The 121,896-nt window shown below is 44.2% G+C and overlaps 3 protein-coding genes across 3 annotated transcripts; 1 reads left to right on the top strand and 2 right to left on the bottom strand.

The window, feature by feature from the left end:
- Nucleotides 1-1,911: 1,911 nt before the first annotated feature.
- noxa1 (NADPH oxidase activator 1) lies at nucleotides 1,912-27,224 on the bottom strand. The gene is made up of 16 exons (XM_083913143.1): nucleotides 26,865-27,224; nucleotides 23,293-23,467; nucleotides 22,649-22,731; nucleotides 20,459-20,567; nucleotides 18,645-18,782; nucleotides 17,947-18,054; nucleotides 17,770-17,829; nucleotides 17,651-17,688; nucleotides 17,413-17,551; nucleotides 9,257-9,325; nucleotides 7,658-7,745; nucleotides 5,682-5,788; nucleotides 3,784-3,944; nucleotides 3,354-3,462; nucleotides 2,341-2,464; nucleotides 1,912-2,201 (listed from the first exon to the last, which is right to left on the bottom strand). Exons 2-16 carry the CDS (start codon nucleotides 23,464-23,466, stop codon nucleotides 2,101-2,103), a joined length of 1,608 nt encoding a protein of 535 aa, XP_083769269.1. The 5' UTR covers nucleotide 23,467; nucleotides 26,865-27,224; the 3' UTR covers nucleotides 1,912-2,100.
- Nucleotides 27,225-29,289: 2,065 nt separating this feature from the next.
- dpp7 (dipeptidyl-peptidase 7) lies at nucleotides 29,290-61,665 on the top strand. The gene is made up of 14 exons (XM_083912184.1): nucleotides 29,290-29,417; nucleotides 30,377-30,503; nucleotides 30,596-30,735; nucleotides 31,620-31,783; nucleotides 33,545-33,680; nucleotides 34,579-34,660; nucleotides 35,432-35,598; nucleotides 36,553-36,613; nucleotides 37,788-37,906; nucleotides 57,126-57,282; nucleotides 57,551-57,615; nucleotides 57,684-57,754; nucleotides 57,832-57,979; nucleotides 58,456-61,665. The coding sequence occupies exons 1-13, from the start codon at nucleotides 29,331-29,333 to the stop codon at nucleotides 57,941-57,943; spliced, it is 1,488 nt and encodes a 495-aa protein (XP_083768310.1). The 5' UTR covers nucleotides 29,290-29,330; the 3' UTR covers nucleotides 57,944-57,979; nucleotides 58,456-61,665.
- Nucleotides 61,661-78,802, bottom strand: man1b1b (mannosidase, alpha, class 1B, member 1b). Its single transcript, XM_083912183.1, has 14 exons — nucleotides 78,570-78,802; nucleotides 76,259-76,378; nucleotides 74,677-74,776; nucleotides 73,990-74,102; nucleotides 73,259-73,398; nucleotides 71,897-72,006; nucleotides 71,626-71,802; nucleotides 70,235-70,383; nucleotides 69,291-69,479; nucleotides 67,093-67,283; nucleotides 64,175-64,295; nucleotides 62,979-63,173; nucleotides 62,694-62,825; nucleotides 61,661-62,286 (listed from the first exon to the last, which is right to left on the bottom strand). The coding sequence occupies exons 2-14, from the start codon at nucleotides 76,361-76,363 to the stop codon at nucleotides 62,080-62,082; spliced, it is 1,929 nt and encodes a 642-aa protein (XP_083768309.1). The 5' UTR covers nucleotides 76,364-76,378; nucleotides 78,570-78,802; the 3' UTR covers nucleotides 61,661-62,079.
- Nucleotides 78,803-121,896: the final 43,094 nt, after the last annotated feature.

Raw genomic sequence — 121,896 nt, 5'->3', positions numbered from 1 at the left:
ATGTGCGTTGGAAGACCAGTGCGGTAATTAGAGGCCTGTGTTTTATCGCCCGTTTGAATGTAACTCTCTGCTCCTCTGGTGCCCCTGCCTCGCTGTTTTTTCCCATTTGTGACGACAGCAAAAAGCACCTGACATTTCCCTCGCTGGCAATTAATGCCCGAGCTAGTGAACTTCCCACGCTTCTGAGGGAGTCAAGGCCTCGAGGCCAACTATGTTTAATATACAGAGACGGCTATCTTTAGTCTGCCATCCAGACGCACAACTAGGAGGATGTGAAAGGTACCTGAATGCATCCTTTGTTGGCCAGGTATAAAACTCTACATACTTTAGTCCAAAGAAGTGTCAATCTGTGTTAGTAATAGTATTATGGTGTGTCAGCACTTTCGCCTCACAACGAGGGTTCCTGGTTCGAATCCTGGCTGGGGCCCTTCTGTGTGGAGTTTGCATGTTGTCCCTGTGTCGGCGTGGGTTTTCTCCGGGTTCTCCGGTTTCCTCCCACAGTCCAAAGACGTGCAGGTGTTCGGTTCATTGATGACTCTAAATCACCCGTAGGTGTGAATGGTTGTCTGTCTCTGTTTGTCTCTATGTGCCCTGTGATAGACTGGCGTCCTGTCCAGGGTGGACCCCGTCTCACGCCCGATGTCAGCTGGGATCGGCTCCAGCACCCCCTGCAACAGGAAACAGGTCCCAGAGTGTGAAGATTTTGAAAACGCCCCCCATGGTGTTGTGGTCTGGATGGTGAAAGCTCAGACTTTGTTAAAGGATCAGGTCATGGCCCCAGCTCGGACCTCTAACCCCACAACGTCACATAACAACAACAGTGCTGCTGCGTGAGAGGACAGAGACGGACCCAGAGACCGTTTACTGAACTGGACTCTGAGCCACATGCATGGGACTGAATGAGGCCCAGCACAGATGTCTCCCTTTTCCCTGATGCTCTGAATAAGGAGCTAAACTGCTCTAGGCTCTGTTTCTAAATCCAGTTCTAAGAAGCTGTGAAAAGTCTCTAAATGTAGTGAGAAAGTGGCGCCTGGGAGTGCTTTGGGACGGGGAAGGGGCTCCCAGCAGCACCCTCTGCTCAGTGAGGACACTAACTGCAGAGTGAAGGGGCTCCCAGCAGCACCCTCTGCTCAGTGAGGACAGTAACTGCAGAGTGAAGGGGCTCCCAGCAGCACCCTCTTCTCAGTGAGGACACTAACTGCAGAGTGAAGGGGCTCCCAGCAGCACCCTCTGCTCAGTGAGGACACTAACTGCAGAGTGAAGGGGGTCCCAGCAGCCCCCTCTGCTCAGTGAGGACACTAACTGCAGAGTGGTCGGTGCATCAGAGTCCAGAACAGCACCAAAGTCTCCACTAAGACCAGAACCAGGGACACGTTTGTCTCTAGGACGGAGGAGGATTTGGAGAGAAACTCTCCGGTGTTTGGATTCTCCACAGCGTCTCCCCGTCTCTTCTTCTCCGTTGTCGGTGTATTTCTGTGGCAGTTACAGCGCCACCTCCAGGCCTGGCATGGGTACTACAGCGTTTGGAGTCGCTGCACCTGGTTTCCTGTGGACGCAGAGATTTCTTGAGTTGAGGCCGAGACAACGGAGAAAGAGCAGTCACCCCATGTAAACAGGCTGAAGGTCCTCGAGGCAGTGGCTGCGGGTTTGACCCCGACCTCTGCCCTTTGTTGCATGTCTCCCCCTCTCTCTCTCTCACCCCGTTTCCTGTCTGTCCGATATAATAAAGGCTTGAAAAACTGCCTAAAATATACTTATAAGAATTATAACCCTGTAGAAATATTACAAAAATATAATGACACATTGGAAAACATTACACACAAGTTTAATAAAGTCAGTATAAACCCTTATTTGGATATTATAGCCTACAGCAGGAATATAATAGTTATAACACAGGACACAGAACAGAGGGAATGTAAAGCACATTCAATATAAAAACACATTATTCTGTTTTATAGTGATACCATATGAGAAAGACATATTTCTAAACCAAGGAAAAACACACTGAATGCCCTGAGGGTGATGTTCGGACACCCTGGAGCTATGAACAGTCACCACCCTCAGGTGAATACGTTTCGTAGAGATGTAACACGTGTGCTTTTAGAAGTCCAGGCTCTGAGAGACGTTCTCCCTGTAAGCGAAGCAGCTTGGGAAGATGCCAATGTTTCCTGCAGTGTGTCCCTCCAGCCACTCCTCATTAACTACAAGAGAGCGTGAGAGAGAAAGAGAAAGATGCAGTGAGACGCACACGGGAGGAAGTAGTGTGAGAGCGAATCAAACGAAGGGGCCTGTCAAAAACGGACAAGCAACTCAGCATGAGGCGGATCTGCAGGGCCTCACCATCGCCCAGTATGTCGATGGTGTCCCCTTCGCTGAACTCCAGGTCCTCCGGGCCCTGAGCAGCATAGTCATACAGCGCCACCATCTGGTAGAGGATGGTACGGTTGGCCAGGGGGTCTTCTTTCTGCAGGGTGATAGCACAATAAGGGGATTATTTTACAAGCTCGGCTGTACATTAGATAATCAGACTTTGGGCGTGATGTGTTTGGTGAAGCATTGTGGAACTCATCCATTTATAAGGGAATGCAAACAAAGTCCAATTACTGGGATCGGGAAGGGCTTGATTCCACTTCACGGAGCGAAAAACAGAGACAACACCCCTGCAGCATGTCAAAAATGACACATTAAAGATGCCCTTTTATGCTATTTTTCAGGGTCATAGTTGTATTTCAACTACAATAGGTTGACATGCTTTGATCTTTAAAAAAACACATTATATTTCTCATATTGTCCATGGCTGCAGCACCCATGCAGCACCTCTGTGTGTCAGGCTCTGTCTGACCTTTTGATATGCCCCCATTGTTCCTGTGCACGTGACCGAGTATATAACAGTTGTGTAGTAGGTGACATAAGGGTCTTATTTGTAATGGGTTGGTGGGTTATATGGGGACGCAGGCTCAGTAGAGATTGTTCTGAACTCTGCTTTGGAGATCTTTTGTGAAGGGGTGAAAATCCTGGTTTCTGATTGGATAAACCATCTGTCTGTCACCAACATACGGGCCAAATCAACCAATCAGATGACTGAAGCGTGTGACGTGCTAACAGCGTGGAGGCAAAGCTCAGAAAGGAAACAACATGTGGGTAAAGGAGATTTTCCCTTTGTGTTTAACGTGAATTTAGGGATCAAAGGCCCAATTTCAGGAGCCTGGTCCATATTCAACAGTGTTATCCAGTGTTATTTCCCCGCACCGTTCATGACAATTGCAGCTTTAACAATGGTTGGGTGAAATCTGGTAGGAGGGCAACTCCAACCCCCAGACACACCCCTGCAACTGATGGGTTTAAGTCCTCACCTGGCACCACAGGGTGGCTCTGCCAGCCTCGGCCACCTCTTGCAAGGTTCGACCTGTCTGCGCCTCCCATTCAAGAGGTATCAGCACCCGGGAGCCATGCTGCTTATGTCTGATGAGAGAGGGAGGGAGGGAGAGGTGAGGGGGGAGAGGTAGTGGAAAACATGGATGGACAGAGGATAGAGAAACAACTTAATTCTTACGACACAGATGATTACAAGTATCAAAGCAGGGCTCTGCACCGTGTATTTTAACAGTTAAACAGATGAACCGGTCCTTGTTGTCATGCACTGTAATGTTTTAATATCCGTTTTTATCCCATGAAGAAGCCTCAGTGTCCCATCTCTCATGTTGGGTTTCCTTTCTTAGCTGCAACCAATATCCAGTGGATGAGACAGAAGTACAAACTGTAGGTTGGCAGGCCTGTGGTTACCTGAGGCGCAGCTGAGATGCGGGCTGGCCCAGCTTCTGTGCGATGCGCTCCTTCATGTCTTTGTACGGCGCGTCCAGAGGCACTGACAGAGCCACAGTGTACGTGTAGTGGACCTTCACCACCACAGAGCCCCCCTCCGCTCCCTCAGCTCCTCCAGCATGCTGCGGACAAGAAGTAGGAATACATTAGAAGATGACAGCATTGATTTGTGCTTTCCTTTAGTGGGTACAAAGATTAAGTAACGGTTATGTTACCTTTAAACTGTTTAATGGTATAAATAGGTACGAATCCTGTGTTTTGTTTTTGTGAAAAATTAGATATTGGTGAATGAGGTCCATGGTTTTCACCTTGTGAGTCTGTGTGTGTGTGTGTGTGTGTGTGTGTGTGTGTGTGCGTGTGTGTGTGTGTGTCAGGGTTCATGCACCCTTCCCAAGGTCAAATTCAAGCACTTTTAAAGCACTTTCAAGGTCAATTTTGAAGGTTTTACAGCAACTTGGGGCGACAGGAGCTCAGTCCATAGGTGACTCAGCTGGGAACTGGAGGGTCGCTGGTTTGAGTCCCTGTGTGGACCATATATGGAGCGTGGACTGGTGGCTGGAGAAGTGCCAGTTCATCTCCTGGGCACTGTCGAGGTGCTGTTGAGCAAGGCACCGAACTCCCAAGTGCTCGGGGCGCCGGTCACTGGCAGCCCCCTCGCTCTGACATCTCTCCATTAATTGCATGTATATAGGTCCTGTTTGTGCGTGTGTGTGTGTGTGTGTGTGTGTGTGTGTGTGTGTGAGATGTGTGGGTGAGATGAAAAGGCCGAGTTTGATGAGGGGTGTGGTCCGAGTAAGGGGGTCCCACCCCTCCGAGTGAGGGGGTCCCACCCCTCCGAGTAAGGGGGTCCCACCCCTCTGAGTAAGGAGGTCCCACCCCTCCGAGTAAGGAGGTCCCACCCCTCCGAGTAAGGAGGTCCCACCCCTTCGAGTAAGGAGGTCCCACCCCTCCGAGTAATGGGGTCCCACCCCTCCGAGTGAGGAGGTCCCACCCCTCCGAGTAATGGGGTCCCACCCCTCCGAGTGAGGAGGTCCCACCCCTCCGAGTGAGGGGGTCCCACCCCTCCGAGTAAGGGGGTCCCACCCCTCCCATTTGGCTTCGTGGCAGGTGTGATCCCAGCTCCAGAGGGTCTGTCGTTACCTTACCTGATGCGTCTGACTCATGCTGACGTTCCAAGTCACATGAAGGCTGCTGACTGTAGCCTTTATAATAAAGTGTGTGTATATGTGGAAGCTCCCGGAGCCCCTGGTCAATTTTACATCACTATGAAAGGTTACCAAGCATCTGCACATGTCACTGACACTAACGCCCCATAGATGTGTCGTGCAGTGTGTGATTAAACGAGGCAATTGTTCCAGATGCAGCAGGTTGTCATGGTTCACTCGTTATGCGCTGGGAGAAGTGAAACAGCATCATCTTCATCATCCTCATCATCCTCATCGTCCTCACTTGAACTGAGATCTTCCTGAATAACCTCGACAGAGCTCAACTGTCATTCTGTGGCAGACGTGGAACAGGAAGTCCATTAGCTGTTTCACTTAAGAATCAGTGTTTTCAGGTCGCTGCGGCGCGGAGAAGCAGACGAGAGTATATTTATATCCTACCGCTGACAACCTCTGCCTCCCATGAGCGTCATAGTGACTTAATCGGGACGCATCAGCATTTCCACTGCGAAGTTCAACCCTTACAAAGCAGTTTCTTCACAAGTCACATCTATGTTTAGACGAGAGAGAGAGAGAGAGAGAGAGAGAGAGAGAGAGAGAGAGAGAGAGAGAGAGAGAGAGCGAGAGAGAGAGAGAGGGAGAGAGAGCTTTGATGTGAAATCACTCCACCTCTCAGCTTGCAGAGAGGGATATTACCTGGTCACTGGCTGCGTTGGCTGTGTACTTGGGAGGCTCCGAGGCTGACAGCGGCGTGTGGGTGGCAGCGGTGTAGGATGGAGGTGGAGTGTCTGAGGTAAAACGTACTGCAGGGAAAACACAGCACAGTCTGAGCACACGCTACACGTCTAATGCAAGGTTAGACGGGGAGATGTTGTGAGTTTGTTACTCTAAATCACCCGTAGGTGTGAATGGTTGTCTGTCTCTGTTCGTCTCTATGTGTCCTGTGATAGACTGGCGTCCTGTCCAGGGTGGACCCCGCCTCACGCCCGATGTCAGCTGGGATCGGCTCCAGCCCCCCGACAGGGACAAAAGGTTAAGGATGAATGAATGAATGCTTATCCGTACATGGTTGTGGCTGGAGCCAATCCCAGCTGACATTGGGCAAGAGAGGCAAGGTGCACTCTGAACAGGTCACCGGTCGATCACAGACACGATTCATGCTCACATTCACACCTACCTGAGTCCAGTTAAGCTTCACTGCATGCCTTGTTTGAAACCATTTATAAAAAATATACTTTATGTCACCTTGATTTGTGTGTGGTGAAACTTACTGCATAAAGAATGAATGAATGCTTTATTTCAAACATGTGAAAAATACATTACACTTGAAGCACGAGTCATTAAAACCCTTTGTATGTTTGAAAAGGAGCAGGAAGAAGCATTAGCTTGTTAATTCCTACCTGTCCAGACTCCGCTCTGTCAGTCCCCTCCTCTCTTCCTTTTGTTTGAGTTTGTCTCCCTCTGCCTGTGTTTCCCTGCATGTGTGTGTCCCTCTTGTTGTCGTCCAGGTCCGGTAGGTGTTTCCCCCAGAGCTGCAGCCTGTTACGCTGATCACCTGAACCACTACTTATACCCTGAGCTGACAGGCATGCAGCACCGGACCGCTGTAGACCCTTAACTGGTAAAACTATTCCCCCCGGATTGGCATCCCCCTTTCTCGTTGTGGTTTTCACGCTTCCCGTCGCTAAGTATTTACTAATCTTGTTTGTTTCTGTTTCTCCGTAGTTTCCCACGTTCCTGTTTCCTCGTCCGTCTCCCTGATTCATCCGTCGTCTCCTCGTTCCTGTTTTCCCTCGACCGTCTCGTTGTTGATATTGCTCCATTTCCTTGTAGTGTTTTGCGTTTTGTTATTAGTTATTATTAAACGTTTGTTTGTGCTTTTACTTCGTGTCCGTGTCTGCATTGGGTCCACCTCTTTTTTGTTGTTATCCCTGTACCGTTCAGGACACTACCCCTTCAAACCCCTACTGCATATTAAAAACATACAGTAAAAAAGTAACTCAACACATTTTGTAGCACCTCAGTGCCACAGCACCTACTTTTGGAGCCATGGGCCTAGAGCAGGGGTGTCAAACAGATCCAGTAAAGGACCGCTGTGGCTGCAGAAGGTCCAACAAGGTGTGTGAGGGTCGTTCAGGTGATTGAGTGAGTAGAGTCAGGTGTGTTCTTGCTTGTTTGGGATGAAAACCTGCAGCCACAGCGGCCCTTCACTGGATCACTTTGACACATGTGGCCTAGAGAGTCCTATAGTCCGTGTACAGCTCAGCATGAACAGGACTAACGTTTCCTATTGTCAAAGAACGAAGAGTCCGTTCTAACTCAACTCTGTAACCGTCTCAGACCTTCGTCTCTCTTTTGCTGTAGTTAGTACTACCTGACAAAGCTCTTTCCAGGAAACATAAGATAATCTAACCAGTGTAATAACCCTCCAGGAGTTCTTCACATGTCTTGCTTGGAAACAAAATGTTGGGTCTTTGTGATGAACAGTATCGACACCGTACTTCAGAAATCAAAGGCAACCATCTACCGCGCCGGAGAGCACACACACATCAGAGAGTTCGCTCTGACCCTGGAATGATCCGTTATAATAGAGAGGTGCTTACTGGAGCAGATCAGAGGATTTCACAGAAAATAGAGTCGGAGGACCCGAACCGGCGTGATCGATGTTTTACCTCGAGGAGGAGCTGCAGGACTGGACTCGGCCTGCGGGCGAGTGGGGGGCTTGAGTCCCGGTGGCAGAGGGATCCCACTGGGGATGCTCTGTGGATGAAGACGAGACAGGAAGGTCTGTGATACAGCATTTTCTTTATTAGAGCTGCAGTCGGCAAGATGGCAGATCGAGTTGACTCGTTCACGCCCGTTCACGTTCCTGTGAACGCGCCCGTGTCTTCGAGTACAGGCTACATGGAGGTAGGCTGGCTAGCTTACTCATAGATAGCCACTGCTAACGTCATTTAGCGTATGCCCAGCTTGAGGCCTGTGCCTGTGATATTGTAACATGAGCATCTGTGGTGTGTGCACGGACTGTGGCTGAGAGTCGGCTCTGTGCTGAGTGGACAGGACGATACGTGAGCTGTGGACTTTTGCAAAACAAACAACAGGCTCAAGGCGTAGAAACGCGTTTTTTTTCTACAACCGGATGATTTATGTCGTTCTATCGGAGCGCCGTGTCGGCTTCAGTGAATATGATCAAACTAATGTTGCCGACTGGGACTTTAATGCTAAACACAACAACAAAAAACGTAAGGGACCACAGTAACAGTAATCGTGTGACTGTTCCGACTGAAGGGCTTGACAGTAGCATTTAGCTTTTTCATGTGATTTCCCTGACAACATTTTGCTGCCTGGTCTCGAGGGTGACGCAAAAAAAACAAACACACTGGAGCGACGCCTGAGCAAGATCAGGTAGAGAACTTCAGAAACACACGACATGCCTCACTCTCTATAGCATGTACCCTCCCAATGTGGGACTGCGTAGAGCGTAGAACATTTGCATAGAGCAGCATGTTCGACCACTCCCATGTTGATAAGAGTCAAATCATCCCAGGGTCTTTTTAGGCAAATACACTCATCAAATAATCCATTGAGACGATGAAATCCTGGACAGTCGCTAACAGATGAATGTAGCTAACAGTGATTACATTCAAAGGTCTTTTTTAACCACTAATGCTGCTGAAAATAACAGCAAACCTCTGCAGCAGCATGAGAAGAGTCCCTACACACACAACAAAGCAGCAATGGGCTCCTTCCTTTGGGATTGACTTTGGTATTCCACTGTAATGGACTTTACTATGAGAGGAGCTGGTACAGGGGCCAGTAGGTAAGTCTTTAAAACACTCTTTAATAAACTCTGGCTTCACTAACTACGCTGTTGCTGCTTTGTTTTGTGTGTAGGGACTCTTCTCATGCTGCTGCAGAGGTTTGCTGTTATTTTCAGCAGCATTAGTGGTTAAAAAAGACCTTTGAATGCCTTCACTGTACTGTCCCATGCTAACCAGTGTTAGCCGCATTCAGCTGTTAGCGACTGTCCGGGATAGCTCCGTTAATAGTTGTCTTGATGGATTATTTGATGAGTGTATTTGCCAAAAAAGACCCTGGGATGATTTTATGCCAGAATTTCACTTTAAAAAACATTGAGAACAGAAAAAAAGTGATTAATTTGTGATTAATCGCAAGTTATATCCATAGACAACACTTGATAACTGTAATCACGACTGAATATTTAAATCAATTGACAGCCCTAATAAATACATTGCATTACAATACATTACTTTCTCCTTTTTGCCTTTGGGTGGTTTGACATCTGCGGGGTCAAGCAGGGACATTGGCAGAAGTCCTCTCTGAAAAATAAAGGACAACAAATGAGACGCTCATGGACACAAACACTAAATTACAGGAAATACTGCTTTGTCTCTCGCCACCAGGGTTTGAGGCCCTGAATGCTCAAGGGTTTGTCGTCGTCCTGTAGGGGCAGCAATAACAAACTGACCTTAGTCAATATGGCAAACTTGTTGAGAGACAGAGGGACATACAGACATTTCCAGTGATGCAAGCAACCACAGAATTAACATTAACTGTAATAATATCCAAAGACGTGCAGGTGTTCGGTTCATTGATGACTCTAAATCACCCGTAGGTGTGAATGGTTGTCTGTCTCTGTTCGTCTCTATGTGTCCTGTGATAGACTGGCGTCCTGTCCAGGGTGGACCCCGCCTTACACCTGAAGTCAGCTGGGATCGGCTCCAGCCCCCCACGACCCCGACAGGGACAAGAGGTTGAAGATGAATGAATGAATGAATGAAGATGAATGTAATAATATCTACAGTATTGTGAATATGACTAACAAGTTATGGAAGTTAATACACAAGAATGATATGAATAGTAGAATGGACGGAAACTGACAACTGTAGACGTGTAGATATGCAGCGTCTGAATGCACTTCAGCATAGAAAACAGTTTTAAAACTGAATTCAAAGGTCTAACAATCATCAATCCACACATCATGACAAGTTACCAACAACTCCATAGCCCCCCCTCCACCAAACAACAGACTGACTGGATGGTGAACATGGTGGAGGAGTGGGTGTAGACCAGGGGTGGGCACTTACGGTCCTGCAGAGCCACTGTCCTGCATGTTTTAGGTTCCTCTCTGCTCTAACACACCTGAGTCTAACACACCTGAGTCTAACACACCTGAGTCTGATGATTTGCTCGTTATCAAGCAGCTGAAGCTCGTCACAGTTTGATTAGTGTTAGACTCAGGTGTGTGTTAGACTCAGGTGTGTTAGACTCAGGTGTGTTAGACTCAGGTGTGTCAGACTCAGGTGTGTCAGACTCAGGTGTGTCAGACTCAGGTGTGTTAGACTCAGGTGTGTTAAACTCAGGTGTGTCAGACTCAGGTGTGTGTCAGACTCAGGTGTGTTAGACTCAGGTGTGTTAGACTCAGGTGTGTCAGGTTCAGGTGTGTTAGACTCAGGTGTGTTAGACTCAGGTGTGTGTTAGACTCAGGTGTGTTAAACTCAGGTGTGTCAGACTCAGGTGTGTCAGACTCAGGTGTGTCAGACTCAGGTGTGTTAGACTCAGGTGTGTCAGGCTCAGGTGTGTTAGACTCAGGTGTGTTAGACTCAGGTGTGTTAGACTCAGGTGTGTTAGACTAAGGTGTGTCAGACTCAGGTGTGTCAGACTCAGGTGTGTCAGGCTCAGGTGTGTTAGACTCAGGTGTGTCAGGCTCAGGTGTGTGTTAGACTCAGGTGTGTTAGACTCAGGTGTGTCAGACTCAGGTGTGTTAGACTCAGGTGTGTTAGACTCAGGTGTGTCAGGCTCAGGTGTGTTAGACTCAGGTGTGTCAGACTCAGGTGTGTTAGACTCAGGTGTGTGTCAGACTTAGGTGTGTTAGACTCAGGTGTGTTAGACTCAGGTGTGTGTTAGACTCAGGTGTGTTAGACTCAGGTGTGTGTTAGACTCAGGTGTGTCAGACTCAGGTGTGTCAGGCTCAGGTGTGTTAGACTCAGGTGTGTGTTAGACTCAGGTGTGTTAGACTCAGCTGTGTTAGACTCAGGTGTGTTAGACTCAGGGTGGGGCATGGCTGACATCATGAGCATGCAACGAAGATGCCAGTCATTAGTTTGCTATCAGCTACTGGCATGATGGCCGCAGCAGCGTGAGCGTTTGATGCAGACTCTGACTACTCTACTGATTTAAGCTGTTAAAACATTGTTAAGGCCGAGCTTTACATTACGAAGTGACAAACAAACATCTTAACCGCCAAGACTTGGGCAATCGGGACTTCTCTGTAGCAATCGAGACCCTTTAAAAATTTGCATCATGACATCGACGGATATCACACTGAAATCCATTTGGGAAGCGATTCACCAAATGAAAGGACAAATCTCCACTGAAGTCAATGCCCACTTGGACCTCAAAATTGGGGGTGTGCAGGCAGGCCTCATGGATATCCAGCAAACATTACACGCTGTTACGGGCCAAGTCGTGGAGTTACAACAACGGGTAAGCTCTAATGAAGACGATGTCTCCAAACTCTCGGTGAGGATGGGCGCACTGGAGAAAGATAATGCTTACCTGAAGGAGAAGGTGGAGGATCTTGAAAACCGGAGCAGACGGTCCAATCTTCGCTTTCTAAATGTCCCAGAAAAAAGTGAGATGAACGACATGGTGGCCTTCGTGAGTCGGCGGCTGATCCCTGCACTCCTCGGGGAGGAGAACTTCCCCACTGCGCCGGTGGTGGAGAGGGCGCACCGTACTCCAGCGGTGTCCAGCGGGTCCGGTGGGTCCGACAACAGGTCCAAACCCGGCTTCCCAAGACCGATCATTGTGAAGTTTACAAACTTCCAGGACAAGGTGAAGATTATGCGCTTGGCCAGGGAAAGGGGACATCTGTCATTTGGAGGAGTGAAAGTCTTCATCTACCCGGACTTCAGTCCGCAGACCGTCAAGAAGCGCCGTGAGTTTGACGAGGTTAAAAAAAAGCTCCGGGCCGCGGACATAAAGTATTCCCTGCTTTATCCAAGCACGCTGAGGGTTATCGTGGATGAGAAGCCACAACTTTTTCACTGCTGCAAAGAAGCTGATGCATTCTTTCAGGATCTTCCTCCAGGATAAGCGATATAAGTAAGACTTCCCTCAGCGAATGCTCGCTCTTCTTTCCTTATCTGTGCCAGAACACTGGCCTTGCGATAATTATGTTAAACGCTGATTCATTTTGTTTGAGAACTTTTGAGAAAGATTATGGCCAGACGAGGTGGGTCCTCTGTGTTTGCCGTAAAGTGCCTCCCGTAAACCACATGTGCTGTTAGGAAGTGTCGTAAAGAGGCAGCGCTTATAGTTCAATGACTCAGTAAAATTATAGGCCTAAAAGTTACGGGATAATTCATTTCATTTTATTTTTATTTTTGTTCAGAGGAAAATTTAAAAAATTTAAAAAATTTAAATTTAATATTTAAGGAATATATCTAAATAAACAGTAACAGGAATTCTGAAACAAATAATCTGAGTAGTCAATGTCTGCAGGCATTCGCTTTCATTTATGGTTTTTATTTTGATGATTTATGGTATTCGTTTTGTAATGTCCTTGTGTGTGTGGGGGGGTGTGTGGTATGAGTGTATATGTTTTTTGTGTTGCTTTGAGTGTGGTTGTCTGTCTTGTGTCGTGTTGTTGTTTGCCTGTCTATATTGGCCCCAACTCTCTGACCATACACCTGCTCTCCATGTTTCTGAAATAAAGTACTATGCACAATTATGACAGTGATAACTCATCCTCATCAGAAGAGGCTCTTGACTTGGATCTAGATGTGCCTCAGTTTGCTGATTACAATCCCCAATATAGGATGGACCTGGATCCAGACAGTAATATTGTCAATAATAATTGTGCATACTATACCGATACAACATTTAATGAGAAGGTTACAATGCAGGACAAACTGTCTCTAGTTCACTTTAACAGCAGAAGTCTATATTGTAATTTTGAAAGCATGAAGGATTATTTGTCTCAATTTAAATCACCTTTTAATATGATAGCAATCTCAGAGACATGGATACACGAGGATAAAGGTACAGACTTTAAAATGAATGGATATGAAATGTTTAGTGTGAACAGACAGAATAAGAAAGGAGGGGGTGTGGCTTTATATATTGATAGAAATATGGACTGCAAAATGATTGATAACATGTCACTTGCAGTGGAAGAGGTTTTTGAGTGTATAACCGTAGAAATTGTATTACAAAAAAGGAGGAATATGCTGGTAAGCTGTATTTACAGAGCGCCGGGTTCCAATATTAAGATATTTAAAGACTGGATGGAAAGGTTATTTTCGATTAACACCAAACATGACATTATATTATGCGGAGACTATAATATTGACCTAATAAATGCACAAAAACATAAGGGTACGGAGGAGTTCACTGATGCAGTGTTTAGCATGAATCTGTATCCATTAATCACAAAACCATCCAGAATAACGGCACATAGTGCTACATTAATTGATAATATATTTACCAATATTTTGGATAATAAAATTGTGAGTGGTTTGTTGTTAAACGATATCAGTGATCACCTTCCTGTCTTTATGGTGTATGACATGAACTGTAAACTGATAAAAGAAAATGGTGTTAGTTACTGTCGGATCAAAACCGAGCAATCTTTACGAGATCTAAAGGTTGACTTAGCGTCTTACAATTGGGAATCTATTTATGATGAGCCAGATGTAAATAGAGCTTACAACTCCTTCTTGGAAATATTTATTACTCTCTATGATAAACATTGTCCAATCAGAAAATCCAGAAAGAAAAAGCACCTAAATACTCCATGGATAACAAAAGGACTGTTAAACGCATGCAAAAAGAAAAATTACTTACATAAACAATTTCTTAAGTACAGGACTATTGAGGCTGAAATTAAATATAAAAAATATAAAAATAAATTAACAAGCATCTTAAGAGAAAGTAAAAAAGATTATTACACTAAATTACTTAATAGTAAAAGAAACAATATCCGAGATATGTGGAAGACACTGAATGGTATAATTGGAGGCAGCTCTAATAGTCCTTGTTATCCAGAGTACTTTGTGGAAGATGGCAAAGTTATCAGTGATAAGGAGGAAATTGTGGAGCGATTTAATAGTTTTTTTGTGAATATTGGACCTGAACTTGCAGGAAAAATTCCAACTGATAATGAACCAATGGGTAACCTAATAGAAACAAATTCCAAGTCACTGTTTCTCACCCCGACAGATGAGAAGGAGGTCTTGGAGACAATAAGGAAATGCAATAACAAAACATCACAGGACATCAATGGCATAGACATGAAAACAATTAGGAACGTAGCAGAAGTCATTGTCAGACCATTTACACACATTTGCAACTTGTCATTTCAGTGTGGACAATTTCCCTCCAAAATGAAAACAGCAAAAGTCATCCCTTTATTCAAATCAGGAGATAAGCACAGTTTTACAAACTACCGTCCAGTATCCCTTTTGCCTCAGTTTTCAAAAATATTGGAAAAATTATTTAATTCTAGACTACAAAATTTCATTGAAAAAAATAACTTGCTTTCCAACAGTCAATATGGCTTTAGACAGGGTCGTTCAACATCGCTTGCCCTGATTGAACTAGTGGAAGAAATAACAAATTGCATTGAAAAAAAGAAATTTATAATTGGAATCTTCATCGATTTGCAAAAAGCTTTCGATACAATTGACCACAGTATTTTGCTGAATAAACTGGGAAAATATGGCATTAGAGGGACACCACAAAACTGGCTACAGAGCTATTTGCAAGACAGACAGCAATTTGTACAGGTTGATCAACAAAAATCTACTTATAGAACTGTATTGTGCGGGGTGCCTCAAGGTTCCATTTTAGGACCAACTCTGTTTTTAATGTACATCAATGATATTTGTAGCATATCCACAATTATGAAATTTATACTTTTTGCTGACGATACAAATATTGTTTGCTCCGGTGAGAATTTCAAGACACTGTTGACTAACATCACTCAAGAACTTCATAAGTTAAACAATTGGTTTAATATAAATAAATTATCATTGAATTTAAAAAAGACAAAACTTATGCTTTTTGGATATCGGAAAAAAGATATGCCAGTACAAGTAACTATTAACGGCACTATTATTGATAGAGTGCAACAGAATGTGTTCTTGGGTGTTGTAATTGATGAAAAGCTTTCTTGGAAACCTCACATAAGTCACCTGCGTTCAAAAGTGGCAAAATGTGTTGGTGTGATGAAGCGATGTAGCCTGTTACTCAATCAAAATGCTTTATTTATTCTTTATCACTCCTTCATAATGTCATATTTAAATTATTGTTTGGAAGTGTGGGGAAATTGCTACAAGACAAACTTGCTACCGCTCGTCACTCTTCAAAAACGAGCCATTCGAATTATTCACAAAGTCAAATACAATGACCACACCCATCCACTTTTCCTTAAGTCATTTAACTTAAAATTAGCTGACTTGGTGAATTATAAAACTGCGCAAATTATGTACAGGGCATCAAAAAATATGCTGCCGGGTAACATTCAAAACCTATTTAGAGATAGAGATGCTCATCACACATATAATTTGAGAGGATGTAATCAATTGTACCAACCACATGTAAGGACAGCCCTTAAATCTATGTGTGTCTCGGTGAGGGGAGTCATTGTGTGGAACAAACTGGCAGAGGAAGCGAAAAGTTGTGGAAATCTCATTCAGTTTAAAATAATATTCAAAAGAAATATGATGTGTGAGTACCAGAAGGATTTGCTCGACTGACGCCGTTTTTTCGGGGGGGTTTTTTGCGCACTCCTCAAGCTGGGGCTCCACAGCCACGCAGGCACGCACACACACACACACACACACACACACACACACACACACACACACACACACACACACACACACACACACACACACACACACACACACACACACGGGTGCGCATTCACGCACACACACGCGGCGGGCGCACACACGGACACACCCATTGTCCGTCTAGGCGTCTGTCTATCGCTCTGCCTACCTGTCTGTATAGATGCCTGCCTGTCTCTCAGTCTGAGGGTCTGTCTGTTTGTCTAAACACCTGTCTGTCTGAATGCCTGTCTATCTGCTAATTGCCTCGCTGGCACTTGCTCTGTTGCCTATATGTTCTGGAGGGAAGAGGGGGTGTAGAAGCAGGAAAAGTTTGGGCCTGTCTGTCTGTTTGTCTGTCTATATGTCTGTTTTGTTTGTCATGTATGTCTGTTTGTGCCACTACAATATATTGTATTGTTATAATATGTTATTTTGGGTTGGGTGGTGCTGGGTGAGGGGTTGGAAATTTATAAGCGTTGCTTCCTTCCATCCCCTTTTCAGACTGTATGTGTAAATTGTTAATTCTTCTTTTTTCTCTTCTCAATGTGTTGTTTTTTTTTTTGTTTGTTTTTTTTCTCATCTTTGGATTACAAGTCTGAAATAAATGAATAATACAATACAATACAAAAATACAATAGGTGTGTTAGACTCAGGTGTGTCAGGCTCAGGTGTGTTAGATTCAGGTGTGTTAGGGTAGGGAGAAACCTAAAACATGCAGGACAGTGGCTCTCCAGGACCGGAATAGCCCACCCCTGGTGTAGCCCAAACCAGAGCTAAAAGTAGAGTGAGTAATGGACTTTCATTCATCAGTGCGACACAAACAGACTCCTAATGACTGCTAATGTTGATCCATGACTGTTTGATCTGTACACTACAAAGGTAACTGTTTGTTACCATGTTCATCTTTTAAGGTCATACATGCTCTGCTGCCCCCTTATGGTCCGAAACAATCATTTCCACCCATCCATCTTTAACCTCTTGTCCCTGTCGGGGTCACAGGGGGGGCTGAAGCCGACCCCAGCTGACATCGGGCGTGAGGCGGGGCAATCTAATAATTGCATTTGCTGTTACGTTACTGCGCGATGTTACCCGTTTCTGTTTATTCCTGTCACATGTTGAAAACTCAAAATCAAAAATCCTGAAACTCGCGGATCTGCTCAGCTTCAGAACAGCACAAATCATGTACAGAGCACCAAACAACATGTTACCAGTGAATATTCAAGCATGTTTTTGAGAGAAGGGGGTTATAATCTGAGGGGGGACTGAATCTAAAACATCTGTATGCACGCTCAACTTTAAAAACCTTTTCTTCAACCTCTTGTCACTGTCGGGGTCACGGGGGGGGCTGAAGTCGACCCCAGCTGACATCGGGCGTGAGGCTGGCTCCACCCCGGACAGGACGCCAATTCATTATATGTAACTGTATCTAACATATGTTAAAGCTCCAGAGGAGAAATGGTTTTGATGATTTTTCTCAGGACAAACACCCAAACACCAATCTTATGTATCACTTTGTTAGATTCACGCTGTGTCTTTGGCTCCTTATAGATTCTCTCTGTCCTCACCTGTCCGTCGTAGATGACCGTTGCCATCCCATCTCTGTCCTCCTCTCCAAATAAAAACACCATGGCCCCCCCTGGCACAGTCAGCTGTCCCGGGCCTCGAGCCATGTAAGGGGTCCGCATGCGCATGTATCGAGAATCCCTTGCGAGCGGTGAAAAGACAAAAATCAGTCAAATACAAGCGTTTTAACTTTGATGTGCTGCTCCACAGCTCGGGTTAGTGAGTGGTGATAATACTCACTGAGCTCCATCCACCTTGGGCTCGTAGAAACCGGGTTTCTGTGGCGACAGAGTGAAAGTTACAAAGGGTGTGACTGACGACGATGTCTTCATTCGTGCGGACACGGTGGTCACTCTTACCTGCAGCCTCAGAGGTTCAAAGCCTCCGAAGTCATCGTTGGGAATCATGGAGGAGATCACCTGCAAGAACAGATCACGCGACAGCATTTTCTCTCTTTACTAATATAAATGTGACGAGTTGTGGTTAAAGCGTCTTACCATACGCGCATGACAACGTGTACAATGGGGACACTCTACCTTTGCTTTGCCCAGGAAGTCTCTCTGCTGCAGCTGCTCCACGTCCTGTTTCCTGGGACGAAACACCACATCCTCAGGCACCAGGAGAGGAGCCAGGACCTCGCCCCTCTGGTATTAAAGTCAGAGTAAAGTCTTATTTTCTAATACAAATCACAATGACTGGGTGTATGTACAGTGTTTTCCCCTGTGATGGAGTTGTAGCAGCGGAGGTGAAGCGCTTGTGCGGTAAAAAAAAGAAAAGTGCGCCCTGCTGGGAACGGCTCTATGGACCTAAATACATACAGTACTTTTGTGCACGGTGGCTCATCTTGAAACTAAAACATCTCATCTTCAGCCGCTTATCCGGGGTCGGGTCACGGGGTCAGCAGCTCCAGCAGGGGACCCCAAACTTCCCTTTCCCGGGCACAAAAACTCTGAGGTCTATGGAAAGATTTGTTAACGTCATCAATGCGTGTGACGTGTTACGGCGTGATGACGTATAGGCAGCAAGAAGCATTCTCCGAGGCCCAGGTAGTGTGAGTACAAACGGGCCTGGAGGGGGGGACAAGGACCCTAAAGCACGGGGCACGGGACGGAGGAACAGTGGGAGTGCGCCCTCAGAGGTGCTGGGAAACCAAGTATGACAATGAAGTGCAAAAAAACAAGCGTACACAGTGCAGGTGCATTTGACTTTGAAAGTTTGCCGTTGTGACACTCACCAGGACGCTGTCCACGGCCACCTCTATGTTTCCCCCTCGACCTCCTCCTCCTCTCTCCTGGGAGGCTGACAGCAGGACCTCCTTGGCCTGTTCCCACTGCCCCATCCGACAGTACACAGCTGCTGCATTATATAACACCTAAGGGACACATTGATTCATAATTACTCAACATTTCTGTCTTTCCAAACTGGAAAAATCAGGTTTTGGGTTCAAAGGCGTGCACTGAAGTTGTAAGAAGCTGGAGGAAGGAGCTATCCGCTAACACTGTTCTGCTACAAAGGCTGAAAAGCAACATTATTATTCAGGGATTCATCCGCGTGAAATACGGAGCCTCAGATGCTTCTGTTGGAGCCAGAGACCATTTATATAACAGTGTCAGAGAAATGTAGCATGGTGCATTATTGATCCCTTTTTTATTTAATACTGTGTCAGAGAAGTTGTCAAACTGCCTCGGTGATGTTTGGGGCTCATGTTCAACTGGTTCAATTGGTGATTTGTTCTAGAAGAAGAAGGAAGAAGAAGAATTCCTTTATTTATCCTGCAAGGGGAAATTCAACTTTCTCACTCTGTTAATATTCAGGTTACAACACACACACACACACACACACACACACACACACACACACACACACACACACACACACACACACACACACACACACACACACACACACACACATGCACAAACAAACAAACAGGACCTATATACATGCAACTAATGGAGAGATGTCAGAGCGAGGGGGCTGCCGATGGATCGGCGCCCCGAACAGTTGGGGGTTCAGTGCCTTGCTCAACACCTCATCAGTGGCCAGGAGATGAACTGGCACCTCTCCAGGCACCAGTCCACGCTCCATTCATGGTTCACACAGGGACTCAAACCGGCCGAGTCACCTAGGGACTGAGCTATAAATAAAATTGAATAAAATTGAATTGAACCTTGTCATGTTAGCTTGTCAGGAAGGGATAATTTTCTCATGGACTGAGAGAAAGGAGAGGAACGCCACATGGCTACGCTTCTCCTTGATGCTAACATCACTTTCATCTGCACTAAGCTGGAACGGCTAACGCTAACGGCTAACGCTAACTGTCAGTCAAACTCCTCTAATCCTTGTTTTGATGCTGTGATTTTCTGGAGGGGACGGGTTCAAACAGGCTCAAACAGACTCCGGTCTCCTGGAGCTACTGGGCCGGGTCTGACCAACCTGGCAACCCCACTGCTGGACTTCTTTTTTGCTATTGCGACGATGATCTTGAGACACTAGATGCTGGTGTCCTGCTCCTTCTCCATATTCAACCTTTAACTATGTCAGAAAATCCAAGACAAGCAGGACCTGTGAAAACAACTGGTAGATAGAGAGACTGCTGAAGCCGCATTTACAGTAAAAGTAAAAAAACTTGATGTGAATGTGTGGATTTTGTTCCCCCTGACTTGGATTAGGATGGATGGACATTAATTTCCACTATGGACATATAACCCTGTAAGCATGTCAGCTGGAATACGCCATAGTCTAACTGTGACTGAGTGGTTGCGAGCGCAGGTGCCTTGTCTGGAGCACGTCTTATCTGTACTGTGAGAAATATGTGATGTTGTGTAACCTCTTCAGCCTCCATCAATGAGGCTTTGTTTGCTTCGCTCCCAGGTGTGTGTGACATTTGAACTAAACAATGGAGGTGATGACAAAGCACCATTGGCTCTGCTTTCATTCCTCAGTACTGCTCGATCCCAAAGGATTTCCTTTTTTATTCCATCCTAATGTGTCAGGAGAAGCATGAAGGCAGTGTGTGTGTACTGTATGGGAGGCTGAGCGTCAGACCTGCCAGCTGTAGAGTTTGAATCGCAGTCCCAGTTGTCTGTAGTCGATGACCGTGTTCCCTCTCATGTGCTTTTGTGCCCAGATACAGTCTGACAGAGCCTCCTCCAACCTGAAGAAGAGAAAACATACAAACAGTCAGAGAGATGCACAGTAATGGACGCAGAAATGCAAAAATGCAGACGTTACAAAAGCTGCGGTGCTGCGGGCCAGACCTTTCCTTCATTTCACTCAGTATTGGTCTCTGCTGGTTGCCTGGCAACCGTACATTGATGAAAAGTCTCCAGGAAGTGACTTTGCCCAGCCAAGAAATAGTTCGGCACATAAAACCATGTGTCCTTTTTACATATGACACGTTGGTGTCCTGTCCAGGGTGGATCCCGCCTCACGCCCGATGTCAGCTGGGATCGGCCCCAGCCCCCCGCGACCCCGACAGGGACAAGAGGTTGAAGATGAACGGGCAATTTTTTTTAGAGTCATCAATTAACCTAATACGTGCAAGTCTTTGGACTGTGGGAGGAAACCGGAGAACCCGGAGAAAACCCACGCAGACACGGGGAGAACATGCAAACTCCACACAGAAGGGCCCCAGCCGGGATTCAAACCAGGAACCCTCTCGCTGTGAGGCGACAGTGCCAACCACTACACCACTGTGTCGCCCACAATAATAATATTGTATTTTAATAATCATCTAGCTACACAGAGGTTTAGTGGCACGTATTAGGTTAATTGATGACTCTAAAAAAAATTGTTCATCTTCAACCTCTTGTCCCTATCGGGGTCGTGGGGGGCTGGAGCTGATCCCAGCTGACATCGGGCGTGAGGCGGGGTCCACCCTGGACAGGACGCCAGTCTATCACAGGACACATAGAGACGAACAGAGACAGACAACCATTCACACCTACGGGTGATTTAGAGTCATCAATGAACCGAACACCTGCATGTCTTTGGACTGTGGGAGGAAACCGGAGAACCCGGAGAAAACCCACACAGACACGGGGACAACATGCAAACTCCACACAGAAGGGCCCCAGCCGGGACTCTAGTTTTTATTTTATTGGACGTTAAAGTTTATCAATAATTAGGGGCGTGGCCAGCTAGCCAACTTGAGTGACAGCTAGCCTCCGGCCCTCACTTCTCCTCTGAGGTAACAGCAGCCAGATGGACGTACGCCCCTCCCCCCCAACGTCACATACATCCCCTTTTTTGGTCAGAGGAAATGAGACGGAGTCAAAGTCTGACAAAATTATTGTAGGCGACGACGATCGGATCAAGTTGAGACGATCGGATCAAGTTGAGAAAACGGACCCCGACAGGTATGCTACGTCCATTTTCTATAGTCTATGATCTTAACATATCATCACTTACCTGTTTCACCAGAAATTAAACCATTTGAATCTAAGGCAGCCATTTCATGCGACCTTTAGAGTCAAACTATGCATCTATGACAGGATAATAGCGCACAGACTTTCCTTTTATTTCCCCTTCTCTTGAGTAAGTTGTTTCAAAGACATCAGCGATATATTTGACACTCTACAACATAACAACACAGTAGTTAAAGGTAACATACATAGTGACTCTAAGAGCGCACTCACACTGTCCGTCCGTCCCGTGCCCCGTGCTTTAGGGTACTTGTCCCCCCCTCCAGGCCCGTTTGTACTCACACTACCTGGGCTTCGGCGAATGCTTCTTGCTGCCTATACGTCATCACGCCGTAACACGTCACACGCATTGATGACGTCATGGCGATGCGTGGCTTTGTTTCCAGATCTTTCTGTAGACCTCAGAGTTTTTGTGCGTCTTGTCGACTGTTTTTGAATCTTTTCATCGACCAAATCTGCAGTAAACACTCCACCTCCACATCACACCAACGTGAACCTTTCACCGCCATTGTTTGAAATGTCCGCGCATGGTCCCTCCTTCTTTTTTCTACGTCCCAACAGGCGCACAGGAAATGACCTCAGAACCGTCGTAGGCCTCGTGCTCCTACACGTGCAAACGCCCTCTACTAAAGCCCACCTCTCTCAGACGGGCCGTGGTCGGCCAGCTGGCCGCAGTTATGCGCGGAGCGGTTGCACTCACACTGGTCAAACGCACTAGGCTTAACCCGAAAAAAACCTGTCTTGGCCTGGTGCGGAAGGACAGTGTGATTGTGCCCTTTGTCAGTATTTCGGACAGGATTCTGCGTCCTACCTGTTCATCTGCATCATCACTGCTGCTCTTTGGAAGAAGCCAACAGCAAGACGTTCATCTTTGGCGATGGCGAGGTCTAAAGCCTGGACATCACAGAGGGTGAAAGACAAGTTGAAGGTGGACACAACCAGATGGAAGTATTACAACATGCCAGCCCATTCCCATTCCCACGGCATTCCCTCAGCATTTGGCACAGCACCAAACGCACCAGACTGCCAACTGTAAACCCATCCACAGTCATATTAGATGCAAGTGGGTGGGTCAAACAAACAACGGACTTTCACCCAGGAGATGGAGGTTCATGTCCCGTTCATGTCTCTCGTTAAACCCCTCAATCTTTTCCTTACCCTAACCAAGTGGTTGTGTTGCCTCAACCTAACCACACAGTTTCACATGAGTTCATAACGTATACAACATGTTCCCTATGTTTAAAACAGTGATATTTGAGGTGGCGTGCTTTAGACGCACAGGGCTACCATTGAACTTTGGCCTTCCAGTTAAAAGATGCAGCACTAATGACACTGTGAGGGGTACATCACAGACAATCCTCATAAAGTCTTATAACTTACCTTTAAAGCATTAGAAAATGTCTGACCAAAATGTCAACCCCTCCATTATCCCCCCAATACACGGAGCACACACACCTTCAGGGCCAGGTCCAACTGTCCCAGTACCAGGTGAGCTGAGGCAGCGTTGAATAGAGTACGAGATGTCGGTTCGCTGATCTGCTCCAGTTTGGACAGAGCTCCTCGCCAGTCCTTGGCATCCGCGGCCTGCACCGCTTCATCCCATAACCGCAGTAACTCAGTGTAAAGCATTCTGGACAGAGGAGACGGGATAAGAGACAAACAGAGGAGGTTAGTCTGCTCTGTGTCCCCAGAGTCAGGACTAAACATGGGACAGGTCTGCTCTGTGTCCCCAGAGTCAGGACTAAACATGGGACAGGTCTGCTCTGTGTCCCCAGAGTCAGGACTAAACATGGGACAGGTCTGCTCTGTGTCCCCAGAGTCAGGACTAAACATGGGACAGGTCTGCTCTGTGTCCCCAGAGTCAGGACTAAACATGGGACAGGTCTGCTCTGTGTCCCCAGAGTCAGGACTAAACATGGGACAGGTCTGCTCTGTGTCCCCAGAGTCAGGACTAAACATGGGACAGGTCTGCTCTGTGTCCCCAGAGTTTTGTCATCTTATTGTGGTGGTTTTTCATCTTTTTGTGGTGGTTTTGCATCTTTTTGTGGTGGTTTTGCACCTTTTTGCGGTGGTTCTGTATCTTTTTGTGGTGGTTTTGCATCTTTTTGTGGTCGTTTTGCACCTTTTTGTGGTCATTTAGCATCTTTTTGTGGTGGTTTTGCATCTTTATGTGGTGGTTTTCTATCTTTTTGTGGTGGTTTTGCATCTTTATGTGGTGGTTTTGCATCTTTTTGCGGTGGTTCTGTATCTTTTTGTGGTGGTTTTGCATCTTTTTGTGGTGGTTTTGCATCTTTTTGTGGTGGTTTTGCACCTTTTTGTGGTGGTTTTGCATCTTTTTGTGGCCGTTTTGCACCTTTTTGTGGTGGTTTTGCATCTTTTTGCGGTGGTTCTGTATCTTTTTGTGGTGGTTTCGCATCTTTTTGTGGTGTAAGGTAAGGTAAGAAAGTGACGTTACAGCATATATTCACAAGTATGAACATGGTTATCCCTTAACTTAAAGACCCTAAATGTTTTCTTTAGTTCGTCTCCTCTCCTCTGAGACATGTCTACGGTCTCCACACCTGCTTTAACTGAGTCCAGGTTTCATCCGCGGTGCTGTTTGTAATGCTGGACATGGGGAAGTCTTCATTTCCTGTCCAAATCGTATATTCATGTATGCAATTTGCACAGGAACTCGTGCAGGAAATGAAGACTCCCCCATCCCACGCTATTCGATAAACATGCAAGAAGAGATGATGTACCTGCACTGTGCTTTACTTCACCTCTGAATCCTCTGCAGCATGTTCCACGCTACAGTAACATTGAACCAACACGCGGGCATGATTTACTCTTCTGTCCTCTCTTTTGTCTTCTGTCTGGGGAAGTCACCTCTTTTAATGTGCATGTGGACAGGGCCGGATTAAGGTGGTAATGGGCCCCTGGGCTTCTCTTCAAGTGGGGGCCGCCTCTCACTTATCACACTTTACCAAAAAGTAATTTAGCGCCATGCCGACATGCTAGCAATATTACACGGCCCACCGCACACACTGGAGGTGCACTGACGTAGGCACACATAGAGAAAGCCTTTACTATGAACAGTCATGCTACAGAATAAGACACTCACAGTGCGTCTGCACGCTGGTAAAACCTGTTAGCGCTCTGAATCTAAAGGAACAACATCGGGCGTGAGGCGGGGTACACCCTGGACAGGACGCCAGTCTATCACAGGACACATAGAGACGCACAGAGACAGACAACCATTCACACCTACGGGTGATTTAGAGTCATCAATGAACAGTCACCACACTGAACAGTCACCACACTGAACAGTCACCACACTGAACAGTCACAACACTGCCATCACCACACTCAACAGTCACCACACTGAACAGTCACAACACTGCCGTCACCACACTGAACAGTCACAACACTGCCATCACCACACTGAGTAGTCACCACACTGCCATCACCACACTGAACAGTCACCACACTGAACAGTCACCACACTGAACAGTCACAACACTGCCGTCACCACACTGAACAGTCACCACACTGAACAGTCACCACACTGAACAGTCACAACACTGAACAGTCACAACACTGCCATCACCACACTGAACAGTCACAACACTGCCATCACCACACTGAACAGTCACCACACTCAACAGTCACAACACTGAACAGTCACCACACTCAACAGTCACCACACTCAACAGTCACAACACTGCCATCACCAGACTGAACAGTCACAACACTGCCATCACCACACTGAACAGTCACAACACTGCCATCACCGCACTGAACAGTCACAACACTGCCATCACCGCACTGAACAGTCACAACACTGCCGTCACCACACTGAACAGTCACCACACTGCCGTCACCGCACTGAACAGTCACAACACTGCCATCACCGCACTGAACAGTCACAACACTGCCATCACCACACTGAACAGTCACAACACTGCCATCACCACACTGAACAGTCACAACACTGCCATCACCACACTGAACAGTCACAACACTGCCATCACCACACTGAACAGTCACAACACTGCCATCACCACACTGAACAGTCACCAAACTGCCATCACCACACTGAACAGTCACAACACTGAACAGTCACCACACTGAACAGTCACCACACTGAACAGTCACCACTGCCATCACCACACTGAACAGTCACAACACTGAACAGTCACCACACTGAATAGTCACCACACTGAACAGTCACCACACTGAACAGTCACCACACTGAACAGTCACCACTGCCATCACCACACTGAACAGTCACAACACTGAACAGTCACAACACTGCCATCACCACACTGAACAGTCACCACACTGCCATCACCACACTGAACAGTCACCACACTGAACAGTCACCACACTAAACAGTCACAACACTACCGTCACCACACTGAACAGTCACCACACTGAACAGTCACAACACTGCCGTCACCACACTGAACAGTCACCACACTGAACAGTCACAACACTGCCGTCACCACACTGAACAGTCACAACACTGAACAGTCACAACACTGCCATCACCACACTGAACAGTCACCACACTGAACAGTCACAACACTGCCATCACCACACTGAACAGTCACAAATAGGCGACATATCTCACTCCACTCAGTCTCCCTCTGCACTGCTGCATCTTCTGGCATTAATGTATTGTCGTTGTATCTTTGTGAATATGTATAAATGTCTATTTCTTCCCCTTTTAAATGTAACTTTATTGCTTATTTTTGCTGTTTTTTACCTTATTTTGTAATATTCTGTTGCTGCTGTGACAAACAAATGTCCCCGTCTGCGGAGCAATAAAGGTTTATCCTGATTCTTTATATTAATGACACATTAGTAATAATGATAATAACAGAAGAATACAGTAAAGATGTCAAAGAACAGAGAAACCTGGAGAGAAACGGATGTTAATCAGTAACATTCCTCACAGTTTGACTCGCTCCCTATCTGCACGTGCTGCTGCTGCCTTCATGGGACAGAAGCTGCACAGTTGGACTCCACATTCAGACGCTTACCTGTGGCTCCAGTGTGCGAGGCCGGGGAGAGCCCAGTGTGTCTGCGTCCAGCTCTGCTTCTGCGTCCAGCTCTGCTTCTGTGTCCAGCTCTTCTTCTGTGTCCAGCTCTTCTTCTGTGTGCAGCTCTTCTTCTGTGTGCAGCTCTTCTTCTGTGTTCAGCTCTGCTTCTGTGTTCAGCTCTTCTTCTGTGTTCAGCTCTGCTTCTGTGTCCAGCTCTGCTTCTGTGTGCAGCTCTTCTTCTGTGTTCAGCTCTTCTTCTGTGTCCAGCTCTGCTTCTGTGTTCAGCTCTTCTTCTGTGTGCAGCTCTTCTTCTGTGTTCAGCTCTTCTTCTGTGTGCAGCTCTTCTTCTGTGTGCAGCTCTTCTTCACTGCAAACAGGGAAGTGAGAGCGAGTGAAACCGGTCTCCTCAGGAGTCTCCACCCTCCACCCTCCACCCTCCTCCCCGCTCCTACAAGGAAGTCCTCCATCACCATGTCCCAGTGGAATTCACCTGTGTGTCAGTGTTGCACGTACTCACTGCAGCACACGTGAGTCACACAGGCTTTGATGCACCTGTCAGGGATCGGCTTCATGTTTGTTTCTTACACCACGCTCTTTGTGATCACTCACATCACGTCTCATAAACGGGAAAATCACAGGAACAAACTGAGGTTTCCCATTAAAACATCACTGTTTTTGACCTTTGACCTCTCTTTACCAGGATTGTTTTATTAAGGGAAGTGAGTTTTCCTGGAGTCACAGCTCCTCAAACATGAATCATTACGGTGCACACACACTGTCGTAGTGTTGGGAAACCAGGAAGTGACTTGTTATCTCCAGCGCTGGGCCCACCGGGTCGACCTGCTGCACAGGTTGTTGTTAATGTGCAGCACTAAAGGCTCACGGTGGCCACACCCACTATGACATAATGCTTTATATCTGAGGGCGGCTGAGACTCAGTAGAGGAGTTTCTTGTTTATTATTTGTGTTTTGTGTCATTCGGGCACGTCAGGGGGCACCTGGAGTTATACAGGTGGGCTGTCGGTGAGGGACCAGCATGCACCTGGGTGGACAAATGTTTTTTTTTTACTGGAGCAGGAGACGCACGGGAGTTTTCTGGTTCAATAAACCGTGTTTTTGGTGAAACTGGACATTTGTTTGGACACAACAACCCACGGTGCAACACAGACCCTTTGATTTATATGATTTAAAGTTTGATTTTGAACTTTTATTTGTATTTGTTTTGACAAACGGCTGCAACAGAATGCACTGAAGCTATTCCGAATGATAATAATAATAAGAAGAATAAGAATAAGAAGAATAAAATAATAAAATAATAATAATATCACATTACATAAGGCAACATGCATTTAACAAACATCTGCATAAATCTGAAATAATGCAAGGCAGTATGTAAAAGGTACTTTATAGTGTGGCTTCTCAGTAAATGGTGTATTATATATATATATATATATATATATATATATATATATATATATATATATATATGGTATATATACTTTTGTGTTTCACATTGTAAAACCTGATGAGTTATTACGACTCAAACGGTTTGAGGAAACTAATTGCTTTAAATCATTTAAGTTGGAAAACTCAATTCATGGGGCGGCAGCAGCTCAGTCCATAGGTGACTCGGCTGGGAACAGAAGGGTTCGAGTCCCTGTGTGGACCATGAATGGAGTGTGGACTGGTGGCTGGAGAGGTGCCAGTTAATCTCCTGGGGACTGCTGAGGTGCTGTTGAGCAAGGCACCGAACCCCCAACTGCTCGGGGCGGCAGTCCATTGGCAGCCCCTTCCCTCTAACATCTCTCCATTAATTGCATGTATATAGGTCCTGTCTGTGCATGTGTGTGTATTTCGGCCTGTGTGTGTGTAACATGAACAATAATAGTGTGTAAAAAAATTGAATTTCCCGTTGACTAATAAAGGAATTCTTCTTCTTCTTCTTAAATATAGAAAATGATTTGACTATAAGTAAGTAATGTTTATTTTTAAGTTAATAAAAGTGAATTTAGTTGATAGAACCAATTCTATTCAGTTCATTGGACTTACACTCATTAAATATTAAGCACTCTTAACGCTGCATTTATCCAAACTTATGTCAAATGTGTAAACAGAACTTGTCCGTATTGAGTAAGACGCACTTGAACGCATCTTCTTTACACAATGTTACCACTTAACTTATGTTTACTTTATATTTTCCTCCATTAAATCAAATTAATACATTCTAGTTGTGACAACTTTCATCTGAGGACACGGACAAACTTAGTTACATTAACACAAAATACACACAACACGAAAAACGGACCAAAGTAACAACTGGGAGGGAATGGTGGAGAATACGTGACGCACTTGAACGCAGCACGGACCATAACATCGTGTCATGTGACGCGTGCGGTCGGCGCATGCGCGGTAGTATAAATCTTCTAAACGTTACAGATTTCGCAGTAAATCGCGTTTCCCGGTAACATGAGTGAGAAACGGCCTTTCCTCCCGGTAACCGTGGCCCTGCTGTGCGTCCAGCTGCTGCACGGCCTCTCCTACACTCATTCACAGGTAACGTTTGAGTTTACATTGTTTATTTTATTTGTTTTTACGGAAACTTCTGTTCAAAAGCGAAGGACTTACAGCTGCAACCAGGGGCGTGCACAGATTTTTAGAAGGGCAGGGGCGAAAATGGAAAAAAGGGCACTGAGGAGGGCACTTTAGCACATGTTTTGGCTCCTAGAGGGCACTTTAGCACATGATTTAGCTCCTAGAGGGCACTTTAGCACATGTTTTAGCTCCTAGAGGGCACTTTAGCACATGTTTTGGTTCCTAGAGGGCACTTTAGCACATGTTTTGGTTCCTAGAGGGCACTTTAGCACATGTTTGGGCTCCTAGAGGGCACTTTAGCACATGTTTTGGTTCCTAGAGGGCACTTTAGCACATGTTTGGGCTCCTAGAGGGCACTTTAGCACATGTTTTGGTTCCTAGAGGACACTTTAGCACATGTTTGGGCTCCTAGAGGACACTTTAGCACATGTTTGGGCTCCCAGAGGACACTTTAGTGCGTGTTTTGGTTCTTTGAGGATACTTTAGCACATGTTTTGGCTACTAGAGGGCACTTTAGCACATGTTTTGGCTACTAAAGGGCACTTTGGCAAATGTTTGGGCTCCTGGAGGGCACTTTTGCGCGTGTTTTGGTACCTAGAGGGCACTTTAGCACACAATTTGGCTCCTAGAGGACACTTTAGCACATGATTATGGCCACAGAGGGAACTTTAGCTCCGATTTGGCTACCATGAGGGCCCCCCCTGTATACAGCAGTCTATTATTCATAAGTGTGTGACAAACTAAGTGTGACAAACTAAGCGATGCTTAAGTTTACTCTAATAACACGTTTTAATAATAATACTTCGTACACATGCGTGGGCAGTGACATGTGAGGTGTAGTTTTGAACACAGGTCTTAAACTGCTTTATCATTGTTTAACTGAAGAGTTCAGAATAATATGAGCACTTTCATGTTGACAGTCAAGAAAACCTCATGGATTCAAGACAGAAGAGCCGTTCACAGAGAAGTACTTCACTCAGACTCTGGACCACTTCAACTTCAACAGCATGGGCAACGGGACCTTCAGTCAGCGGTACCTGATCTCAGGTGACACCAACAACACCAACAACATCCTGTTTGAAACGCATCTGTGACATACGAGCACCCGCCTCACTGTGCTGTCTCCCCTCCCCTCTTAGATAAGTACTGGAGGAAAGGCTACGGCCCCGTGTTCTTCTACACGGGTAATGAAGGAGACATCTGGGAGTTTGCGTCCAACTCTGGCTTCATCACAGAGCTGGCTGCTCAGCAGAGAGCTCTGCTCATATTTGCTGAACACGTAAGAAAACGCCACACGGTCAAATGCACTCGGTGTCATCACAGAGAGATCAAACAGCACGCTCGGGTCATGTGACAGAGGAAATGGGGAAATGGATGGTTGCAGTTTGACTCACGCTCAGCTGATTTTCTCTCCGGGTGCTCGTCCAACCATAAGTTAGCTCTTTGGTTTCCACTACCAGCCCCTCGCTGTGGTCAGCTGCTGTACTGAAAGCGCGCGTGTGTGTGTGTGTGTGTGTGCGTGTGTGTGCGCGTGCATGTGTGCGTCTGTCAAATCAATCTTTGGTATATATATATTTATATGGCATTTTTGATACTTTACAGTAGTACATTTACATTGGAGATCAAAATTAGAGAACAGATTATTAATACTCTCCCTCTGTCCTCCTCTTCCTCTCTCTCTCTCTCTCTCTCTCACTCCCTCCCTCCCTCTCTCCCTCTGTCCTCCTCTCCCTCCCTCTGTCCTCCTCTCCCTCCCTCCCTCTGTCCCCCTCTCCCTCTGTCCTCCTCACCCTCCCTCCCTCTGTCCTCACCCTCCCTCTCTCTGTCCTCTCCCTCTGTCCTCCTCTCCCTCTGTCCTCCTCTCCCTCCCTCCCTCTTCCTCTCCCTCCCTCCCTCTTCCTCTCCCTCCCTCCCTCTTCCTCTCCCTCCCTCCCTCTGTCCTCCTCTCCCTCCCTCCCTCTGTCCTCCTCTCCCTCCCTCCCTCTGTCCTCCTCTTCCTCCCTCTGTCCTCCTCTTCCTCCCTCTGTCCTCCTCTTCCTCTGTCCTCCTCTCCCTCCCTCCCTCCCTCTGTCCTGCTCTCCCTCCCTTTGTCCTCCTCTTCCTCCCTCTGTCCTCCTCTCCATCCCTCTCTCCTCCTCTCCCTCTCTCCTCTCCCTGCTCTAGCGGTACTACGGCAGGTCTCTCCCGTTCGACAGAGACTCCTTCAGCGTCCCTCAGGTCGGCCTCCTGACCGTGGAGCAGGCGCTGGCCGACTACGCCGTCATGATCACTGAGCTGAAACAGCAGCTGGCAGCCACGGACTGCCCCGTCATCGCGTTCGGAGGCAGGTAGGATCCAGCGGACACGCCCTGCTGTTGAGCTGTCTGACACTGGTTGTTTACTGGGAGCTCGGATATGGGACTTTGTCTTTGAGCGCCCTTGAAAATATAATGTTTTTATAAGTGATAGGAGTTTATGTTCGAAGCTTTAAAACCATAAACACATAAACACATCAATGCGTTTCATCCGTCTGACTCTTCCACTGATGAGCACAGTTGAAATGAACCCGTCTCCTGATAAACGACTCATTTATAGTTATTATTTATTGTTTTATTTGAGAAATAGTTTCCATTAGAGCTGCAACTAATGGTCTTTTTCCCTACTGATCAAACAACTGAGTCAGTGGTTTAGTTAATAACATATAAAGCATACACTCATAATACACAGCCCCTCCGTAGTGTGTCGATCTGACACAATTTGATAAATAATGAATCCCTCAAGCCAAACCTGAAACTGCAGCTGTGTCAATTCAGTTTTATTTATAGTGCCAAATCATAACCAAAGTTATCTCAGGACACTTTACAGAGTAGGTAAAGACCACACTCTGTGACTTATTTATGATTTACAGAGACCCAACATCCTCAAAGCAATTTCAGTCCAAAGCAACTGGACTTGGTTATTTGTCTAGGAAGACGTTTCACCTCTCATCCAAGAGGCTTCATCAGTTCATGTACACATCTGACCAGGCTGGGACTGGACCAGGACCAGGACCAGGACCAGGCTTGGACTGGACCAGGACCAGGCTGGGACTGGACCAGGACCAGGACCAGGCTTGGACTGGACCAGGACCAGGACCAGGACCAGGCTGGGACTGGACCAGGACCAGGACCAGGCTGGGACTGGTCCAACTAACTGGTGTGAGATCCAGGTATTTAACCTCTCACAAGGCCGATGATGTCACTGGAACCCTTTGTGCTCCAAGTGCCAACGACCGTCGTTAGAGTGACAGTCGCTGGTGGGAGGTTGGTTTCGACCTTGTTTGTGCTCTATTGAGTCTTAACGACCGTCGTTGGAGTCACAGGAGGCCTTTTGTGGTCCAGTCCCAGCCTGATCCTGATTCTGGTCCTGGTCCTGGTCCAGTCCCAGCCTGGTCCTGTTCCTGGTCCAGTCCCAGCCTGGTCCTGGTCCTGGTCCAGTCCCAGCCTGGTCAGATGCGTACATGAACTGATGAAGCCTCTTGGATGAGAGGTGAAACGTCTTCCTACACAAGTAACCAAGTCCAGTTGCTTTTGACTGAAACTGCTTTGAGGAGAACGACGACCAGGACACATGAGAACATTCACAGGCCCGTAGACCCAACAATTCCCCCGTGAGCACACAGTGGCGTTGAAAACCTTCCCTTTAACAGCCAGGAACAGACAGACCCAGCTCTGTGGAGGACGGACATCTGTCTGCACAGGAGGGAGGAAGAAAAGGAGAGAATATGACTTGTATGTCATGGCGTTTAATACAGCAGAATAGAAACAAGCACAGCTGAGGTGATGTCACACAGATGCCTCCAGGTCGGACGTGTGTCTGAAATCTGATGGCGGCTGTAAAAGAGTTGCGGTGTCTGGTTTCAGAGGGTGATCCGGGGCCTTTCTGTGCTTTAACTCTTATGAAGTATGATGTGGTTTAATGACACGTTTGCCTTTTCTGTCAGGTATCGGATAACAGTCGGGCAACCTGACACTAAACCTGTCAATGCTCAGTTCATCTCAGACATGAAACAAGGCTTCTCTTAAAGTAAAAGACACTTTTTAACACTCTGCTCCTCTTGTTTCCTGCAGTTACGGTGGGATGCTGTCCGCCTACATGAGACTCAAGTATCCAAACATTGTGGCTGGAGCTCTGGCTGCCAGCGCCCCCGTACTGTCCACTGCCGGGCTGGGAGACCCCCGGCAGTTCTTCAGAGATGTCACAGCTGTGAGTGTGTTTAATGCTAAACTAAGAAGTTCCTTTGTTCTTTTGCCCTAAAACTGTTAGAGCTGTTTTGTTTTTGTTATCTCTCAGGACTTTAGGGGCTCCATACTATAGGATGTAGCATAAACCAGTGCACTTACAGACTTAGGGCGCACTCCCTCTGTCCATCCGTACCGTGCCCCGGGCTTTAGTTTCCGTATTTTCCGCATTATAAGGCGCATAGAACAGACGCTACAGTCGAGGCTGGGGTTACGTTCTGCATCCATTAGATGGAGCTGCGCTAAAGGGAACTTCAACAAAACAGTCAGGGGAGGTCGTCTTGTTGCTTCCTCCACTTCGGCACCATTGATTGGTTCATGTTAAACTCTCTGGCTGCTGCTCTATTCCCGTGTTCTACTGCGTGACTGATGGCCTTGAGTGTAAACTCTGCGTCGTAAGCGTGTCTCTTAACAGGAGCCATTTTGGGCTCTTTACACAAACACACACATGGAAATGAAACGGCACGCTTCACGCAGTCGTATATCTCAACATGCACCGCGCGTTACTTCTTCTACGGGGGAAAATAGAGTCGGCGGCTGCTCACCGTAGTTGCGAGACCTGTTGTGGCTCAATATCGGTCCATATATAAGGAGCACCGGATTATAAGGAGCACTGTCTGCTTTTGACCAAACGTGCCGTGGTCGGCAAGCGTGCCGCTCCTAGACGCGGTACGGTTGCACTCACACTGGTCAAACGAACTAGACTTTAGCCGTGGAACCTGTTTGGACACGGTACGGATGGAAAGTGTGAGCGCGCTCTAAGCTTCTTTGCAATGCCTGTCCGTTTTGGAAACACAAAAGCAAATAATGTGTGTATTTCCACCTGTGTGTGTGTGATAATGACCTTTTGTCACTCTTTATAGGATTTTGAGAGCATCGCCCCTGAATGCAGAGATGCCGTGAGAGGAGCGTTCCATCAGCTGAAAGAATTGGCCCAACACCAAGGTAGTGTGTGTGGAGAGAGGGTGGCCTCAGTTTAATGTGCACAGATGACAATGAATGGAAAGAAATGTTGGACTATATTGTGTTGCTAAGGAAGCAATGGCACCTGGATTTGTTTTGAGTAAGCATTGCCGAATGTGGCTAACAGTGATTAGCTCGGGGCAGCACGGTGAAGGCATTCAAAGGTCCTTTTTAACCACTAATGCTGCTGAAAATAACAGCAAACCTCTGCAGCAGCATGAGAAGAGTCCCTACACACACAACAAAGCAGCAATGGGCTCCTTCCTTTGGGATTGACTTTGGTAATCCACTGTGATGGACTTTACTATGAGAGGAGCTGGTACAGGGGCCAGTAGGTAAGTCTTTAAAACGCTCTTTTAATAAACTCTGGCTTCACTAACTACGCTGTTGCTGCTTTGTTTTGTGTGTAGGGACTCTTCTCATGCTGCTGCAGAGGTTTGCTGTTATTTTCAGCAGCATTAGTGGTTAAAAAAGACCTTTGAGTGCTTTCATCGCACTGCCTAGAGCTAGCTAGTTAGCCACGCCTGGCTTTTGGCGACTGTCCAGGATTTCTCACTTAATAGTTGTTGCACGAGATAAATTGTCACAGTAGTTTATTTGATGAGTGTATTTGCCAAAAAAGCCAATTTCACTTTAGTGTTGAACACCTCTGACCTTCGGGCTGTTTGCTCTGTGGAAGATAATAGAAGGTTGTCATGGCGACGTAGTAACTCAGAACAATGAATGTTAACCCACCACTGTTGTTGTTTCCAGATTACAGTCGCATCCAGGCTGAATTGTCTCTGTGCAAGCCTCCGTCATCGGCTCAGGACATCCACCAGCTGAACGGCCTGCTGAGGAACGCCTTCACCCTGATGGCCATGCTGGATTACCCCTACAGCACGCACTTCATGGGGAGCATGCCCGCCAACCCCGTCAAGGTGACCGCACATCCAAAATGGCAACTATGAGTGGTTTATTTTATTGTTTATTTCAAACTTCAAAAATAAACAAAACTGTCTCCTAAGGGCGCACTCCCACTGTGCGTCCGTCCCGTGCCCCGTGCTTTAGGGTCCTTGTCCCCCCCTCCAGGCCCGTTTGTACTCACACTACCTGGGCCTCGGAGAATGCTTCTTGCTGCCTATACGTCATCACGCCGTAACACGCCACACGCATTGATGACGTCATGGCGATGCGTGGCTTTGTTTCCAGATCTTTCCGTAGACCTCGGAGTTTTTTGTGCGTCTTGTCGACTGTTTTTGAATCTTTTCATCGACCAAATCTGCAGTAAACACTCCACCTCCGCATCACACCAACGTCAACCTTTCACCGCCATTGTTTTAAATGTCGGCGCATGGTCCCTCCTTTTTTTTCTACGTCCCAACAGGCGCACAGGAAATGACCTCAGAACCGCCGTAGGCCTCGTGCTCGTACACGTGCGCCTGCTCGTGCTCGTACACATGCAAACGTGCTTTACAAAAGCCCAGCTCACCCAAACGGGCCGTGGACGGCAACCGTGCCGCTGCTAGACACGGTACGGTTGCACTCACACTGGTCAAAGGAACCAGACTTTACCTGTGAAACGTGTTTGGGCACGGTACGGATGGACAGTGTGAGTGCGCCCTTATAAAATAAATGATACTTGGAAACGAGTGATCTTAATAAAGCGGTCGCCTCATTCACTCGACGTGGTTTCCTACCTGACAAACACACACCTGCCCTTTCATTACCTGGGCGGTGTCCTGATCCCGCACACTGACCCCTTCACACAGCAGAGAGTAAAGAGGACTTAAAACAGTATTATATAACACGCTAAATGAATGAATGAAATCCATAGACTGTTTGAAGGCAGCGACAGTGGGGCTGCAGCTGACCGTGATGTGGGACTCTTTCAGGTGGCCTGTGACACCATGCTGAGCGGACCGGAGCTGCTCGCCAACCTCAGGACCACTGCAGGTAAAGGAAATGCGTCTGACAGCAGCTCACACCATGGCGTGCGTCGTCTGAAGAGATTTCTCTCACGTGACGATAATTAGCACACACTGATGAAGAATAGTTCTTATTCCTAATAGATAGGAGGTAACAGGAGTGGACTCTTTAGAGACTACAGCAGTTTGGGAGGGAGCTCTTCACGTCAGCAGACACTAGAGGGCAGCGGTCAGCTTCATGTTCCTCCTTTCACAACATCCTCAAAGCAGTTTCAGTCACAAGCAACTGGACTTGGTTATGTGTCCGGGGGAATCCTGGACGAAGAGGAGAGGTGGTTTGAAAGAGGAGGAAAAGAAAGAAGAGGAACCATCGGTAACCAGAGGAGGAGGTCTGAGACAGAACCACTTCTCTCCAGTTTACAATGCTGCCCTTTCATCCCTTCATCCAACAATCAAACCTCAAAGAACAACTGTTCACAAACGTCCTCCTGTGACTCCAACCACTGTGGTTCACACTCAATAGAGCACTAACCAACTCCAGACCTACTTCCACCAACGACTGGACCAGGACCAGGACCAGCACTAACCAAGTCCAGACCTACTTCCACCAACGACTGGACCAGGACCAGGACCAACACTAACCAAGCCCAAACCTACTTCCACCAACGACTGGACCAGGACCAGCACTAACCAAGTCCAGACCTACTTCCACCAACGACTGGACCAGGACCAGGACCAGCACTAACGAAGTCCAGACCTACTTCCACCAACGACTGTCACTCTAACGATGCTCGTTGGCGCTTGGAGCACAAAGGGTCCCAGTGACATCATCAGCGTTGTGAGAGGTTAAATACCTGGATCTCCACACCAGTTAGTTGGACCAGTCCCAGCCTGGTCCTGGTCCAGTCCCAGCCTTGTCCTGGTCCTGGTCCTGGTCCTGGTCCTGGTCCTGGTCCTGGTCAGATGCGTACATGAACTGATGAAGACTCTTGGATGAGAGGTGAAACGTCTTCCTAGACAAAGAACCAAGTCCAGTTGCTTTTGACTGAAACTGCTTTGAGGAGAACGACGACCTGGACACATGAGAACATGCACCGTCTGGTTCTTTACTCAGAACAAGGACGGGCAAGTTTATTGTTAGAGAACCACCAGAGTCCTGTATCTGTGACTCCCCATTGAAGTGTGTCACCGGTCTCCTGCAGGGATCGTGTACAACTCTACGGGGCTGCTGCCCTGTTTCGACCTGTACAGTCTGTACTTGGAGTGTGCTGATCCCACCGGCTGTGGACTGGGTTTCAACAGCCTGGCCTGGGACTACCAGGTACTGCAACAAGCACCGACACAAGCACCGACACGAGCACCGACACGAGCGCAGACACGAGCGCAGACACGAGCGCCGACACGAGCGCCGACACGAGCGCCGACACGAGCACCGGCACGAGCACCGGCACGAGCACCGACGCAAGCACCGACGCAAGCACCGACGCAAGCACCAACACCGACGCAAGCCCCGACGCAAGCCCCGACGCAAGCCCCGACACGAGCCCCGACACGAGCCCCGACACGAGCCCCGACACGAGCCCCGACACGAGCCCCGACACGAGCCCCGACACGAGCCCCGACACGAGCGCCAACGCAAGCACTGACCCAAGCACCGACGCGAGCACCGACGCAAGCACCAATGCCGACGCGAGCACCGACACAAGCACCAACACCGACACAAGCACCAACACCGACACAAGCACCAACACCGACACAAGCACCAACACCGACACAAGCACCAACACCGACACAAGCACCAACACCGACACAAGCACCAACACCGACACAAGCACCAACACCGACACAAGCACCAACACCGACACAAGCACCAACACCGACACAAGCACCAACACCGACACAAGCACCAACACCGACACAAGCACCAACACCGACACAAGCACCAACACCGACACAAGCACCAACACCGACACAAGCACCAACACCGACACAAGCACCAACACCGACGCAAGCCCCGACGCAAGCCCCGACGCAAGCCCCGACGCAAGCCCCGACACGAGCACCGGCACAAGCACCGACACGAGCGCCACCGCAAGCACTGACCCAAGCACCGACGCAAGCACCAATGCCGACACAAGCACCGACGCAGGCACCAACCCAAGCCCGACACAAGCCCCGACACAAGCCCCGACACAAGCCCCGACACAAGCCCCGACACAAGCCCCGACACAAGCCCCGACACAAGCCCCGACACAAGCCCCGACACAAGCCCCGACACAAGCCCCGACACAAGCCCCGACACACTCAGGTGTGTGTCTCAGGTGTGTGTCTCAGGTGTGTGTCTCAGGTGTGTGTCTCAGGTGTGTGTCTCAGGTGTGAGTCTCAGGTGGGTGTGTGTCTCAGGTGTGTGTCTCAGGTGTGTGTGTGTCTCAGGTGAGTCTCAGGTGTGTGTGTGTCTCAGGTGAGTCTCAGGTGTGTGTGTGTCTCAGGTGTGAGTCTCAGGTGTGTGTGTGTCTCAGGTGTGAGTCTCAGGTGTGAGTCTCAGGTGTGAGTCTCAGGTGTGAGTCTCAGGTGTGTGTCTCAGGTGTGAGTCTCAGGTGTGAGTCTCAGGTGTGAGTCTCAGGTGAGTCTCAGGTGTGTGTGTGTCTCAGGTGAGTCTCAGGTGTGTGTGTGTGTGTCTCAGGTGTGTGTGTGTCTCAGGTGTGAGTCTCAGGTGTGAGTCTCAGGTGTGAGTCTCAGGTGTGAGTCTCAGGTGTGAGTCTCAGGTGTGTGTCTCAGGTGTGTGTCTCAGGTGTGTGTCTCAGGTGTGAGTCTCAAGTGTGTCTCATGTGTGTGTCTCATGTGTGTGTCTCAGGTGTGTGTCTCAGGTGTGTGTCCCAGGTGTGAGTCTCAAGTGAGTCTCAGGTGTGTGTCTCAGGTGTGTGTGTGTCTCAGGTGTGTGTCTCAGGTGTGTGTGTGTCTCAGGTGTGAGTCTCAGGTGTGTGTGTGTCTCAGGTCTGTGTGTGTCTCAGGTGTGAGACTCAGGTGTGTGTCTCAGGTGTGTGTGTGTCTCAGGTGTGAGTCTCAGGTGTGAGTCTCAGGTGTGTGTCTCAGGTGTGTGTCTCAGGTGTGTGTGTGTGTCTCAGGTGTGTGTGTGTCTCAGGTGTGTGTCTCAGGTGTGAGTCTCAGGTGTGTCTCAGGTGTGTGTGTGTCTCAGGTGTGTGTCTCAGGTGTGAGTCTCAGGTGTGTCTCTCAGGTGTGTGTGTGTCTCAGGTGTGTCTCATGTTTTTGTGGTGTTTTCATCTGTTTTTAGTCATTTTGACATGTTTTTGTGGTGTTTTCATCCGTTTTTAGTCATTTTGACATGTTTTTGTGGTGTTTTCATCCGTTTTTAGTAATTTTGACATGTTTTTGTGGTGTTTTCATCTGTTTTTAGTAGTTTTGTCATGTTTCTGTAGTGTTTTCATCTGTTTTTAGTGATTTTGACATGTTTTTGTGGTGTTTTCATCTGTTTTTAGTGATTTTGACATGTTTTTGTGGTGTTTTCATCTGTTTTTAGTGATTTTGACATGTTTTTGTGGTGTTTTCATCTGTTTTTAGTCATTTTGACATGTTTTTGTGGTGTTTTCATCCGTTTTTAGTAATTTTGACATGTTTTTGTGGTGTTTTCATCTGTTTTCAGTAATTTTGACATGTTTTTGTGGTGTTTTCGTCAGTTTTTAGTCATTTTGACATGTTTTTGTGGTGTTTTCATCTGTTTTTAGTCGTTTTGACATGTTTTTGTGGTGTTTTCATCTGTTTTTAGTCGTTTTGACATGTTTTTGTGGTGTTTTCATCTGTTTTTAGTCATTTTGACATGTTTTTGTGCTGTTTTCATCCGTTTTTAGTAATTTTGACATGTTTTTGTGGTGTTTTCATCCGTTTTTAGTAATTTTGACATGTTTTTGTGGTGTTTTCATCTGTTTTTAGTCATTTTGACATGTTTTTGTGGTGTTTTCATCCGTTTTTAGTAATTTTGACATGTTTTTGTGGTGTTTTCATCTGTTTTTGGTCGTTTTGTCATGTTTTTGTGGTGTTTTCATCTGTTTTTAGTCATTTTGACATGTTTTTGTGGTGTTTTCATCTGTTTTTAGTCATTTTGACATGTTTTTGTGGTGTTTTCATCTGTTTTTAGTCATTTTGACATGTTTTTGTGGTGTTTTCATCTGTTTTTAGTAATTTTGACATGTTTTTGTGGTGTTTTCATCTGTTTTCAGTAATTTTGACATGTTTTTGTGGTGTTTTCATCAGTTTTTAGTCATTTTGACATGTTTTTGTGGTGTTTTCATCTGTTTTTAGTCGTTTTGACATGTTTTTGTGGTGTTTTCATCTGTTTTTAGTCGTTTTGACATGTTTTTGTGGTGTTTTCATCTGTTTTTAGTCATTTTGACATGTTTTTGTGGTGTTTTCATCTGTTTTTAGTCATTTTGACATGTTTTTGTGGTGTTTTCATCCGTTTTTAGTAATTTTGACATGTTTTTGTGCTGTTTTCATCCGTTTTTAGTCATTTTGACATGTTTTTGTGGTGTTTTCATCTGTTTTTAGTCATTTTGACATGTTTTTGTGGTGTTTTCATCCGTTTTTAGTAATTTTGACATGTTTTTGTGGTGTTTTCATCTGTTTTTAGTCATTTTGACATGTTTTTGTGGTGTTTTCATCTGTTTTTAGTCATTTTGACATGTTTTTGTGGTGTTTTCATCCGTTTTTAGTAATTTTGACATGTTTTTGTGGTGTTTTCATCTGTTTTTAGTCGTTTTGACATGTTTTTGAGCTGTTTTCATCCGTTTTTAGTAATTTTGACATGTTTTTGTGGTGTTTTCATCTGTTTTTAGTAATTTTGTCATGTTTTTGTGGCGTTTTCATCTGTTTTTAGTCATTTTGACATGTTTTTGTGCTGTTTTCATCCGTTTTTAGTAATTTTGACATGTTTTTGTGGTGTTTTCATCTGTTTTTAGTCATTTTGACATGTTTTTGTGGTGTTTTCATCCGTTTTTAGTCATTTTGACATGTTTTTGTGGTGTTTTCATCTGTTTTTAGTCGTTTTGACATGTTTTTGTAGTGTTTTTATCCGTTTTTAGTCATTTTGACATGTTTTTGTGGTGTTTTCATCCGTTTTTAGTCATTTTGACATGTTTTTGTGGTGTTTTCATCTGTTTTTAGTCATTTTGACATGTTTTTGTGGTGTTTTCATCTGTTTTTAGTCATTTTGACATGTTTTTGTGGTGTTTTCATCTGTTTTTAGTCATTTTGACATTTTTTTGTGGTGTTTTCATCTGTTTTAGTCGTTTTGACATGTTTTTGTGGTGTTTTCGTCTGATTTTAGTCATTTTGACATGTTTTTGTGGTGTTTTCATCTGTTTTTAGTCATTTTGACATGTTTTTGTGGTGTTTTCATCTGTTTTAGTCGTTTTGACATGTTTTTGTGGTGTTTTCGTCTGATTTTAGTCATTTTGACATGTTTTTGTGGTGTTTTTCATCTGTTATTAGTAATTTTGACATGTTTTTGTGGTGTTTTTCATCTGTTTTTAGTCATTTTGACATGTTTTTGTGGTGTTTTCATCTGTTTTTAGTCATTTTGACATGTTTTTGTGGTGTTTTCATCTGTTTTTAGTCGTTTTGACATGTTTTTGTGGTGTTTTCATCTGTTTTTAGTTGTTTTGACATGTTTTTGTGGTGTTTTTGGTCTGTTTTTTAGTCATTTTGACATGTTTTTGTGGTGTTTTCATCTGTTTTTAGTAATTTTGACATGTTTTTGTGGTGTTTTTATCCGTTTTTAGTCATTTTGACTCGTTTTTGTGGTGTTTTCATCTGTTTTTAGTAATTTTGACATGTTTTTGTGGTGTTTTTATCTGTTTTAGTCATTTTGACATGTTTTTGTGGCGTTTTCATCTGTTTTTAGTAATTCTGTCATGTTTTTGTGGTGTTTTCATCTGTTTTTAATTGTTTTGACATGTTTTTGTGGTGTTTTCATCTGTTTTTAGTAATTTTGACATGTTTTTGTGGTGTTTTCATCTGTTTTTAGTGATTTTGACATGTTTTTGTGGTGTTTTCATCTGTTTTTAGTCATTTTGACATGTTTTTGTGGCGTTTTCATCTGTTTTTAGTAATTTTGACATGTTTTTGTGGTGTTTTCATCTGTTTTTAGTCATTTTGACATGTTTTCGTGCTGTTTTCATCTGTTTTTAGTAATTTTGACATGTTTTTGTGGTGTTTTCATCTGTTTTTAGTAATTTTGACATGTTTTTGTGGTGTTTTCATCTATTTATGGTAATTCTGTCATGTTTTTGTGGTGTTTTCATCTGTTTTTAGTCATTTTTACATGTTTTTGTGGTGTTTTCATCAGTTTTTAGTCATTTTGACATGTTTTTGTGGTGTTTTCATCTGTTTTTAGTAATTTTGACGTGTTTTTGTGGTGTTTTTCATCTGTTTTTAGTAATTTTGACATGTTTTTGTGGTGTTTTCATCTGTTTTTAGTCATTTTGACATGTTTTCGTGCTGTTTTCATCTGTTTTTAGTAATTTTGACATGTTTTCGTGCTGTTTTCATCTGTTTTTAGTAATTTTGACATGTTTTTGCGTCTTTTTAGTAATTTTGACATGTTTGTGTGGTGTTTTCATCTGTTTTTAGTAATTTTGACGTGTTTTTGTGGTGTTTTCATCTGTTTTTAGTCATTTTGACATGTTTTCGTGCTGTTTTCATCTGTTTTTAGTAATTTTGACATGTTTTTGTGGTGTTTTCATCTGTTTTTAGTAATTTTGACATGTTTTTGTGGTGTTTTCATCTGTTTTTAGTAGTTTTGACATTTTTTTGTGGTGTTTTCATCTGTTTTTAGTAATTTTGACATGTTTTTGTGGTGTTTGCCTCTGTTTTTAGTAATTTTGACATGTTTTTGTGGTGTTTTCATCTGTTTTTAGTAATTTTGACGTGTTTTTGTGGTGTTTTTCATCTGTTTTTAGTAATTTTGACATGTTTTTGTGGTGTTTTCATCTGTTTTTAGTCATTTTGACATGTTTTCGTGCTGTTTTCATCTGTTTTTAGTAATTTTGACATGTTTTCGTGCTGTTTTCATCTGTTTTTAGTAATTTTGACATGTTTTTGCGTCTTTTTAGTAATTTTGACATGTTTGTGTGGTGTTTTCATCTGTTTTTAGTAATTTTGACGTGTTTTTGTGGTGTTTTCATCTGTTTTTAGTCATTTTGACATGTTTTCGTGCTGTTTTCATCTGTTTTTAGTAATTTTGACATGTTTTTGTGGTGTTTTCATCTGTTTTTAGTAATTTTGACATGTTTTTGTGGTGTTTTCATCTGTTTTTAGTAATTTTGACATGTTTTTGTGGTGTTTTCATCTGTTTTTAGTCATTTTGACATGTTTTTGTGGTGTTTTCATCTGTTTTTAGTAATTTTGACATGTTTTTGTGGTGTTTGCCTCTGTTTTTAGTAATTTTGTCATGTTTTCGTGCTGTTTTCATCAGTTTTTAGTCATTTTGACATGTTTTTGTGGTGTTTTCATCTGTTTTTAGTAATTTTGACATGTTTTTGTGCTGTTTTCATCTATTTTTTGTAATTTTGTCATGTTTTTGTGCTGTTTTCATCTGTTTTTAGTCATTTTGACATGTTTTCGTGCTGTTTTCATCTGTTTTTAGTAATTTTGACATGTTTTTGTGGTGTTTTCATCTGTTTTTAGTCATTTTGACATGTTTTTGTGGTGTTTTCATCTGTTTTTAGTCATTTTGACATGTTTTTGTGGCGTTTTCATCTGTTTTTAGTAATTTTGACATGTTTTTGTGGTGTTTTCATCTGTTTTTAGTCATTTTGACATGTTTTTGTGGTGTTTTCATCTATTTATGGTAATTCTGTCATGTTTTTGTGGTGTTTTCATCTGTTTTTAGTCATTTTTACATGTTTTTGTGGTGTTTTCATCAGTTTTTAGTCATTTTGACATGTTTTTGTGGTGTTTTCATCTGTTTTTAGTAATTTTGACGTGTTTTTGTGGTGTTTTCATCTGTTTTTAGTCATTTTGACATGTTTTCGTGCTGTTTTCATCTGTTTTTAGTAATTTTGACATGTTTTTGTGGTGTTTTCATCTGTTTTTAGTAATTTTGACATGTTTTTGTGGTGTTTTCATCTGTTTTTAGTAGTTTTGACATTTTTTTGTGGTGTTTTCATCTGTTTTTAGTAATTTTGACATGTTTTTGTGGTGTTTGCCTCTGTTTTTAGTAATTTTGTCATGTTTTTGTGGTGTTTTCATCTGTTTTTAGTCATTTTGACATGTTTTCGTGCTGTTTTCATCTGTTTTTAGTAATTTTGACATGTTTTTGTGGTGTTTTCATCTGTTTTTAGTAATTTTGACATGTTTTTGTGGTGTTTTCATCTGTTTTTAGTAATTTTGACATGTTTTTGTGGTGTTTTCATCTGTTTTTAGTAGTTTTGACATTTTTTTGTGGTGTTTTCATCTGTTTTTAGTAATTTTGACATGTTTTTGTGGTGTTTGACTCTGTTTTTAGTAATTTTGTCATGTTTTCGTGCTGTTTTCATCAGTTTTTAGTCATTTTGACATGTTTGTGTGGTGTTTTCATCTGTTTTTAGTAATTTTGACATGTTTTTGTGGTGTTTTCATCAGTTTTGAGTAATTTTGACATGTTTTTGTGGTGTTTTCATCTGTTTTTAGTCATTTTTACATGTTTTCGTGCTGTTTTCATCTATTTTTTGTAATTTTGTCATGTTTTTGTGGTGTTTTCATCTGTTTTTAGTCATTTTGACATGTTTTCGTGCTGTTTTCATCTATTTTTTGTAATTTTGTCATGTTTTTGTGGTGTTTTCATCTGTTTTTAGTCATTTTGACATGTTTTCGTGCTGTTTTCATCTGTTTTTAGTAATTTTGACATGTTTTTGTGGTGTTTTCATCTGTTTTTAGTAATTTTGACATGTTTTTGTGGTGTTTTCATCTATTTTTAGTAATTCTGTCATGTTTTTGTGGTGTTTTCATCTGTTTTTAGTCATTTTTACATGTTTTTGTGGTGTTTTTCATCTGTTTTTAGTAATTTTGACATGTTTTTGTGGTGTTTTCACCTGTTTTTAGTCGTTTTGTCATGTTTTTGTGGTGATTTTCATCTGATTTTAGTCATTTTGACATGTTTTTGTGCTGTTATTATCTGTTTTTAGTCGTTTTGTCATGTTTCTGTGGTGTTTTCATCAGTTTTTTAGTAATTTTTACATGTTTTTGTGGTGTTTTTCATATGTTTTTAGTAATTTTTACATGTTTTTGTGGTGTTTTTCATCTGTTTTTAGTAATTTTGACATGTTTTTGTGGTGTTTTCATCTGTTTTTAGTAGTTTTGTCATGTTTTTGTGGTGTTTTCATGTGTTTTTAGTAATTTTGGCATGTTTCTGTGGTGTTTTCATGTGTTTTTAGTAATTTTGACATGTTTTTGTGGTGTTTTCATCTGTTTTTAGTAATTTTGACATGTTTTTGTGCTGTTTTCATCTGTTTTTAGTCATTTTTACATGTTTTCGTGCTGTTTTCATCTATTTTTAGTAATTTTGTCATGTTTTTGTGGTGTTTTCATCTGTTTTTAGTCATTTTGACATGTTTTCGTGGTGTTTTCATCTGTTTTTAGTCATTTTGACATGTTTTTGTGGTGTTTTCATCTGTTTTTAGTAATTTTGACATGTTTTTGTGGTGTTTTCATCTGTTTTTAGTCATTTTGACATGTTTTTGTGGCGTTTTCATCTGTTTTTAGTAATTTTGACATGTTTTTGTGGTGTTTTTCATCAGTTTTTAGTAATTTTGACATGTTTTTGTGGTGTTTTCATCTATTTTTAGTAATTTTGTCATGTTTTTGTGGTGTTTTCATCTGTTTTTAGTCATTTTTACATGTTTTTGTGGTGTTTTTCATCTGTTTTTAGTAATTTTGACATGTTTTTGTGGTGTTTTCACCTGTTTTTAGTCGTTTTGTCATGTTTTTGTGGTGATTTTCATCTGTTTTTAGTCATTTTGACATGTTTTTGTGCTGTTATTATCTGTTTTTAGTCGTTTTGTCATGTTTCTGTGGTGTTTTCATCAGTTTTTAGTAATTTTTACATGTTTTTGTGGTGTTTTTCATCTGTTTTTAGTAATTTTTACATGTTTTTGTGGTGTTTTTCATCTGTTTTTAGTAATTTTGACATGTTTTTGTGGTGTTCATCTGTTTTTAGTAGTTTTGTCATGTTTCTGTGGTGTTTTCATCTGTTTTTAGTAATTTTGACATGTTTTTGTGCTGTTTTCATCTGTTTTTAGTCATTTTGTCATGTTTTTGTGGTGATTTTCATCTGTTTTTAGTCATTTTGACATGTTTTTGTGGTGTTTTTCATCTGTTTTTAGTCATTTTGACATGTTTTTGTGGTGTTTTCATGTGTTTTTAGTAATTTTGACATGTTTTTGTGGTGTTTTCATGTGTTTTTAGTAATTTTGGCATGTTTCTGTGGTGTTTTCATGTGTTTTTAGTAATTTTGGCATGTTTCTGTGGTGTTTTCATCTGTTTTTAGTAGTTTTGTCATGTTTCTGTGGTGTTTTCATCTGTTTTTAGTAATTTTGACATGTTTTTGTGCTGTTTTCATCTGTTTTTAGTAATTTTGACATGTTTTTGTGCTGTTTTCATCTGTTTTTAGTCATTTTGTCATGTTTTTGTGGTGATTTTCATCTGTTTTTAGTCATTTTGACATGTTTTTGTGGTGTTTTTCATCTGTTTTTAGTCATTTTGACATGTTTTTGTGGTGTTTTCATGTGTTTTTAGTAATTTTGACATGTTTTTGTGGTGTTTTCATGTGTTTTTAGTAATTTTGGCATGTTTCTGTGGTGTTTTCATGTGTTTTTAGTAATTTTGGCATGTTTCTGTGGTGTTTTCATCTGTTTTTAGTCATTTTGACATGTTTTTGTGGTGTTTTCATCAGTTTTTAGTAATTTTGACATGTTTCTGTCGTGTTTTCATCTGTTTTTAGTAATTCTGACATGTTTTTGTGGTGTTTTCATCTGTTTTTAGTAGTTTTGTCATGTTTCTGTGGTGTTTTTGGTCTGTTTTTAGTCCTTTTGACATGTTTTTGTGGTGATTTTGGTCTGTTTTTAGTCCTTTTGACATGTTTTTGTGGTGATTTTCACCTGTTTTTAGTCATTTTGACATGTTTTCGTGCTGTTTTCATCTGTTTTTAGTAATTTTGACATGTTTTTGTGTTTTCATCAGTTTTTAGTAATTTTTACATGTTTTTGTGGTGTTTTTCATCTGTTTTTAGTAATTTTGACATGTTTTTGTGGTGTTTTCATCTGTTTTTAGTAATTTTTACATGTTTTTGTGGTGTTTTTCATCTGTTTTTAGTAATTTTGACATGTTTTTGTGGTGTTTTTCATCTGTTTTTAGTAATTTTGACATGTTTTTGTGGTGTTTTTCATCTGTTTTTAGTAATTTTGACATGTTTTTGTGGTGTTTTTCATCTGTTTTTAGTCGTTTTGTCATGTTTATGTGGTGTTTTCATCAGTTTTTAGTAATTTTGACATGTTTTTGTGGTGTTTTCATGTGTTTTTAGTAATTTTGGCATGTTTCTGTGGTGTTTTCATCTGTTTTTAGTAGTTTTGTCATGTTTCTGTGGTGTTTTCATCTGTTTTTAGTAATTTTTACATGTTTTTGTGGTGTTTTCATCTGTTTTTAGTAGTTTTGTCATGTTTCTGTGGTGTTTTCATCTGTTTTTAGTAATTTTGACATGTTTTTGTGCTGTTTTCATGTGTTTTTAGTAATTTTGGCATGTTTCTGTGGTGTTTTCATCTGTTTTTAGTAGTTTTGTCATGTTTCTGTGGTGTTTTCATCTGTTTTTAGTCATTTTGACATGTTTTTGCGTCTGTTTTTAATCATTTTGACATGTTTTTGTGGTGTTTTCATCTGTTTTTAGTCATTTTGACATGTTTTTGTGGTGTTTTCATCAGTTTTTAGTAATTTTGACAGGTTTCTGTCGTGTTTTCATCTGTTTTTAGTAATTTTGACATGTTTTTGTGGTGTTTTCATCTGTTTTTAGTAGTTTTGTCATGTTTCTGTGGTGTTTTCATCTGTTTTTAGTCATTTTGACATGTTTTTGTGGTGTTTTTGGTCTGTTTTTAGTCCTTTTGACATGTTTTTGTGGTGATTTTCACCTGTTTTTAGTCATTTTGACATGTTTTTGTGGTGTTTTCATCAGTTTTTAGTAATTTTGACATGTTTTTGTGTTTTCATCAGTTTTTAGTAATTTTTACATGTTTTTGTGGTGTTTTTCATCTGTTTTTAGTAATTTTTACATGTTTTTGTGGTGTTTTCATCTGTTTTTAGTAATTTTGACATGTTTTTGTGGTGTTTTCATCTGTTTTTAGTAGTTTTGTCATGTTTCTGTGGTGTTTTCATCTGTTTTTAGTAATTTTGACATGTTTTTGTGCTGTTTTCATCTGTTTTTAGTCATTTTGTCATGTTTTTGTGGTGATTTTCATCTGTTTTTAGTCATTTGGACATGTTTTTGTGCTGTTATTATCTGTTTTTAGTCGTTTTGTCATGTTTATGTGGTGTTTTCATCAGTTTTTAGTAATTTTGACATGTTTTTGTGGTGTTTTATGTGTTTTTAGTAATTTTGGCATGTTTCTGTGGTGTTTTCATCTGTTTTTAGTAGTTTTGTCATGTTTCTGTGGTGTTTTCATCTGTTTTTAGTCATTTTGACATGTTTTTGCTTCTGTTTTTAATCATTTTGACATGTTTTTGTGGTGTTTTCATCTGTTTTTAGTCATTTTGACATGTTTTTGTGGTGTTTTCATCAGTTTTTAGTAATTTTGACATGTTTCTGTGGTGTTTTCATCTGTTTTTAGTAATTTTGACATGTTTTTGTGGTGTTTTCATCTGTTTTTAGTAGTTTTGTCATGTTTCTGTGGTGTTTTCATCTGTTTTTAGTCATTTTGACATGTTTTTGTGGTGTTTTTGGTCTGTTTTTAGTCCTTTTGACATGTTTTCTTGCTGTTTTCATCTGTTTTTAGTCATTTTGACATGTTTTCGTGCTGTTTTCATCTGTTTTTAGTAATTTTGACATGTTTTTGTGGTGTTTTCATCAGTTTTTAGTAATTTTGACATGTTTTTGTGGTGTTTTCATCTGTTTTTAGTAGTTTTGTCATGTTTCTGTGGTGTTTTCATCTGTTTTTTAGTAATTTTGTCATTTGTTTGTGGTGTTTTCATCTGTTTTTAGTCATTTTGACATGTTTTTGTGGTGATTTTCACCTGTTTTTAGTCATTTTGACATGTTTTCGTGCTGTTTTCATCTGTTTTTAGTAGTTTTGACATGTTCTTGTGTTTTCATCAGTTTTTAGTAATTTTGACATGTTTTTGCGTCTGTTTTTAGTAATTTTGACATGTTTTTGTGGTGTTTTCATCAGTTTTTAGTAATTTTGACATGTTTGTGTGGTGTTTGCCTCTGTTTTTAGTAATTTTGACATGTTTTTGTGGTGTTTTTCATCTGTTTTTAGTAATTTTGACATGTTTTTGTGGTGTTTTTGGTCTGTTTTTAGTCCTTTTGACATGTTTTCTTGCTGTTTTCATCTGTTTTTAGTCATTTTGACATGTTTTCGTGCTGTTTTCATCTGTTTTTAGTAATTTTGACATGTTTTTGTGGTGTTTTCATCAGTTTTTAGTAATTTTGACATGTTTTTGTGGTGTTTTCATCTGTTTTTAGTAGTTTTGTCATGTTTCTGTGGTGTTTTCATCTGTTTTTTAGTAATTTTGTCATTTGTTTGTGGTGTTTTCATCTGTTTTTAGTCATTTTGACATGTTTTTGTGGTGATTTTCACCTGTTTTTAGTCATTTTGACATGTTTTCGTGCTGTTTTCATCTGTTTTTAGTAGTTTTGACATGTTCTTGTGTTTTCATCAGTTTTTAGTAATTTTGACATGTTTTTGCGTCTGTTTTTAGTAATTTTGACATGTTTTTGTGGTGTTTTCATCAGTTTTTAGTAATTTTGACATGTTTGTGTGGTGTTTGCCTCTGTTTTTAGTAATTTTGACATGTTTTTGTGGTGTTTTTCATCAGTTTTTAGTAATTTTGACATGTTTGTGTGGTGTTTTTAGTCATTTTGACGTGTTTTTGTGGTGTTTGCCTCTGTTTTTAGTAATTTTGACATGTTTTTGTGGTGTTTTTCATCTGTTTTTAGTAATTTTGACATGTTTTTGTGCTGTTTTCATCTGTTTTTAGTAATTTTGACATGTTTTTGTGGTGTTTTCATCTGTTTTTAGTAATTTTGACATGTTTTTGTGGTGTTTTTCATCTGTTTTTAGTCATTTTGACATGTTTTTGTGGTGTTTTCATCTGTTTTTAGTCATTTTGACATGTTTTTGTGGTGATTTTCATCTGTTTTTAGTCATTTTGACATGTTTTTGTGCTGTTTTCATCTGTTTTTAGTCATTTTGACATGTTTTCGTGCTGTTTTCATCTGTTTTTAGTCGTTTTGACATGTTTTTGTGGTGTTTTCATCTGTTTTTAGTCGTTTTGACATGTTTCTGTGGTGTTTTCATCTGTTTTTAGTAGTTTTGTCATGTTTCTGTGGTGTTTTCATCTGTTTTTAGTAATTTTGACATGTTTTTGTGGTGTTTTCATCTGTTTTTAGTCGTTTTGTCATGTTTCTGTGGTGTTCATCTGTTTTTAGTAATTTTGACATGTTTTTGTGGTGTTTTCATCTGTTTTTAGTCATTTTGTCATGTTTTTGTGGTGTTTTTCATCTGTTTTAAGTAATTTTGTCATGTTTTTGTGCTGTTTTCATCTGGTTTTAGTAATTTTTACATGTTTTTTTGGTGTTTTGTGTCTGTTTTTAATTGTTATGTCATGTTTTTGTGGTGTTTTGTGTCTGTTTTTATTCAAATTCAAATCCAAAAAAACTTTATTTGTCCCCGGGGGGCAATTCAGGGCACACAGAGCAGCAAATAACGACAGTGCAACTATACAAAAACAATTTAATCTAACAACAAGAATAACGTGTAAAAAACTAAAAAGTAACAAATATATACATAAAACAAGCAGAAAAACGTAATAAATGCTAAATAACGCTTAAGGTGGCTCTGTGCTCCGACCGGTCGACCACACGAGCAGCGACCAGGAAAATTACAAAAACATGTCAAAATTACTAAAAACAGATGAAAACACCACAAAAACACGTCAAAATGACTAAAAACAGATGAAAACACCACAAAAACATGTCAAAATGACTTAAAAACAGACGCAAACACCACAAAAACATGTCAAAATTACTAAAAACAAAACGCAACAAAAACATGTCAAAACTACTAAAAACAGATGAAAACAGCACAAAAACATGTCAAAATGACTAAAAACAGATGAAAACAGCACAAAAACATGTCAAAATGACTAAAAACAGATGAAAACAGCACAAAAACATGTCAAAATGACTAAAAACAGATGAAAACACAACAAAAACATGTCAAAATTACTAAAAACTGATGAAAACACCACAAAAACATGTCAAAATTACTAAAAACAGATGAAAAACACCACAAAAACATGTCAAAATTACTAAAAACAGAGGCAAACACCACACAAACATGTCAAAATTACTAAAAACTGATGAAAACACAAGAACATGTCAAAATGACTAAAAACAGATGAAAACAGCACAAAAACATGTCAAAATGACTAAAAACAGATGAAAACACCACAAAAAAATGACAAAATTACTAAAAACAGATGAAAACAGCACAAAAACATGTCAAAATGACTAAAAACAGATGAAAAACACAAAAAAACATGTCAAAATGACTAAAAACAGATGAAAACAGCACAAAAACATGTCGAAATGACTAAAAACAGATGAAAACACCACAAAAACATGTCAAAATGACTAAAAACAGATGAAAACACAACAAAAACATGTCAAAATTACTAAAAACTGATGAAAACACCACAAAAACATGTCAAAATTACTAAAAACAGATGAAAAACACCACAAAAACATGTCAAAATTACTAAAAACAGATGAAAAACACCACACAAACATGTCAAAATTACTAAAAACTGAGGAAAACACAAGAACATGTCAAAATGACTAAAAACAGATGAAAACAGCACAAAAACATGTCAAAATGACTAAAAACTGATGAAAATCACCACAAAAACATGTCAAAATTACTAAAAACAGATGAAAACAGCACGAAAACATGTCAAAATGACTAAAAACAGATGAAAACAGCACAAAAACATGTCAAAATGACTAAAAACTGATGAAAACACAAGAACATGTCAAAATTACTAAAAACAGATGAAAACAGCACGAAAACATGTCAAAATTACTAAAAACTGATGAAAACACCACAAAAACATGTCCAAATTACTAAAAACAGATGAAAAACACCACAAAAACATGTAAAAATTACTAAAAACAGACGCAAAAACATGTCAAAATTACTAAAAACTGATGAAAACAGCACGAAAACATGTCAAAATGACTAAAAACTGATGAAAACAGCACGAAAACATGTCAAAATGACTAAAAACAGATGAAAACACCACAAAAACATGTCAAAATGACTAAAAACAGACGAAAACACCACAAAAACATGTCAAAATGACTAAAAACAGATGAAAACACCACAAAAAAATGACAAAATTACTAAAAACAGATAAACAGCACAAAAACATGTCAGAATGACTAAAAACAGATGAAAACACCACAGAAACATGACAAAATGACTAAAATAGATGAAAACACCACAGAAACATGACAAAACTACTAAAAACAGATGAAAACACCACAAAAACATGTCAAAATTACTAAAAACAGATGAAAACACCACAAAAACATGTCAAAATGACTAAAAACAGATGAAAACAGCACAAAAACATGTCAGAATGACTAAAAACAGATGAAAACACCACAAAAACATGTCAAAATTACTAAAAACAGATGAAAACACCACAAAAACATGTCAAAATTACTAAAAACTGATGAAAATCACCACAAAAACATGTCAAAATTACTAAAAACAGATGAAAACAGCACGAAAACATGTCAAAATGACTAAAAACAGATGAAAACAGCACAAAAACATGTCAAAATGACTAAAAACTGATGAAAACACAAGAACATGTCAAAATTACTAAAAACAGATGAAAACAGCACGAAAACATGTCAAAATTACTAAAAACTGATGAAAACACCACAAAAACATGTCCAAATTACTAAAAACAGATGAAAAACACCACAAAAACATGTAAAAATTACTAAAAACTGATGAAAACACCACAAAAACATGTCAAAATTACTAAAAACAGATGAAAACACCACAAAAACACGTCAAAATTACTGAAAACAGATGAAAACACCACAAAAACATGTCAAAATTACTAAAAACAGATGAAAACACCACAAAAACATGTCAAAATGACTAAAAACAGATGAAAACACCACAAAAACATGTCAAAACTACTAAAAACAGATGAAAACAGCACGAAAACATGTCAAAATGACTAAAAACAGATGAAAACACCACAAAAACATGTAAAAATGACTAAAAACAGATGAAAACAGCACAAAAACATGTCAAACTGACTAAAAACAGATGAAAAAAGCACAAAAACATGTCAAAATGACTAAAAACAGATGAAAACACCACAAGAAAATGACAAAATTACTAAAAACAGATGAAAACACCACAAAAACATGTCAGAATGACTAAAAACAGATGAAAACACCACAGAAACATGACAAAACTACTAAAAACAGATGAAAACACCACAAAAACATGTCAAAATTACTAAAAACAGATGAAAACACCACAAAAACATGTCAAAATGACTAAAAACAGATGAAAACAGCACAAAAACATGTCAGAATGACTAAAAACAGATGAAAACACCACAAAAACATGTCAAAATGACTAAAAACAGATGAAAACACCACAAAAACATGTCAAAACTACTAAAAACAGATGAAAACAGCACGAAAACATGTCAAAATGACTAAAAACAGATGAAAACACCACAAAAACATGTCAAAATTACTAAAAACAGATGAAAACAGCACAAAAACATGTCAAACTGACTAAAAACAGATGAAAAAAGCACAAAAACATGTCAAAATGACTAAAAACAGATGAAAACACCACAAAAAAATGACAAAATTACTAAAAACAGATGAAAACACCACAAAAACATGTCAGAATGACTAAAAACAGATGAAAACACCACAGAAACATGACAAAACTACTAAAAACAGATGAAAACACCACAAAAACATGTCAAAATTACTAAAAACAGATGAAAACACCACAAAAACATGTCAAAATGACTAAAAACAGATGAAAAACACCACAAAAACATGTCAAAATGACTAAAAACAGATGAAAACACCACAAAAACATGTCAAAATGACTAAAAACAGATGAAAAACACCACAAAAACATGTCAAAACGACTAAAACCAGATGAAAACACCACAAAAACATGACAAAATTACTGAAAACAGATGAAAACACCACAAAAACATGTCAAAATTACTAAAAACAGATGAAAACACCACAAAAACATGTCAAAACGACTAAAACCAGATGAAAACACCACAAAAACATGTCAAAATGACTAAAAACTGATGAAAACACCACAAAAACATGTCAAAATTACTAAAAACAGATGAAAACACCACAAAAACATGTCAAAATTACTAAAAACAGATGAAAAACACCACAAAAACATGTCAAAATTACTAAAAACAGATGAAAACACCACAAAAACATGTCAAAATTACTAAAAACAGATGAAAAACACCACAAAAACATGACAAAATTACTAAAAACAGATGAAAACAGCACAAAAACATGTCAAAATGACTAAAAACAGATGAAAAAAGCACAAAAACGTGTCAAAATGACTAAAACAGATGAAAACACCACAAAACTGTGTCAAAATGACTAAAAACAGATGAAAACACCACAAAAACATGTCAAAATGACTAAAACAGATGAAAACACCACAAAACTGTGTCAAAATGACTAAAACAGATGAAAACACCACAAAACTGTGTCAAAATGACTAAAAACAGATGAAAAAAGCACAAAAACATGTCAAAATGACTAAAAACAGATGAAAACACCACAAAAACATGTCAAAATTACTAAAAACAGATGAAAACACCACAAAAACCTGTCAAAATGACTAAAAACAGATGAAAACACCACAAAAACATGTCAAAATGACTAAAAACAGATGAAAACACCACAAAAACATGTCAAAATGACTAGAAACAGATGAAAACACCACAAAAACATGTCAAAATTACTAAAAACAGATGAAAACACCACAAAAACATGTCAAAACGACTAAAAACAGATGAAAACACCACAAAAACATGTCAAAATTACTAAAAACAGATGAAAAACACCACAAAAACATGTCAAAACTACTAAAAACAGATGAAAACACCACAGAAACATGTCAAAATGACTAAAAACAGATGAAAACACCACAAAAACATGTCAAAATTACTAAAAACAGATGAAAAACACCACAAAAACATGTCAAAACTACTAAAAACAGATAAAAACACTACAGAAACATGACAAAATGACTAAAAACAGATGAAAACACCACAAAAACATGTCAAAACGACCAAAAACAGATGAAAACACCACAAAAACATGACAAAATTACTAAAAACAGATGAAAACACCACAAAAAAATGTCAAAACGACCAAAAACAGATGAAAACACCACAAAAACATGACAAAATTACTAAAAACAGATGAAAACACCACAAAAACATGTCAAAACGATTAAAAACAGATGAAAACACCACAAAAACATGTCAAAATTACTAAAAACAGATGAAAACACCACAAAAACATGTCAAAATGATAAAAACAGATGAAAAACAGCACAAAAACATGTCAAAATTACTAAAAACAGATGAAAACACCACAAAAACATGTCAAAATTACTAAAAACAGATGAAAACACCACAAAAACATGTCAAAATTACTAAAAACAGATGAAAACACCACAAAAAAATGTCAAAACGACCAAAAACAGATGAAAACACCACAAAAACATGACAAAATTACTAAAAACAGATGAAAACACCACAAAAACATGTCAAAACGATTAAAAACAGATGAAAACACCACAAAAACATGTCAAAATTACTAAAAACAGATGAAAACACCACAAAAACATGACTAAATGACTAAAAACAGATGAAAACACCACAAAAACATGTCAAAATGATAAAAACAGATGAAAAACAGCACAAAAACATGTCAAAATTACTAAAAACAGATGAAAACACCACAAAAACATGTCAAAATTACTAAAAACAGATGAAAACACCACAAAAACATGTCAAAATGACTAAAAACACCACAAAAACATGTCAAAATGACTAAAAACAGATGAAAACACCACAAAAACAACACTTCTGGATGAATGGGAGTGACCTTTAATTGTTAACAACAGACCACTAATTGCACTCAACCATCCGTGCCTTGTGTTGTGTTGCAGGCGTGCACAGAGATCAATCTGTGCTACGAGAGCAACAACGTGACGGACATGTTTCCTCCCATGACCTTCACTCAGGCGGAGCGCCAGCGTTACTGCGCCACACGCTGGGCTGTGGTCCCGCGACCGCACTGGTTCAAAACCCAGTTCTGGGGCGACGGTGAGTCACGGACGCACGAGACTGTTGTCCACCGTGCCAGAACGTCCCAGTACTCACACTTTATACGTGTGTGTGTGTGTGTGTGTGTGTGTGTGTGTGTGTGTGTGTGTGTGTGTGTGTGTGTGTGTGTGTGTGTGTGTGTGTGTGTGTGTGTGTGTGTGTGTGTGTGTGTGTGTGTGTGTGTGTGTGTGTGTGTGTGTGTGTGTGTGTGTGTGTGTGTGTGTGTGTGTGTGTGTGTGTGTGTGTGTGTGTGTGTGTGTGTGTGTAGCCCTCTCCACAGCCAGCAACATCATCTTCTCCAACGGCGATCTGGACCCGTGGGCCAACGGCGGGGTGAGTGCGCGCCCGTCTGTCACCTGTGAAGCCGCCGCTCTCTCTCAACCACACCTCTGCTTTCTCAGGTGCGCGAGTCCTTGAGCTCATCGCTGGTGGCCGTCAACATCTCAGGAGGAGCCCATCACCTGGACCTGAGGTACAGTGGGCGCCTGGAGGGGCCCCTCGACCTCAAAGTGAAATCCAGTCTGACGTTTTCCCCGTTGTGTTACGCAGAGGATCGAACGACGCTGATCCGGCGTCAGTGATCAGAGCCAGGAGGATGGAGGCGGAGCTCATCACACAGTGGGTGAAGACGGAGCGGGCCAGACGACGTCGGTCACGGTAAAGAGCAGAGGACGACACGGCAGGACGGGAATCGAACGTAAGGGTCACTGCAGCAGAGTTCAGGGTTACTTCAAAAAAGTGTGTGTACAGAAAAACAAAGGTACAGAATATTATGTTTAAAAAAAGCTTAAATCAGTCACATGATAGCCGGTCTAAAGCAGTCAGAGCGTGTGTTCTGGGTCAAACTGGAGCCCAGAACCAGGTCCAACCAGAACCAGCCAGAACCAGGTCCAACCAGAACCACAGTCACGTAAAAACCCAGAACCGCCTCTGGTTAAAGACGGAGTCGGTCTGAGTCCAGTTCACTGGTTCTGGAGAATTTCACTGTAATAAAAAGCTGAATTACATTAATCTGAAGTGTGTGTGTGTGTGTGTGTGTGTGTGTGTGTGTGTGTGTGTGTGTGTGTGTGTGTGTGTGTGTGTGTGTGTGTGTGTGTGTGTGTGTGTGTGTGTGTGTGTGTGTGTGTGTGTGTGTGTGTGTGTGTGTGTGTGTGTGTGTGTGTGTGTGTCCAGATCCCTGCAGACCTGCTGTTCATGAGTCAATGATCAACAAACACGATTCTGTTCAATAAAATCTCTTTAATTTCTACATTTGTACAAAATTAAAGCCGACCCAGCGTTTTTTATTCACCCTAACATGAAACAAAAGCAGAAGACACGGGACCCCCTGGGTAACGACGTGTGTGTGCCGTGACGTGTGTGTGTGTGTGCTGTGACGTGTGTGTGTGTGCTGTGACGTGTGTGCGCTGCGACGTTTGACGTGTGTGTGTGGGCTGTGACGTGTGTGTGTGTGTGGGCTGTGACGTGTGTGTGTGTGCGCTGTGACGTGTGTGTGACATGACGTGTGTGTGCGCTGTGACGTGATGAATCGAACACCTGCACGTCTTTGGACTGTGGGAGGAAACCGGAGAACCCGGAGAAAACCCACGCAGACACGGGGACAACATGCAAACTCCACACAGAAGGGCCCCAGCCGGGATTCGGACCTAGAATCCCTTGCTGTGAGGCGACAGTGCTAACCACCACACCACCGTGCCGACCTCATTTTGAACCCTCACTGGTGACATTGTGATTAAAAAGCACTGAAAATATCTCCTTTGATAGTTTTGCCTTTGGAGAAATGTCTTTTACAACCAAACGTTACCAAACACCGGGTCGATTAGATTTTCAGAGTGGCTTTGGCTCAGGAGGGACGCTGACGTCCATCCAGGGAGGGGAGGGGGGCGCACACACACACACACACACACACACACACACGGAGGCCCTGCAGGCAGGAGGAGAGGATGCACACTGGGGGAGATTAGCATTATGTAAACGGATGCTGGATTTGAGGGACCGCTGGAAAAATATAAATCCTTATTTTATGAACGTGTCGTTAAAAAATCGTCATGTGACGTGTAGCAAATGTGTAGCGCGTGCACGTGTAGGAAACCTGCAGCGTGTGCACGTGTGTAGGAAACCTGCAGCGCGTGCACGTGTAGGAAACCTGCAGCGTGTGCACGTGTAGCAAACCTGCAGCGCGTGCACGTGTGTAGGAAACCTGCAGCGCGTGCACGTGTAGCAAACCTGCAGCGCGTGCACGTGTGTAGGAAACCTGCAGCGTGTGCACGTGTGTAGGAAATCTGCAGCGCGTGCACGTGTAGGAAACCTGCAGCGTGTGCACGTGTGTAGGAAACCTGCTGCGCGTGCACGTGTAGCAAACCTGCAGCGTGTGCACGTGTGTGGGAAACGGAGATTAACAGCCTGTTGACTTGTGAATGTTGTCTGGAGCGACATTAAAGGCACACGTGAAACACCACCGAAGAAGAAACGCACAGAATATACAAACGGTATTTACAGGAATGATGTCACTGATACACAAACTCACACCTACAAACCAAAACGGTTCATTAGATTTAAAACACAAACTGAGACAAACTGAGACAAACTCACCAAGACAAAAGACAAAGCGAGTAAAGCAACGTTCAGTGGAACGAGCCGCTGCTCACAACAAAATATACACATTTAAAAAAACACCAGAGATCAAAAACAGAAGCTTCACAGTTCAAACATTAATCTGCTGCTCGGCAACGACTGGAGTCAGACCAGAGTACCATGCTGCGTTCATGTCACGTGGGAATAAAGACACACGCCAGACTCGAGTTCAGTAACACACCCGTCGTCCCCAAAGCAGCGAACACGTAAGTGAGTTTATCACCGAGCCACGACGGGTTCAGAGCCCAGTGATGTCACTTCCTTTAAGCGGGTGGCGGCCGTGTCGCCTTCCTGTTTTACGACGTATGTTATTTTAAATAATAAGCGCCCAATAAAACTGTTTTACCGGGTTAAAAGTTGAAAGAAGCTTGTGGAATACGGTCTAAGACGAATCATGACAGTAAAGTTGAGGTGCTTCTTTACACACGTTCGATTCCTGCATTAATCAACTGCAGCTCTGCTCTTTTACAACATTACACAAAATGACCGTAGACATCAGAAGAACACGGGAGCTGCCGCAGCGTTAATGGCACATTAAGTACACGATTCACACTCTGGGACCCGGTTTCTAAAGATCCAGTTTTCAGGCTCCGATAACGCCGGCTGCGTGTGGAGGGTCGGCCAAAGCGATACAAAGCAGTTACAGGAAAACGCGTCTCCGTGTGGACGGGCGCTCACTTTTGAAGTTGCGTGACAGCTCGTTCCTCCGTTGGTGATAAAAACACTTAATACATGTGAAACGTCACAAACACGACCTGAAGCTGCTCCTCAGCTCCGCCCTCTCGTCCACATAAAGTCAAATAAAGTCACGTCTGGCTGCAGAAACACGAGAAAGCGACGGCCAAACTTTCATTCGTTCATCTTCAACCGCTTGTACCTGTCAGGGTCACGGGGGGCTGTACCCGATCCCAGCTGACATCGGGTGTGAGTCATCAATGAACCGAACACCTGCACGTCTTTGGACTGTGGAGGGAAACCGGAGAACCCAGAGAAAACCCACGCAGACACGGGGACAACATGCAAACTCCACACAGAAGGGCCCCAGCTGGGATTCGAACCAGGAACCCTCTCACTGTGAGGCAACAGTGCTAACCACCACACCACTGTGTGCTCCGACGGCCAAACTTGAGGCTTCAAAACAGCGATCCACAAACCGGTGAGTGACGTCACCGGGGCTGCGTCCATGCACATCACCCGACCACGGAAAACACACGTTCAGCAAACTTTAGAAGCTGCTGACGTTCACTGCCCGACCGGACATCGCCATCCGTCATGTCGCGACGTTACAACACTTTCTACTACTCGACCAGAAGTGTGGGCTGTGCGCGTAGTGAACTCACGTTTCCCGTATGACATGAATGCAGCATGGGACAGAAAATACACGGAGCGAGCGCTCACTCACGCCCCGTCGGGACGCGTTGGCTTTACTTCCTGTTTCAGGCAGAAGGAGGAGGAGGAGGACGTCTGAGAAGAGTTCCAGCCGGAGCACTTGATGACTATAATACACAGTGTGATGAGGAGTTAGCTTTCGTCTCGTGTCCCTGAAGACACGTCCGCAGAGGGGTCGGGTGGAGGCGCAGCGGGCGGGGGGTCGCTTTAGGTTCACACGGCTGCTGCCGGGGGACATTTTGCTACAGAGGCTGACGTTCAAATGGTCATTTTTTTGTTAGGAATAGAAACGTACGCAGCATCGAGCGAAAATAGAAGCTGCTTCGAACTGATCAGGATGAGCTTTGCGACACCTGTGTCAGTCCAAGCCCACGCTCCTCCCCCCACCCCCCTGCCCCCGCCCCCGCACCTCCACGTGGGATTAAGACACCTTTGATTCAAGTCACAGTCAGGTTTCACTATAATGCCGATGGATGGTGAGGAGGGCAGAGGCCTTCCTCCGCTCCTCCACCGACAAACGCCATCGCTACTGGAGGACGAGTCAGATACATAAACAAGGCCACACACTGAGGCGGGCGGAGCCGCGGCTGTGAGCACGTAGCAAACAAGTGATCCGTAGAAAGGAGGCTTTTTCCATCTGGTCCGTGTTCAGGGGTCGTTTTGTTTTCAGTCAAAGAGACAGAAGACAAAGGAATCATCGTGGTGTCAGACCAACCCTGAGATTTGTGTTGTGTTTACATGTACAGTTTGTGTGTGTGTCTGTGTGTGTGTGTGTCATGCGGTGGAGGGCCATATAGGCAGCGGGTGGGCCTCGGTGTTGAACACGTACTGGTCTAGGCTGATGAGGTCGGGGTCGTCCGAGAAGAGCAGGTACAGGTATTTCAGGGTCTCCCCCAGGAAGAAGCTCTCCATCTTGTCCCGGGGGCTGGTGTAGTCGGGGTCACGCACGTTATTGATGGAGGTGTAGCCGCCGGAGGAGATCTGAGGGGAGTAAACCACACTGATATCATCCACACACTGCTTTTATACATTTAGATTTAGTCCGTAGACATAAATGCTCATTAGTTGAGTCACATTTGAGTCTTTTTTATCCTTCATAGTTCCAAACTCTGAACCTTGAGGTCCAGTTTTAGTCTCACTCCTGTGTCAAATGTTCTTTTTAAGTCTTCAGATTTAATCGTTCGTGTTTATTTTGGTCATTTAAGTCAAAGTTATTCGATGTGATGAACACAGGTGGACGCAGTGAGAGCTCCTCCCTGAGCTCCCCGGATGATGTTCAGGTCATTTGTATCCAGAATTATCATTAACAAACACACACGGCACTGTGTTTTAGAACATCAAAGGGTTATTTACCCACCTAAGACATGTATTGATTCCTTTTGACTGACCTTGGTGTACTTGTTAAAGTTTTGGAGAATCTCCCAGCCCCAGTCCTGGTACTTGGGGTCCTTGGTGAACCTGTACAGGTAGAAGAGACTCTCCACCGTCTCTGGTCGTAGGAGGTTGTGCCTGTCTGCAAGCTGTCGTCGTCACAGTGGATACAAAGCACACAAGCAGTCAATGAAGAGCCAGAAAGAGATTTGGAGTCTGCAGAGGATACTAGTGCATAGTTAGGAGGGAACACTCTCTCTCACACACTGTGCGCTCGCCCCTGCAGCTCTGTCTCTACCCACCTTTACGTCGATATCTCGGGTGCTGCCCTGATGCGTGTTAAAGTGGACGATCTCTGGACTGAGGCCTGTCTCCATCTGCGCGTACATCTGGTAGCAGCTCTCCATCAGCTGTTTGGCCAGATCCATGTGATCGGCAGGAAGGCCGTTGTGGGCACCGAGAGCCAGAGTGCCCGGCAGAAAACACACGAGATGGTCCTGAAAAAACACACACAGTGCACACAAGAACACTTAACAGCTGTTTTAACTTCAACTTCTGTCTGTCTGTCTGTCCCTCTGTCCCTCCATCTCCCTCACAAAGCAACAACAGGCACCAAGTAACTGCAGCAGACTCGATTGTTTATGACTGAATTACAAAGCGACTGTGATAAACTAGTGAATAAGTCCTCTGACATACACTGGAGATCACAATTAGGGTTATTAATACTTGATTTAGTCTGAAATATTGTTATTTTTATTGTTCAGATTTGATAGAATCTCCACTGTGGCTTAACACGGCCGTACTAGCATGATTTTTTTAAATAACCTGTTTGTGCTCATTGAGAAATGTTGCATTTGAGGCAGCGGAGCCTCTTGGATCGCCAAAGGCTCTTGGATCCCCGCAGGTGGATGGACGGACACGAGGCCCATACATCTGCCCGTGGAGCTAAGGTTTGCAATCTGCATCCAAGGTATAGTTCTGGCGTCATGAACCCAGCGTCAGTCAGCCCCAGATGAGTCTGTGTCACTAAAATCGCAGACAGACGCATCAGAATGGTGGGTGTAGTTATCATCTCTTATTAGCTTCTGTTGTTTGTTAGCGTGTTAGCTTGTAACCGTCCACTCTGAGCTGGAGGTTTTAGGTTTCTTTGCTGGTGTTGCGTCAAATTTTGACAGTCCAACTCAGCTGAGTTTGTTTGAATCTCAGAGCTCAGAGAAGTGCACAGACATCTCCTCCTCCAGGAGATGAATGTGAAAACACATCTCTAGTGACAAACTTTGCTCAGATACAAGTCTCTATAGTCAGTGTCAGACATTTTAAAGGACAGAAACAGTCAGGTATTAGCTCCACATGAGTGTACTTCTAATGAATGTATCTGCTGCCTGTTCCAGTCTGGGTCGGTTCGGGTTGACAGACCAACTGGAGTAACCGAAGGTTCACAGATAACAGAGTAGAGAGCAGCAGGAGAAGCTTGAGGATGGTGTTGAATATTACTGACCATTTTAGGGCTGAACTGTCCGTGTGAGAGCTCTCCAACAAAGGTGAGGCCATTAGGGGAAGACTTCTGCAACAGGTTCTTCTTCACACCCTCAACGGCCTGCAGATAGTCCTCCAAGAGCCTAAAGACACACAGAGACTGAACGTCACTTCAGGAACAACATCCACTGTTTTACAATGAAAGGAATCAGATGAATGAAGACGTGTCACAGGTCGGCATAGCTCAGATCATGGAGTGGAGAAACGCAACTCTTTGGAGACGTGCATGCTATGAGCTGAAGAGGTCAGTTTCTGAAGGGATCTCAGTGTAAATAAAGAACTGATGTTTAACTGAATGCTGCCTTTAAAAGGTGAATAATGCCGATAGTGAATAACTCTGAGGCTCACAGTGATTAATGTGCATAACTGTTAGAAATACATCAACGGACGACCATTAAAAGTGAGTATTTTGCGTTCAATACAAAATGATTCATATTTAAGTCAAGTAAACAAAAAGAAATCAAGTACTTTTAACAATGTGTACTTTTATCATCCGTACCGTACCCAAACAGGTTTCACGGCTAAAGTCTAGTTCCTTTGACCAGTGTGAGTGCAACCGTACTGCGCCTAGCAGCGGTGCGCTTGCCGTCCACGGCCCGTTTGGGAGAGGTGGGCTTTAGTAAAGCACGTTTGCACGTGTACGAGCGTGTGCACGTGTACGAGCACGAGGCCTACGGCGGTTCTGAGGTCATTTCCTGTGCGCCTGTTGGGACGTAGAAAAAAGAAGGAGGGACCATGCGCGGACATTTAAACAATGGCGGTAAAAGGTTCACGTTGGTGTGATGCGGAGGTGGAGTGTTTACTGCAGATTTGGTCGATGAAAAGATTCAAAAACAGTCGACAAGACGCACAAAAACTCCGAGGTCTACGGAAAGATCTGGAAACAAAGCCACGCATCGCCATGACGTCATCAATGCGTGTGACGTGTTACGGCGTGATGACGTATATGCAGCAAGAAGCATTCTCCGAGGCCCAGGTAGTGTGAGTACAAACAGGCCTGGAGGGGGGGACAAGAGCCCTAAAGCACGGGGCACGGGACGGAGGCACAGTGGGAGGGCGCCCTAAACCACTCTCCACAGATAATTCAGACTCTGAAAGCTGCTTAATCTAAGCCTTCGTCCCGAAGCCCTGCTGAGAGTCTCCAGCGGATTGCTGTTCCAGTTTATTAATCTTTCATCAATCCAGCGCAGGATCGTGATTGGGGGAGCTGGGGGTGGGGGGCTGGTGCTTAGGTCAGACCTGGGAAAATTAAAGCCTGCGGGCCTCTGGAAGGTTCCATGTGGCCCATGAGACCCTCATGAGCACTTAACACTGCTATTTTAAAGAGCAGTCGATGTAATTTTGCCAATCACAGTCCAGTGCGGCAGCACCAACACTGACCGACTGTATCAGACCTGTGTCCTCTCTAATGTCGAGCTGACTTGTGTCGTGCTGGTGATGTGGGAGGCAGTGGAGCTCAGGCACTCTTACACAGATCTGAGTCAGCGTTATACTGTACGTTACTCAGTCCACAGAGGAGGAAGAGGCACTGAGAAGATCAAGTGGAAGCACGGTACACCACCCTGATACAGCCGTTTACTTCACCCTGGGGGTTCGCTAAAAGCACAGCTTAATGACATTTGATCCTAATCCTGGAGAATCAGTCAGTGCCACCAGCGCACGACAAGATGCAGAGAGTGGGACAGTGCTTTAACGTTAAAGACGCTTCAGCCGTTAATTACTATCTGCTTGTAAATGGAATGAGTCATTTCCCAAATCATGTTAAATTGTTTCCATTTTTAAAATATCAGTGACACACCCACCTTAAATGAAGCGCTTCATCTTCCAAAACCATGTCCACATTTCTAACTCACAGTTATTCTGAATTCATTTAAAAGTAAATCTTCTATTCAAGGACTAATTTCCAAATTGGAGATACACTTTAAAGGGGGAGAAGTTCAGCATCCATGAGGAACTCGGAGTAGAGCCGCTGCTCCTTTGCGTTGAAAGGAGCCAGTTGAGGTGGTTCAGGATCATCTGGTAAGGATGAACCCTGGGCGCCTCCCTAGGGAGGTGTTCCAGGCACGTCCAGCTGGGAGGAGGCCTCGGGGAAGACCCAGGACCAGGTGGAGAGATTAGATCTCCACACTGGCCTGGGAACGCCTCAGGATCCCCCAGTTAGAGCTGGTTAATGTGGCCCGGGAAAGGGAAGTTTGGGGTCCCCTGCTAAAGCTGCTGCCCCAGAGACCCGACCCCGGATAAGAGGCTGAAGATGATGTAAATGACACGGGTCACCTTAAATCAAACTACAACTATTGTGTAGTTCCCCTGAGGAAGAACGCGCCACTGTATCACTGATCAGCTGATCACGGCGAACGAAACCCATTCAGAGTCACACCGTCTGTCTCCGAAATCTCTCTCGGGCCTTTTTTTTGTAACGGAGACACGACGAGTGAACAGACATTTGAGAGGGCCGAGCGGCCGCTCTATAGGGCTGGTGGGAACACGACTTATCTCAGGGGACAAAAGAGGCCCTGCTCTCCCACAGGCTCATTTTCTACCCAGTCAAACAGCCTCAAAATGCAAATTAGGGCAGTTTCTGGTGAGATAGACCCGCCTCATTCCAGGTAGGCGACCATAATGGAAACGCACTTATTCTCTGCGGCCCTGAGGTTCTCCGACAGGGGGGCCATAAGAACCGAATGCGGCCTCCCCGTGCGTTTTAGTTCTACATGTGGTTTGGTTAAAAGGCCAGCACCGGAGGACCTCAGGGTCCACGAGGGACGATAGGGTGAAAGCATTGCAGATTGAGACATTTAAAAACTAGTAAGAGAACCTTAAAACTGGTCCTCAACATGGTCACAATCATGAATAGTAGTGTGCATCTCTAGTCCGACTCACTGGTCCTCCTTCTTGCCTCCCTGGATCCACTGCTTCAGCAGGTACTCGTAGTAGCTGTCAGCTCTGGCTCCCAGCGTGTAGATGCCCTGGTGGGTGAACTGTCCGTTGTTTGTGTTGATGAACATCGGCACGAGACCGTCCAGCTTGCCGTCCAGCTTGTGAACCTGTTTCATGACCTCAGCCACCACAGCCTGGAAAACAAAGGTCAGGGCTCGGGTGAATTACGCTGTGGGGATTCTTGGGAACATGAGTTCAGTGACTAAAAATAACAGTAGATAAAAATACTAAATTACAAGAAAGACCCACACGACCCTGGTCCATAGAGTAACAAATGATCTTACTACAATATAAATTCAACAAGTCCAGTCCTTCATAGAGAAAAATAAGATCTTGGGCTCTGAACTGTTCAAATAGGTTTGTAAGAATGAGTTCCTGACATTAGCCGATTGTGCTTAAAGGCACATTTTGGTCAACAATAAACACAGATTATACATTATGCACTCGTGGGAGAAGCCCTGCTAAAGTTTGACCCCGCCCTAAAAATCAGCAGAACATGTGCTTCCATAAATTATGTGACGAGAGGAGAAGGTAAAATAATTATGGGAGCTGCTCTTGGCCACAGTGAGAGGAATAAAAACGGTCAGAAGATAATGATTCATCAACACACCCTCCTTTTCTGTGCTCTTACACAGCAAACCAGCTTCACCGTCGGTTTTAAACAGCCAGGCTACGACACACATGAGAATTAAACTATATGTGTGTGTGTCTGAAACTGTGTTACCTTTGCCTTGTGCCTGTTTTGCCAGGACACTTTAATCTCAAAGGGTCTTCCCTGGTCAAATAAATGTTAATTAAATAAACACAAAGTAAGAGGATCCCCTGTTTGGTTGCTAATTTGGAAAATAATGTGGCATTTTATTTCTTCTAGGTTTGAAGCATATGGTTAGGTGAGGGGTCTGCAACCCGCGGCTCTCGGGCCTCATGCGGCTCTTCACTCCCTTTTCAGTGGCTCCTGCAGCTTTGCCAAAAAATAACATGGGAATGAATTATGTGTTTTTTGCACAGTGGACGATCTTTCAAAGGGAGCACCTGTTCTCTTGGAGTTCAAGGTGATTGTTTAAAAATGTGTGTCACCTGCTACGGCTGTCGCTCAGCACCTTTCCCTGCTGATTCTGAGTTTATGACCCTGTGCCGTCAGGATGCTAACCGTGCTAACCGTAGCTAACCGTGGATAAACCCCCAAAAACACTTATCGGAGGAGAATAGAGGGTTGCATGGAGGGATCAATTTGCTTTAACTGCAAACATTGATGCTTACGCGTACGCTTGATATGTGGTGAGAAACTAGCAAACAACAGGTAATAATAATCATAATAGGAATGAAATGTCATTCATTCATTCATTCATTGATCTTCAACCGCTTATCCCTGTTGGAGTTGCGGGGGGGCTGGAGCCGATCCCAGCTGACATCGGGTGTGAGACGGGGTCCACCCTGGACAGGACGCCAGTCTATCACAGGACACATAGAGACGAACAGAGACAGACAACCATTCACACCTACGGGTGATTTAGAGTCATCAATGAACCCAACACCTGCACGTCTTTGGACTGTGGGAGGAAACCGGAGAACCCGGAGAAAACCCACGCAGACACGGGGACAACATGCAAACTCCACACAGAAGGGCCCCAGCCGGGATTCAAACCTGGAACCTTCTTGCTGTGAGGTGACAGTGCTGACCACTACACAACCGTGCAGGAATGCAATGTCAGTTTTCTTTATTTTTGTTCTATAATTTCATAAATGTGACAAACTGTAGTTTTTTATATATATATATAACTTTATATACAACTTTAGAAGCTGTGAGATCAAATCTGTTTTGCGGCTCCAGATACATTTTACTTGGCGAACAGGCGGGAAAATGGCTCTTCTGATAGGAAAGGTTGCAGAGCCCTGGGTCAGGGCATACAGTTAAGTGTGTTTGTCTAATAAAGACACAGTATTTCTAATGTTGGGCTAATTTGATGTGGCTTATTAAGTTTTATTACTGTACTGCAGCATAAAGTGCAACCCCATAACATTATGTTAGAAAATCCTAATGACGTCATGTTGTTTCTGCAGTACTTTAAAGGAAAGCTGAGCTGAGGTGGCCCCCTTTAAGGGCAGACCCTGGATCAGCATGTCGTAGCTCCTGGCGTTACCTGGTACTGTGGTTCCTGGGTGAGGCGGCTGAGCTCTCTGAACTCCAGCTGGATGCTTGTGACCTCGGCCACAGTGCTGTCTGAGGTCCAGCGAGGGGGGTGAGCTGTGCCTTTCCCGATGTTCACGTCAGAGTACGGGATCTTGGACGGGGTGTTGAAGGCTGGCATCAGCCTGGAGCCGATGTCTTTCTGCAGAGGAAGGATGCACATTACATGCAGGCGTTTGCAGCTGAGACACACTGAAAACCACAGATAAGTGCAGTTTACATGCAGTTTAATATTCGAGTTAGGGCACACTCACATGGTCCATCCGTTCCGTGCCCAAACACATTTCACAGCTAAAGTCTGGTTCCTTTGACCAGTGTGAGTGCAACCGTACCGCACCTAGCTGCGGCCCGCTTGCCGGCCACGGCCCGTTTGGGAGAGGTGGGCTTTGGTAAAGCACGTTTGCACATGTACGAGCACGAGCGTGCGCACGTGTACGAGCACGAGGCCTACGGCGGTTCTGAGGTAATTTCCTGTGCGCCTGTTGGGACGTAGAAAAAAGAAGGAGGGACCATGCGCGGACATTTAAAACAATGGCGGTGAAAGGTTCACGTTGGTGTGATGCGGAGGTGGAGTGTTTACTGCAGATTTGGTCGATGAAAAGATTCAAAAACAGTCGACAAGACGCACAAAAACTCAGAGGTCTACGGAAAGATCTGGAAACAAAGCCACGCATCGCCATGACGTCATCAATGCGTGTGACGTGTTACGGTGGATGACGTGTGGACAGCAAGAAGCATTCTCCGAGGCCCAGGTAGTGTGAGTACAAACGGGCCTGGGACACGGGGGGGGGGAGTAACCTAAAACACGAGGCGCGGTGCGGAAGGACAGTGTGAGTGCCCCCTAAGTGTGCTTGAGAGACACCTGCAGTTCACAGATGAGTGCACGTGTTGACTCACAGCTTTCTCCAGGAACAGGTCGTCTCCGGTGAGATGGTAGGTGCTCAGGAGGCCTCCCAGGATGCGGATGGTGCTTTCAAAAAGGTTTACATCCACATTCTTGTTGAACGTGAGCTCTGTGGCCACCCACGCCTTCGCTTCTTCAAATTCTGTAACACAACAATGGACCACTTCATCACGAATGTGTCAGTATGCAAAGTGGAAAACATTCGGTGCAACAGTTGCTGATAAAGTGCAGGTATCGGTGTCATAGCACATACTGAAGCGGTTGAGGGTGAGCTGAACCAGGGGTCTGCAACCTTTACTATCAAAAAGAGCCATTTTTCCCCCTCTTCCACCAGATAAAATTTGTCTGGAGCCGCAAAACAGATTTGATGTCGCAGCTTATAAATGTCTATATGTAGTTACATGATATCTACAACAAATATAGAACGAAAATAAAGAAAACTGTGGATATTTTATCCCTTTTATTACCTGTTATACAAAATATTGTTCGATAATTTCTCACCACATATCGAGCACACGGGGAGCCGCCATTATGCGAGAAACTCCAGATTAGCCACGTGCAGTGAAGGCGCTGGGCCGTAGACGAAGGATGTGACGCATATTTTAGTTCTGCATAATATATTTTTTTAATGGACTTGGACTTATAAAGCGTCTTTCTAGTCTTCTGACTACTCAAGGCGCTTTCACAGTGTTTGTCACATTCACCCGTTCACACAGACATTCACACTGATGGCAGTGGACATCTTCAGACCATCTAATCTAATGTAACCATTCACACCACATTTACACACCCATGCGCAGCACGCAGAGCAATTCAGGGTTCAGTGTCTTGCCCAAGGACACTTCGACATGTGGACCGGGGGAGGTGGGGATCGAACCGCCAATCTCTCGAATGGAGGACGACCCACTCTGTCTCTGAGCCACAGTCGCCTCGAACTCCAAGATAACAGGTGTTCCCTTTGAAAGATTGTCTCCATGTGGCCGAAGAGCCGCGGGTTGCAGACCCCTGAGCTAAACAAGCTTAATGTAAGAGTTTCTGCTGACATCATGGTTTGAGTCTCGTCCTGTTATTGAGTCAAATCTGACTCCAGCTCCTCTGAGCGGCTGCTGCTGCTGCATGGAGCAGAGCGAGGGAGCGTTGAGACATGAAAATGACCTAAATGGGTTTGATTTCTTTTGTTTTTCTAACCACAGTTGGGTCTTGAGTAAGAACACAGTCAGTCTCAACACCTGAAACACAGACTACTGCAGCAAACCTGTACAAATGTTTGTAACTTCTAAGATCATCGTACGGTTTGTTGGTTTATCTGACAACCCATTTATCACAGCAATGACCCAGTCAAGAGGTAACAGTTCAAAGTTATAAGGCACACAGGTCAGTCTACCTTTCTTAAGCCCCATGATCCACATGGTATCCAGGGAGTCGATGAGTGTCAAACCCAGGCCAAACCACTCGCTGTAGGACTTGGATAGAGGCCTGAGCTCATCGTGGCCCCACGCAAAGTCTTTGTAACCCTTCCACGCATGTCGGAAAGAATCTTTCACCCCCTCCAGCCTCGTTTCTGGAACACAGAATACACACAACAGGCCCGGTCATCCAAGTCTACAGAAAACTACTTACTCAACAAAGAGAGTGGTGAATCAAACATCAGATACCTGTCTCATTTGCTGATTTGGCTTCGTGGTTGGAAGGTGTGTCCTCCTTATCTGCCCCGTCCTTGGTGCCTTCTGTGGCCTGGTCAGTGTCGATCACCGCTCCATGCCAGCTGAAAGTCACCAGAGCATTAAAAAAGAAAAGATACGAATAAATCACAGTTCAGACCAATGATTCGCCACGCTGGACTGGACTCAAACCGGCGGGTGTCGTCACCTGTGATTCAGCTCGTCAAATCTCACGCAGCTGGTTAAAGAACTTAACACACGTCGCCTGTTTCAACAGCCAATCAAGTCTTAGCAAAGGCCGCTGGTCAAGTCACTTAGGGCGCAATCACGCTGTTCCTCCGTCCCGTGCCCCGTGCTTTAGGGTCCTTGTCCCCCCCTCCAGGCCCGTTTGTACTCACACTACCTGGGCCTCGGAGAATGCTTCTTGCTGCCTATACGTCATCACGCCGTAACACGTCCCACGCATTGATGACGTCATGGCAATGCGTGGCTTTGTTTCCAGATCTTTCCGTAGACCTCGGAGTTTCTGTGCGTCTTGTCGACTGTTTTTGAATCTTTTCATCGACCAAATCTGCAGTAAACACTCCACCTCCGCATCACACCAACGTGAACCTTTCACCGCCATTGTTTTAAATGTCCGCGCATGGTCCCTCCTTCTTTTTTCTATGTCCCAACAGGCGCACAGGAAATGACCTCAGAGCCGCCGTAGACCTCGTGCTCGTACACGTGCGCACGCTCGTGCTCGTACACGTGCAAACGCGCTTTACAAAAGCCCACCTCTCTCAGACGGGCCGTGGCCGGCAACCATACCGCTCCTAGGTGCGGTACGGTTGCACTCACACTGGTCAAAGGAACTAGACTTAAGCTGTGGAACCTGTTTGGGCACGGTACGGATGGACAGTGTGAGTGCGCCCTTACAAACTCTTTGTTTGGCTTGGTTTAAAGGCCGTTTTGGACAGAGGCTCAACAAGCGTGTGTGAGAGAGAGAGAGAGAGGGTCGAGCGAGCAATACAATGAATAAGGAGAGCGAGCGCCGTAAACCAGAACAAAGCAGTGAATCAGGGAAATAAAACAGTATTTTTGTCGTTTCATCACAACTAGAACTGCAGCTGTAGCGAGTATCTCAAGTTTCAAAAGTCAGAGGCTAGAGCAGAAGTACAGAGAGTCGTTGCTATGGAGATGATACATCGCCTCGCCTCGTCTCACTGGTGTGAACTGGCAGGGTTCAGAACGCTGCAGACCTGAACGTTGCAGGTACTCGTCACGATGCAAATCTTTGGACTGAACTGGACTTAAGAGAACAAAACTAATTGTTGTGATTGTCGTGTGTGGCTGTGATCCCACCCCGAGCCTCACCTGATGACTCCTTCCTCCTCCTCCCGTTCTTTTTTGCTGCTGTCAGCTGCCTTTTCCTCGACAGCTGCAACTGAAGCATTCCCCTGCTTCTGAAGGCGATTGTGAAGGACGGGCGGCCCTCTCTTATTGGATAATTTCTTCTGTGACAAATGGGCGACATAAACAACTTTAAGCATTTAAATCTTTTTGTCGAGGAAGAAAAGTGATCTCCATTACAGGTCAATGTTGAACACACACCCCCACTCTGCTGATCCTGCAGCTAAGGATATATCAGCGCTAATGTGACTGACTAACTGTGCAGTGACTACATTTTCAACATGACCTTACACATTAATGTTATGCTGTCACTCATTTTGAAGCCGGTGCAGTCAAAATGCCACCACGGCCATAAAAAATACTCGTTTCTGATTGGTTCACAGGTGTCTGTTTAAATTGGATTTTAGGAGCCATATAAAGCAGTTTGTGCCGACATACTAAATCAGCGCACCGGGGATATTAAACAGGATGTAACCATGGCAACAGCACATGCACTTGAGCACTTCTTCCCTAACCACATCAAACTGAGCTCTGACTAAATGAATCAGGATCGACCACGAAGCTTCACCGTCTCAGGCTTTTCAAGTGTCCCTGATAAACACGCTCTCGTGCACTTTGAGGTCACCTCAAAATAGAGAAAGTAGAAAGTAGAAAATCTGTGCTACCCTTCAAAGAACACAGGAAGATATAGAAACCTGTTCTGGCGCTGGTGGTGGTGGTCCTTGTTTGACAGGCTCAGGCAGCACAGGAGGGATGACGGGCCTCAGGATGCTGTTGCTGTCTGCGTCCTGGTCTCCGTCTGTAAGGCCTCAACACACAGACACACATATTGGGTATTACAGTATTACACATACTCCACAGGAGCCCCCGCCAAACTGATGAATCATCAACATGCTTACGAGTCGTAACGGCACCTAACAAAAACATAACATTTTTCATTCATTCATTCATTCATCTTCAGCCTCTTGTCCCTGTCGGGGTTGTGGGGGGCTGGAGCCGATCCCAGCTGACATCGGGCGTGAGGCGGGGTCCACCCTGGACAGGACGCCAGTCTATCACAGGACACATAGAGACGAACAGAGACAGACAACCATTCACACCTACGGGTGATTTAGAGTCATCAATGAACCGAACACCTGCACGTCTTTGGACTGTGGGAGGAAACCGGAGAACCCGGAGAAAACCCACGCAGACACGGGGAGAACATGCAAACACCACACAGTGGGAGGACCCCAGCTGGGATTCGAACCAGGAACCCTCTTGCTGTGAGGCGAAAGTGCTGTAGAAATTCTACAACTCCAGCTCCTAGGACGCTCTGACAGCAGCCAGTGGCTCGGACTCCTGGGACAGCATGTGGGATGTGTGATGTTGAAGAGTCTTACCTCTGAGGTGTTCAGTAACAGCGGGATAGGAAGCAATGCCACAGATAAAGAGGAGGACGAGGATCAGGCTCCGCTGCAGCCTGGACAGCTGCTTCCATTTCTGCAGGCACACAGAAGAGAGGGAGATGGAGAATAGTGCCAACTTCTATCCGGATCCTGGAGAATTGTTTCAGCTTTTTCTGGACCAACAGAGAAACTAATGGGTCTCATCACTTAGGGCGCACTCAGGTAGTTTAGGTAGTGTAGGTAAGTGGGTAGGTGTAGGTAAGTGGGTAGGTGGGTAGGGAGGTAGGGTAGGTGGGTAGGTGGGTAGGTAGGTAGGGTAGGGTAGGTGGGTAGGTAGGTAGGTGGGTAGGGTAGGTAGGGTAGGTGGGTAGGGTAGGTAGGGTAAGTGGGTAGGTAGGTAGGGTAGGTAGGTAGGGTAGGTAGGTAGGTAGGTAGCTAGGTAGGGTAGGTGGGTAGGGTAGGTGGGTAGGTAGGGTAGGTGGGTAGGGTAGGTGGGTAGGGTGGGTAGGGTAGGTGGGTAGGGTAGGTAGGGTAGGTGGGTAGGTAGGTAGGTAGGTGGGTAGGGTAGGTAGGGTAGGTGGGTAGGGTAAGTAGGGTAGGGTAGGTGGGTAGGTAGGTAGGGTAGGTAGGTAGGTAGGTAGGTAGGTAGGGTAGGTGGGTAGGTGGGGTAGGGTAGGTGGGTAGGGTAGGTAGGGTAGGTGGGTAGGGTAGGTGGGTAGGGTAGGTGGGTAGGTAGGTAGGTGGGTAGGGTAGGTGGGTAGGTAGGTAGGGTAGGTGGGTAGGGTAGGTGGGTAGGGTAGGTGGGTAGGGTAGGTGGGTAGGGTAGGTGGGTAGGTAGGTAGGTGGGTAGGGTAGGTGGGTAGGTAGGTAGGGTAGGTAGGTAGGTAGGTAGGTGGGTAGGGTAGGTGGGTGGGGTGGGTAGGTAGGTAGGGTAGGTGGGTAGGTAGGTAGGTAGGTAGGGTAGGGTAGGGTAGGTGGGTAGGTAGGTAGGTGGGTAGGGTAGGTGGGTAGGTAGGTAGGGTAGGTAGGTAGGTAGGTAGGTAGGTAGGTAGGTAGGTGGGTAGGGTAGGTGGGTGGGGTGGGTAGGTAGGTAGGGTAGGTGGGTAGGTAGGTAGGTAGGTAGGTAGGGTAGGGTAGGTGGGTAGGTAGGTAGGTGGGTAGGTAGGTAGGGTAGGTGGGTAGGGTAGGTGGATGGGTAGGGCAGGGTAGGTGGGTGGGGTGGGTAGGGAGGGAGGGTGGGTAGGTAGGTAGATGGATGGATAGATAGATACTGGTAATACAGACATGACATGTAGCATTATAATGATATTGCAGAGGGCCCAGTGAAAAATATGAGGTAAGTGTGATATGTAATGACAATGATTAGGGTATAAATAATATAAATATCATCAAACGCACAAAACCCAACTCTACATTACAACCCAGAAAAGAAGATGACCATGTACTCTGCGGATCCACTATATCTTTCCCCCCATGTGTGTTGGCAGATATCAGGAAGTACATCCAGCACTGGCACAGGAGCGGGGTCCTTATCTGGTCTCAGCAGGGCGGGAAACGAGAGCGCTCCCTCACTCACCCTCCAGCAGGACTGCCTCCTCCACTGCTTGCCGTTATTGTAACTCCCACTTCCTTGTCCAGCGAGGCTTATAGACACGTAGTCCTGTCGAGATGATGGGTGCATGTCTGTAACCCGGCCCTGGAGGAAGAGACGCAGGCAAGAGAGGTGTGAGTAAGAGAGAGAGGGGGGGGGGGGGGGGGGCAGCTGAATGGAGATAAGTGTGGTGATGTTTACCCAGATTATTTAAAGTCCAGTCACTTTATGAACAAAGGCGGCAACAACAGAAGCAAACTCAACTGATTTAGTTTCCTTAATATGTGCTGAGTAAGACCCAAATGTTCCCTATGATTCAGCTTTTTATTATTTTTCTCACACAAATCTGATCACAATGAAAATTACTGATACATCAAAACAAACAATAAATGCATTACAGGTTTTTAAAAATAGGGTTTTCTTTATCTCACCGGCACAATGTGTTATTTTATTTAATTTCCTTTGTATGTATTTGTAATTGATGTTTTTTATAGTGCAAATATATAAATAAATATATATTATGTTTATATTCATTGTTGTTTTTATGTAAATTAGCACATATGTATTTAGATCACGCCCTGTCTGCTCATAAGAACAAACTATTTAAAAAAACTTGTGTTACATTTTTGTCTGTCGACTCGGTCATTTTCATGGTGATTTCTGAAGGTTATCTTTTCTTCTTCTGGGCTTTTTTTCCATATTGAGGAAACAAAATCCGTTGAGTTTGCTTCGGATGCAACTTGTTGACTCCTATTTGGACGAGAGATGCACCGTCGGCTCCGATATTTACTAATTAGCTTGATATCGGACGAATGAGGCAGATTCATCGTTCCGTTCCAGTCATTTCTTTTTATTAATATCATACACAGCAACACAGTTACAGCGATCCAGTCACTTCAATTGTATTTCGTATTTGTGAACAAGTTAATTAAGCTACTTGTTGGCTGCTATATTTGATATAAGATTAGATGTTGAATATCTGTTTGCACTAAATATTTGACATGTTACTTCTGTTAATTTGTATTTATGAACACGTTAATGAAGCCGTTGTTTGTTGGGTTTCAGGCAGCTGCTGTATTTTATATTACATTTTAAAATATGATTGCAGTTCACTTTACATGGAAGTGTTATTTCTTTATTTTTGCTGCTAATGTTCACTTTGTTATTTGTTAATAAATGCATTTATATCTGTGTTACCTTTGTTTTAACGCGGATAAATGTTTACGTCAAGCCTGAAACCCTTTGTCATGTATCGGATGAAATCGGGAAAAACCGGAGAGTGCATCTCCACCCTTAACTACTTTAAGATTTTATATAAGATTAGATGTTGAATATCTGTTTGCACTAAATATTTTACATGTTACTTCTGTTTATTTTGGATTTTTGAAAAAGTCAATGAAGCCGTTGTTATTTATTTTTGCCGCCAATGTACACTGTATTTGTTAATAAATAATAAATACATTTATATCCGTGTTACCTTTGTTTTAACACGGATAAATGTTTATGTGAAGCCTGAAACCCTCACGCACATGGAAAAGTATACGCTTTATACATTCAACAGTAGGATCGGAATCGGATTAGATCGGGAAAACCGGAGCGTGCATCTCCACCTTTAACTACTTTAAGATTTTATATAAGATTCGATGTTGAATATCTGTTTGCACTAAATGTTTTACTTGTTACTTCTGTTTATTTTGTATTTTTTAACAAGTTAATGAAGCTTCTTGTTAGCTTTATTCATTCAACAGTAGGATCGGATCGATATCGGATGAAATCGGAAAAACTGGAGCATGCATCTCCACCTTTAACTACTTTAAGACTTTCAAAATAGCTGCTGTAACCTAAATAAACATAATAACATTTAATTACAGGCACATATAAGCACATATTCAGCTGTTTGGCACAACGTTAGCTGTCACTGATGGTGTTTACCTTCTTAAACTCATTATATATATATATTTCACAGCTTATCCAGCAGATATAACTTTTATGGAGGTGTCACAAACCACATTATTTACTAATAATACGTTATTTCACCGTACAGTCAAGAGAAATAACGTTAATAACGAGCACCGTCCTAGCGGCTACTTTGCCTTCACCTCGCCGCCTCGGAGTCACATTCCGACGGATTCCAGCCCAACTTTAGACCGAGGCATGGCTCGAGGCCTAAAACACAACCGGGTAAAACCGTGGACCGCTTTTTAAGTAAAGCAGAAACATTCATCCGGGGTTTACGGTGAGGTTTTAACGGACTTCCTAAAAAATAAACATAAACACGTTACTTCCGTTACGTTACCTTGTAAAGTATCCAGCGTTAACGTGAAGTTGGAGGTAAACCGCCAGGAGGACGTTAAATCGAAACTGCCGTTAGCTCGACGGTAACGGAACAGCCCCGGGGGTCTTCATGTAGAAAACACTTCACCGTGACCAGAAGCAACGAACCCGGTGGCTCTTGTCGTAAAAAATGCCCCAAAACCGGGTCAAAACACGGGCTAAAGGTGGTCCACTTGTGGCTTGTGATGCTCAACTGTCAACAGTGGGATTCAGGTGCACCCGTGATGCCTTCAGGGACCTCCTCGAAAAATCGGAATCCCGAGGACTTTGATCTCTTGATGGTAGAGCTACTGTTTAAACTCATTAAAAACAGCCTTTCTTCTTTGTTTTGAACCTGTAATTATGTTTTTTATATAATGTTTATGTTAAAACATCTTCAGCTTCACATGTTGTGGTAGAGAGGTCGATATATATGAATGCATCAATGTTTAAACAACTCCTTATCCGTAGAGTGACTAATGCTGATGTCACTGCTTTTATGTATAATACTAACAGGCAGTGGCGGATTAAGGTGGTCAGGGGCCCCAGGGCTACTGTCTGTTTGGGCCCCCCACATTATTAATCATGCTCTGTTAGAGAAAATCACAGAAGAAGAGTCCGCAACCTTGAAAAACCCTGTTAATTCAGGGCTTTTCTTCAGTAGATCTGGATCCTGTTGTGTGTTTCTTTTTCATGCTCCATCTCACGTTTACTTTCTGACTTGTGAACCCGGCACCATGAGGGCATCTGATTGGGTAAATGTGTCCTATATCCATCCAATCAGTGACTTAGATGTCTTTAATGTTTCTAAGGGCCCCAGTAGGAGGCAAGTTTTCTTTCCCAGTGTAGTAAATTGAATTTTTTTTAAAATAGTCTTTCCAATCCGGGGCCCCTGCACACCTGGGGGCCCTGGGCTGCAGCCTAGGCCAACCCTGTGACCTATGGTCCTGGTCCAGTCCCAGCCTGGTCCTGGTCCTGGTCCAGTCCCAGCCTGGTCCTGGTCCAGTCCCAGCCTGGTCCTGGTCCAGTCCCAGCCTGGTCAGGTACGTACATGAACTGATGAAGCCTCTTGGATGAGAGGTGAAACATCTTCCTAGACAAATAACCAAGTCCAGTTGCTTTGGACTGAAATTGCTTTGAGAACGACGACCTGGACACATGAGAACATCCACAGACTTACAGTTATCAGTTTAAACATTAAATGTAAACATGATCTGCACATCATTTTATTCTGTTTATAACGTCCCGACTGCACTGGAATTGGGGTAATGCAGAAACTCTACACATCTTCTGTCAAGAACTGAAAATCGATCTGTTCAGTGTTCAAACGCACATCGGCCTATGAAATAATAATAAACTCATCTCATCTCATCTTCAGCCTCTTATCCGGGGTCGGGTCTCGGGCGCAGCAGCTCCAGCAGGGGACCCCAAACTTCCCTTTCCCGGGTACATTAACCAGCTCTAACTGGGGGATCCTGAGGCGTTCCCTCTTATTGTTTCTAAATGTAGCACCGTGAGCCGTTCAACATATTTGCTGAGGGTGGTGCAGCCTGAGCCTACTTGTGTAAATCCTGCAGTGTTTCAGTTGTAGCCACACGGTTTGATGCATGTTGTAAATCGCTTTAGATGAACGTGTCAGCTAAATGAATGTAACGTGAGGTAAAACCCGGTTTAAATGAATTTAATTCATGATGAAGCACCGTACAGTATCACGGGTAACTTACAGTCATATGTACAGCGCCGGGAAAAAGGATTTCTCCCTTAAAGATTCCTTCTGTTCCTGCGTTTTTGTCACACTTGCATGTTTCAGATCATCAAACACATTTTAATATCAGACAAAGACGACCTGAGTAAATACAAAATACAGTTTTTAAATGATGATTTCATTTATTAAGGGGAAAAAAAAAACATCCAAAGCAACCTGCCCCTCTGTGAAACAGGAAGTGGTGCCTAAACCTAATGATTGGTTGAGCCGCCCTTTGGCAGCAACAACTGCCATCGAGCGTTTGTGATAACTGCCGATGAGTCGTTCACTTCGCTGTGGAGGGATTTTGAGCATGTTTAAGGTCCTGTCACAGCATCTCAATCAGATTTAAGGGCGCACTCACACTGTCCATCCGTACCGTGCCCGAGCACGTTTCACGGCTAAAGTCTAGTTCCTTTGACCAGTGTGAGTGCAGGTTGCCGTCCACGGCCCGTTTGGGAGAGGTGGGCTTTTGTAAAGAACGTTTGCACGTGTACGAGCACGAGCGTGCGCACGTGTACGAGCACGAGGCCTACGGCGGTTCTGAGGTCATTTCCTGTGCGCCTGTTGGGACATAGAAAAAAGAAGGAGGGACCATGCGCGGACATTTCAAACAATGGCGGTGAAAGGTTCACGTTGGTGTGATGCGGAGGTGGAGTGTTTACTGCAGATTTGGTCGATGAAAAGATTCAAAAACAGTCGACAAGACGCACAAAAACTCTGAGGTCTACGGAAAGATCTGGAAGCAAAGCCACGCATCGCCATGACGTCATCAATGCGCGTGACGTGTTACGGCGTGATGACGTATAGGCAGCAAGAAGCATTCTCCGAGGCCCAGGTAGTGTGAGTACAAACGGGCCTGGAGGGGGGGACAAGGACCCTAAAGCACGGGGCACGGGACGGAGGCACAGTGGGAGTGCGCCCTAAGTCCGGACTTAACTAAGCCGCTCCAAATGATCTGAAACATGTAAGTGTGTGTCTTTCTCTGTAGCTTGAGGGTAAAACCCTCCAGCAGGCTTCTGAGCCGTGCAGCACCATATACAAGTAAAACAGCAGAATCCCTTCATTTACAGTTAAAGTGGCACTAACACATGTTTTTACATGAACAGTGGATCAATGACCACATGTACAATGAGGAGTCACTAATACTGACAGAGCCACAGAGAGTTATTACCAGACTGTGGTTCCCCTGAGTTCTCCAGAGCAAATTTAGCCTGTTTTAGCTCAATGTTTTGGATTTCCAGCAACAACTCTGTTCCCATGACAACACATTTCCAATGGATCCCGTTTTCACACAGCAGACAGTCTGTGGCACACGATCAGTTAATGCATGTGTGATTCCTGCGTAGCATCAGGGAAATGTTGAGAATGAGAAACCTGGATTCAACACAATATAAATTAAAAACCTTAAAACAAGTAGAAACTCGACAGGAAGCAGCTTAAGATGAGACGACTGAAGTGGGCCTATCGCTGAGATTTGTGCTCCAAGTGCCAACGACCGTCGTTAGAGTGACAGTCGTTGGTGTGAAGTTGGTCTGGACTTGGTTAGTGCTCTGTTGAGTCTGAACCACAGTCGTTGGAGTCACAGGAGGACATTTTGTGAACTGCCACTCTAATGACGAAGCACAAAAGGGTTCCAGTGACATCATCGGCCTTGTGAGAGGTTAAATACCTGGATCTCACACCAGTTAGTTGGACCAGTCCCAGCCTGGTCCTGGTCCTGGTCCTGGTCCTGGTCCAGTCCCAACCTGGTCAGATGTGTACATGAACTGATGAAGCCTCTTGGATGAGAGGTGAAACGTCTTCCTAGACAAATAACCAAGTCCAGTTGCTTTTGACTGAACTTGCTTTGAGGATAACGACGACCTGGACGAATGAGAACATTCACAGGCATGTTTCCTGCCAAACCTGGACTCTGTAAAGCGCCTTGAGCACTGAGGAAGACGCTACATAAGTCAAAGCCATAATAATAATAATCTGTCAGTGAAAAAAGTTGTGCTTGGTCCATTTTTTGGTCTTGGTCAACAACTCTGGACTGAAAAGCAAAGATAAATAAAAAATCGTGTTATAAAAGTGACCAAATACATGATCCGCCTGTTCAGGTGTTTGCAGACGACCACGCAGACACAACCACGGGGAGGGGACAGGGGGGGCGTCCCTAGCTGAAGCACGCCGGTCCCACGGTGAAGCCGAACTCCTGGGTTTCTCCCTGGTTTCCAAACACGGCCAGGTCCCTGAGAGGCAGCAGCTGGAGATCTTCACTTTCAAACTGAAATACAGACTCTCGGGCTCCTGACTGCAGCCGCTCCGACAGCTGTGGAAGAGGAAACCAAGTTTTAAAATGCTTATTTTTTTATGTTTCTTTAGCCCTGTAAATGTAAAGTGCAATACAAATAAAACCGGTATTATTATTATTGGGGTTAACATGTCCTCATGACTGAGAGAGACTCTGGTGTCTTGGATTCATGAACCTCCATCATCATCATCACTGTCACTTACCACACAGTCCTGCAGCGTCCCCAGGTAACTCTGCCTCCGAGTGTCAGCCAGGAACTTGACCTCCCTCTCCCTGCCGCTCTGTGCGTTCCCTCGCTGACACGAGTAAGTGACGGTCTGAGTGGAGAACCTGCTGTTGAGTCGCAGGAACCTCATCTGCACCACGTCTGTTCCTCCTGGATACTCAAACTGAGGGGGCGCATGAGAGACAGGATTTACAGAAAGGAGTAGATAATGGAGTGAAAGATGAAAGGCGTCTTCTCCATCAGTCGCTCACCTGGAAGCCGCCTTCAACGCCGCTCAACCAGTGAAAGGACACATTGGTGCCAGAATCCTTCAGCCAGGCTTTTACTGGAACCTGTGGTTGGGAATGTTGTAGCATCAATATTATGTGTTTTAATCTGGATATGGGTGTCAAACGGATCCAGTAAAGGGCGCTGTGGCTGCAGGTGATTGAGTAAGTCGAGTCAGGTGTGTTTTTGATTGGTTGGACTGAAAACCTGCAGCCACAGCGGCTGTTTACTGGATCACTTTGACACATGTGGTTTAAACTGTTAATATCGTCACCCGACATGACCTCAGTGGTGTTAACATTGTGCAGAGCTGCGTTTCATTACTTCTTCAACTCGTCCTCCTCCACTTCCCTCAGCCTTTGGTGTTACGTAGCAGCACACGTCACACGGAGGCTAAACTGCCTCTTACTAATAATCACAAATACCTTTAGACTCATCTTAATGAGATGAAGGTGTTTTCTATGGATGATTGAAATATGTCCACACTGTCGGCACTTTGTAAAAGGCTGCAACGTCTTTGATTCAGAAACTTCTGTCTGTGATCTGTATCATGATTATCATCATTATTATTATATGATATATTCCAAAATAACATTTTCTCCATGCGTTTACAGATAATGTTGAGAAGAAACCACACAAGTCAAGTAAAGATATATAAACTAAAGTATGTACGCCTAAAGTTCAGCATTCATCACTTGTACGATGAAATATGATAACAATAAAAAGGGTCAGTGCGTCACTTCTATGTGACATCTACTGTTGACCTGCTGTCTCCCCCTGAACGTCCCTGTCCACCCTCAAAAAACACAAATGCATTTAAGGAAAAGATTGGTGGCGCGGAAGAGGTTAGGAGGTTGTCTGTCAGGTGGCGTGTGTGTTGCTGATACCTGAGGCTGGAGCGGAGACATGCAGGTCTTTGGCTCTGCTGTGAAGTCACAGTACGCCTGAAAAGCATCAGCTGGGCTGCCCTGGTTAGGGTCAATGTAGTACATCCCTAAAAGAAGAGGAACTTTAAACTGCATTTACAACCTTTACACCACAAACAACAAACATGTCATGAACATAGAGTCTGCATCTTCTCACACATGTGCATAACCTGCTGCTAACCTGTTAAATGAAGATAGTGGTATAAGACACAAGTGATTAACAGTTCATATGTTCACCCCCAAAGACTTGATCGTTGTAAGTATTCAGAGCTTCAGTGAATGATCCGGTGTCAGTGAGTTACCGTTCGTGGAGTTGGGCTGAGCGAGCCACAGCTCCAGACACGTAGTAGCTGGGTGCTGTTTGCTGCCATCTGGTGGATTTACGAACCAGTGAAGATCTCTCTGAAGGGAGTCCAGGAGAGTCTGGACCAGGATGTAGCTGGGCTTGTCCGACATGTACATGAGTTCCTGAGAAAAATAATCACGAAATAACTAAGCAGTAGCTCACGACAGGCAGTGTCGTGTTGGGATTATATCAGATTAAAGGGGCGTTGTTCGGACCGACGCGAAGCATTTCCAATAACTTTGTAACTTCTCCTCGGAGGTAAACGTCAGCCAGATGGACTTATCTCCCTCCCCCCCAACGTCACATACATGCCCTTTTTTGGTCAGAGGAAATGAGGAGGAGTCAAAGTCTGACACCCAGAGGCGAGTACGATTGGATCAAGTTGAGAGAAGGGACCCAGACGGAGACGCTACGCCCATTTAATACAGTCTATGGTTCAGACCTTTGAATCCACCAACAGTAACTGTATGACTTACTATTGACTATCTGACTATTGTGCCCTTATTTTGATAGCACAGCTGGAAGTTGACAGGAAATGGAGAGGGGGCGCAACGCAGCAAAGGGGCGCAGGTTCTTAGATTGTCCTCAGAGAACCCGGCCTGCTGGGGCGAGGACTTTCTGCCTCTGTGTATGTGGCGCCTGCTCTACCACCGAGCCACCAGGCGACCCACTAATCTGACATTTCTGTCTCATCAGGCAACATCACAGCAACAGCATGAACTTCTTTTCTGAGACTTTCAAAGCTAACCTAAACCTAACCTCGCCTAAACAGGTTTTGTTCAGCGACAGGAACAGCTTGTGTACAGTTATGACTAAAACTGGGTTGTCTAGAGGTGTTGTTGTCCAAATGCATAAATATGCTCTATTTCAACAATACATACATGTGGTCCAAGCGACTGTGATCTGAGCAGCATTGTTTATTGCAATGCCTGTGTACTTTGTGTACTGGGAAGATTATGTTTTATGTACAAATCTACGGACAGGGCGGATCTGCATCATCCATGGAAAACACAGGAATATCAATACGAATTTGAGATTCTGCACAAATAAAACACTATCTCATCTCTTCTTCAGCCTCTTATCCGGGGTCGGGTCATGGAACACCTCCCTATGGAGGCGCCCAGGGTTCATCCTTACCAGATGATCCTGAACCACCTCAACTGGCTCCTTTCAACACAAAGGAGCAGCGGCTCTACTCCGAGTTCCTCACGGATGCTGAACTTCTCCCCCTCTCTCTAAGGGAGACTCCAGCCCCCCTCCTGAGGAAACACATTTCGGCCGCTTGTACAAAAACTATATTCATAAATAATGGTGAGACTTGAGGAAGTTGCCATATTGAGCGGTATGGAGCCATCACATTAATGCAGAAAAGACAAGCTCTGATGGTTTCTCTGATGGTTCAGAGTTTGCTGCTGACTCTGCTTCACACCCTGATATACTTCCCCCATTGTTCATCGGCTAAACTGCATCTTTTGGACAGGAGACATCATGTGCACACAAACACACCGCCCTGCCAAGCACACTCACCTTCAGCTGAGTCAGTGTGAGGTTCATGGAGGTTCCTGGGGGTCCAGGTGGGCCAGGTGGACCCTGAAAACAGAATGTGACCCGTGAATACAGATGCCCCTGATGGTGTGGTGTCACACGGCTCACACATGAGGACCCTTTACTCACAGGAAAGCCTTTCCTTCCCATAATGCCTTGTGGTCCAGTAAATCCTTTCAGGCCCTGGTGATGACAAACATCATCTAATCAGAAATATGGATTTTTCATCACATTTCTCAGAATACAACTCTGAGCAGTCTGGTTTTGGATTCACCCACCTTCTGTCCAAACAAACCCTAAAAACACAAAAGCAGAGGAGAAGATGTTAGGAGTGATGTCGTTATTATTGCAGGTATTGTTGTTGGCCAAACTCAGTTATTTGATGCGACGTACCGGCATTCCAGGCAGGCCTGGAGCACCTCTTCTGCCCGGTGAACCAATATCCCCCTAGAAAATAGTCAGGACTACTTTATTATTAGTGTTTATTACTGCACACTGAAGAGTAGAATGACTCTGATCTGATGGTTTATTCTTTTATGGTGGATTGGTGCACTCACACTGTCCATCCGTACTGTGCCCAAACAGGTTTTACGGGTAAAGCCTAGTCCGTTTGACCAGGGTGAGTGCAACCGTACCGCAGCTAGACGGCCACGGCCCATTTGAGAAAGGTGGGCTTTTGTAAAGCACGTTTGCACATGTACGAGCACGAGCATGCGGCCTATGTGCTTATGTGCGCCTGTTGGGACATAGGGGCACGGTGCGGAAGGACAGTGTGAGTGCGCCCACAGTGGTCAAACGAACTAGACTTTAGCCCAGAAGCGTGCTCGGGCACGGTACGAATGGACAATCGGAGTGCGCCCTAAGGGGCCTCATAAGGGCAGGACAAGTAGCACCAAAACATAACAGTGTTATTCCAGATTATATCCCCTACATTATTTTAAACAATATTCAATATTAAAAGCCACTAGTTTCTATTAATTTCCATATTATATTAAATATGAGACGTATATGTAAACATCACACCTGTCATGTAACATGTAAATGACTGTGGCGATCAATCCTGCCAGCATCATGTTGTATATGTGTGACACTACATTAAACAAAGCTCTGTCCCTCTCACATCCATCAGATCTGTGTCTGTAGCTATATATTGTATTAGATCTGCTCTTTTTATGCATTAAAGTGACATGGTTACGCTGCTAAAGGAGCGATATACAACAACAGAAGAGCAGGTATAGTGACATGAACACAACAACACATCAGTGCTCAAACATTATAATAAATATCTGCCCAGACCCCTAAAACAGCAATGAGTGTGGAGTTAAACTGAAGAACTACAGTCAAAATGATTTAGGTGCTGACAAGGTGAATAATTTACATCAATATAAGTGTATTTTTAAACTGGATCATGTCCCGTTAGAGAGCGCAGCGTTACTTCACCTGCTCTCCCTTCTGACCAGCTCTCCCTGGTTCCCCCACAGAGCCTTGAATTCCCTGAAAACACAATATGACGAACTGTACATTACTCTGCACACATGAAAGAGCATCAAGTAGTAGTCAAATATGTCTCTGTTTCTGAGGTGCAGCAGTACAAAGAAGTCATGATTCTGTCCATAGATACAGGAGGAGTCGTGGTTCAAGTCTGGTACAGCTGGAGTAAATAATGACTAAGGATACGTGTCTTATCGTTTATCTTAACAACAGTCGTGCAAAAGTCAAAGACAGACAAAATCCTCTGGCTGGAGACTGAGGCAGCATTTCACCCACTGGCAACTTGTTGTAATCTGTAAGAATGGAGATGGTTGTTTCTAGCGCCACTTTGGCGGTAAGATGTAACTGCAGGCGAGCCGGGACCTCATGTCCCAGAGAGATAAGAGCCTTAAGAGTTACAAACCGTTAAAGCCCTACTATCATTTTAAATATTAAACTGATACACAAGCTCACCTTTAACCCCTCTCCACCAGGAGGGCCAGTTGGTCCTACAGCCCCAGGTTCCCCCTGTATAGTGGGAAAGGCAGAGTGCACTATGTGATCAGAATGATAGTTGATAACACAACAGCGTCCGGGTGCAACAGTGTGCATCATTTCTGTCAGTGTATTAATGATCTGTCCTGATGAAAACATCAAGCTGTATGCTGACGATACAGCGAACTATGTTCATGGTTGCACAACAACAAAGATTCACATAATTACATAAACACCTGGGCTGGAGCTGGATAAGGAAAAAGATTACATGTTAATGTGGCTGTAAATACACACAGCACACATCCCATCTTGAGGTGGTCATCTCATATTGTGAACATGAAGGGGCCTTCACATCATCAGCTTTTGCTCTGGGCTCCCCGCGAGGTCGGGCGCAGAGACCCAGTAAACGGCTAAATCAACGTTAGCATTAAGACTGTTAGCTCGTAAACTACCTATTTTCAAACCTGGTGTGATCCTTATAAACCTACAAGCACTACGTTTGCCTTTATTAAAGTTTATTTATTTGGCAGCTTTTCAAGCCTTTATATTTAGGACAGACAGGAAATGGGGTGAGAGAGAAAGGGGGGGGGGTGTCTTTGTTTAACTGGGAGCCAACGAGAGATGATAAAATAGGAGTGATGTGCTCAGGACTCTTTGTTTTCGTCAGGACTCTGGCTGCAGCATTTTGAAGACGCTGGAGTTCATGTAAAATCTGCTGATTCAGTTGTATCTCTGTATTTTTATGTGGTCTTTTAAACTTTGTCCAGATAGACGCAGGTGTTATAGGCTGACTCTGGGTATGGTGCTTTGGTGTTCTGTTAATACATGAGCAGTGTCCGTGTCAAATCAACTTAAATAAACTTACCTTAAGGCCTGGTCTACCCATGTCACCTTTGCCTCCACGCGGGCCGGATTCACCCTTTGGAGAAGATTGTAAGAGAACAGATGGATGTTAATCATTTTGTTCAGTGAAGTACAAAAGGACAAAGAAAGACAGCATTTACACTGAGGCTTCCCCACCACAATCTTAATCAAACACTGATGATTCAATAAAACTGAATGATTGACAGCAACAAGCTGATGAGGTAATAGAAGCAGCTTACATATGAGCCGTGTCTCCCTGGAAGACCGAACGCACCTAAACTTCCCGTCTTCCCCTGCAGAGACACATCAAGACTTGATTCAACGTGATCCCTCGACTAACCAGTCATTTCATGAGTAGATGACAAAAACATTAATGTCAAAGCTCAGATTTGTGCCGGTAGCAGCTGACAAAGATCGTCAGGATCAACAGCCACAGCTGACCTTCTCTCCTTGCCCTCCTCGTGTGCCTCGATGTCCAGCTTTCCCTCTTTTCCCCTTTAAAAGAGAATAACGTCAGATTTAACACGTCAATTCAAGTTTATGTAAATGTTAGTCACTCAGGTGTGCCACCCTACCCTCTTTCCAATGTGTCCATCCTTCCCTGGACGTCCACTTTTTCCATTAGCACCCTGAAATTGAGATTTATTTAATGTCATATTTGAAGTGTAACTCATGAGGACCAGCATGAAGCCACATGAAAGCAACTTTTGCTTTAGCTTTGTAAAACTGAAGGTTAACCTGGCATTCCAGTAGTGTCATTGTTATTATCATTAGTCATTAATAACGTTATTAATCACGCAAAGCCCTGAAAGGTAAGGTGTCTCATATGTATCTCCGATCTACATTGTATCTCCTGCGTACGAGATAAACTCTGAGGATTAATGAGTCTGTTTTGAGTGAGACTAAGTCGTGCTGAATGAAGTGCCTGACGCACGGAAAGGGACGTGAAAGTTCAGCAAAATGCAGCAAAAACAACATGTTTTACCTTATTAGTGAACTACAAATGTCTGTAAAACATAATGGGCCTGTGCACAGGTGCAGACTTGGGTTAAACAGTGCAGATATAAGGTGTGTGTTCCTCATGGCTACTTAATATTCACGCCGATGACGTGACCATGAAGCCTGCAGGCAGTGTAAACCTACCTAATGTGTAAATGATGCACCTGGATGCAGGAAATGCACCTTAAGTTGTAGGTGGATGCTCGGTGTGACAGAGTTATTACACAGGGATTGTGCTTGACACTGGGTTTGTAACTAAACATTCTCTTTGTCCAAGCGTAATTGTGGCTCTCAGTTCAAAGCCCACTGGTTTCTACTGAAGACATAAATCTTTAAAAACACCTCAAAAAAATACAGGAGAACAAAAAAGGAGTAAAAAAGCATTTGTTAGGAACTACTACAACAATGTGGCTCTATGGCAATAGTATATATCAGGCTTGTTAGTTGGATACTTTCATACTTAATTGAGTATCCCCAGTTTCATTTAATCTAATCCTTTAATTACAGAAAATGTTGTTTTAATTTGAGATACAAAGTTTCATAAGAGAAAAGCAAACTGTGGTGTGCTGAAAGGAGCGAGAGTCTGCTAATATACACATGTTCAGACAGACTTGAGCTGACCTTTGGACCAGTTCTTCCTTTCCTTCCCTCCGGCCCGGGTCGACCTCGTGGTCCCTGGAGGCAATAAAGATGAAGGTGCATATTAGTGTTAGTGTACAGAGAATACTGCCCACGCTTGTGTGACCATGTATCATGTGACTGGCTGTGTGAGGGGCAGTGCTGACCTGAGGTCCTGAAGGGCCAACAGGACCGTCAGGTCCCATCTCACCTTCAACACCCTGGAGAACGGAAACACAAATGCATCGTTGGTGATATCAGTGTGTTGGTGCTAGTGACCACATTTCCCATTGATCTGTTGCTTTGCTGCTCGCATCCGTTTCAAGACACCACCGTCTGCTTATCGTGCGACCAACGGATCAGGCCCAGCTTACATCCAGGACATGATTAAACCGCACATCCCAGCCCGCCCTCTCTGCTCTGCATCGACACATCAGCTTGCAGCTCCCTCACTGAGAGGAACACGGAGACTAACTCACGACTGTTCGCCGTCCTGGCTCCCAAACGGTGGAACGAGCTCCCCATCGACATTCAGAAGGCAGAAAATCTTCACATTGAATAAAAACGCATCTCTTTGACTGAAGCTTGGCTAAGAAGATGATTTTTTTTAAAAAGCACTTATATGTAGCACTCTATGGATCGGCTTAGTTGAAGCTACCGCACTGACTCAATCACTTGCTCTTCTGGTTTGTACCCTTATTGTCTAATTGTCTCATCTCCATGACGACACTGAGGGGGTAATTTTTTGGACCAGGCTAGTTTTTATTTTATTGGAGGTTAAAGTTTATGAATAATTAGGGGCGTGGCCTCTTGAGTGACAGCTAGCCGCTGGCCCTCACTTCCCCTCGGAGGTAAACGTCAGCCAGATGGACGTACCTCCCTCCCCCCAACGTCACATACATGAGACGGAGACAAAGTCTGACATGATGGCGACTCCCATAGTCGAGGACGACTGGATCAAGTTGAGAGAACGGGTATGTTACGTCCATTTTTTATACAGTCTATGCTTATGACGCACTCTCATATACGTATATTTGTATCTTTTTTATCGTTAGATAACACTGACATCATGCAGCCTTCCATTGTTTCCATTATCCTCCGTTTCCACATCATACCTCTGATCCTAGTAATCCTGGAGGTCCTTTGCTTCCTGCCAGGCCATCGGGACCCTGCAATCAGGTGGACCATCACCATCAGTCATTCAAGAATTAAAGATGTAAAGTATGTACAGTAAAAACCCTTCGGTGCATGGAACCACAATCTCAGTGATGAGGCAGTCAGAACAGTTGGGATTCTCACCCCCTCTCCTGGCGCCCCTTTCTCTCCAGGCTCTCCTCTCAGCCCCTCTAGGCCAGAAAAGCCCTTTGGACCTGGATCACCTGGTTTACCGCCGACTCCCGTAGACCCCTGAGAGCGCACAAACATCACCAGTCGTGTTGATTCATAAATGGTTACAGTAGTGAAAGGAAGACTTCTGTTAGGGCGCCCTCACACTGTGCGTCCGTCCCGTGCCCCGTGCTTTAGGGTCCTTGTCCCCCCCCAGGCCCGTTTGTATTCACACTACCTGGGCCTCGGAGAATGCTTCTTGCTGCTTATACGTCGTCACGCCGTAACACGCATTGATGACGTCATGGCGATGCGTCGCTTTGTTTCCAAATCTTTCCGTAGACCTCTGAGTTTTTGTGCGTCTTGTCGACTGTTTTTGATTCTTTTCATCGACCAAATCAGATTTGGTCGATGAAAAGATTCAAAAACAGTCGTGTGACGTGTTACGGCGTGATGACGTATAGGCAGCAAGAAGCATTCGCCGAGGCCCAGGTAGTGTGAGTACAAACGGGCCTGGAGGGGGGGACAAGGACCCTTAAGCACGGGGCACGGGATGGAAGGACAGTGTGAGTGCGCCCTTAGTGCCCTCCACTTACCACTGGTCCAGGCTCTCCAATGTCCCCCTTCACACCTTGGCTTCCTTTAACCCCCTGCAATTAGACAGAGCACAGTGTGAAGGCCGTCAAGCAGATACTGGTGATACATCACGTTACAACTAAGGGTACGTCCACACGATCGAAAGCAATCTTTTTTTCCTCTGTCGTTCTCTAAAAGTTTTCTGTCCACACGACCTCGACTCAAGAAATATCTGCATCCACAGGAAACCAGTGAAAAAGGCTCAAAACGCTGTAGTACCCATGCCAGGCCTGGATGTGGCGCTGTAACCGCCACAGAAATACACCAACAACAGAGAAGAAGAGACGGGAAATCACTCTGCAGTTAGTGTCCTCACTGAGCAGAGGGGGCTGCTGGGAGCCCCTTCACTCTGCAGTTAGTGTCCTCACTGAGCAGAGGGTGCTGCTGGGAGCCCCTTCACTCTGCAGTTAGTGTCCTCACTGAGCAGAGGGTGCTGCTGGGAGCCCCTTCCCCGTCCCAAAGCGCTCCCAGGCGCCACTTTCTCACTACATTTAGAGACTTTTCACAGCTTCTTAGAACTGGATTTAGAAACAGAGCCTAGAGCAGTTTAGCTCCTTATTCAGAGCATCAGGGAAAAGGGAGACATCTGTGCTGGGCCTCATTCAGTCCCATGCATGTGTCTCAGAGTCCAGTTCAGTAAACAGTCTCTGGGTCCGTCTCTGTCCTCTCACGCAGCAGCACTGTTGTTGTTATGTGAGGCCGCGGGGTCAGAGGTCGGAGGTGGGAAGATGACGCCATCCTTTAAAAAAGTATGAGGTTTCACCGTCCAGACGATAACGCCATTGGGGCGTTTTCAAATCTTCTTTCAAAAAATACAGTTTTCAGGCCCTGATAACGCTGGCTGCTGTGGATGGTCGGCCAAAACAATACAAAAAATTGCAGTTACAGGAAAACGCGTCTTCGTGTGGACGGGCCCTATGACTGTTTAGCAGCAGTGCTCTGTACCTTAACACCTGGAGTCCCAGGATCCCCAGACACTCCAGCAGGACCTTTGTCTCCCTTTAGAGAGAAGAAATCCAAAAGTGAGTGTATATCATCACAAACATTTTTCTCTTTTCAGTCACAACGTTCCCTGACCTGCTGTGATAGTGCACATCAACATTGGGCAGAGTTAAAGGATAGGGTTGGATGTTCTGTGTGTGTTATGTGTTATTGCTCACAGGATCCCTCCAGGAGACAAAATGTACAGTTCTGTGCAAAAACGCAAACTGAACTAAAGCTTACGAGGCTTCAGTCACAGTCAGAGACACAACTAAAAACAGTATCTTTTAAAATGAGGCTTTTTAGTACTAAATTCCCTCTATACGCGCCTATAAAGCACTTCCAGAAAATGGCTAAATTAATACACTGTATTATTATATACTGTATATATTTCTACAGACTGTGTTTTGTTGCCAAGCCATGGTGGAGATATATACTTCCTGACAGTCACATCCAGGTTTGTTGCTTGGAAAAACAAGTCTGCCAGGACGCCGATATTTACCGTATTTTCCGCACTATAAGTTGCACCTAAAAACCTTCAAATGTCTCAAAAGCCGACAGTGCTCCTTATAATCCGGTGCTCCTTATATATGGACCAATATTGAGCCACAACAGGTCTCAACTACGGTGAGCAGCCGCCAACTCTATTTTCCCCCGTAGAAGAAGTAACGCGCGGTGCATGTTGAGATATACGACTGCGTGAAGCGTGCCGTTTCATTTCCATGTGTGTGTTTGTGTAAAGAGCCCAAAATGGCTCCTGTTAAGAGACACGCTTACGACGCAGAGTTTAAACTCAAGGCCATTAGTCACGCAGTAGAACACGGGAACAGAGCAGCAGCCAGAGAGTTGAACATGAACCCATCAATGGTGCGGAAGTGGAGGAAGCAACAAGACGACCTGCGCCGAGTAAAGAAGACTAAACAGAGTTTAGAGGGAACAGAGCGAGACGGCTGCAGCTGGAGGACAAACTCCAACAGTGGGTTGTTGAACAGAGAGCAGCAAGTAGAAGAGTCCGTACGATCACTGTTCCACTGAAGGCAACAGCGCTAGCACGCCAACTTAACATCAATGAATTTAGAGGCGGTCCTTAACGTAACCCCAGCCTCCACTGTAGCATCTGTTCTATGCGCCTTATATATGAAAAAAGTTTCAAAATAAGACATTCATTGAAGGTGCGCCTTATAGTGCGGAAAATACGGTACTTGATTTGGCTGATTCTGAAAAGTCTCACCCTTAATGACCAATATACACAAGAGGGACGCTGTGACCCATAAGTCTCTCTATGTACTTATGTCATGTGAGTATTCTGTTAAGACTTTGAAACACCACATTGGTCTTGAGTGCTTTTTTTTTTTGCAGCATCATTGTCTACCTTCTGTCCTGGTGGCCCATCAGGTCCTGGAACCCCAAAAAGACCGGAGAAGCCCTGAAAAAAGATGCACATTCACAGCATAACCTCCTTGGTGGTGGTAATAAAAATGACACACAAGTGTAAAAGGATCAGAATAATAAAGTTTAACATAATAATACAGTTACTTTCTCATGGCAGAAAGTGAATCACCTGTAATCCTAATAAGCCCATTGGTCCAATCTTCCCGTTCAGACCCCCTTGACCCTGAAAATGAGCATACTTGGTGATGAGGACATTTTATTTGCATAGAACAATTCAACAACAGGGCTACACGGTTGTGTGGTGGTTAGCAATGTCGCCTCACAGCGAGAAGGTCCCAGGTTCAAATCCCGGCTGGGCCCCCCTTCTGTGTGGCGTTTGCATGTTGTCCCCGTGTCTGCGTGGGTTTTCTCCGGGTTCACCGGTTTCCTCCCACAGTCCAAAGACGTGCAGGTGTTCTGAAATTGCCCGTAGGTGTGAATGGTTGTCTGTCTCTGTTCGTCTCTATGTGCCCTGTCCTGTCCAGGGTGTACCCCGCCTCACGCCCGATGTCAGCTGGGATCGACCCCGACAGGGATGAAGATGAATGAATGAATGAATTCAACAACAAGGTAATTTAAAGTGCATACATAAACATTAAACGCATTGGGGAAAACGAATGCATAAAACATAGAGCAGACCTGTCCCATGTTTAGTCCTGACTCTGGGGACACAGACCTGTCCCATGTTTAGTCCTGACTCTGGGGACACAGAGCGGACCTGTCCCATGTTTAGTCCTGACTCTGGTGACACAGAGCGGACCTGTCCCATGTTTAGTCCTGACTCTGGGGACACAGAGCAGACCTGTCCCATGTTTAGTCCTGACTCTGGGGACACGGAGCAGACCTGTCAGGAAGCCAGTGTAAAGATCTGAGGACTGGAGTGGATCGACCTTTTTGGTCTTAGTGAGGACTCGTGCAGCAGCATTCTGGATTAACTGCAGCTGTCTGATGGACTTTTTATGGAGATCTATAAAGACACTGTTGCAGTAGTAAAGCCTGCTGAAGATAAATGCATGGACACGTTTTTCCAAATCGTGCAGAGACATAGGTCCTTTAATCCTTGATGTATTCTTTAGGTGACAGGAGGCTGACTGTGATTGTTTTGATGTGGCTGTTGAAGTTCAGGTCTTAGTCCATGATTACACCTAAGTTTCGGGCTTGGGTCGTGGTTTTTAGCATTACTGTTTGGGTGCTGACTTTTGATCGTTCTTCCTTGGCTCCAAAAACAATTATTTTCATTTTTACAGGTTTAAATGGAGAAAATTCTGCTCCATCCAATCGTTGATCTGCTCAATGCATCTATTCAGTGCTTGTATTTGACTATAGCCACCTGGTGATGTTGCTATGTAAATTTGTGTGTCGTCTGCGTAAGTGTGGTAATGTGTTGTTGTTTTTGATAATCTGAGCAAAAGGAAGCATGTAGAGATTCGAACAGAAGAGGCCCCAGAATGGAGCCTTGGGGAACTCCCCATGTAATTTTTGCCCACTCAGATGTGCATAGGCAAGAGGACTGATAGATAAAAAGGGATAAAGACTAATTTACCATTAGACCAGCATAGCCCTTCTCTCCCTTTGACCCTCTTGCTCCTTGTGTGCCTGGGACTCCTGGAGGCCCCTCTGATCCCGATAGACCACGATTTCCTGTACCTCCCTGTGAAAAACACACGATTTACCGAATAAGTTGTACAATGCCTATAAAAAGGTATTCACCCTCCTTGGAAGTTTGACCTTCCAGATACAGCTGTATTTAATCAATCCAATGAATTTAATGCATTAGATTATCATCCAAACCAGGATGTTACACAATACTTTTAACGCCCAAATGCTAATCAGCATAGCCCAATCACACAACAGTCAAAGCCTAACGACAACAGATCACTTTATAGAGATAGAGTATGTTTTCACTTTGACGTTAAAGGGTCTATTCTGTTCATGGGAGCTACATTACATCTTATTTTATTAAATATTGTAAAACAAAACCTGAAAAAGTGAACGAGGGGTAAACACATACATATTTATAACAGTATACACTGCCTCTGACTAAATGGAGGTTGTTTGTACCCAACAGCACCAACACATCTATGTCTAAAACACTATTTATTTAACAACACGATGTTGAGATGAAAATGACCTTGGCTCCTTTAGCACCTGGATCCCCGGGAACTCCAGGAACTCCAGGCTCTCCAACGTCTGTCTGCAAAGAGAAACCAAAATGAAAGGAAGAACCAGCAGCACTCCGACCACAACAACCAGGAAATGATTCAGCGATTCAGCTTGGAAATAAGTTTTTAAGCAAAAATGTGATAGCTCCGGATTCTCCTATGTGAGAAGTTGTTTACTTTCATTACAGCACATTGAATGTTTATAGGTTTTGGACATTGTGATGCGTTTTTCACTGTTTTCCAAAGTATTACAGGCCTGATGTTTAATAAAAAAAAAAATACATAACTGGCAGATTAATCGATAACTATATTAATCATTAGTTGCAGCCTTAGATGAAACGGTTGCATAGAATGACTATATATCTCACCTCTTTGCCCCTCGGCCCAGGCTCACCCTGCAGCCCCTGGGAGCCCTGAGGTCCTGGCTTTCCGTTCGGCCCCTCGGGCCCTGGTTGCCCCTGGGGACCTGGAGCTCCCTATTCCAGGACAGAACAGTGTTTGACAGTTGTCAGGTATTGTCTACTGTGATTGTCGGAGTTGTTTAATTGGCTGATAAGCGTGTTTTGTTGTTTTATTATTGCTATTTAGTGTTACTAACGTGATGACATCTCATTTAATGCCTGATTCTCTTAAATACAAACATAATACGAACTGAAAAATGGCTGACTCTTAGTGGGGATTCAGACCAAAAAAATATCCTTGCAATAAAACAACATAAGCTGCATTGTTGGAGGTACCTTGTTTAAAGTACCAGTGAGACATGAAGTACGACCCAAGTCTAAATCTTGGGTTTAAAGGTTTATCGGATGCCGACGTAACTCAACTAGTTTGGAAAACTCTAAAACTGGACTTGATTTACCAGAACGATCTTTAAGGAAACAGCAGAAATACGCCATGCATGACTGTGAGTGTGCATGTCTTGTTCCATGCTGGAAGATGCTGCGCTGCGTTGTGTTGCGTCTATTCATGTGCTTCTCTGTACTGTACATGTGAATGGCAGCAGGGTGCCATGAGACTGCAGGAGCGATCCCCCAACACAACCACGACAGCGTAATGGAAGTGAAAATACAGACCATTGTCCCACAATGTGCTCACAGGTGCGACATATTAAATAGAGAGGCAGTAAAACGTACTATCTAATAAAACAGCAACATCATAAAAACATAATTGTTTAAAGAGTGTATTTAAAAAGTGTATTAACCCGGTGATAACGTTACAGACCTGGTCACCTTTTGTTCCAGGAGTCCCGTCTTCACCAGCTGCCCCATGAGGACCCTAACATGACGAGCACAGTCTATTTAGTAGTGAGTTTATAACATTTTATTTGAGTCTGAATGCATAATACGGTACTTTGTTTGGTGCAGTGTGATCAGGGAGCTAACTGACCTGCTGCCCGTCCAGACCTGGAGCACCGATATCACCGGCAGGACCCACCGCTCCCTAAAAACAAATGGCATGTCTTCATATTAATTACACCGCTTGAATTAATGTCGTTAGGTTTGGACGCTCATGACAGTATTTCTGCAAACAAAACTTTTGCTTTAATCTTGAGAACTTTACTAAAGCCAGTTACCTGCTCTCCTTTCTCTCCAGCCCGCCCCGTCAGTCCAATAGTCCCTCGTGGACCCTGAGCACAAAATAAACAAACAGTGATCCTGCATTAAAGATACACTGATTAACATACATGATTTAGTCAGGGCTGCATCAAACTACCAGTCATATCATTCTGGTATATTCACTGCCTTAACTATTCGTCATATTCATAGATATTCATGATATTATTTCATGTTAATTCTGTGGTTGCTTTGCATCACTAGGCCGGCCTGTCTGTCTGTCTGTCTTTGTGTGTGTGTCTGTCTTTGTGTGTGTGTGTGTCTGTCTTTTTGTGTGTGTCTCTTCCCCTAACTGGTCAAGACAGATGGCCGCCCTCCATAGAGCTGGGTGTGTTTGAGGTTCCTGCCTGTTAATAGCAAGGGTTTCATTGCCACTGTGTGCAAGATTACTGGATATTGCGACTTGTTGCTGCTCATGGAGGAATTGTTGGGACTCTGTAAATGAGTGTGGTCGATGCCTACTCCATGTGTAAAGCGTTTTGTTATGATTTGGCTCTATAAATAAAATTGAATTGAATTGAATTGATTAACTTTCTATCAATGTGAAATGGTACATATTAAAAAGTAATAAAGTACCCACTCTAAGTCCGGCCGATCCGAGTGGCCCCTGAGGCCCCAAAGGCCCCCGACTCCCTGGTGGACCATGGCCGCCAATTCTGCCCTCTGGTCCTGGCAGGCCTGGAGGGCCCTGAAAGCATTTAGAATAATACAATCAAATGACCTCATGATAGTTTATAACAATGCACTATACACACACACACACACACACACACACTGAGGTGAGGTTGTGTACATCAGTTTCATGTCACAGGTCAAACACCATGGCAAGACTGAGTCAAGACACAGTGTTTCTGTTTCCCCTGTAGTTATTTCACATTTGTTTGTCGTTTATATTTGCTTGTTTACGTTTGTTTGTACTTTTACCCCGTGTCCGCGTCTGCGTTTGGGTCCAGTTTCCCAGAGTACGGGCCGTGGACGGCAAGCGTACCTAGGCGCAGTGCAGTTGCACTCACACTGGTCAAAGGAACTAGACTTGAGTCGTGAAACGTGTTTGGACACGGTACGGATGGATAGTGTGAGTGCGCCCTAAGTTTCTGTCAGACCTACTCACTGGCAGACCCTGAATTCCTTTGGGCCCTGACTCTCCTGAACGACCCTGGAGGGGAAAAACACAAAAAACATGATGATGTTTCACGTTATGGTGTCTGATAATGTTGAATCAGTAAAGCTATAGGGTCTTATTGTTGTCACCTGTGATCCTGGAGGCCCTCTCTCACCGACTGAACCCTGCAGACCCTGAGAAGACAATGTCTCATTATACACTGGAGATCTAAATCAGAAATATTGTTATTTTGTTGTTCAGAATTGGATTGAATATCCACTGTGGCTATAACACTGCTGTAGTAGCGTGTTTTTTAAATAACCACGGCACTTAAACAAAAAGCTTATTTTGTGAAAAAAACAGTATTGTACAATAAAAATGTATTTCAGAATAAATCCAGCATTAATTGTCTAATTTGGATCTCCAGTGTAGACGACAACCGAGACCAATATGTAGGACTTTACAAAGTATTCAGGTCAAACTAAAACAGGAACGTGTGTGTTTGCGTGGACATTAACTAGATTAAAATCCAAATGCATCAAATTCCCCAGAATCCACTCACCGGAGGTCCAGTTTTTCCCCGGTTGCCAGGACGACCTCTGACGCCGTCATCTCCCTGCAGTCACCGAAAACACAGCGATCACATGTCAGAATTATGAGAAGCCACAGACTTCGAACGCAAACTTAAATCACTGCCTGGCTCCAAGCGTGACCACTTGAGAAGTCTAATTTCCCATTAAAGGAAATATTCATGATTGATGGTTTGTTAATTATTTGAAAGCTATCAGGAAAAACTGCAAATTCGGTTTAGTTTGGGATTTGCTGTTTGTCTCTAATTTTCAAAGTAAACAAACCTGCATGTCATGTTTATTGTTTCTATAGCACATGCCTTACACAGCATATTACCACCGTGGTTGATCAGTGTGTAAGAAAAGGTAAACCTGCTGGATCAAAACCAAAGTCTTCGTATTAAGTCATTTCATTTGTTCATCTGTTCTGTGACAGGAGCCATGCCTTACCCTTTGCCCCATGTGTCCTGGTCTCCCAGTCAGACCCAGTGTTCCAGAGTAACCCTGTGGAGGAGGTGACATTTATTATTTACATTCATATGTCTTTATAAGTTACTTAATAAAGTTCAATCTAAAAAATGACTGAAATTCTTCAACATTGTCAGAGTCATTAAATGTATTCTCGAAAAGGTCGCCCCTGCATGGCCTGATTGTTGAAAGATTCGTGCTAAAGTGCTCTCATGGGAGCCAAAACGCATGTTAAAGTGTCCTCTAGGAGCCTAAACGTGTGTTAAAGTGCCCTCTAGAAGCCTAAACATGTGCTAAAGTGCCCTCTAGGTGCCAAAACGTGTGCTAAAGTGTCCTCTAGGAGCCTAAACGTGTGTTAAAGTGCCCTCTAGGAGCCTAAACGTGTGCTAAAGTGCCCTCTAGGAGCCAAAACGTGTGTTAAAGTGTCCTCTAAGAGCCTAAACATGTGCTAAAGTGCCCTCTGGGATCCAATTTGTGTGCTTAAGTGCCCTATAGGAGCAAAAATGTGTGCTAAAGTGTCCTCTAGGAGCAAAAACATGTGTTAAAGTGTCCTCTAGGAGCCTAAACGTGTGCTAAAGTGCTCTGTAGGAGCCAAAACGTGTGCTAAAGTGTCCTCTAGGAGCCTAAACCTGTGTTAAAGTGTCCTCTAGGAGCCTAAACCTGTGTTAAAGTGTCCTCTAGGAGCCTAAACATGTGCTAAAGTGCCCTCTAGGATCCAATTTGTGTGCTAAAGTGCACTCTAGGAGCCTAAACGTGTGTTAAAGTGCCCTCTAGGAGTCTAAACGTGTGCTAAAGTGCCCTCTAGGAGCCTAAACATGTGTTAAAGTACCCCCAAAGAGCCAACACGTGTGTTAAAGTGTCCTCTAGGGGCATAAACATGTGTTAAAGTGTCCTCTAGGAGCCAAAACGTGTGTTAAAGTGTCCTCTAGGAGCCAAAACGTGTGTTAAAGTGTCCTCTAGGAGCATAAACATGTGTTAAAGTGTCCTCTAGGAGCCAAAACGTGTGTTAAAGTGTCCTCTAGGAGCCAAAACATGTGTTAAAGTGCCCTCTAGGAGCATAAACATGTGTTAAAGTGTCCTAGGAGCATAAACATGTGTTAAAGTGCCCTCTAGGAGTCTCAACATGTGTTAAAGTGCCGTCTAACAGCCAAAAACGTGTGAAACCTGTAGAAAATGCTTGAAACATCTTAGCTTGCATGTAATGAGTCTAGATCATATACAGTTTTCACTTTCTTACTTTTTCACGATATTAGTTTTTAAGACGCACCTGTGTTTATTTTTACTGACTCACATTGTGTGTTGCTTTTTTTTTGGCCCTACTGTAGAGTTATAGTTTTTATTTTGAACTCTGGCTGCCCTCTTTATTCCTTGCCTTGTAGCATTTCAGTCATTTTGAAAGTGTTTTTTCATTTGTTGTTGTTGTTTGAAGTCTGTGGAACTCCTGTTTTGTTTACTGTGCACGCTAAAACAGCTCTCAGAAGAGTCTTAGCTCGGTGTCTCAAAAGAGTCCATGATGGTCACTTACATACATGCCCACTGGCCCCTGGGGGCCCATCGACCCGGGTTTCCCTGTGAAACCCTAAAGAGAGACAATATGTTTATCATGTAACCTGAAAATCATTCAAATGAACTACTTCCTTTACTGTATTCATTCTTTATATATATTTAACATTCCTCACACAACCGGAAAGTAAAAGAGCTGACTAAGTGTGATGCGCTCACCCTCTCCCCAGATCGTCCGGGGATCCCGTCTTGACCTGGCTTCCCTGGAGGACCCTGTTGAAGTCATAATTTACTACTTTCACTATGTTAAAACTTAAATAACTTAAATGTGGTGATTGGAAGGAGTGTGGGCCTACCAGAGCTCCTGGAGAACCTGCCTGCCCCGGATCACCAGCCACACCTGGAGACCCCTTGATGTGAACAGAGAGCGTAGAGCCAGTTAGCTTTAATGAACAGCAAATGAGAATAGTACTACTCTAGTGTTAGAACGCAACATTTAGAAAGATATTTTACCTTTACACACAAAAGAAAAGTGCCTGAATACAAAATGTAAAACACAATAACATGGTCAGCTTTAGTAGTTTATATTAATTTGCATTATTTATTATCAGATATCCATCAGTTTGACAGGCGTGAAACATTTATAGAGCACTGAGGGCGCACTCACACTGTCCCTCCGTACCGTGCCCAAACACGTTCCATGGCTAAAGTCTAGTTCGTTTGACCGGTGTGAGTGCAACCGTACCGCGCCTAGCTGCCGCACGCTTGGCGTCCACGGCCCGTTTGAGAGAGGTGGGCTTTAGTAAAGCACGTCTGCACATGTACGAGCACGAGCGTGCTCACATGTACGAGCACGAGGCCTACGGCGGTTCTGAGGTCATTTCCTGTGCGCCTGTTGGGACATAGAAAAAAGAAGGAGGGACCATGCGCGGACATTTAAAACAATGGCGGTGAAAGGTTCACGTTGGTGTGATGCGGAGGTGGAGTGTTTACTGCAGATTTGGTCGATGAAAAGATTCAAAAACAGTCGACAAGACGCGCAAAAACTCCGAGGTCTACGGAAAGATCTGGAAACAAAGCCACGCATCGCCATGACGTCATCAATGCGTGTGACGTGTTACGGCGTGATGACGTATAGGCAGCAAGAAGCATTCTTCGAGGCCCAGGTAGTGTGAGTACAAACGGGCCTGGAGGGGGGGACAAGGACCCTAAAGCACGGGGCACGGGATGAACACACAGTGGGAGTGCGCCCCATAATCATGGAGACACCACATGAGTGTTGAATCGTGTTGAGATGTAAGCCGTCAGTTTTCCTAGTACGAAGAGTACGAAGAATTTGATCGACATGATGCAGGCCATCTTGGATTTTCAAAATGGCCGCTTTTAAATACTAATTTCTCAATTACCGTTTTCCTTAGATCTATTTCCTATTGTATCCTCATTGCTTTCACCACCAAATGTCTCATCACTCCATTGTGTCTCCTCAACAGTGGGTCATAAAAATAAAACTCACTCTGTCTCCTTTAGGACCGGGAGGACCATCAGAACCAGGAACACCCTGCGTGTGAGACACATGTGACATTACAAATGCATCACAATGTTAAACACAGAACGCTGAGATGGTTTGATGGAGCTGGCTAAGAAACTGAAGCGTATGAGATGAAAAGTTATAAAATGGGAACCTGTGTACCAGGCTTTCCTTCTGGTCCGTCAATCCCAACTCTGCCTCTAAAACCCTGCAACAGCACACACAGAGACACAGAGTCGCACACCGATGTGGTCTCATGTTTACCCGTAACTATCACACATTTGTCTTTGTTCTTACCAGCACGCCAGGTAGACCGAACAGGCCAGAGAGTCCTGTGCGACCCTGTGAACGTGGACGTGGAAAGACAATAAGAGAAAAAGCTTTTAAAACAATCCCTGTTTGCACTGAAATAACCAGATATTGATTAATTTAATAGTCACCCTTTGTCCTTTGAGTCCCAACTTCCCATTCTGCCCTGGGGTGCCTCTGTTGCCCTTGAATATGCATAAAACATCCACCTTTAGACTCAATGAAGTTAAGAGACGCGTCAATAAGACTCTTCATGCTCTCACTCATTCACAATCTCTCCGTCTCCCACTTAATGGTCAGTTGTCATTTCTGTATGAGCGGATGCAACCCTCCTCCAGTCTCCATCACATCAGGAGCCCAATCCTGCTCCACATCCTTCACCCAGAGCTTCAGACGACACCACCACCCGTGTCCAGACCCCAGGGGGGATAATCCTAAACTAATCACATGGTCACTACCCCCCTGATATACTAATACACTAATACAATGGAGTCTACGTCTCTTTACGATTCAATCGTTGTGCACCATGTAATGCATTTATTCTTCACTAAGTGTCACTTTGTAAACACACCCCTCCCTTCTTTTTAGAGGCTTTACAGATTCTACAGATTTTTTTAGCTTCTTTCGAGTCACTGTTTTGGTTTCGTGGCCAACAACTTGGAGACAAGCATCCGAACACAGTGGAGCATTTAGCAGCTAAACAGTCTTCTCTCTGTTTTCTGGAGATGTTGGAGACCAAAAAAAGAACCAAAATAATGGACTAAGATTCATCAAAACCACTGGAAAAATGCTAGGATAAAAACCAGGTCCCAGAATGGGAAGATTTGAAAACGCCCCCCATGGCGTTGTGGTCTGGACGGTGAAAGCTCAGACTTTGTTAAAGGATGGCGTCATGGCCCCACCTCCGACCTCTGACCCCGCTGCATCACATAACACCAACAGTGCTGCTGCGTGAGAGGACAGAGACGGACCCAGAGACTAATTCCTGAACTGGACTCTGAGCCACATGCAGGGGACTGAATGAGGCCCAGCACAGATGTCTCCCTTTTCCCTGATGCTCTGAATAAGGAGCTAAACTGCTCTAGGCTCTGTTTCTAAATCCAGTTCTAAGAAGCTGTGAAAAGTCTCTAAATGTAGTGAGAAAGTGGCGCCTGGGAGTGCTTTGGGACGGGGGAAAAAAAGAACCAAAATAATGAGTAATGGACTGACATTCATCAGGAAAACACAAACATTAAAAAATCCCAGAAAAAAGGATAAAAAAAAGAGGTATTTACGCAAACAAGTGCTTTAGAAGGTTACTCCTACTCTCCGCCATAGGAAGTGATCAGTCACCTGATAAATGCATCTTATCGTCTACTTACACCTACCGTTCCGACTGCGGCCCGGCTGAGAGGGATGGGCTTCAGCACGGCTCCATAGATTTTCTTACTTTACAGTAGTAATGGCATAACTGTTAGTTATGTTAATTTATGGTATTAATGCACTACTCCACTTTATTGTGTCTATCAGGTCTTATATTGTATCCATCACAGCACTATGGTCACTTTATTCTTCAGTATTCATCTGTTACACAGAGCTAGCATATACTCAGACTGCTGTTTTCCTGCCATGCACCACTATCACTTTATTATTTAGCTTATAGTTATATATTATATTTATACTCTATTACTGCACTATAGTTCTGTTTACGTCTGCTCATTACACACATGTATCATGTCTGACCTCATCTGAATCCGATCACTGTCCACTTCTATCTTCTCTGCACTACAGTTCTGTTCATACCTGTTTCAACAGTCTACTGCATGTTTACATTGTTTACATCATATACACCCGTTCACATGTCTGCTTACATCTGATACACGCATGTCTTTCTACATCACACGCCGACAATGTTCTCCGTATCTAACCTGTACTAACACACTAACATCCTGACACTTATTCTACCTGTACTAACACACTAACATCCTGACACTTATCCTACCTGTACTAACACACTAACATCCTGACACTTATTCTAACCTGTACTAACACACTAACATCCTGACACTTATTCTACCTGTACTAACACACTAACATCCTGACACTTATCCTACCTGTACTAACACACTAACATCCTGACACTTATCCTACCTGTACTAACACACTAACATCCTGACACTTATCCTACCTGTACTAACACACTAACATCCTGACACTTATTCTAACCTGTACTAACACACTAACATCCTGACACTTATTCTACCTGTACTAACACACTAACATCCTGACACTTATTCTACCTGTACTAACACACTAACATCCTGACACTTATTCTACCTGTACTAACACACTAACACACTTATTCTACCTGTACTAACACACTAACATCCTGACACTTATTCTACCTGTACTAACACACTAACATCCTGACACTTACTCTACCTGTACTAACACACTAACATCCTGACACTTATTCTACCTGTACTAACACACTAACATCCTGACACTTAATCTACCTGTACTAACACACTAACATCCTGACACTTATTCTACCTGTACTAACACACTAACACACTTATTCTACCTGTACTAACACACTAACATCCTGACACTTATTCTACCTGTACTAACACACTAACATCCTGACACTTAATCTACCTGTACTAACACACTAACATCCTGACACTTAATCTACCTGTACTAACACACTAACACACTTATTCTACCTGTACTAACACACTAACATCCTGACACTTACTCTTCTTTTACACTTTATTCTTGTTGTTAGGTTAAAATGTTTTTTGTATAATTGCACTGTCGTGATTTGCTGCTCTGTGTGCCTTGAATTGCCCCCCGGGGACAAATAAAGTTTTTTGAATTGAATTGAATTGAATAGAGGCACTAAATTGCGTACCAATAGCAGTCATACTGGTTATAATAGCAGTGGTCATCTGTCGTGGTCACTTGGTCCAAAAGCTCTGTCAGTCATGGTAAGAGTGCAATGTAACAGGTGTGATCGTTGACAGATGTGACAGATGTGGTTCTGGTTCATTAGCTTTACTTGACCGAGCACTGTAAGAAAAGCCTCTGACCTTTGACCCCTGCTTCCCAACCAGTCCACAAGCACCAGCCTCCCCGTCTTCACCCTGAGGAGACACGACAGAGAAACTAGTGTGTATCCTTTTGAATTACATCCGACCTGCAATGGAGCTGGAGAGTTTCTTCACTCATTCATTAGAAACAGTTGTAATGGTCTTCAGAGGCTGTCAGCTTCATCTCATTCAATAAGAAAGATCAGAATGAAACATTACATCTTTATCAGCTCATTAGCAAAGTGATTAAAGGCACAGCTCGTCAAAAACACAGAGAAAAGCAGCAGAGACACTTGAGGAATGGCTTCCGTGGGGTCTCAACAGTTGTTTGACACTAAAATACAGGAGATCTGCACCTCTTTTCCTTGGGGCCCGGCTTGACCTCTCACCCCTGGAGGACCTGAGGTGCCACGTTCACCACTCTCTCCGTGACGACCCCGGATCCCTGCAGCACCTGGTGGGCCCTGAGGGAGCATGACGTTAAGGTGTTTAGTCTTTAAAACGTGCTATTGACTGAAATTAAGGAAAAACAAGACAAAAGCTAAAGGCTCTCATTTGTTTACTGCCTAGGAACCTGTTCACCTTCTGTCCTCCCTTCCCCTCCCTTCACTTCCCCTCCGTGTTAATTGAAATTGGCCCTTATAGGTTGGGATGTTGCTGTTTTGGGGAATGGATGTTGGAACTGGCAGATTGTAAGTATGTTGTAATTATTGTAGTACTTGATTATGTAGTTTTCACTTTGCTATTATTATTATTGTGACGGAGAGCCTGTGAGAACCCCCGTCTTGGGGGGGGGGGGGGGGGGGGGTTATGACGACCCTCCCTGCCCCCCCCCCCCCTTGACATCAGCAGGGTCGTCAGCAGCGTTGGCACCACCAGGGCTGTGAGAGTCTGGGCGCTCTTAACGCTCTCCTGCAGCTCAGTCAGTGTGGCTCTCCTCCTTGTTCAGCTTTTGTTTGGCATTTGGGATTCTGTTCATCCTTACAACATTATACACACACACACACACACACACACACACACACACACACACACACACACACACACACACACACACACACACACACACACACACAGAGACACACACACACAGAGACACAGACACAGACACAGACACAGACACACACACACACACACACACACACACACACACACACACACACACACACACACACAGAGACACAGACACAGACACAGACACACACACACACACACACACACACACACAGAGACACAGACACAGACACAGACACACACACACACACACACACACACACACACACACACACACACACACACACACACACACACACACACACACACACACACACACACACACACACACACACAGAGACACAGACACACACACACACACACACACACACACACACACACACTTCTCCACTCATGCATTCACTTACACCACTGACTCCACAGGCCATGATTAGTTTAAGTCACTTTTTAAGTTACTTTTTCTTCAATAAATAATGAGTTAATTGTCTCACGTGTGCATCTCCTTGCTTTGTCGTGGCCGTGCGGCGCAGTTTGTGACAAGTTTTAAATATTCATTTACAGTAAAGTGGTTCTTTTAAAAAGTATTTGTACATCTCTGATCATGTCCATCTCCTTCCATTAGACTCAGGACTGATTTGTATTTTCTGGATGTTAAAATAGTGTCGTGGGGTTCCAGTTTTATATCAGCACTGAAAATCTGAATTCCCCGTAGGAGATGTTTCATTTATATCTCCTTTTGTTAGAGGAGGTTCTTAATCTATGAGACGCTTTAAATTATACACCACACTGTGATAATAGTTCGTCTTCCTCTTACCCTGTCTCCTTCTGGTCCAGCGTCTCCTTTGTTACCGTCCAGTCCCCTGGAACCCTGGATACAAACGATAATATTTTAAACTTTTATAATTGTTTTATTGTACATATGCAGATCAACATTTCCCTTTGGTGAAAGACGGATCTGCTGGCTGTGACCAAAGGCTCACAGCTGCAGCTAATTCAAGGCTAAAGTATCAGATAAGAGACTTTATTGTTATCCATCTCCACACAGTGCAGTAGAGTACACAGAGGGAGCATGAACTGTGTCCTGTTTGTTTTTATTTGCAGTGAAAACAGTGAGAAGAGCCGGTCTGCTGGTTACTTTTTAGCCTGGCAGCCTGTACGTAATGTGAAAGAGGTTGCTAAGAGAGACGAGCCTCGTTGTTCACTCTTTCAGCTCTCATAGGTGTCGTTTCCAGCTGCAGGCAGCCATTTTCAGAGAAAGAGCTGTGATGGATCTGCTGTACACTACCAGCTCAGCCCTGAATGACGGACATAATTATTCACTAGCTACTGTACAACTGTAGAGAGACGAAAAGCTATCAGCTGGTGAGCCCCAATGCCTTTCACTGGCTGTAACCAGGGGCCTCATTTATGAAACGTGCATAGGGTTCCCGTCAAAGATGGCGTACAGACAAAACATAGGACATGTATGTGCACTGATTTATAAATCCCAATATTTCTATGCGCACACACGTCCAGCTGGGAGGAGGCCTCGGGGAAGACCCAGGACCAGGTGGAGAGATTAGATCTCCACACTGGCCTGGGAACGCCTCAGGATCCCCCAGTTAGAGCTGGTTAATGTGGCCCGGGAAAGGGAAGTTTGGGGTGCTCCCTCTTCTGTGCGTACGCCACCTTTAAAGATGAGGCACTACACTACAGGTGCATATTGGAGTTACATTCTTCAGGTGGCCTGACACAGGAATCCAGTTGGATGATAATGCTGCTCTGTGTCTGCTGAACGTCTAAAACCGAGCAGGCGGTTTTTAATTAATCTTGTAGATTAACTCACACAACACGCTTTGATCAATCTCTCTGCAGCCTTGGTCACGTTGTGGCGTTCAAACTGATCATAAGCGCCTCATCCTCCAGGTCAAACAGTAATCACTGCCCACAATCGTATGTTTTTGTTGACATTTTCATTGAAAAACGAAGACTATTGCTCACTTTAGCTCCTGGAAATCCTTTGGGACCACGACCTCCAGACACCCCCTAAAAAAGGAAACAGAGCAAAGAGAGATTTAAAATACAGACATGACTGCATCAGAACAATGCAAATATATAATATATAGATTTGACCCGGGGTATGGTGTTTAAATGGTGTTTGAGAAACGGAACAATGCCCTTAACCCGGATATAATCAGGGGTTTAAAACTGCATGTGAACACACTGAGTGTTGACTGTCATACATTGGGTCTGACTGCAAAGCTGAGACTCTTGTGGATGATGTTAGTCCTCATAGGAGCCATAACAATTTAGTGAGACAATGTTTTGTCTAAACTGATCTGATAATCACAGCCTCATAAAACTTTACAACCACAAACTAGAGACCTGCAGCCTTCAGCAAACGTCTTCACTCTAGATTCACAGCTGAGCTCACTGCAGCCTCTGAAGGTCAAGCAGCAGCTGGGTCTGCCAGGGGCCAGTTGGAACGGGAAGTACCACACTCGGTCTAAAAGTCAAATATTCACAATCTGCATGTAAGGTCTGCTCGTCACCCATTCTGTTTATTTGTATTGTTTATATCAGGTCAAGTCTTGAGACATGGATGTTTCTGCTAAGCGTACAGTGAATTCTAGTTTTCAAGAGTTTCAAGCGAGTCAAGTTTCCCCGCGTTCACGTCCAGGTCAAGGTTCAAGTCCCCATTTCCCCGTTCAACCCTCAAGTAACCAAGGAAATTACAAGTTAATCACAGAAGATCGTGTGAACACTATACTGTACGATATTTTAGTCACAGAGATAATTCATATTATTTACCGTGCGCCCTTCAATGCCAGGCGATCCTTTTGTTCCCACAGGCCCCGTGTCGCCCTATCAGAGAGAGGAAAGGCCGTTGTATCAGTGCATCCTTGATTAAATTAGGCCACTGACAAAAACATCGGAGATTATTGAATTAAAATTTACCATTTCCCCTTTTGGACCAGGAGGGCCGTCGTTGCCTGGGTGACCCTGACAAAAACAAACCAATAAAAAATTAACTAGAGAAGGAAATCCATAAAGAAAGTGTGGTGTAAATACTGGATGTGTTAAAAAGCTGATGCTAAACTGCACCCTGGATTAACTCTGTATGAAGACGCAGCTGAAGAAGTACGAAGAGTGACGTGAGAACGGGTCGAATTAGAATGAATGGATGATGATGATGAAAGTTGAATAAAAACCGTAATGTATAAAAGACTTGGAGGGTTTTACAGAGTCTTTAGCTCAAAGTACAGTAAATACAGAAGACCGGAAAAGTGTGTGAAAGACTTGAAAAACTATCCAGAGAATCACGTAATTATAGCATTAATTTAGATTAAAAAAGGACACAAATGACTCGTGAGTAGAACCGCCGTAGGCCTCGTGCTTGTACACGTGCGCACGCTTGTGCTCGTACACGTGCAAACGTGCTTTACTCAAGCCCACCTCTCCCAAACGGGCCGTGGACGGCAAGCGTGCCGCAGCTAGGAGCGGTACGTTTGCACTCACACTGGTCAAACGAACTAAACTTTAGCTGTTTGGGCACGGTACGGATGGACGGTGTGAGTGTGCTCCCAGTGGGAGCGAGAGGGACAGTAAAAAAGAAGAGACCAGAATGGCATCACATGTACCTGAGTCCCTTGAGGTCCGGGTGAGCCTGTCTCTCCTGTTAATCCCGAAGGTCCCTGTTAGAAGATTTAAGAATTACACTGCTGCATTGATTCCCCATCCACAGGTCTCCAAAAGTACTGTGTGAAAAGTCTAAAGAGTGAATTACTGGAGGGCCTTTACGACCTCTTGGACCGGCTGGACCTTGATCCCCCTGAACATAAAAAAAGAAAGGTGAACAGTTAAACGTGTACCTCTCTAACTTAAACTCAAATGTTGTGAAGCATTATGGCCGAGCCTCCCCACATGAACTCACCTCAGACCCATTCAGTCCAGGTGCTCCCACGCCGCCTGTGGCCCCTGCTACACCCTAGAAAATGTGTAGTTTGTCGTCATCTTTTCACCAGAGGTCGTTCATCATCGGCAGATATTAAGTAGAAACAATATTACATGTCCCCCCCTTCCCCTTTTTAATGTATCTATGTACTTTTGTTGCTTTTCTCTTTATTGAATTACGTCATTTATTTCTGTTTTGTTATTTATAGGATCCGACCTGGGCCTTTAAGTGAGCTGATGGCATCTGGGGAGTGAACCTGGGGCGCTGGGTCTCACTGCTGAACCCTTTGGATGTGTCGGGGGCGCCCACGTGACAACCCCACGGATGCCATCACTCACTTGACTTAAGAAGAAGAAGAATTCCTTTTATTTATCCCGCAAGGGGAATTCAACTTTTTCACTCTGTTATTATTCAGGTTACACACACACACACCCACAAACAGGACCTATATACATGCAACTAATGGAGAGATGTCAGAGCGAGGGGGCTGCCAAATGGATCGGATTGGAGCAGTTGCTCAACACCTCAGCAGTGCTGAGGAGATGAACTCTAGCATCCAGTTCACGCTCCATTCATGGTTCACATAGAGACTAGAACCGGCAACCCTCCGGTTCCCAGCCAAGACACCTATGAACCGAGCTACCCCAACTTCCACACAGTCCCTTTAATGTGAATGTATTGAGGGACATCATCACCTAGTCCTATATAACAGATCTTGCTATTAGTTTTGTTTGTTTTTACTTTCCCCATCTACTTATGTGACATGTAACCCGGTGACTTGGTTGGTTATTGTGACCGTGTCTGACGTGGTTGTTGGGAGGGACAGCGGGATTCATGTTGGGGTTTTTCTGTTACTGTACTGTGCAACTGTCATATTATATATGTCACATATTTCTGTGTACTTCTCTGCAGAATTCAATAAAAAAACAAAAAAAATATAGCGTGCTCACCACTGGTCCTGGAAGACCTTTCAGTCCATCGTGTCCGGAGTCTCCCTGATTAAAAAAGAGAGATGAAAACAGTGAGACAACTCCATGAGGGGGATGAAGACACAGTCTGAGCAATAACAGACGTCCCACCTGTGGTCCTGGAGGTCCAGGATGCCCCTGAACGCCTCTTCTACCTAAAGGACCCTGATAACACAAGGTGCAGTCACATTTTACATCATGTCAGATTAATTCATCTTTATTTTAACCAGTAAACTCATCAGTATGTTATGTGTATATCTGAAACAAATATCCCCCTGGGACAAACTAAATCCGGCGCACTCACACTGTCCAACCGTACCGTGCCCAAGCCCCGTTTCACGGCTAAAGTCTAGTTCATTTGTCTGAAAGCCGGCAAGCGTACTGCGCCTAGCCACGGCCTTTTTGCACATATACTAGGTCTACGGAAAGATTTGGAAACAAAGCCACGCATCGCCATGACGTCATCAATGCGTGTGACGTGTTACGGCGTGATGACGTATAGGCAGCAAGAAGCATTCTCCGAGGCCCAGGTAGTGTGAGTACAAACGGGCCTGGAGGGGGGGACAAGGACCCTAAAGCACGGGGCGCGGTGCGGACAGACAGTGGGAGGGCGCCCTGACTATAAACTGATACACACTTCAGATTTAAACAGTTTTTTAAATGATGATTTGTTGCTTTCCTCTGTGTTATTTTTACTTTAAGATGTTTATCTTTGGGATCTGGATTATTGTCTATTTTCCAACATTTCCCTTCCTTTTTCTTTCGTTTCCAATGCCAAGCGTCAGTATTTTTGGTTTGCACACAGCACTGAAGTCTGCTGCTCTTATATGGCTCTACTCGGGTGCTTTCCTATGCTAATATGCTAATATGCTAATTTAAGATCAATCGTGATTCACCAACATACTCAGGAGGGTAAGAACAGATGGCTGTCAGCACACGTTTCATGAATCACACGTACATTTTTCTTATTTTCCCTCTTATTGCAAATATAAGAGAAAGGTAAGAAGACATGAATGCATGAGGCCCACTGTTTCAGGCTGTATATAACAAGTGAACTGATCTTCATGTGTAAAACCAGGGGAGTGCCCCTTTACAGTTCATAGTCTCAACTTGTCGTCACTCTTACAGGAACACCAACGGGTCCATCTCCTCCTGGTTCCCCTTTATATCCCTGGAAGGCACAAAAGCAACAAGCAGAGGAAAACGATTGGCCCATGGTATTTCATGTTACATGTTATCAACGTACGCTGGAACAGTGAATCTTATTTCCTGTAACGTTGAACAGAAACATGCACCAGGATGATGTTACCCAGGGAAACTTAATGCTTCACCTGTTCCACCTGATTGCATTAATATCAAGTAAGAAGAGTTTTGTGCCAGATTTGAAACATGAAAAGAAAGTAAAAGAAAATGATATCCACACAAAAGAGTGTGTAGTGAGTCGTAGTAAACTGTAATGAAAACTGTGGAGCTTCAGTTTTAGGTTTCTCTCTGCTCTGACACACCTGATGTTAATGATGTGCAGGTTATCAAGCAGCTGAAGCTTAGGTTCGAAAATGGTCAGACTCAGGTGTGTTAGACTCAGGTGTGTTAGAGCAGGAGAAACCTAACACATGCAGGACAGCAGCTCTCCAGGGGCAGGACAGGACAGCCCTGGTGTGAGGGCTATTTCCATCCACTAGATGGTGACATAGTCAAAACTCTCTGGCATCTGCAGCTCGTCTAAAGAAAAAGAGGATCACAGCATAAGAAGGTGATATTCATAAAAATCTATTTTTTATGCTGACCTTTTCACCAGCCCTCCCTCTGTCTCCACTTGGTCCAGGCTCACCGGTGAAGCCCTGCAGTCCAGGACACAGAAAACAAAACGTCATGTCTCGATGCAAACACTGGCTACGGACTGATCAGTCAGTCTAACCAGGGGCTGATGCATCACTGTAACACGGACATGAGCGAAATAGTTGATCTTGACCTCTGACCTAGTGTCAGTGTAAAGTACACAGGGCTGTGTCTGAAATGATTCATTAAACACTATATGGCCCATTATAGACTGTATCGTGTAGTGTCTGAGGGCGCACTCACACTGTCCATCCGCACTCACACTGTCCATCCGTACCGTGCCCAAACAGATTTCACGGGTAAAGTCTAGTTTGTTTGACCAGTGTGAGTGCAACCGTACCGCGCCTAGGAGCGGCACGCTCAGAGACCAGTCTCCATGCTCAGATGCTCACCTCGTCCCCTTTCTCCCCTGATGAAGCCCCTTCTCCTTTGAAACCTCTGGGACCCTGAAAAAGAAAACTGAATGATACCGACTAATCATTGGCAAAGCACCGAGTGAGGAGTTCTCTACATGTGAGAGCTGGTAGTTCTCACCAGGAGCCCGGGTAGCCCTGGTGGCCCACTATGTCCATCTCCTCCTTGACTGCCGTTCCTCCCCCACCTCCCTGTCCTGCCTGGGACCCCCTTTGGCCCAGGGTGACCCTGGCAAATATACAACCACATTAGTTCACCAGCTTTAATGCAGCAACTGATGTTGGAGAAAGTTTCAGTTTCCTTTACCATGTCTCCTCTGCGTCCAGGCTTTCCTCTGTTGCCTGAATTTCCAGGAATACCCTTAACGATGAAGACACGTTAGTAACAACCTTAAAACACCACTGTGGCAAGAATGAGCAGGTATAAAAGAGGTAAAGGTAGAAGAATAAAATCAACTGGGTCACGCAAAAGCACGTATGTAAGCATGACGGATGTTGGACTCACTGGAGGGCCGGGTTTGCCCATTTCACCCTCGTATCCAGGCGGGCCGGGCTCCACCTTAAGAGCAAGGGGAATTAAAAATCAGTGAATCACTCAGATTGAGAATCTCAGATCCGATGGAAAAGCTGAGCTACTCACCGGCCAACCCGCTCTGAGCATTTGATAGACAGACGATCTCTGGAAAAATAAGCAATCACATGTACAATTGAAAAAGCAAGTCACTGTGACAGTTTAAAGAGGTACTGCACACTCACATGTAATAATGAGACTTAATTAATAAGAGTAATAAGAGTTCCCAGATGGATATGCTGAGACAATGTGAATCATGCGAATCAATACATGTGGCGGAGTTGGGTAAGGTAGAGGGCACACTGATATACGTTTATAAAAACATTTTAAGCGAGAAATATGAAATACAGGAAGAGAATCTTGGTTCATATTTGATCAGCACAGTTTGATCGTAGTTTCCAGAGCAGTTCGCCAGTTGCTGGGTTTGGACTCGACTGTATTGAACATGGCGGCCGGGTCACTAACTTTCTCATTTGACAGGGAAACAATACATTGGGGCGGCAGTAGCTCCGTCCATAGGTGACTTGGCTGGGAACCGTAGGGTCACTGGTTCGAGTCCCTGTGTGGACCATGAATGGAGAGTGGACTGGTGGCTGGAGAGGTGCCAGTTCATCTCCTGGGCACTGCCGAGGTGCTGTTGAGCAAGGCACCGAACCCCAAACTGCTCGGGGCGCCGGTCACTGGCAGCCCCCTCGCCCTAACAGCTCTCCTTAATTGCATGTATAGGTGCTGTCTGTGCATGTGTGTGTATGTCGGGCCTGTGTGTGTGTAACATGATTGCACTGTCTAGTTTGACTGTTTAATCTGAATTTTGCGAGCCTGGTCCGTTGCAGTGGATGGACCTCGTTTACATAAAGTTGAGGTCCAGTGGTCTTTATGCAAATTCAGAAATGGTGAGGGGTCAGTCAACTCGCCCGGCTGTATCCATCACGCAAGGGTCAAACGGATCTCCTGGTCCCCATAGAAAATGAATGAGATCAGTCAACAGAGGGTGAATAAAGGTGCAGCCATGAGCAGTGTGAGGAAAACATATTCTAGTAGGAACACAAGACGTATGAACCTGAAAATGAGTGTTATAAGCCCCCCTTTCAGCTCCCACAGAAGTGAAACAGTGCATAACCCTGACACAGTATTTATGGACTCAAAAGACTCATGTGAGCGTTCAGAAGGTGTGTGTGTGTGTGTGTGGGGGGGGGGGGGGGGGGCACAGCTACATGAACACTTGAGATCGCAGATGGAGCCAAAAGACATGAGTGTGTGACAAAGTGTTGAGAGCTCCGTGTTGTGCATCTAACAGTGCTCTGATAGTTGTTAAGCCACACAGCAGAGGTCTGAACTGGGTCCAGCACACAGGAGTCCTTCTGGTTTATTAAACCACCCAGCTCTGCTGCTCCGGGTCATATTTGTGTTGGCAACGGAGCTGCGGCAGGGGCATGAGTGGAGGGTGGCCAACCCTGTCAAGGTAGAGCTCAGACTGGCAGAGAAGCCTGGACCTCCACGGAGTCTGGCTGTGTCTCTGTGGACGGAGCAGTCAGAGCCTTCAGTGTACGGAGGGAGCGGCAACACAGACGCCTTTCACAGACGGCTCGACCGCGCTCATATGGAGGATCAAAAGGCAAAGCACAGCACAGGGCCCAGGCATGAGATCTGGATGGGCTCCAGCTATAAAGCCTGGGAGACCCTTCAGCTCTCTTTACAGTCTGGGGCGGCCTGGAGAGCTGTGGCCATCTAAATAAACACTCAGCGCTGCATGAAGTCGATGCCAATGTCTCTCCATGTGACATAAAATCACTGCACAAACACTTGTTTAACTGATTTGATTCACACATTTTCAGATTTTCATTGAAAAATTAAAGGGTATTTCTGGTTCATTACATCTTGGATCTTCATTTATTTAGTTCTGGTCATCAGTTTTATTGTTATGATTATTTAATTACTGGTTCAACTTTGACCCATCACCCCCTTCAAGCACTATCAGAGTGATGTCCCCATGTTCCCAGATCTGAACAACTCCTCTGCTGAATACAGTGGAGCCTCATTTCCCGACAGCTTAAAGCTTTTCAGTGAGTTTACATGGGTTCTGGACGTACTCCGGTTCCTCAAGCACCATGTAAACACCGAGCCCCGGGTAAAATCAGAGTTCTCACACCCCGGTTAACAGACCTACTTTAGTAACCGGAGTTCTCGTGCATGTAAAGGCTTTACCCGGATTACTATCAGGTTTCTCGTCTGCGCATGTGCTGGGGTTAGAGGCAACAACATCATGAAAAAAACAATAGATCTTTACCTTTAAACCGAGTGAGGACTTCGCCATGGCAACTAACATCACTACCAAGAAGACCCGTTTCTGTCCACATTCTGTCCAAACGTCGGCCATTTTCCCACAGTTCATACGGACGGACAGTTCATAATCCCATAAAAGTGGATAAAATAAATAAACATCTTAAATGGGTCAAAACGTTTAAAGGTCCTTCCTGTTATCATGTTGAAATCCTTATTCGTAAAGGCCACATTTACACGTAGCCGGGCATTTACAGAAACTAATAAACACGCACACACGCAAACGTAATTCCCAAAAATCTCCACTTGGCCGGAGTTTTCAGAAATCATCGTTTTAAGTGAAAAAAAACTCCGTTACAGTGTAAATGAAAGGCCAAACTGCATGAACATGGAATGCGTTTTTCCTACGTGTAAATTATATTTTGCAACATTATCTTTATTTTCTTCATGCACTTTAGTGACTTATGTGAGAGTTTTATTGAGTTTAAACTATTTTGTGATGGTAACCTTAATATCAAAGTAAAATTATGTCTCAGGTAAATCCTGTGTGTACTCTCTAGAGACAGACATATTTCCCGTGCTAGCTCTCTGGATACAGCATTCAAAGTGGAGCCCCCGCTCAGTGGTGCATGAAGCTAAAATGGCTTAAATTCCAGGTCCAAAAAATACCTTTAAACTGAGTGAGGACTTCGCCATGGCAACTAACATCACTACCAAGAAGAACCATTTCTGTCCACATTGTGTCCAAAAGTCAGCCATTTTCCGCACGCTTGTGATTTTGAATAAAGTGAACCAGAAAATAAAGCCGTATTCAGTCCAGCCGCATGTTGGCGGAGCGCCACCTACTGTACCGAAGGAAGAGTTACCCCGTCATTTCCCCATTCAACCCCCACTATATGGTGTTTACATGGTGATGGAAAAACTGGAGCATTGGGGTCCTCTGCTAAAACTGCTGCCCCCACAACCCGATCCCAGATAGGCAGATTAAGATGAGTGATGAGTGAGCGCCACCGTGGTGCATGGAAATATTGTGGTATTAGAACAGATTGACGTTTGCAGATTAGAAATAGAAAAAGTGTGGCGAGGACGTTGATCAGCACTCTGCTCTGGTGCTACAGAGCGGTCCAAGCCCTCAAGGGTTCAGCGCAGATCCAGCTGGATTGTAGGGACTCACCCTGAAAGCTGACCAGTCTTCCTCAGAGTTCCTCCACAGGTAGAGAAAGGGAAGTCCTGGAGGTCCTCGAGGCCCTGGATCCCCTCTCCTCCCATACGGGCCTGGACTGCCGATAGAGCCCTAGATAAGGAAAGACAAAAGGATCGGCAGTAAGTAAAACAGAATAGTTTATATTTTATCAGCTTTTGAAAGATAAAGCAAAGTTATTTATACTGCTTTATAAAAAGTGGTTGGGGCTCTCGTACATTATCTGTCTGCTGTGACTCAAATAAACTCTTGTTCTCACAGCTCAAGAGCAAAAACAGAGAAACTTGGAGTGTATGAGAAGGTTCAAACATGTGATGGTTCTCTATGTTGGAGCACACTGATAATAGACCAATTATAATATTTAGTGGTTAGCACTGTCGCCTCAGAGAGAGAGGGTTCCTGGTTTGAATCCCGGCTGGGGCCCTTCTGTGTGGAGTTTGCATGTTGTCCCCGTGTCTGCGTGGGTTTTCTCCGGGTTCTCCGGTTTCCTCCCACAGTCCAAAGACGTGCAGGTGTTCGGTTCATTGATGACTCTAAATCACCCGTAGGTGTGAATGGTTGTCTGTCTCTGTTCGTCTCTATGTGTCCTGTGATAGACTGGCGTCCTGCCCAGGGTGGACCCCGCCTCACGCCTGATGTCAGCTGGGATTGGCTCCAGCCCCCCGCGACCCCCGACAGGAACAAAAGGGTGAAGATGAATGAAAGACCCGGTTTTTATTTCAGTGAGTGATGAATGAAAATGGAGCCAACCTTGACTGTAATGGGGTTTTACCTTTAATCCTATCCTTTAATGAACCTTCTATAGTGTGCGTGTCTTTTTTATCTAATTACATTTATTTAAATAACTTTAAAGAAACAAACAAAAGTATAAACCTGCATACCTGGCCCATGCACATCTTACCTTGTCACCCTTTAACCCGACAAAGTCTTCTCTCCCAGCACATCCCTGTAACAACAATAAGGCATTGAGTCAGTTTCACCATGCAGTACGCGTGCGGCTTAGTGGTTACAGACGTCTGTGCGCCGTCATCTACAGTGTGAGGATCTCACAGAGAAAAGCCTGCTACGCTCTCTCCAAGGCCTTATTCATCCAGTATGTTTTGGAGGGAAGATCTACCCTGCAATTTTACAAGTTGAATAAAAACCAGTATGAGTCAATTTCACGTGGGTTGATGCGACCACGATGTTTGCACAGAATAACCATAACCTCCACTTACAACCAAAATACAGGCCCATCAAAGAGAGGTAATTTGGGAAACTGCATCAGTCGCTCTTGGGAAACTTACTGTATTGAAAAAACAGTTTATACCACGGCTGATATTTTGGTACCACCAGTGACAGAAGCTCTATCTGTGCTAGAGGCGCCCCTAAATTCAACTGGGAGGTTTCCTTTTGAGAGGAGGTTCAAAGATTTAGAGGAAAAGTTGAGACAAAGATGTGCTCACGAGTGTGAGAGGAGAAAATCAATGTCATGCTGGTGCAGCGTGGAGCAGGAGAAGGGGTGGGGGGCTAGCCTGGCTCGATGAAGACTGAGCAGGGACAGCTGAGAAAAAGCCTACCGATACCTTTGAACAAAGCAAACTGACTAACACAGTTAAAATCAACAATTAGCGGATAAGAAGTTACAAGCTGGAACAACATGACTGTGCCAGCGTTCCCAAAGTGTTGTTGTCAGTGCGTTTACATGCAGTTTACATGCGATTATAACAGGGTTAAGGGCGTACTCCGGTATCTCTTACAAACACCAGATCAGAACACACTTTTGCGTTTTTAACTTTTTACACAGAAACACAACGATGGAGCGTGATTAAGCCAGGAAAACGCTGTCAGTGTCTAAACAAAAGGCACATCTGATCAAATATTTCGTCTTTTTCACCCACGGGTGTAAATAGGCGTTGTCACGTAAACAGGGCATTAGGGGGGAATCACACTGTCCATCCGTATCGTGCCCTAGCACGTTTTCAGGCGCAGTACACTTGCCGTCCACGGTCCGTTTGGGAGAGGTGGGCTTTTGTAAAGCACGTTTGCACATGTACGAGCACGAGCGTGCGCACATGTACGAGCACGAGGCCTACAGCGGTTCTGAGGTCATTTCCTGTGCGCCTGTTGGGACATAGAAAAAAGAAGGAGGGACCATGCGCGGACATTTAAAACAATGGCGGTGAAAGGTTCACGTTGGTGTGATGCGGAGGTGGAGTGTTTACTGCAGATTTGGTCGATGAAAAGATTCAAAAACAGTCGACAAGACGCACAAAAACTCTGAGGTCTACGGAAAGATCTGGGAACAAAGCCACGCATCGCCATGACGTCATCAATGCGTGTGACGTGTTACGGCGTGATGACGTATAGGCAGCAAGAAGCATTCTCCGAGGCCCAGGTAGTGTGAGTACAAACGGGCCTGGAGGGGGGACAAGGACCCTAAAGCACGGGGCACGGGACGGACGCACAGTGGGAGTGCGCCCTTAGATCCTCTATAATGGAAGGAAATAAACTGTATCCACTGACTAATGTATGTAATTCATGCTTACTCTCCTTCCCTGTGGTCCCACTGGACCTGGAGGGCCTTTGTGGATTCGGTAGATCCTCTGGTCAGAC

The sequence above is a fragment of the Echiichthys vipera genome (assembly GCF_963691815.1).
Source record: "Echiichthys vipera genome assembly, chromosome: 4".
Classification (NCBI taxonomy): Eukaryota; Metazoa; Chordata; class Actinopteri; order Perciformes; family Trachinidae; genus Echiichthys; species Echiichthys vipera.
Note: the sequence above shows the minus strand (reverse complement) of the source record. Positions and strands in the feature narration are given on the sequence as shown.

What these genes read in the sequence shown, in the direction of transcription:
- noxa1 (XM_083913143.1), bottom strand. Translation starts at nt 23,466, where the DNA reads ATGCTTTACACTGAGTTACTGCGGTTATGGGATGAAGCGGTGCAGGCC. An exon ending in TGGCCGTGGACAGCGTCCTG is followed by an intron (nt 18,055 to 18,644) that starts GTGAGTGTCACA and finishes CTTTAATACCAG; the next exon opens with AGGGGCGAGGTCCTGGCTCC. An exon ending in CCCAAGGTGGATGGAGCTCA is followed by an intron (nt 17,552 to 17,650) that starts GTGAGTATTATC and finishes ACCGCTCGCAAG; the next exon opens with GGATTCTCGATACATGCGCA.
- dpp7 (XM_083912184.1), top strand. Translation starts at nt 29,331, where the DNA reads ATGAGTGAGAAACGGCCTTTCCTCCCGGTAACCGTGGCCCTGCTGTGC. An exon ending in TCTCCTACACTCATTCACAG is followed by an intron (nt 29,418 to 30,376) that starts GTAACGTTTGAG and finishes TCATGTTGACAG; the next exon opens with TCAAGAAAACCTCATGGATT. An exon ending in AGAATTGGCCCAACACCAAG is followed by an intron (nt 34,661 to 35,431) that starts GTAGTGTGTGTG and finishes TGTTGTTTCCAG; the next exon opens with ATTACAGTCGCATCCAGGCT.
- man1b1b (XM_083912183.1), bottom strand. Translation starts at nt 76,363, where the DNA reads ATGCACCCATCATCTCGACAGGACTACGTGTCTATAAGCCTCGCTGGA. An exon ending in GATCATGGGGCTTAAGAAAG is followed by an intron (nt 70,384 to 71,625) that starts GTAGACTGACCT and finishes GTTGTGTTACAG; the next exon opens with AATTTGAAGAAGCGAAGGCG. An exon ending in GGAGGCAAGAAGGAGGACCA is followed by an intron (nt 64,296 to 67,092) that starts GTGAGTCGGACT and finishes GTGTGTCTTTAG; the next exon opens with GCTCTTGGAGGACTATCTGC.